At 46.1% G+C, this 140,153-nt stretch overlaps 10 protein-coding genes across 13 annotated transcripts; all 10 read right to left on the reverse strand.

The window, feature by feature from the left end:
* Positions 1 to 46,900: 46,900 nt before the first annotated feature.
* HOXA1 (homeobox A1) lies at positions 46,901 to 48,310 on the reverse strand. Its single transcript, XM_058030721.1, has 2 exons — positions 47,689 to 48,310; positions 46,901 to 47,256 (listed from the first exon to the last, which is right to left on the reverse strand). Exons 1-2 carry the CDS (start codon positions 48,308 to 48,310, stop codon positions 46,901 to 46,903), a joined length of 978 nt encoding a protein of 325 aa, XP_057886704.1.
* Positions 48,311 to 53,098: 4,788 nt separating this feature from the next.
* On the reverse strand, positions 53,099 to 54,914 carry HOXA2 (homeobox A2). Its single transcript, XM_058030901.1, has 2 exons — positions 54,533 to 54,914; positions 53,099 to 53,853 (listed from the first exon to the last, which is right to left on the reverse strand). Exons 1-2 carry the CDS (start codon positions 54,912 to 54,914, stop codon positions 53,099 to 53,101), a joined length of 1,137 nt encoding a protein of 378 aa, XP_057886884.1.
* Positions 54,915 to 60,247: 5,333 nt separating this feature from the next.
* Positions 60,248 to 69,866, reverse strand: HOXA3 (homeobox A3). 4 transcript variants are annotated; one of them, XM_058029772.1, is made up of 3 exons: positions 69,852 to 69,866; positions 62,459 to 62,933; positions 60,248 to 61,017 (listed from the first exon to the last, which is right to left on the reverse strand). In XM_058029772.1, the coding sequence occupies exons 2-3, from the start codon at positions 62,928 to 62,930 to the stop codon at positions 60,248 to 60,250; spliced, it is 1,242 nt and encodes a 413-aa protein (XP_057885755.1). In that variant the 5' UTR covers positions 62,931 to 62,933; positions 69,852 to 69,866. The 4 variants fall into 4 exon arrangements, with proteins under 4 accessions (XP_057885755.1, XP_057885745.1, XP_057885736.1 ...); XM_058029762.1 differs by lacking the exon at positions 69,852 to 69,866 and having other exon boundaries at positions 62,465 to 62,636; positions 62,679 to 62,930; XM_058029753.1 differs by lacking the exon at positions 69,852 to 69,866 and having other exon boundaries at positions 62,459 to 62,636; positions 62,679 to 62,930.
* A 10,972-nt stretch (positions 69,867 to 80,838) lies between these two features.
* HOXA4 (homeobox A4) lies at positions 80,839 to 82,317 on the reverse strand. The gene is made up of 2 exons (XM_058028301.1): positions 81,729 to 82,317; positions 80,839 to 81,167 (listed from the first exon to the last, which is right to left on the reverse strand). The coding sequence occupies exons 1-2, from the start codon at positions 82,315 to 82,317 to the stop codon at positions 80,839 to 80,841; spliced, it is 918 nt and encodes a 305-aa protein (XP_057884284.1).
* An 11,995-nt stretch (positions 82,318 to 94,312) lies between these two features.
* On the reverse strand, positions 94,313 to 96,116 carry HOXA5 (homeobox A5). Its single transcript, XM_058038968.1, has 2 exons — positions 95,555 to 96,116; positions 94,313 to 94,563 (listed from the first exon to the last, which is right to left on the reverse strand). Exons 1-2 carry the CDS (start codon positions 96,114 to 96,116, stop codon positions 94,313 to 94,315), a joined length of 813 nt encoding a protein of 270 aa, XP_057894951.1.
* Positions 96,117 to 98,245: 2,129 nt separating this feature from the next.
* Positions 98,246 to 100,265, reverse strand: HOXA6 (homeobox A6). The gene is made up of 2 exons (XM_058038980.1): positions 99,830 to 100,265; positions 98,246 to 98,505 (listed from the first exon to the last, which is right to left on the reverse strand). Exons 1-2 carry the CDS (start codon positions 100,263 to 100,265, stop codon positions 98,246 to 98,248), a joined length of 696 nt encoding a protein of 231 aa, XP_057894963.1.
* A 6,954-nt stretch (positions 100,266 to 107,219) lies between these two features.
* Positions 107,220 to 108,991, reverse strand: HOXA7 (homeobox A7). Its single transcript, XM_058027342.1, has 2 exons — positions 108,616 to 108,991; positions 107,220 to 107,562 (listed from the first exon to the last, which is right to left on the reverse strand). Exons 1-2 carry the CDS (start codon positions 108,989 to 108,991, stop codon positions 107,279 to 107,281), a joined length of 660 nt encoding a protein of 219 aa, XP_057883325.1. The 3' UTR covers positions 107,220 to 107,278.
* A 7,050-nt stretch (positions 108,992 to 116,041) lies between these two features.
* On the reverse strand, positions 116,042 to 117,969 carry HOXA9 (homeobox A9). Its single transcript, XM_058024379.1, has 2 exons — positions 117,423 to 117,969; positions 116,042 to 116,280 (listed from the first exon to the last, which is right to left on the reverse strand). Exons 1-2 carry the CDS (start codon positions 117,967 to 117,969, stop codon positions 116,042 to 116,044), a joined length of 786 nt encoding a protein of 261 aa, XP_057880362.1.
* Positions 117,970 to 124,559: 6,590 nt separating this feature from the next.
* HOXA10 (homeobox A10) lies at positions 124,560 to 127,098 on the reverse strand. The gene is made up of 2 exons (XM_058024391.1): positions 126,276 to 127,098; positions 124,560 to 124,834 (listed from the first exon to the last, which is right to left on the reverse strand). Exons 1-2 carry the CDS (start codon positions 127,096 to 127,098, stop codon positions 124,560 to 124,562), a joined length of 1,098 nt encoding a protein of 365 aa, XP_057880374.1.
* Positions 127,099 to 136,796: 9,698 nt separating this feature from the next.
* Positions 136,797 to 139,170, reverse strand: HOXA11 (homeobox A11). The gene is made up of 2 exons (XM_058032877.1): positions 138,507 to 139,170; positions 136,797 to 137,029 (listed from the first exon to the last, which is right to left on the reverse strand). Exons 1-2 carry the CDS (start codon positions 139,168 to 139,170, stop codon positions 136,797 to 136,799), a joined length of 897 nt encoding a protein of 298 aa, XP_057888860.1.
* Between the last annotated feature and the right edge of the window lie 983 nt (positions 139,171 to 140,153).

Below are 140,153 nucleotides of genomic sequence, written 5' to 3' on the forward strand. Positions count from 1 at the left end.
TTCTCTTTTGCATTTGAATGAATATTTGTAGTCAATAGTCATTTACCATTGCTTTTAAAATATCCTTGGGTTTCAGTGAAACAAAGTTCAAATACTGCCATAAGACAGTAATATCTTATACTTCCATTTTAGATTGGTTATATCATTTACGGTTAATTTGTTATACTTGTACATATTTGCTGTTGAATGTAATCCTTCAATTTGCTCAAGAGATTTCATCAAGTCCCCAAGAAGATCAAAAGCTTTAAAGGTTTTGTTTGCATTTCCATGTAAGACCTACTACTTTCTTGCTGCAGAATGGCCTAGAGAGCATTCTTTATACCCATGTTAACTGCCAACAGACAGAGCCTGCAGGGGACATCTTTGAGGTGAGCACGATCAAACAGAAATAAATTTCAACCTTTTGTACAACAAAGTGAGGGAAAAAATCCAATTTTCTATGAAGCCCTCACTACATTCCCTGTGAAACCTATTTCACCAAAGATGGTCTTTAAAGTGGCAAATGATGCACACAGTTTTCCTTAGCAGGGACTTGTAAAGGATCTTTTAAAAAGCACAATGTGGTTCTAAAAGGAAAAAGATAGGAAAATGCTGTTCTAAGGTATACTCTTTTATATCTGAATCTGTTACCAAATTGTAACAATTGGTGTAATAAGAGATGGTCTCTGCGCTACCATCATCATGTTAAGTAATACCATAAGTCAAACCACTGATTCTTCACAAAGGGAAAAATAATCCCACCTAATGCAAGCAGGCAGAGTCATGGCTGTCAGACTGATATGCAAGGGAAATCACTCTGGATTCAATTTTGCTCTCTTCAACAGATGGATAATGTTATTTCTCTGACTGGGTACAAGTGAAAACCAAACTTAATCCAGCACACTTCAGAATTTAAATAACCAAAACAAAAGGTAAAACGGAAGTGTAGGTGATGGGGCAGAGGGTGCTCTGAGAGTGGATTTGGTTTTCTGAGAATGCTTGGCTTTCCATGTAGGCACTGGATAAATTCAACATATTTCAAAGGGAACTGCTCAGTTGGAAGCACTGTGGCAGACCTAGGCTCCCTTCCTCTCTTTGTGTATTTTGTTATGGGAGAAATCCATGATTAAAGGAAACCTGTGGCAACAATGCATGCAAATAGAAAGCCATTGTTGACTGCAGCCTTCCTAACTTGGATGTGTGAAGTCAGGGGCTTAAGTGCTTCACCCTACCCTGGGTTGAGCATGTAGCCCATTGTGAAAAGCAAAAGTGAAGCAATGGTGCAGGGAAGTCCTTAAAACAGAAACTCACATGTGGCACTGTATCTGTGACTGCCCAGAGTCAGCTTGAGACATCTGAGGGACTTGGGAAATGGAAAGGTCCCTTTTTCTCCCACAGCTCCATGGAGACTGGCACGACTCCCTAACTTGTTGTGTAATTGCACAAACATTTTCCCTGGCAGGAGAGCCAGCTGAAGAGCTTTCTGCAGCTTTCTCCCTCCCAGAGGTCACTGGTCTCTCAGTGATGCTGGTTTTTGATATTGTGTCCTAAAATGGATCAATGCAATACCGAAGGAGATTGCTATCCTCTCTGCTTTTCTTTTTTAATAGTGCTTTTGGAGGTATTTAATCTAAAACAACTCACAGATTGACCATATAGCAAAATTGCACTAATGGCCGCCCTTAAGCAAGCGCTGCAGTGATGAACAGAGAGACAAAGGAGAAAATTATCAACAAGACTGGAACCCTTCAAACCTCCTTTGCTGCCAGAGAAAAATGCTCCCCTTTCACATTCCTAAAGTCAGCGCTCGCCTTTAACACCGGCTCTGCTGCAAACAGACATCTGCCTGCAAATAACACCAGCGGTACGGCTTGCAGTGAGTGTTCAGGTCAGATAGGAAGCACACAAGGCCCAGCAAACAAGTGCAATCAATGCAGATTAATGATGCCTGCTTTCATTCATGTCTAGGTATTTCATTGATGTAGCTGATAGCCAATCTTTCTTGCTTTTATTTATGCAAGCCACATTTATTTGGTTAGCTTTTGGTTGATTGATTTTGTACTTCTGCTTGTTTGGGTTTTGTTAGGCTTATTTCACTTCATGACAATATAGCTGATTTATTTCTGACAACAGTAGCAATTTAATGCAAAACACTATTGAAAGCTTCATATAACTTATGCTTTTAATTTCTGCAAATACCACCTAGATGCTGTAGGGAAAGACACTATATAAATCTTAAAGTTAAATAAATATTTACTGTACAAGTGACTTGTGTTAATGAATATTGTAGAAGAAGAAGAGCACACAGATTCACAAGGAAAGACCTGCACAGAATAAAACATCTTCCTTGTGTGAGGGTAGATTTTACACACATTCAGACTGCCCATGGTTTTATTTGCTCTATTAGGGCCAGCTGTGTAGTGGTGCTCACTGCTGTTGTGTGGGGGTGATGGCAGGACAGCCTCCACCAAAGGGTGATCAGCACAAAGGGTCGAGTTCACACCTGAGATGGAGACATACAGACTATGGCATGGAAGGAAACAGCAGGTAAAGTCCTCTCAGCAAAAACAATACAAAGACAAGCAGTTAAAAACATAAATGGTTGAAATAGAAGACCAAAGGTGCCGATCTTCTTTCCTCCCGAATGTTCCTGTTCACCTGTCTGTTGTCTGCAGTTTTGTACCTCATTCTGCTCTGCAGTATCTTAAAATCTTCCAGAATTCAAGCGGAAAACTGATTGATGTATCTCTCCTTTCATCTTCATCACCAGAATTTTAAAAAAGGTCCAAACTGCTGGGTCTTGTTTTCGTTGGTCTTGTTCATAACTTACAGCCTGTGTGGCCAGTACCACAAAAAGACCCATTGGTCCATTCTCTTTGTTTAAATTCTTTGTGTGACTTTGGTCACATGGTTTTATTTTCTCTTTCATTCAACTGTTTGATCTACTAACAGTAATACACCTGAGTTTATGCAAATGATCACTATTTTGAATTTTATTGCTTCACTTTATATCCCCTCAATTTATCTGAATTTCTTCACTTCCTTGGTACATCCTTCCCCCTAATTTAAGAGGTGAATAAAATGTGAACACTATGGCTCTTTGCTGGGCCCTTTCATGTGCTTTGAACTTTGAACAATGAGCAACAAAAAGTGGAGCATTTTTCTTACATGTACTATTCTCATACATGTGCCCCTGGTGGTTTTTTTGTGGTTGGTTGGTTGGTTGGTTGGTTGGTTGGTTGGTTGGTTGGTTGGTTGGTTGGTTGGTTGGTTGGTTGGGGTTTTTTTGCTATGCTTGAAGATGTAGCCGGGTGGCTAAATTAAACTAATCACTATAGTTTGGAGTCATCTCATGGTCAGTAGATTAATTATTTCATTATCATCTGGCAACACTCAGAAACTTTACTCCTTTTTTTGTAGCTGTGCATGAAAGACTCAAAATGAAATAACAATGCAAGTTATAAGGTGTGAGGATTTTCATCTTTGAGAGGATTTCATGAGGTCTGTGTTCCAAGACCTTGCGCTTCTGTTGTTAATTTAGTGGAGCAAACAATGATAAAGTATTTGTGAAGTCAGAGGGAGTCTAATCAGCAGCAGTAGTTCAAAGTGTTTCCTACCACTGTCTCATACTGGAAGCTGGCCATTGGGTAGGGGGTGAAATATCCCTTGGATAAAATTCAGCCTGTATCTGCATCTTTGATGTAGAACTTTTATGACTCCTGTGATGCTGAGTAACAGGCTTGATTTGCATTCCAAGGCACTCAGCCCTGCTGCTGCTATCTCGAGTAGGAGTTCAAGCCCCATTGAAGGAATCTCACTTAACATCGGTGTGAGCTTTAACATGCATTCCTTTTTCCTGTTGACCTGCTCTTGGGGGTTAAAGTTGAGTAGCTGAACTTTAGCTGCTGCCTAGATATGTGCTGAGTGTTTGATACATATTGTCATCGGAGGTCCATAAGGAACAGTTGTGTGCATTGTCTCTGAGTATTTTTACACATGTTTTCTGATAAGTTATTGAGGATGCAAACACTTTTCAAAGCTCCTTTACCAGATACTAGTTGTAAAGGGTAAGTAATACTTGAAGCAAAGCTGAAGAACCATTTCCTGAACCTTTAGGAAGCACAAGTACCACTTACATCTTTGCATTTTAAGAGTCAGGGTTCACAATTATGATTTATAATTTTAAACTATATAACAGATTTTTTAATTTATTTTCTGCTCCATTTTGATTGCAATGGCTAGATCAAAGGAATTTTCCACTCCTTCAGATGTGTCAGTCCTGAGAATGACTTAGTACAAAACCCAATTTACTACTAAAGAGTCAAGCTAGTCAATTAACTACAGAAGTAGCACCCTGCAGTCCTGACCAGCACAGGTTATGTTGTTCTACAAATACATTGTGACATCCAGGCTTGAAGCATTCCCAGCTATATTGACAAAATGTGCAAAAGGACTGGCACACACAGAGCAACACAAATAATACCAGGTATAAAATTCATATTAAGTGAAAGCTCCTTATGAATTGCTGTGAGAGAGAATATTTTGATGGTGACAGAGGCAGGAAGAAATAAAAAAAGAATATATTACTTTGCTACAGGTATGTCCCACTTAGGACCAGGCACTTAAAGGGATGAATCATTACTGTCACTATATCCCAGGTAGTCAGCCTTCCTGGTAAATCATAAGTGAAGCAGTAATACCTTGTATTAGAACTGTACAAGAATTTAAAACTTGATTAAATAATAACAGTTATTTTCAAAAATCTTGGGAAAGGCAGGCCCTATTTCCTGAAAATCAGTAAGAACTCAACAAAGATCACAGAAAGGGGAAGCACAGCAACCTGTTAAATTAGCTGCCTTGGTAGTTGACCTCTTAACATTTATCACCTACTGTTATGCCCAAAGTTACTGAAGTTACTAATTATCACTGTTGTCTTCTTCTTCCAGGCCAGCTGAATCTTGGATGTTGGGAAGGGCCAGTTGCTGATGCTGTTTCTCCAAACTCTTGCCCTAGAAACAAAAGAGAAGAGCAGAGAGAGGAATCGTCTGTATCAGAACAACAGAGAAAGTAGAAATAGATTGAAAGGATTGAAACAATAGATTGATAGGAAGATGCAGGAAACTTCCATGTATTTTGTGGGCAGATAAATCTCAAAAGAGGGGCAAACTGGGCAGAAAGAGAGAGAGAAAATAAGCAGTCATGCTCTCATGTAAATAAAGTAAATAAAGTTCTCTGCGGACAGATGAAATACCACAGAGAGGTCCTGTCTATCATCTGAGCACTACAAAGAGATCTCAGCTCTGTCTAGAAGAAATTTATGCCTGTCTAGAAGAAATTTATGTAGTGATATTAATGTAATTAGGTTTTTCTAGGTGTGTGAAGTGCTGTTACACATAGGGGGAAAATCTTATTCTGTGTTAAGGGAGAGATCCCATATAAACCTGAAAGGAAGTGGAACTTCTCTGAATGTTATTCTCCCTTCTGCCAAGAAGCTGTAGGAGATACAGCATTTTCTTGGGTTGCTGAGCTTCCTGCCTCCTTCCTGAGACAGACCCATTTTCATTTAGACTAGTTTTCCACTGTTCTGACTTAAATGGCTTCAGCAGTTATGCTATAGAGGCACTGTGAAAGAGAGAGAATTTATCTCCCTGAGCTCAGTCAGTATCTGGTGAAATCATTTAGCTCTTTTCATGCAGAGTCTATTACAAGGAAGAGCTGGAGTATCAGGGGAGAGTGGGTTTGATGGGTTTTTTTCCCTGTCAAGACCCTTCCTCTGCCCATGCCTTAGATGTAATAAACTTATTCAAGGCAATGAAATGTTAAGTATGAAATCTAGAGAGCTTGTCTTTTGCTTCTGATTGGTTAGATAAAACATGTAGCTGAGGAGATACTAGAAATGGAGTTGAAGTATCAGCTCTTTATTTTCCAGATTTAAGCCTGAATTTATTATGGTTTGTGCAAGTATATTTACTTTTGCCCCCATACTAGGGAAGAAAATTCTGACCCTGTAAAGCCTATGGCAAGACAGTCAATAATTTCACAGTTAATAATTTCTTCTTTTGTTTCTAGTTACTAGTCAAACAACTGATGGAAACATTTTTTGTAATTCTTCCTTCTTATCTCTTTAGATACACATATTCTTATCCCTTTGGATACACACATATTGTCTCATCCCTCATCACTTAACATAGCATGGTAGAAAAAGTTATGTAAACGTGAAAATACTAATTTTTGAGCTTACAGACAAAACAAAACTGGTAAGCAAAATGCAAGTACTATTTCAGTTTTCCTTCCTGGTATTTACAGAAAGCCATGACTTCACCCAGCTTGAAGACACAGACATAAAAAGAAATCTAGGAGATATGCTATGAATATGTTAACAGTGAATAATAATGGTGGAATTGGGTCTTCTCCTTTGACTTTCAGGTGCATGACAGATGATGCTCTTACTGTATTTCCAAGTTAATTTTAGAAGATCTTCTAGTCATTGAAATAAGGAACTACATCCATTGCTTGTACTTTTGATCATTAAAGGCTTGTAATGTAGAGACTTATTTTTTCCTCTTGCCTATAAAAGAGCTTTTCCAAGCCAGACACTGAGGACTTCAACATATCTAGAATGCTATGGCAGCTTTTATGCTAAAATAGGTATAAATCTATCAACTCTGAGCATGTTTGTTTATTCATGTCCAGCTGTAAGCATTTTGCTTCAAACTTATCGATACAACCCGGCTAAGTTACTCATTTATTACCTTTGGCAATCAAAAACACAGTAAAATCAATTTCCAGGGTCATCCATCTGTGATTTTCACTGTTGCAAAGTTTTTGTGAGATTTTTGCCATTCTTCTACTGTCTACTTCTGTTGTGATAGTAGCTATAAACCAAAATTATGTTATGCCTGGACAAAGAGTATAGAACAATAGGAATTCAGTTCATCAAAGAGCTCATATACACCACAATATTCTACATAATACTTTTAGATTTGTTTTTTGCTGATAAATGAAACTTTATAGCTACTTGTGCCAGAATTTTGAAAGACCTTTGTAAAATCCAAACAGCTGTATCTTCCTTAAAACTCAACATGAATTTGAATGTGCTTACTGTTAATCTAATTGCTACGCCTCATTGTCTTCAATACAACATCTTCAATTTTTTCAATAAACACCTAAATGTCATGAAAACAGGTCTGGTTTTAGTCACCTTGTGTAGACATTTTAGAAGTAGTCCAAAGCCTTCGGAGGCCAGTGGACAAGAGAATGACCTCTACTTGTCTAATGCAGCCCTTTCCAAACAGTGTAATATTCACATATCTTCTAGACTGTGAGTATGCTAGTGTAGTCTTGGGTTTAGATAATCATGAAATTGTTGACTTTCATAGAGCTATATGTAATTTTACTTGTGGCAAATGTGATTTTGTGCCTTTGAAATTGTTCATGTAAATGCAATGGCAACATCTTTTTAATTATGTGGTAGGTTGTATCTATCAGATTGGCTTTGGCACAGACTCCTAAAGTACAACAAATATACCCATAATCCAAGAGATAAACCTTCTAAAATCTCATACAAAACACAACCCTGGACATTAATAGCTTGAGAAAGGATTGGAAGAGTATTATGGAGTGACTATGGTTTGTCATCCCAGTGTAGTCATAAGGACACCTGCAAATTCTGCACATGCCTTCTAGTAGCTTCAGGCAGTCATCACAAACACATCTGTGCAATCAGTGTTCTTGAGACAACAGTCAGGGAACAAGACCATGCCAGGGACTGTGTGACAATTTATCAGTAACACCAACAGATGTCCAGGGCTGGGAACACACCCAGCTGTGCTTACACATCTAGCAATACATCATCTTTAAAAGCTCACCCAGGGGTAAAGCAAGATAATTCCAACAGGAATTCAGTATTGTCCAGTGAGGTGCTACATTACTGAGTTCTAGTTTGAAGTTTATTTGAGAGGCAAGAGAGAGTTGTCTTTGCTTGCTGTCCATTTTAAGATGTTATTAAATCTACGTATGTTACTTTGTCTACATATTCAACCTATACAAGCACAATTTCTATCCATAACAAAGACTTGTATATCATCTGAAACAATTTCCAACTGAAAAGCTTTAATCTTCGTAACATTTCTTTGAAAGATTTTTGTGGACTGGGATTATTTTAGTGTCTAATTTTTCTTAACATCTATTTACTCATTTTATGGGGATGCTTCCCTCAATTAATACACTTTTTTATTATTGATTAAGGTAGTTGTGAATCCATCAACAGAGGACAGACTGTACAGATATGCCCTAAAGGAAAGCTTTAAAATAGTGGGATTATATTATGCAAATAATTTTAAAATATTTTTAAGCAGGCATTACTTCAGCATTTAGATATTGGCTAAAGCAGCTTTAATATGCAAGACAAGATGTTAGGTGCTTAGCTGATCCAAATGCCAGTCTATAGATTTGAAAGACTAAAGATCACATCACTGGGAGGTTGACAGAAGTGACACTTTGCAAAGTGCCAATGATTTATGCCAATGTCTTGCTTGATGATACTGTTATAGACAGCACTGTCATTACAAAGTCCCTAACGACTTCAGTCTACATTTATGGTGCACAAATTATAGGTGAGCCCAAAGATCGAAACCTTCCTGACTTTTAGATTTCAATGACCAAGTAATTCTCACTAGGTTCACTTCTTGTGTGTTGCCTGATACTTTGCACTCCCTTTTTTGTTTCAGCATCATAATTAGATTGCAGTAACAAGGACAAAATATACATTCATTCTATGTTACCAAACCTTTTTTAGCTTTATCTCACAAACATCATGCAAAATGCATTAAGCTTTATCCTCCAGCAGTGAGTCACAATACAGCTCTGGCTTTTTCATCAACAGAAATGCTGCAGCCCATTCTCCAAGGTTTCACATACCTCATGCATGCTGCTTGGGTTCTCTGGTTCCCAGTTATGGCCCCAGTGCTGAGGAAGAGGCGTGCTCCAGGTCATGAAAACTATACATCCTTCTAAAGAGCATCCCTTGGTTTGGATACTAGAGTAAGGTTTCCATGACCACCTACAATCCTGTGATGTGTATGATGTTCTGAATTTGTACATTTAAAATGCTATTCCCATGCAACATTATTTCCCCTTTAGTCAGGACTGAAATGATTGTGGATACTAAAGCAAATTACAATGTTTGGGTGGTTTATTCTCTTCTGTAATTCAGTTACCTTAACAAGAAGGAAATCAGGGACTTAACTTCATGAGGCATTGAGGTAAGTAACACTGACAGTATCAGAGGTAACACTATCTGAGGATATCGGTTTAAACCAGCAGAAAAAGCAGTTTCTCGTAGCTATTTAAAATGAAGTATTAAACCTTCCTGGGCCAGGACCTCTGCTCTAACACACTGACAAAGCCTGCCAAAAAAGAGAGAAGGAACATTTAGTGCTTTTGATTGGTCGAAATATGCTGGGGTGGTAGGACCTGGAGGGAAGTTGCAGAAGCAAAAGTTACAGCTGAATAAGCCATAAGATTTCACACCTCCCAAACAAAGTTCTCTCTTACTACAAATCAGAGATATAATCTTCCCAAGGGAATAAACATTTTAAAACATTGAATGAAATTCTGCAGGTTATTTTAAAGTCAGTCCTTTCTGTGTCCACCAAGGAACCTACTTCATTGTCTAAGAGCTGCCTAAGTGCTGAACCAGAACACATTCTGCTGTAGAAGCCATTTAGTCTGAAAATGCTAGAAAGCATCTAATTGCTTCAGTCTTGTGGTTTGATTTGTAACCACAAATCCTTCAGAAAAATAACAGCTTCATATTACACAATAGGATATATTCATGTCTGGGCTAGAACTTCCTTCAGTTTCTGTCCCATTGCAATTCCCTGCTGGCTCTGAGGACAGAAATGTAACACACAAAACCAGGCAAGCAAACATACAAATGATGAATGTCTAGATAGAAACAATGTGCTTCACATAAAATTTTTGTCGTGCAGCTGGCAATATTCTGCAAATTTTTCACTCCAACAATGTGTCATTCTAAAGTCAGATTAGAGTTTAACCAGAAAGTTATCTGTCCAAAAACATATTTTCTTGACTGGCCTGAATAAAGCTTCTATGCATCCAGCTTATTACCATCCATAGCAATGCTAAATAGGGAATGATATGCATGTTTAATTTGCAAGAGCAATGGGTTCCCTAGAAGAAGCAGTATAAAATCAAGTGCACTGATGTCTTTAGATGCTTTTTAGGAAATATAGATTTAAAAATAGTAAATTGGTCAAGTAAAGATGATCGTCAGTTTATAAAGACAAATTTGGCAGACCCTGGGGAACAAATAACTTTAAAAGTGCTTTGATTCAACAACCATCCCTTATACAGAGCTCTTCACTTTTGACAAGAGTCTCAAACAGCGTGTTTCAAGAATGCTGTGTTAATATAGCTAATCACATTATTTATATGAAAATAAATGTATAAAATGTTAAGTAGCTATTCTTGTTAGTAAATATCTATCAGTTTAACGCAATTGCTTAATAGTTTAACACTACTTGCTATTTAGTAAGATGAATGAGTACTCACAACATCAACAGTTTGCATTTTTTAGAGTTTTTGAAAAATACAAAGTCACCATTTTAAGTTCTTTGTTCTCATATTCTGGTAACTTCATAAAAGGAAGTTCTAGGCAGTTAAGTTAATCTTTGCAAGACTAAAAGCTTAAAAGAAGACTGAAAAGACCATTGAAGGTCAGAATTTACATATTGATCAAACTGTAAGTTTATACTCTTGTAAACATGTAATTAACTTTGCTGTTATTGAATTTTTGTTCACAACCAATTTTATTAGTCATAGTTTCACCAGTAATTCCACTGGACTGAAGCATGAGTGACAGACATCCATAATAAGGTAAATTGCATACTAAGATGTTGTGTTTAAAAATAGATATAAATCATCTGAACCATTGGTTATTTGGAAGAAAAGACTCTTCATAAAAACACAGCTCTTGGCAATAAAAATAAAGCCATCTTCTGAGAATTATTGATCACAAATTGAAATAAAGACTTGTATAAAAGTTATATTTCAAAGTTCAGAACCACTGAACCTTTTGCTGTGTAATTTAATTTTGTAAGTTAACAATCATATATTCATCAATAAAACAGCTAAACCCTTTTTTAACCCTTTATTTGCTGACCACCAAATAGCCAGAAGCTGGTAAAACAAACAAATATCTGGGACATTCAGCCGCAAGTGTGTTGAAGGGGTGATTCCTGTCCAGGCAGCAAGCAAGAGCACGTGGGTGAACCCATGTTGCTACATGATGCTCATGATTTGTGCAGCAGCAGCAGAAATGATCATTTATATTCCTGCTGGATGAGAAAATGCAAGGTTTGCTTCTTGAGATGTGAAGAGAATACACAGGGATCAACAGTTTCCTCTCAAAGGACAATTCCTTTGCAGACAGTCCCCAAAGTTGCATCACAGCCAGGAACCTTACAGTATATAAATGAAGACCTCACACTTTTAATGACAAGGGATAGTAACAATAGTCAATCATAAGCCACTGATCTCAGTAGTACTTTCACCTTCAGATGAAGGAAAAACAGAGGCCATGGTCCCTTCCAGTGTTTCTCTGCACTCACAGCCTTCTGCACAATTGAGGTTTCCGTTTCATGTTCCTGCTGGCAAACATGTAATGAAGCCACATCCTCAATGAACCTGCACCCTTCTTATGATATCTTATCTGTCCTTTGTAGCTGTCTACCTGGGCAGCCAGAAGCAGTAGGTTCTTCTTTCCTGGAGACTAATGAAGCCTTTTAAATACCAGGAAAGCTGAGCTTGGGCTTTCCTGCAGACTTGCATACCAGGAGCTCACATGGGAGTGTACTGGCTCTGCTAGGAACAGAAATCCCACACAGCCTACAGCCACATCTGACTCTGATGCCTTTTCCACTCACTTTACCAAGTAAAAAGACCTGGATACAAGGAAAAATTTCAGGAATCTGCACAAGTGCTCCCATGTCTAAAAGCCATACAAAACAAAGCTAGATTCAGACTTGAACTCTTTAAATTATGATATCTTCCAATGAAGCCTGTCCTAACATGAAAATATGTTGAAAAATTTAGGATTATTTTTAGCATTTCAGGAATGACTACCACCAATCTCAACAGACTGATGTGCCTTCAATACATATTACCTTCAGCCATCATCTCCATGTCAATACAGCCATCAGCAATGAAGGCTTCACTCTGAGAAGGGAATTCCTGACTTCACTTGTTGTAGCAGGACCCAGAAGCACAATATCATACAACACTCTGGAAGAAAATGACAGGATCATTGACAGTTGAAGCAGAGAAATGTTATGTTTAGTGGCAAAATGTGGCTGGCTGAAATGTATTTTATTTCTGTTGAAGTATACTCTTCAAGAATGTGCCATTGGATACATGTCTAGTGAAAAAAGAATAAAAACATTAAAGTGTTGTGGCTGTTGTTAGGCAAAGGTAGCCAGAAATGGCAATATTGCTGTGCATTCTCCTGGCCACACACACTCTAGATGCATAGAGGCAGTGTGTTTAGTTAGACTTCAGTTCCAAGATAAGAACTGTTTGCTTGTGGCTTCAGTGGTGGCAGCAGCAGAAGGCTTCTTGTTGTTTTAGCGTTTGTTTTGAACAAACTACTCTGTCCATAAGCCACTGTCAATAAATCTCTTACTTATTTTCTTTACTACAGAGAAAATGTGGTGTCAGGTTACTTTAAATACCATGTTCACCAGCCATCAAATCTTAAATCACTGTATTTTGTTACAGTCTCAGACTAAAACCTTTTATTTAAACCCCCCCATACCTAAACACATGAAGCAAGCCAGCAAAATGAGAAGGTATGGTAGAGAGGACAGTCAAGAATGCCTCTTTTCTACATGTGTGAGTTCCATCTCATCATCTTTCAGAAGTTAATCAGGATGATAGCTGTGAAAATTAAATTACTGCCCCAGCTATTATTCTGAACAAACCCCTGGTAAAAAATAGGCTCCTGATGCAGCATATATCTACTCTCCCAAAGTGACCTACCAGCCTAGAACTGTATCAACCAGTTTTCTTAATTGCACACTAGCTGTAAACATTGTATTAGTTATAGCTAAAAGGTGTTTAAAATTATTTAGTAGCTATTTTACAGTTCATAACTCATCCTGTAACTTTGAAGTACCAAGAAATTGAAATTCAGAGCACAGGGTAAGATGACCTTTTGTATGCAAGCTAAATCAATTTTATACTCCTTAGAATTTGACCCACCGAATATAAAAGAGTCCAAGCTGTCAAAAAGAGAAAGCTATATTAAAAAAAAAAAAAAAAGGTGGGGGGGCATCTCAGCTATGCTTGCAAATAGATAAACAGGTAGTTCAAGAAGTATCTGTGAGGCTCTAGCACAGAACTTCCTCCCTTCCAGAAGCTCTCAGGCAGTGCGTGGTGCTGGCTCGTGGTGTGAGAGCATGTCTCAGGCGAAGAATGGGACCCAGTCTGACAAGGTCTGACCCTCTGCAGGACAGGGAGGGAGGGCAGTGGGGGCTGCTGGTGGCAGACTGGCACCCAGGAAGGAGCTGAACCAAGTCCAGCACAAACCTGAAGCTCTCCTGGGTGAGGCTGAGGTGTGTAGATCGATGAATGGCTGCTGTAATTAATTAATGGCTGCTGTAATTAATTCCATGCTTCACGTTACACAGCTCATGACCACCTCACACACCCTGCACTCGGGGCATGCCAGAGGGGAGCAGGCCTTCCACCTGCCTGCTGCCCTGTGCAACACTGGTAAAAGTGCCCTGCAAAGAACTTACCCTTTATTCATGCCTCCAGCACAAAAGTCACATCTGCCGGGTTGTGCTGTGTCTTCTAAGCTTCCTTTTCTCTTTTTCTTTCTAGTGGAATCAACAATAGGTGGCAGTAGCCAAAGGAGATGGTTTTGTTTGAAAGAGCTATGAAGTTGGAAGAGGTGGGAATTTTATCACTTTATTTTTACAAAATTCGAGACTAAATTCTGTGTTTAGTAACAATCAGGTAACTTCAGAGGAATCAGTAGGCATATCAGAGGGCTAAATGAGGTTCTTAATCATTAAAATATTATGTAAAGGAACATGAATAGAAACAAAGGCAGGAGAGTCTTCACTTCCATATCAATGTTCCAGATACTTTGCATTCATACAGAGCAGAGTTCATGAACTCTCTCTAACCATGTTAACAATCCTCTGGGTTTCTAAAGGAGCAGCAGGGGTTGGAATGAGAAGTCTCCCCATATACATCAATAACATCAGTCTTGACACACTGATGGGATTTCCAGGGGGTTCTTTTCTAACTGTGCCTGCTAAATCCTCTGCACCACTCAGCAGTGGTAGCTCAGTATGCCTCGCAGGGAGAAAAAAAAAGTCTGATATTTGTAGTTGAAAACAAAATGTGCATCTGTGGCATGTGATTCCTTGTGCAAAAACAAGTCAGGGCATAGACATTTTAAATGCTTTTTTTTTTCATGACAGAAGTCAGTTGGGGTGTCTTAAGTGGATATTTTATAGAAATTAGGCACAGCAATATTTTGCACCACACATTTTATATTTCACAAGATATATGTAGATATGGTTAAACATGTCTTCATTTGAAAATCTGAGAAGTACAGTAGTCTCTACTATATAAAGAATTGCATGACTGATGACACCTAGCATGTTGTTAGTTTTGAAGAAGTAAAATAAAATTCAGACAGAACTGTGCCAGACCAAGGATCCACATAGCTCAGTACAGAATTATTCAGTGTCTGGCTCTCAGTGATTAGAGAATATTATCAGAACAGGACAAGCATATTTTATTCATCAAAACCTCTTAGCACCTAGAAATCCATGCTATAAGGACAGCCTATGAACTTACATCTTTTTTATGGAATTGTTCTTGATGGTCTTTTATGAATGATTTTTTGTACTCTTTCGAGTTAGGAGACTGCATTCAGGATGAGATTGTCAGCTGCAGTTGATGGCATGTTGGCATGCCAGTTTCTATCAAATAAGAATTCACCCCTTAGAAAATTCAACATTAATATAAGAACTGCTTCAGCTTCATAAACTTTTTAATTGACTCTACTAATGTAAGCAGTTTTTATAATGGAAAAATAACTGTGTGATTAAAGCTGGCATTTTGATAGAGTTTTCCATAGTGATACTTTTTTTAAAATAAGTCTTGAAAATAACACTGAAGCTTTTGTATTCTGAATTTGTTTAAAAAGATAGACTTTGTAAACCTATAAATTGCAAACCAAAATAATATAAAAGAAGATGTTACAAAGTAGCAGCAGTGCTCTATCTGGTTTAAGTGCTTTGATACTACATACATGTACTTCCTAACTCTGTATAAAATCTAGTGTTCCTAAAATCCAAAAGTTAGTAACAAATAAAATTTGCTTTAAAATTTTATTTTGTGACATTTTCAAAAAGGTGAAACTGAGGTAAAACTTCCCTGTACCTGAGATTAGGCACAAAATAAAACCCAGTGCAGGTGGTATTATAGTTTCTGATGGTTTTCTGTCTTCATTCTAGGCACGTGAAGTTCCATGTTGGATCACCAAATACAAGAGAGACACGGGCAATCTGGCATGATCTCCATCTTGAGCCTGCAAAAAGACTTTATTCTCTCAATTCCTGCAATCAAAGGGATAACTAAGGACATTAGGGAGACCCTAGATAACTCTAAGGGCTCACCTGTTTCCAAGTCCTTGAGCAGTAGTTTCTTCTGTCACCTTCATTTTAACCCTCCTCACTTCTCCAAGCATGACAAGGGATGATTAGAAATGCACCCCTGCAGTCTCCTCCTTGGTTTGCCACACAACTCCCTGAGCTGCTTGCCAGAACCTGATCAGATGCTGAAATTTCCATTTTGCTTTGCCTTAAATGCTTATTTAAACAAACAGAATAAAAGCTTAAGCACAGAGTGAAGTCCTCAGGCTCTGGATGACTACAGTGAATTGCTTGTATGTATGCAAAATATTGTCAAAACAAAACAGGTGTTCTATGTTAATTGGGCTAAGTATCCTAACAAACAAGGTTCTGGCACAACTCGCCCAAAGCCTTCAGGGGACTTCAAAATTTATTTACCAGTAAGAGAGAAAAAATATTCTCCTTAAGCTAAGGCAGTGTAGAATAACAGAAGCCAGCCATATGCATCCTTTTTGTGCAGCAAGAAGGCTTGTTTAAACAGAGCATGATCCTCCCAGACACTTCTGCAAAAAGAAATGGCCTCCAGTCCCTACCAGATCTCCTGCCTACACAGCTTGGTTAGAAACTGGTTCTCCTAATCTTTAGCAACAAGGGAGGAAAGGAATAACTGGGGAAAAAACCTGACTTCATCCTGGTGAGTTTGGGCACATTTTGTTTCATGTGGATTTGGGTTAAGTCAGTGATGGGGTGTATGAAAGAGCTGATCAAAAAAATTCTATGGAAGTAGAAACTTTGTTAGGAGATAGGGAATAAAATATATGCAATCAAAATATGTCACAGGCAAAAGAAGGAATAAATAAATTTGCCAGTTCAGGGACCAAGATCAGTGATGTAGACAGATGCATTCATGTTTGTATGTTTTCCTACAGTTAAACCTCAAAATGTGCTCGGCAGCATGTAATCATAAATCCTGACTGGATCAGAGAAGCATTTTTCATTGTTCGATCGCCCTTCCACCGAAGAGAGCGCTGACAGCTTTCCTAACAGGTGGCACTTGCTCTATTATGTGCTACTAAAGAGGGAAATGGTACAGGCTGTCATCCTATTCCCAAGTATCATGTCTTCAATGTAAAAGAGCTTTCAGCATTTGACTCAACTTAAACTAGCAGTGTGGTCTTCCATCCTCTATCATAAACCTGAAGATAAAAACATTTTGGACTAAGCTTAAATAGGTGGATTTTTATAGGTGATTTGTGGGTCTATATACAATTCTAGGTCTGCTAAAATCAATAATAAAGTTCATACCAACAGTTATAGAGCCAAGCTTTACTGAACTTTCTTAAAGCCAGGCATTTTTAAATGTCAGAAATAATGTATTCAGGAAACATTAGTGCCTTTGCTCAGCTGAAAGTGGGAACCTTGCTCATGAAAGATTTGGCTGTTCTTCCAGCTGAGCTGGTTTCTGGATATGCTTTGCTGCCTCCTACACATCACGCAGTAGTGTTGAAACCAGAAGAAAACAGGATCTTTCTCTCCCTCCTGAAAGCTTTGCATGCCAGTCCTCCTAATGAGCCCAGGGTAACAGCTGGGATCTCAAAAAACCACATTTCTGATGGTGGATTTGATCAGCAGTTGTTGTTGGATGCTCAGACAGGGGTTCCTGGAGCATGGCTAGAGCAGTGTTGGATCTGTTCCTAGGAAGGGGTTTGGATTTGCTTTCCAGGGGTAATGAACTCTTACCCTGTCATGAAAGAAATGCTGATGTGTCTGTGGGTAAAATACCAACTTGAATTAGAGTCATTAAACCCAGACATATCTTTTGAGAGTCAAGGAGGCAAGGAATTGTAATTCATACTTATGAGTGAGTAAACACATAAATTATAGTATTTAACTAATTGCTTACCTTACAAAGATAGATTGGACAAGGCTTTCCCAGAAAATAGCAACAGTTTGGACATGTTTGTATATGGGGACACTTTGCCAGTCCTCACTCAAAACCCTGCCAGAAGGTCATTTCTCATTACTTAAACTTTCTGAACTATTTCAAATCATTTAATGGACCCAATATATCCAATGTTTCTACAGCAAGGATAGGACAATTCCCTTAGGATCCCTCAGAGATGCAGTAGGCTCTCAACAGCCTTGTGGACTGGCATAGGAACAGTTAAGAAGCAATGAACTCTGCTTTGACCTAGTAAGAGAAACTGGGTGTTCCCTATCCAGTCCAGACCTGGGCACGAATTGTGAGACACTAAGCCAGCTATTTGTGGCTGTATTTCCCTAAAATGTTTCTATTTTTCCAAAAATAGTGAATTGCCATAAAACCAGGACCTGTCCCAGATGACAGGGGTCAGGTGCTTATCTTTTATTTTCACAGGAATAGTTCACGAGGAGTTATTTACTCTAGAATGTGATGTGCAGTAAATGGGTATGAGCCAGCACTACTTAGCCCCAGGAAGAAAGTATAAAGTCATAAGTTCTGCATTTAGAATAAGAAAAAAAGCTCCCGGAATCAAAAACTTCATCTGGGAACAGAGGATGCCTGCCAGAACCAGAAATAGTTCTGTTGCCTGATGCTTTCTTACCTCAGGCTCACAGACCCCAGAAGTGTGTTGGGGAGCGAGTGGAGTTGCAATGTTTTAATAAAGTACTCTGGAATTTTGTTAATGTGAAAGGTTGCAAATGCCTGCAGTTCTGGTCATGTGAGCATCTGCATTCAGCTGTCCTGGATTTTAATGAGGTTCTGAAGAACATTAGCTATGTAATTCATGTGGCTGCTCTTTTGGCCAGTAATAGAGCATGGCAAAGTTAATGTTATGTTCACATTTAGATTTTCGTGTTTGTCTTACTGGAAAGTAAAAATAAGTAAAAGAAATTCTGTGCCTCAAAGGGTATCAGAAAGACATTTGGAAATGAAAGGAGTGATTTGCAAATGTAGAACTCAAGGAGTGATGAGTAAAGCTAGCCAGGAAAGACAAGGAGCCTGGTGTTAGAGTTTCACACCCAGAGACTTCACTGCAGATCACAGGCTCTCACAGAAAGAACCGAGCGTCCTATTACATTCCTAGTTAGGAAGAGCTGAAAGCTGAAGTGGATTTTAAAACCTTTTCCCTTCAAAAGAAAACCAGGTTGATTATGCTTCTTAGAAAATCAAATGCTTACTGTCTGGGGACTTCTTTATTAGGGCATGTAGTTTGCTTTTGGTCCCAGTTCAGTTCTGACTGGAGGTCAGTCCCTGCAAGAGAACTGCCTGTGCATTGATGCCTCCCCCAGAGAAGCAGGGGCTGGCCCAGGAGCAGAGCACTGCTACAGAGGTACCCCTTGGAGCCCAAAGACAGCAGCTCCTTCCCAGGAAGCAAACTGAATTCCTCTGTGTGCCACTTTTTTGATTTCTGGCCATAAATATCAGAAACTTTCTGAGCACAGACTAGAAGCTCATCCGTATCCTGAACATAAATTTAATCCTCCTTCAGCATGCTTAGAAGATAGCAATTCCATATGTGAGTCCTGCTCTGAACTTCAGCTTCCTTTATAGCTGTGGTCAAGTTACATGTCTTTTCTACTCCCAAAATGCACCCCCATTGTTGGATCTGGTGTAGTGCTGCTTTCTTGATCCCAGGGGAGAACTTCGCCTTCGAAAGGAAGTACACTGTGAAATCAATCAGGACAAAGTAGTCATTTGCTGTGTACAGCCCTTTTTCTGGTCAGTTACCTGTTCTGTGCTTTGGGGTGAAGAATGCTACCCCCTGCTCAGTCACTGGTTGCTGAAAAGTCATCACCTCTCTTGGCTTATCCTTCCCCTTCTCCTGATGGCAGTCTGCACAACCTACCCATCAACATGTGGCACTCCAGCAGACAGACCAAGGACCCCCTCTCCAATGACCACTAGAAGGGTCTTGTCAGACCTGCAATATCAGGCAGCAGGTTTTGTTGAATCCCCCTCAGGAACTGTCTTCCATCTTTTCCCAAGCTCCTCAGGAATGGGGTGTCACAGCTGGGGAGAGACTCCAGGCATGCTGGGCCAGAGCTGTTGTGCAGTTCCTCTCCTGTAAATGCAAAGGCCAGCTTGTCTGTGGAGATATTTGAATCACATTTTTCCCCTGTGCCAGATTGTGAGCTGTATGTCATGCTGTCAAGGCTAGCAATCAGCCTGATTGTTGCAGACTTGACAAACATGCTTATTTTTAGAACTGCTGGATATTACACATTGCACTAGATCTCCCTTTCATGTTAAAGACTTTAATCTTCTGCTGGAGTTTCTTATTGGACATCTGCCCAGAATATAAAGACTGATCTTTCTTTTTTTTCCTCTTTCTTTGATAAAGTGTCAGAGCCTCACTGAAAGGTGTAGATGGCAGTCAAAGGATCTCAGCTGAAGTCATGCCTCTCCCACCTCTCATCCAAATTATAAGTAGGGGTTATTGGCAGCATGTTGAAATAACTTTACCTTGGGATAATAGCCTTTTGCTTATCTCCCATCTATCTGTCACACTGTCTAACTTCTGTATTAACAGAGTCTACCTTTGGGCAGCTCACACAGTACAGTAGCTGTCATTCTGTCCTCACTCCTGGGTATTTAATGTAAACTAAACTAAAGTATGTTAAAGGTATACCAGGAAAGACAGTCATTTTTCCATCTCACTCCCCAGCAAAGTGAGAGGTAGCCAAAATAGTGGCCCTGCAGCACTCCAGATGTGAAGTAGCACAGTGCGTATCATTACAGAAGAAACATTTTCTGCCTCAGGGGTCAATTAGTAATTTTGACAGCAGAGGCACTGTAATCCCACGCAGAAGAAAACAAGAATAAAATAAGCTGGGAACTAGTGAGGTCCTAAAAATTGAAATTAAGATCCAACTGAGATATCCTGGCCCTGCCATCAAACCAGAGATTGCTGAAGACTGCATTCTGGACTGCAGAACTCGTATTGCCTGGCTGTGATAGCTGGGAATAAAGTGAGATTTGAAAAGATGGGAAAGTTCACTTAAAGGCTCATTTCTTTTTTCCCAAATGTGAGACTAGGTGACAAATCTCCCACAGGGACAATGGACTCTGAGGAACTGAGGCCACAACTGGCATGTGACCACCTCCTTGACTAGCATGCTTCCCCCTCTCTGCAGCAGATGCTATCCAAACACAACAAGAGGAGGCAGAAAGGAGCTGAGACAACATCAAAACCTTACTGGAGCCCCAAGATTGGCCATTTATGAGAAACAAAGGCCCCAGTAGCTCACCATCCATCATTTGCACTGTACCACAAGATGAAACTTTGTCTTCCCCAATTTTTTTAAAGCATCTAAAGAGATAAAGTGCATCAAATAAGTCAAAATGTTTATGACTATATTCCATAAATGAGTTTTTCTCCATACTTTCACATGTTACTTCTACTCTCATTTTTTTCTGAATGGCATTCACTTATTGTTCTGGTTTGGTCCATGGCCTCATTCAATAGGACTGGTGATATAGACTTTTGATCCCTCTTTATCAATTCAAATTTTAAAAGGGGGTCATGATATAGCACTTCCACAGGCTAGAATATACCCAGTTCTTCAAAGAGGAAATATGTGAAAAATTCCTTAAGAAGGAATCATTATACCTTAACAAGATATGTGATCTTTAAAACTGCAAAGCTAAAACCTTCTAAGCCTTTGTGCATTTAATAGTATTCAAAGTGCACCACAACCATATCTCTCCCTTCTAGCCTGCTGTCCAGCTGATCCAGCTGGTGACACGAGCTGATAAGGACATGCTTAGCAGCCAAGCTCCACACAGAACAAATATCAGTGCATTGCCTCATGAGCAAGTGTGAGAAAAGGTAGGAGTGCCACAAACAACAGGGAACTGGCCTGAGGCAGTTCAGCTTGTTAGCAGAGAGAGTGGAGCAGCCCTGAAACAGATGTAACCAACACCCTTCATCTGTAATCACTGCACAGTTCCCATGTCAGGAGAGCTTGGGCAATATGAGGATCTCAACTGCTGTCAGTGTCCCATTCATGAGAAAACAGAAGATGTGGCAAACCTCCAAGCATAGCTTGGTTTGATGTCCAGCAAGGCAGCACGTTAGTATAGCACAGGAGAGACGGTTGCTTTCCAGCTATGGATCTCAGTTACTTTTTTTTTCCCTTTCTTTCTTTCTTTCTTTTTTTTTTTTTTCCATGACAGATGGGGATTAGTGTAGCTAACCAATATGCCTAATCTCTGGAGAGTGGAAACATTTTATGCCACTCAACAGGAGGCTTTATAGATGCTAGAGGTCAAATTCACAATGATATCTGAAAAACTAAAACCTACAGGGGTACTTCCCTTTGGTCTTAGTGGGAATTTAGTCTCTGGAGGGTTAAATCTTAAACACCTTTGTGAAACTGAGCCTGGACATTTAACATTTAAACCATCTCCTGAGGAGTTTTTTCTCAAGCTGTTCCCAAGTTTCAAGAATCCCTACATCTGCTATAAAGCTCAGAATGTGTGGGGAACAGATTTTAACTATTTCCACAGTGTCAGTAATCCTGCAAGCAGCAAGACTTGTACAAAAGAACACCTGCTGTACAAAAAGTATTGACAGCCTTATACTTTTAAGTATAGCATTGGCCTTTCCCCCTTAACTGCAGATCTGGGAAACTGTTTAGTGAGTGACCCTGATAGCCTAATATCCCACTAATTCTGTGTGGATGGAATGGTGTTGCAGAAACTGAATTTTTTGTCAGATCTGTCAATAATTCCCCAACACTGGCATTTTTCCACCTTTATTAGTACATTGCCTGTCTCATATACCACTAGCATTGGTAGTGAAAACATTTGCTACGTCTTCTCATCTGCAGGAAAAAAAAATAAGCCCTGGATTTCATTTTGAAATGAGGATTCCCAATATATGTCAAAACATACTGCCTCTTTTATTAATTCTTTCCCATAAGCATTTCAATGACCACGGTTTAAATTACAATTTAAGAGCAAAACAACCTGGAATAAGGTATCACCAGTACCTGCTAGAACACCTTCCCTTTAAGGCCTTGCATTCTGCCCCAATTAACATTCCACTTTTATTGCATGTACCTGGCCTGAAGAGAGTCAGTAGCCACTGGGCATAGGATAAATTGTTGGCCTTCAGCAAAATGAGCAGCTGAAACACATGCAGTACCTGACCATGCTTGTTAGGCTATTTGCTCCTTTAATCACTGCTGCACTCGTGAATGCCTGCTATTCAATTATCTTCCAAACCTTCATCATGTCACTAGACAATAAAACGTGACAAGACAGGTATTACTGTGGTAAGGTCATCTGATATCTAGAAGTGTCTCATTATTCCCTTCAGTGATTAGCTACAATTACTGCTTTAACCCAGGTATTTGAGGCCATAACTGTTTCAAATATTCATCACAGGATACCTTATGAGCGGTAGAAGTGTTCATGGAGCGTCTCTAGAGCAGCAGCAATCCCAGAGACAGTGCTCCAAAATATGCTGAGACCCCCAGTTTGCTCCTAAGACACAACCAGACACTCTCAGGACAAAGGGTAGGCAGCCTGTATCTTGCCTGTGCTGGTTGCAAGTGGTATCAGAGATAAGAGGGATCCATGTGCAAGACCATCCTTGACTCCTCTTTCTTGCCCTAATCACTCCAGGCATGGCTGATAGGACAGCTGGAGCCCAGAGACTAACCCAAAGCACTCAAAGCATCTCCCAGGGGGGATGCCCCAGAGGCACCTGTACATGCAGGCTGGGTTGGCCCCAAGGACCTCTTGTTGCCCCTCTCTGGTAACACAGGTACCTCTGGCTTCAAAGTCACTGCAGTTTCTGCATTTGTTAGGAATTTACAATTACATTTAAGATTAGGCCATCTTGTTTGTTAAGCCAATGTAGTCCTATCCTACGAAAGCCTATTCAACCACTTCAGGACCAAGAAAAGTTTGTGTTCCTGATGCCTGAAAACAGCAACTTGCAGGAGTTACAACCAATAAAAGATTACAGAATCCCGTGTTCCTCAAGTGGGGGTGAATTAGGTAACTCACTGAATTCCAGTTCTTTGCGTCCTTAAGGTGACACCATTTATAGTCCACAATGGAGAGTTCCCCCAAGAAAGAATCCTACAGGTAAGCAGAAATGAAGGAGGCAGGGCTGGCGGTAGGAATACTGATTGTTGAGGAGAAGAAAAGAACAGACCCAGGGTTTAATATTTCTCAGTAAACCTAAATTACATTTAGGATCAAATTATTGTTGCCTCTCCCCCTTTCACCCTGCCCAACCAAAGTCAAAGTCTGGTGAAGAGAATTCATCCTGGTCTTTTGAGTTCAAAGGCAAGACACACATTTCATAGCAGTTCTGTGAGAGATGGAAATAATACCTGCATGAAGTCATAAAGAAGAGCAGCCAGACTTTCAGTGGGGAAAGGCAGTTTTACAGGCGCATTGCCAGCTGAAACCTCTCTCCCACTGTGGCTCGGTGGCCCCAGTATTTGCTCTGCCTTCCACAGAGCATTCAATGTGACAGGCTAATAACCACAGCTGGCACTGCCGCTGGCAAAGTCAGCAGTTACCTCGAGCAGATGACTGATAGAAACGGGCAAGATGGCTTTTGCATTACCTACCAGCAGAGCCCTGGAAAGTCAAGTAAGGGGATGTGGCAGATGTCCCACCCCAGTGGCACAGGAGTAGCAAGCCTTGCTCTCCAGGACTCGCCTCCATTCCAGCCCTTCTTTCGTCCTTCCCCATCCAGCAGCAGGACAAGCCCAGTCCTCCAAGCTTGGGACTGAAAAATTCAATCCTGCTAACACTGCTGAAAGCTTTGAGCTGGCCCTGCAGACAACACGGCTCACTGCAAGAGAATGAGTTGACAATTTTGCTTCTTGTGGTACAATGAAACTTATTTAAATAAAATTCTGATTAAGACAGAAAGGCATGGACTTGATTCACAGCAGGGAAAGCTGAAAACTGCTTGTTACATGCCGTTAAATTACCAATTTCTACCATTTTCTTTTTAAAGCAGTGTGCTGTTTCTTTGAGCTGGGAACAACACGGCATGCACATCATTTTGGGTAATGTCTATGCAAGGTCAATTTGTTCATTTGATGTTATTGAGCCCAAAGTAAGAAACATGGGGGATTCTTTTCCTCTCTGGTTGCTCAGTGTCTATTGCCGTGCAGAAATCAATGACCCTATGGTAGCAAAAGATCTGTTTTGACATGCAAATGGTAAATCAGAGGCCCACCCCACCAGAAGGATCATGCAGCCTTTACAAGTCAGTGTCCTGTGCCAGGGATGCATCAACGAGGCAAAAGAAACTTTTTAGCTCTCTCATCTACTCCTCATATTTAAGTCATAACTGCTATAGGGCACAGTTAAAATTTGCAGATCATTGATTTCTGTCTTAGTCACAGAGGACCTGTTACACATACCAGGCACAGCTGGCTACAGTTCAATTAGACAAACATTAAGATACCCCATAACAATACACCAAAACTTTAATTTAATGCTAAGTGTGAATAAGTTTATTCATTTTGACCATATTTCCTTCTCAATCTTGATCAGCTAATTACTGACCAACTTTTCTATTGCCTGGCTATGACTATTCTCATATTAAGCCATGCAGCTACGTTGTAGCTGGTCATTTAAGATGGTTTCCATTTCCTACTGGTATAAGCATGTCAGCAATCCTGAAGCAAATGCTCAAATGTACTTCATGTGGATAGTTGTATCTAGAAACTGGAACACAAGAACTTCCACAGAAAACAGCTATAAAGAAATCAGATAAAGAAAGTTACAGGAATTCATATTAGTTCATCCTTTGAGCTTTTTTCCTTGATCTTCTTGACAGAAATGTTTGATCTCCCATCACCTAACCTAGCTGTGATTTTGGGGTACTATATCAGGTTGCACCACATGAGAATCTAGTTCTTTTTGTACTGTCTATGTTTAGCTATGGCAGAACATCCCAGAAAACACCTCCAACACAAATCAGAGAAATGTGTCATCATAACTGTTGTGTTTGTTTTCGCTACCCAGACAGAGAATTAATTGCATTGATTTTTAGGAATCTACATTTTAGATGAGGGTGCACTGCACAGGACAGATGATTTTGCATGATTGTGAGAATAAGCACTCATCCATTTCAGACCATCTCTTTGAAAATAATCCCTGGCCTTCTGTAATGACAAAAGCATGCAGGTGTAGCTCTTTTCTATAATAACTTTCAGTGAAACCAGCTTCCTTCAGCAATGCCCTGTTTTAAGGGATCCAGCTATGTCAGAAACATTCCCTTCCTCTGCAGAGGGGGCAGTGATAGCCCACTGTCACTATTCTGCTGCAATCCCATATTAGGCTGTGATGGAGAGCAGTCAGCCCTGTCAGCTGCAGCCAGGATAAGCTTTCATGTTTAAATCATGCTAGATCATTCAGCAGTTATACCCAGGGCTGCCTAAATAGCACAGATAACATGCCTGACAAGTCTAAGGCAGGTAAATTAAGAAGTGCTGTGCTGAAACTGTTTCTACTGATTAGGTTTTTTTCACTGGATTTTGAGGAGTATCTGTACACTGCTCGTCAATGCATGGCATTGTTTTGTGCCTGTGCCCCCACTCCTCCAGCCCTTTTCTCAAACAATCTTACACCCCAGCTGTGAGTGCAAAATACTATTTATTCCACACCATCAGTGCTCAGGTAGCATGCAGATATGTGTCCATCCTCTCCTCATTAAAATATCCCTCCTCTTAAATGAGATAGCAGATGGAGGGATGAGAACAAAAAGTTAATCCAGGAGAGCAGAGAGGGTGAGGTAAAGACAGGTAAGCATGCCAATTCATCAGTCTATTAGCCCAGAGGCCAAAAGGCTATTGCAAAGCCTCCAGGTCCTACTAGACACCTGGATGCAGGCCAGTACTTAATGAGAAAAATTTCTATCAGCTGACTGTGCTGTGGCTTTTTCTCTTCATCACATGCATCAGCATAGCAGCAGCAGTTGATACAAGCAGATTATTTCAACTTCAGTTATCTAGTTTCTGTGGCCAAATATTTGACCATTGGTACCTGGACTTTCTATATGGTCTGAGTCCCCTGGACTGGCTGAAGGGTGCTTAGTTTGCAAAGCATGCTGTAATCAAAGTCATTCAACTCAGTCTGGGTAAGGCTTCCTGAATTCTTTATTAAAGCAGTCCTTCTGTGGGGCCCTGAAGTTTTAAGTGAGTCGCAGCTATGTACTGTGCTTATGTGTCACTCCTGAGACTTGTATTTGTATAATAAGCCATTGGAGAGATTATTCATTGTATGTAATTAAGATGTTGGTTAAGCGTGACATCCAGAATGAGCATTAGAGCAAAAACTCTTTGCTAAATCTGTTGCAGTATTCCAAGTCATCAAGATATCAGTTTGACTGACAGATCAGATAATCTCTTTAGTAATCCTCTGAATTCTAAACACGGAAACCAGTAACTCATCATCAGATAAGAATATGCTGTGTTTATATTCTAAAGTGATGGAGGGCAGCATTTCATTTGGCTGGATTTATCCACTCCCTGCATAAGGTTCTTGGAGCATCTCTTTTTCAAAATGAAGTTTAACTTGAGTAACATCAGGCAGGCTTATCCTTTAATGCCAATGACACGTTCTTGCAGAGGTTCTGCTTGTTGGTTTGGGTTTTTTTACAAGGCGCTAACGATGTAATAAAGATTAATTAGTGTAAGTTATAGTGTCTGAAATGTATACTCTCAAGCTGTTAAATGTGTCAATGGAGATCCATTATGACAACAATGGGCATTTTATTCTCAATAGGGATTGCTCTATTAGCCAGTATGAGATGTGGGGTTTTTATTAAGACAAAACCAGTGAGAAGAGCCTAGATTTGAATACAGCTGAAATAAGAGCCTTGCTTTTCACAGCATGATAAGCCTTGATTTTGTAAACACTATTACTTTGCTTTCATTACATATTCCTGCTGGTATTATTTCACGGCATCAGCTCTTTTACCAGCTTCTGTTTGGCACCATATTAAATCAGGCCATCAGAACATGCTTAGCACCTCACAGCTTAAAAAAACCCAAAAATAACGTGGTGTTTTATGAAGGACAAGCACTTGAATTTCAAATAGAATCTGTGTATCATATAAATATCTGCCCAGGTCTAGATGACCCATCAGATGAAAAATTTTAACGCTCACTGAAATTCTGCAGACAATAACACACAAGGGAATGTTGTGGATAACAGCACCTCTGTATGCTTGGACTTTCCACAGTCCAGTTAAGCAGGCATTTACACTCACTACTGGATCAGAGGGAGGTGATTACCAGTACCGAGACCAAATCCACCCGTGTCTATGGGTCCATATTGGCAACTGAGATGTACTCCTGCCATCTCCTCATTCCACCATCACTTTAAATTGTTAGAAGACTTCAACTGATTTTAAAACCATTATAAAGGCTTTTTAAAATAAATATGAAATGCAATAGTAGGATATTTGCTGCAAACTTACTGCTTAAATGGAACAAACACTAGTAGCAAATATGTCGCTTGGATCATTGTGGGTGCATAAAGCAGTTATTAAAATTCAGTGCTTGATCTGGTTCCCAAAAAGACCATGAGTTACACAGGATGGCCAATTCCTCACTAGGCTGAAATGGATCCATCTGAAGGCATTTCCAAATCCCCCACAGCAGCCTGGTCCCAGTGTGGCATTCAGCCAAATGGAACAGACAGTGCTTCTCCAATTCCCAGCCTGTCACACTAGAGGGTTTTCCTTTGTTTGTGTTTTTCACAGGAATACTTTTGCTATGCACACTCAGAAATTGTCTCTGAACACTGTTTTAGAAACTTGAGATTTTACATGAGATTCTTCTGTGCGTGGCATTTCTTGAATTTTGTGCATTTGGGGTAGGATATCAGCCTTTACAAAAGAACATTGAGATGTCAAAATTAGATATTGTTTTCTCTGGAGTGCTTCTTGATTGTTTGTTTGTTTGTTTGCCTGCTTTCTTGCTTGTTTTTAAGTTGCAGTCTGTAAGAAGATTCACTGTCCCACTCCTCTGTGATTCAAAGTTTGATCAAATAATTTTCCTCAAAATTTCAGCAGGGAAAAAAGGTCTTTTATAAGCTGAAATCAAGCACCACATCTTTCAGCCTTAGAGAAGCCTGGGAGAAATTTGCAAGTACTTGAAATTGAAGGGGAAAAAAACAATTCATGCCGAGACTGACTTCCCTGACACCTGGAGAAATGCTGCACTTGCCTCTCCCCCTGCCATGGCCTCCAGTTAAAACAAATTTCAAGTTTTTCAAAGCAACATGAGAAGGACTCAAGACCAGGTCTTCCGCTCACTTTTTTCCACTAGGCTTTCCAGCAGTTTCATTCAGGTTTACCTTAGTACAGCAGACGGAAAGTGAGAAGGGAGACGTGGGAATAGGAAAGGTGTCTCCTAAATATAAATGAATGACTGTACTGAACCTCCAACAGAGGAGTGCTCACCTCATCCCTCTGATGGACAACTCATAGTCCAAGGGGGCTTTTCAGGCAACTTGAGGGTTGCACACCTTGTACAGAGAGTGTCTGCCTGAAGTCTTGCAGTTGTGCTGGCACAGAGCTGGGCTCAGCTGTGACTGAAGCAATAGGATACCTGTTCACAGCTTTTCTTTGATCCAGAAATCCAGAGAAATGCCTGTGCTTGGCCTCATACCTCTGGGACAGCATCACAAGTGCATGCAACATCACAGCCTAAGGAAATCAGTAATAACAAGCAGTGCACACATGAAAAACTACCAGAGCTGTCAGGGATTGAAATATTAGTGGACTATGCCTCAAGAGAGCCACGAAAACATGAAACATTGTCCATATATCACTGACTCTGATCCTCTTGCTTGATTAAGATCTCAAGATTAAGGTTGGATAAGGAAGAAAACCCTTTCCCCAAAACCTTCACCCTCTCAGAAACAAAGATATCATTGAGTACAGTGTGTAATAAATTCATAATCTCCTGAAATAATATAAAGTGTCTGGGCAACCCAGCCCTCAGGAGCACAGACAGCTACAGTGACAGAGCAGGCAACTTCTGTAGAAGAGATGAGGGTTCACATGATCTTGGCCAGTCCTGGGGCTGCAGTCACAGCTCCTGTTGATGAGCCCACACCACACTTCCAGAGAGCTGCCCAGGTGCCAGTGTCTGGATTTGATTTCTGTAAATAAAAATAATCAGCAATTACTAGTCTACTGTTGATCAGTATCCTATTCTTGGAAAAAGAACTAAAGACCCTTTGCGTTCTAGGTTTGACTTTGGAATTAGGACTAAGCTATCATAAGGTTTCCTACATTGGACTCTGAAGTCTGCAACAGATCTAAACTACAGGTTCATGTTACTTTCCATACATTAATCATTCCTAGAGCTCAAAATATGTTCATTTGCCTAATACAAATCCCTTAATGTGCAGTATGAACATGTATTTACTGAAGATCCCATCTGTGCTTTGGCATATTTATAATTAGATGCACAGTTCATCAGTCAGTTACAGAAGACTTTTTTTTTTTTTGTAAACTAATCACTGCCACAATTTGGAACTATATATTAAAATGCTTCAATTATATGTCTTTTACTATGAATTCATCTTTTCCTAGTAACAGCATTGCACCTGAAGTAATTAAATAGATGTGGAGCTTATAATCACAACAGAAATTGAATTCTCAGTTAACAATTCCAAAGTCCTATTGATGAAAATTCCTACTGATTACAATTCCTATTGATTGAAAGTGATTTTAATCAGTTCTGTTGGTTTTTTTAGAGGATTGACCACAAAATAAATACTCTTTTCCCATATGAGAATATTTGCATTACTGGGAGCCATACAGGGATGAAGCTTAAAATTCGGTGTTGGTTTACTTTGTCTATCTGTCTCCTCTGAAGGGAAAAAACAACTCTGCTTTTGAAGACACTCAGCACCATAATTTTAAATGCAGGGGCATATCCATCTCCAACAGATAAGGCATCAGAAAATTTTTAAAAGTCCATTTCTGAGACTGCCAAACAGGTCAGCCAGTGCAAGCATCTCCCTGCTTGAATTTTTAAACACTGAACAAGCACAGGAATCAGCTATGAAAGAAAAAAGCTTCTGGTTTATCGAATGTAAAACCCAAATTCTTAATATCACTGCATAACAAGTAAGCTTTCTAAAATACTATTAATATTTCTGATATTATGCACCTGTAGCATCTCTCATTGTTCTTTTATTCTGAGATGTATAAACCTCATATTTATGGCAAAAATAACCATTCAGATTACTTCAGCCTTCAGAGGGGTTGTGGTCTAGGATTTCTCAAATCTCATATCAATGACAGCCTCAGCCAGATCAGCTCCCTCTTCATGGCTTCCAACCACAGTAGTTATTGGTATTTTACCACAAATTTTACTGACCTAAAAGTGTATTTCAGTGTAGGGAGCATAAACTAGAGGCTTTGAAGGCATCACTGTGACACTACACAAACTAAACATCTGCCTGGGTGGGGACTCAGAAAACCCAGTGGCTGGCTCCATTTTTGGAGAGAGAAAATTTCACTACAGCCTGCTTATTCAGAGAAACATGGAAATGAGCTTTATGAAAACCCTTAGAGAACCAGCACTGAATTCTCCATCTGAAAAAAATTCCGTTGCAAGTCCATCAGATCTGGCCTATGGAGTATAATTTCCATAACACATGGTAATGTATCTGAGACAATATGTTCTAAACCACACCACCTTTCTAATTTTCACATGATCCATAAGAGCAAAATTAAGTCAGAAACTCTGTTGTAGTAAGGAGTTCTCACTTTCTCTCACTGCCATACATAGTATGGACAGACTTACAAAAAATGCCTGTAATTGGAGCCATGAACACCTGAACTTCAACAGGGGGCAGCTGTCAAAATACTGTAAGTTCATCTTCAGATCAAATATCCTCAATGGTTCCTTTGCACATTACCTTTGTTTAGGCATTAGAGCACACAAGTCTCCCAAGGAGGATCTTGGTTAAGATAAGATGATGTCCTGTCTTTAAATCTTTTAGAATCCTGACTCTGTGTGCTGTTATATACTGTCAGCTCCAGAATTCTGCAATGTTGTGACCTAATCCTAGTGTCTAACATCAGGTTGGAGATGTGCTTTGCCTTGTTTGGCACTACAATGCTATTGCTGAGGACAGAAGGTGTCCTCTGTCAGTGGAGGACATCTGCAAGTCTTCTGATAAATCAGATTGCCTAAAGATTCTTCTTTTTATTTAATTTAAAAAATCAAGTGAATTAAAACCATTTGAATTGTGTGATAGATAAATTATCTGAGAAACTGTAATATACAGAAAAGATTCAGGACCCAGAGTCTGGCAATTTCTTTAAAATTTCATGGAAGTCGAGATGACAAACAGATGGCACGGTTAGGAAAATCTAGAAGGCAAAATATAGCCCCCATGTCACTTTAATGATGCCTCTGCTTATCACAGCCTATATTTTAAATCAACTTATAAAGTATTTTTCTAAATCATAAAACTCTCTTGAGTTCTATTTTCTAAAGACAAACTGGTCTGTAAAGATGCATCAGTCAAGCAGAAGATTAATTCCTGTTGTACCAAGTTGTTGTTTTTGGCACAGAAGTCAATATTTATAAGACAGAAAGCAGCTGCAGCACGCAAGTTAGCATAGCGCATAAATCTTTGCAGCAGGTTATAGCAGGATGATGATACTATCCACAGGTAACACGATGGAAGCACTGCCACAACAGAGCCTTCCTAATGGTGGTCATCCATTTAGCAGTGTGAGCCACGCTAATGAGGTCACACTGATTCACTTCTTGTCATTTCCCCTTTGGAAGCAATCAGCGCAAATATAAACCAGTAATACATTAGGAGAGGTCACCCAGCGCAGTAGCTCTGTAAAGAGTGAGCTGTTTGTACAGCACTCCGAGCCAGATCCAAGCCTGCCTGGAGCAATAGGACGTGTGGCTACTGACAACAGGGCCTGGGAAGCAGATTAACCCCCTGTCCCCGTGGAAGCTGGCCCAGGCAAGGCCCTGCTCTCGGCTTTGCCTGTGCTGCAGCTCCTCAGCCCCTTCTCTCTCTCTCTCTCTCTCATCACCCCTCCACATCGGGGTGGGGGTTGCGCCAAGGGCAGGGGGTTAACTTGCAATTTTTCTTCTGCTGATTGAAGCTTTTGCCTCCTGCCTGGTGATGCTGGATGGCAGCTTTGGGGCAGCAGAGGGACGGGGCACAGTGCTGCCAGGAGTTGTGGCAGATGTGCTCCTGCCTCCCTCACAGGGGGACGAGAGAATTGTCATTTGAGAGGCACACTGACCTCCTTCCCCATCACTCCACCTCTCCTGCTTGATGCACCAGCAATGAGACACCCACTCTCCCTCTCCCCCACAACAGAGGCCTGGTGTCGTCAGCAACAGGGTCAAGGCATGTTGGATAATGCCTGAACAACCAACCAGGCAAGCCCCAGCAATGCCCAGCCTTGCCTTTCACATCTTCAGCCCAGCAATCATTCCCTTCCATGGCATACAATGAGCTCTGCAGTGGAGAGGCTAGAGCTGATCTAATTTTTGATGTCTAAGGTTATACAGGTTTTCCATATCTCCGTCAGCCTTTTGCCCAGTGCTGAGATTGAAGATATCAAATCCCTTGCCACAGAATTATCTATGAAACTAGAAGTGAAGGAAGCTCAGCCTAGTACTTGGGCATTTCTCCCCCTTCTTGAGAAGGTTGTCATGCCAAAATTTTGGGGTTCTGCCACTTTTCACATTAGTGTAGCTACAGCTACTCACCTACAAGACCATATGCAGTTTCAAGCCCACGGCTCTCTCTCTCTCTAGCTACTGCTGCACTAGCTCGACATTTCCAGCCTCACTTGACCAAATTAGATGGGGTTGTAGGCAAAGACGTTTGAAATTTAATGTTGAATAGATGCAGATTGAGCCCACATGGGAGGGAAATACAGCAGAAATGTGGAACCCCATTATAAGAATTTATCAGTGTACGTTCTGCATGCTTTATAAATTTCACTAGCACGATCATGTATTTCATTCCTAGAAGAGAAAAAGCTATATTAATTTCTTGAAATAGGCAACAGAAAGAGATTGACTTGAAATAAACAAAATAGTTGAAATTTAATTTTCTTGGCAAGATTTGCTTGTGTTGTTCGTCAAATAAATGTACATTATGTCTTGCACTGTTACTCAGCTGTGATCCTGTAATGTGTTCTCTGCATCCTGTCAGACATATGATCCTTTGTCCCATAATAGACCCAACTATCTCACAACCAGCTGAGCTCAGGGTCATCCCAGGGTCAGGCTGCTTAAAGATGGCTGTCAGTTCTCTGCCTGACTCACAGACGAACTTTAAATCACCTTTATCTTACTTGTGCTGATGTTTTCCAGCCATCACTGTAGCAGGAGCTGTAGCATCTATGTACAATATGGGGAAATGTCTTACAGCTTCCCTGAAAATTCCTCTGTGGATGTGCAATGTGCAGCACATTCAATATAAAGAAAGTGCAGCTTGATGCATAATGTGAAATGGGAACTATTTCAAATACCTTTATGCAAGGTAGTTAACAATATGGTTGTCATCCATCTTGCAAATGAAAACAATAATTCAGAGGGTGAAATATCACCTTTCAGATCAGAAATATAATTATTACTTAGCCTGAAATTTCCAGCAAAAAGAGTTTTTGCATAAGAAGGACAGATAATCTGGAAAATGCATCACCTAATGTTTTTATTGTGATAAATACCTCTCTTCAGGTTCTGCAGCTATACAACTTCTTAATGTTTGTCACTGGTCTCCAAGGTATAGAAGAAAGACATGCCTTAATTGTAAATTTGCACATGCTTTATTACCAGTGCAATGGCATGAACACATTTAACAGGATTGTCATTCCAGTTAATTATGCTGATTCTGACATGCACCTATCTCATCTAAAATTGATAGTGCCTTTTGACCAGTTAGTAGCATCAGCGTGTTGTGTCTTTCTCTCAAAGGTTAAGCATGTTAGGAGCCAGAGAAAAGCAGAAGAGTCCTTGCATACCAAGTAAACACCAACAGATCAGCAGCCAAACCTCCTTTCAAGAAAACTGTAGACAGCTGAACCCCAGCACATGTTCTGCATTTCTATGTCTGCCCCAGCCACAGCACACCTGCCCCAGGCAAAGACAACAATCTCCATTATGCCTAATAGTAAACAACACTGTTCCAGCCCCTCAGAAACTCTTGGCCTTGCTCACAATGTGTAGAACCCAGCACCCAAGCAGATGGTAACACTTATTGAAGATATTAAAGCAGAAGAAAAGACAGCAGAAAAGGAGGCAACTATTAGAGAGCACGTTGTGACTAGGGAAGAAACAATTTCCATGTTTTCCCTGCAGCAGAAGTCTGTGAATTCCAGACTGAAGAAATTGGGGGAAGACATGAAATCAACAGCAAACAACAAACAAGTGTCCAATGACAATAAAACATCACCCTTACCCTCAGCAGAGTTATCAACGCTCAGATCAAAGCCTCATTTTCAAACCTCACACTGAGAAGGAAACTGCACATAATATTCTTTTCTTTCCCATGCATTCTAGAGGAAGGAAGGAAGGAAGGAAGGAAGGAAGGAAGGAAGGAAGGAAGGAAGGAAGGAAGGAAGGAAGGAAGGAAGGAAGGAAGGAAGGAAGGAAGGAAGGAAGGAAGGAAGGAAGGAAGGAAGGAAGGAAGGAAGGAAGGAAGGAAGGAAGGAAGGAAGGAAGGAAGGAAGGAAGGAAGGAAGGAAGGAAGGAAGGAAGGAAGGAAGGAAGGAAGGAAGGAAGGAAGGAAGGAAGGAAGGAAGGAAGGAAGGAAGGAAGGAAGGAAGGAAGGAAGGAAGGAAGGAAGGAAGGAAGGAAGGAAGGAAGGAAGGAAGGAAGGAAGGAAGGAAGGAGAAATCTGCTTTTGTAGAAAATGTATCAAAAAATCTTCATTTTCTATCCTGTGGTCCACATGCCTTTTAAAGAAAAGCAAGCTTTTTTGGTCTATCAAAAGCATAAAACCATGGGCGATAGAAGGCAAACTAAAAAGTGCAAAAACCTGGAAGAAAAAAGCCTTGAGGAATTAAAAATGCATTAAATAACAGCAATCCTGTTGGACAGTAGTGTGAAGTGTAACTTGAAATGCATCTCTGTGTAATACAGTATTTCACAGTAATTGAGAAAGGACAAGCTATCACCACTGAGGACTCCCCTCTCTGTGCTGTGCACCCACTCCTGCCCCTACTCCTGGGCAGCAGTTTCTCCTTACAGCTTCCCCACTGCTCTATAGCCAATATTCCTGGGGACAGTGGCAGCAGGGTCCAGCAAAGCCCCTGCAGAGCTCTCCTTCTTCCTTCTCCACACAAGCCTTGCCCTTTTGACCACCTTCATTCTAATCTAGGTTGTAGCAATGGAAGAACTGCGCAGAAGGCTGGAGAATGTAAGCTCTGAAGTCTGGAAAAGGCTTGGGTCTCCACGAACAGATGCTGAAGAGCTTGTCTCATAGCTGTGGATAAGCTTCTGGGAAACATCTAGATAAAGCTTTACTTTTAATATTCTTTTTAGAAGGAGAGTACAGTGAATGCAAGGAATAATTCATTTCCTCCATTTTCCTAAAAAGAATTTTTCAGCTCTTCAGCTTTTGAGTACATCTAGAATTCATTTTGCTGGTCAAGAAAAGGCCTTATTTTCAGTAGTGGCATTCTGGCTAAGCCCACACACTGCTGCTCACAATTAAAGGGATGTTGTCACATGACAGCCCAAGGGGTGTCCTTCAGATCCAGCTGGCAGGATCTCTGGAGCAGAGCACTGTGCCTGCCTTCGTACAGACTCACATTAAGCAGGTATGTCTCAAGACAGTGCTGCTGACAGATTTCATTCCTTCCTCCCTCTTCTTTTCAAGCTCATATAATGATTACCTCATGAATAGTGTGACTTTTGGGGCTACTTCCACACTCCTTTTTCTGCGAAACTACCCACTGAAAATACTAGGCCTTTTTATAGAGCACAAATAAAGCAGGAGTTAACCTTTTGTGATGAAAGGAAATCTATTTGATGCCTGCTGGCATTTTTTTTTACTCTAAATATTTTACTACAATAATAATAATAAAAAACTCCTACCATCTGGGATGCAAACAATATATCTTAGATTATTTAATCTTCACTTAAATGCAGACTGGTTTTTCCAAAGGCTGATATGTATTCCTTGCCCTGGAGAATATTTAGAGACAAACCTAATTTTAAGGCTCAGACTGGACTCCATCACTCTTAGTGCTGCTGCTCCAAACTAATAAGGAATTGCACTAAACAAAATACCTGCTTTAAGGATTAAAAACATGAAATAACGTGCCTCATTCTCATGAATCCTATAGGACACACCCATGCACCCTTAGATCAGTCTTTTCCTTCAACATGGACACTTTAGACATGTCAGCCCATGGGGCAGCTCTCAAAGGTGCTTCTCCAAGGAAAATGGCTATTGGAATTTCTGATATGTAATAACAGCATCCTTCTCACTCTGAGGTTCCACGCTGAGTGCAGACACCAGGGCTACAGGGGACCCTGTACAGCTGCATGGGGATGGCTGTCCCACCTGGCTGAACATGCATCCTGCCCTCAAGGAAAGGGGCCAGGTTTGCCTTAGCCAACACACACCTGAATGCAGTTAATATTGTTCAGCTCTTCCATTCATCTCCTGGCCAGTATTTCGGTCTCTAAGAGGAAAGGAATTTTATGAAATAAAGATCTAAGGGCTGAAAATGTGCGTGCAGAGGAGTGGGGGGCGGGGAGTGTGACAAACCTTGCAGCCCATGTGAAAGGTTGCTTTCCTTCTAGACCAAAGGGGAGGAGGCCTGATTCTGCTCCCATGCTAGATAAGCAGATATCCTGCAGGCAAGCAAAGCTGGCAACAGGCTGAAATCGTGGTGAGAGTTGAAAAGCTTGTTTTTCTATATGCACAACAAACCAGAAACGTTGACAGAAAAGTAAAAGAACATCTGCTCATGCTGATCTATGAATGCTTTTCCTGGATCCATTAACCTCCTTTCTTTGTCTGTCTCTCTTTTTTTTCCTAAACTGAAAATTATCATTTTAAATATTCAAGGCTTTCATTTCTCTATTGATCAAATTAAATCTCCTTAGCTACAGCTAAAATACTCTGTGAGGTCCTCCGACCAAAGATTATCTGCCTCGCAATTAGAACTCATTTTTAATACAACAGGCGGGAAATAGAGAACAACAGCTGCAGAATCAATACAACTATAAATTACATGGGAAAGGAAACAGTAGCATCCTAGCTTGAAACAAGAGATTTATTATCAAAGAGGATGGTATTTTATCGACAAAGTACATAAGTTTTATAAAGAAAGAGAGAAGGAGACACAGAGAGAGAAATCAATGTTAACATGGGCTCACCGTTGCTTTAAATGCTGCATTTGTGGTAACTAATTTTCATTTATTTTTTTAATTTATAAAATGTCACGCTGAAAAATGTTTACTGGCTAAAAAATCCTGTCTGGAGAATTTTTCAAGGCAAAACCCCACTGATTTTAATGAATAAGATCTGAAGAAGAAGGTCCCATTATGTGTTCTGTATTTTATCCTGGTTAAGACTGGTTACTAAAGGACTTCCTCCATTCCCATATTCTGAGCAATATCATCATTCAGGTTGCAGCTAAAACTTGTATTTAAACTTCAAAGACTTGCATTTATTTTGATTCCCACCTACAAGATAGGGTGAGAAAAATTGTTCTTTCTGATAGCAACAAACACTTTAAATGCATCACCTTCCCCTTCCAAAATCAGAATTCATCTATGGTTAATTGCATATAGGATACCAAAAAAAAAAAAAAAAAAGGCCGAACCTATGACCAGAAAATTTCTTGCTAGATTTTCACTGCTTTCAGTGCACAGTCTGACCTGCTGTCTTTTCAGTGAAAAGCAAAGGGGATATTTTTGCCTGTTGCTGAATATGGAGTTTCCAGTTACGACCTGATCCAAAGCCCAAGGTAATAGCTATGTCTTCTTCTCTTTCAGCTCCAGCAAAATTAGGAGTCACCCTATATGGCTGACCAGTCTCAAAACACATCATGATGTTCAAAAAAGGGGATTTTGTAGAGATTATCTGGATTTCTAGAATCTCTCATCTGATTTGCAATCAAACTGTCTTGTTAGAGGGTCCTAAGCAGAATGTTCTGTGGGTTTGGCTGCATTCCTTATATACTTTACTGTATAAATGCTGTTCAACCCCTGGGGTGAGAAAGATGTGACTTGAAGAGAGAAAACTTATCTTTACTGGTGGATTACCAGGTTCAATGAGGGTAATTTTTGGATTGGCAGATTTGTGAGTCTCAGGTGAGCTGAGTCTCCCTGAGCAATGAGCCTTGGTAGGTCCCACTCAAAGCCAAGATATGTATCATGTACAAGCCTCAAAATCAAATCTTTCAAACCTTTCAGTTTGTGAGCTGACTTGAAAGAAGCTTGGGTGATGTCTTTTCACATGAATCTAAGTTTTTGGGGACATATATGTTCCTATGGATATAGAAAAACACTGCCTGTTTCCTGTGCAGTGGGATCTGAGATCTGTCACTGAAGACCAGTCTTCTCAGGCCCTTTTTGCCCCATCTTCTGTTTCCATGATTACTGCCTTGCCTCATAGCACTGTCAGAAACAGAGGAAATAAAATATACAGGGGAATGTAATGAACTGCAAAGCCCCATGGGGTCCTGCCTGTCTGCAATACCCACTTCTATGTCTAAGCATATTGTTCATGTTAATACTGTTTGCTGGTAGGAGTGTTCCTCCAAGATAACATTTTTGTGCAGTGAAATATGCATGGCTCTCAGATGGCTCAGCTCAGATGGGATCACCTTTCAATTTCTAGACAGTGGGGTTTTTTTACCCTTTTTTTTCCCCATCACAGCTTGAAGAACACAACACTATCCCACCAATGCCTTTTGTTTTATGACCCATCTGTCCACAGAACTATGCAAGGATGTTAAATCCACTGATAGTGCAGAGCTGTGCTGCAGGCATTTTATTTCTTGCAAAACAGAGTATTCTGGTCCGAGTGTCTACCTTTTCTGGGTGCTAGTGGGAATATTTTACAACTATGCTAAGAAAATAAATTGAGGTTTGGATGGCATTTCCGCTGCAGCTGATGTTTTGCACTAGAGTTATTTGAGGTAATATGCCCATAGCAAAAGTAAAGGCTTGGTTTTATTGAAACAGAAGAGTTTCAATTAAAACTATGTAGAGATTCCCACTTCTGTGGCTTAGCCCCTTCCACGACCTTCACCTACTTATGATGTGGGAAGTTTGGACATGTGCTTGTTCTCCAAGACCTCTCCAATATGCCCCCACTGCTCCCAGAAGGGGTCTGTGATTTATACAGGTGTGCTTTGCACCTGAAGGTTCGCTGGTGTGCAGTGGAGGAGGTCCCCTGTTTCCACCACCAGCCTCATCCTCACCCCCATCTCTTTTCATTACTTAACGAAGCTGGTCTCCTGTGTTTTCTCTGCTCTTTATTGCTTGTCACCGGGGCTGAGTGACTGCTGAAGATGAGAGGGGATGAGGAGTGTGAAGAGGGAAGCTTCTGCCTTTGGTCTGAGCCTGACGGGGAATGATGAAAACCACATGGGCTATGAAAAAGTCCAGTCCAACTTTCTGTTTACCGAGCTCCCTAGAAACGTCAACATCTGTCACCAAGTTACCCCTAAAAGGGGCACCCCTTGCTACAGGACCCCGATGGCAGGTCCCATCCCTCTTCCCCCAGCACGGGCTGGAGCGGAGGGGTGTTGACAGAGGGAAAGGGAGGTTATCCGGGATTTGGTGATGGCTGTATTAATAGACAAAGGACACCCGAAGCGATATCCCCGGCTCAGCGCTGCCGTGCCACCTCAGGCTCGGCCAGTCGGCCCGCAGAGATGCGGTGGGAGCCGGGGCACCCCTGGGGTGAGCCTGGCTGGTGCGGTTCAGCAGGCGGGACCCGTGGAGAGACCCGCGGAGCCGGGAGCGGGGGAGCGCTGCCGCCGCGTACCGTGTACCCGCGTACCGTGTACCGTGTACCGTGTACCGTGTACCCCGTACCGCGTACCGTGTACCCGCGTACCGTGTACCGTGTACCGTGTACCGTGTACCGCGTACCGTGTACCGTGTACCGCGTACCGTGTACCGTGTACCCCGTACCGTGTACCGCGTACCGTGTACCGCGTACCGTGTACCGTGTACCGTGTACCGCGTACCGCGTACCGTGTACCGTGTACCGCGTACCGTGTACCGTGCCCCGCCGCCCCCGCGCACGGCGAGGAGAGGAGAGGAGAGGAGAGGAGAGGAGAGGAGAGGAGAGGAGAGGAGAGGAGAGGAGAGGAGAGGAGAGGAGAGGAGAGGAGAGGAGAGGAGAGGAGAGGAGAGGAGAGGAGAGGAGAGGAGAGGAGAGGAGAGGAGAGGAGAGGAGAGGAGAGGAGAGGAGAGGAGAGGAGAGGAGAGGAGAGGAGAGGAGAGGAGAGGAGAGGAGAGGAGAGGAGAGGAGAGGAGCGGCCGCAGCCCCGCTCCGCTGTTATTCCAATCCACACAACGAATTTCACTCGTATTAGTCATTTCATGAAGATCAAATACAAAGACAGCTGCGAATGAAATCGATCCCTACAAAATGTGTTAGTGAAGTGTTCAGTCTAAGTAGATATTTCCTTGTTCTTTTTTTAATCTTTAATTTATAATAGTCGATAGCATATTGCTATTTTTTTTACTTGTCTTTTCTTTTCTTTCTTTTTTTTTCCTCTTTCGTGGCGGTGAAGTTACAACCCCGCATGGGATAGAATTAGGACTTGCATAGGTACTTGACAAAGCTTTGCCTCCCAAAGAGGAACCGCAGGAGCGCCGAGACGCCGGGCGGGCATCGAGACGGGCCCTGGGGCCGGGCGCGCTCGTCCCCTGCTCTCACCTCTCGGACACTGTCTACAACCCTGGCGAGCAAAACGCTCCATGAGTCCCCGTATATTCCTAATCCCTCCGCCTGCCGCTGGCTGCACCACCTCTGAGACCGATGCGAGCACAGGCACGGGAGTTTGTGATTGAGATTAGCTTCGTACCTCCTGCTGTCCCCCTTGTATTTGGGGTATTTGATTTTTTTTTTTTTCTTTTTTGCTATTTTTACTTTCTTGATCGGTAGAAGTTTTGAAATACGCTGAGTTTGTGTTTATAAAATGGGCACTCGGAAAAGTCATCAACTGGCTGCCGGTTTTGTTGTAGTCCTGGCTGGTCATTATTTGACCACATTTTTATCAGAACCAGTAGTTCTGATTTAACTTTCTGAGATATACACTTTCAAGGAAAATATATTGGAAGGCCAAAATAACAGTAAAAGTAATAGCTGAAACATTCTCCGTGTGGAACAAAGGCTTACACTGTGTCACTTCCCTATAAAAAGCAGCACGGGAGCATTCTCTGGATCCATTCCTGCTCGTACTAGTGAAATGTGTAATCCTTTCGAAGTTAGATGGCAAAGAGGACTCCTGCATGATCAAAATCAACACAGTTTGCTCCCAAATGCCTAGGCACAAGAGAAGACTTTTTTTTTCCCTAGAGTGCCCATTGATTTCATTAGTCTTTCCAAGCTTGAAACAGGAGAAACTGTGACCTGTAATATTTTATGACACATCAACCATAAAAGAATAATGTTAACGATGAGAGTTGGCCAAGTAGTGTGCCTAAGGGAGAAAAGGAATGTTTGTCTTGGAAAAGGAGAAAGGCAAAAGGGAAAGAGAAAGAGGAAGAAAGAAAAAGTGAAAAAGGCAGAGCAAAAGAAAAAAAAGGAAGGAAGGAAGGAAGGAAGGAAGGAAGGAAGGAAGGAAGGAAGGAAGGAAGGAAGGAAGGAAGGAAGGAAGGAAGGAAGGAAGGAAGGAAGGAAGGAAGGAAGGAAGGAAGGAAGGAAGGAAGGAAGGAAGGAAGGAAGGAAGGAAGGAAGGAAGGAAGGAAGGAAGGAAGGAAGGAAGGAAGGAAGGAAGGAAGGAAGGAAGGAAGGAAGGAAGGAAGGAAGGAAGGAAGGAAGGAAGGAAGGAAGGAAGGAAGGAAGGAAGGAAGGAAGGAAGGAAGGAAGGAAGGAAGGAAGGAAGGAAGGAAGGAAGGAAGGAAGAAAGAAAGAAAGAAAGAAAGAAAGAAAGAAAGAAAGAAAGAAAGAAAGAAAGAAAGGAAGAAAGGAAGAAGGAAAGAAAGATTCTCAAAATACATTACATATCTGTTAATTCATATATTATTAATTTCATTTTTTATGTAATGCTTTCTTGTGGTTACAAATTTACTGTGATCTCACAGAGCTAATTTCTAAAGAAAAACACACAAGAGATCTTGCTCCTAAGCTGACGCAAAAGCCATTCCTGAACTACTCTTTCCCCCTTCAATGAAGGAGTCATCCCGGTGTTCCCGCCGGGCGCAGGGCCCTGTGGTGCTGCGGACGGGAGCAGTCTCAGTGTCCCCGGGGCCGTCCCCAGCGCGGCGCTGCCGCCCGGGCTCTGCTTGCTCGGAGCATCCCCGGGCCTGGCCGGAGCTCGTCGCCTTCCGTGCCAGGGTCCCCGGGCAGCTCCCGGGTGGGAGGCGGCATCGCTCCGGAGAAGCAGCTTGCCGGTAAAAAGCAGCTCGAGTGTACGGCCCAAACGTGAGCTGCCATTAGAGAGTTACTAATAAATCCCTTTTAAGCATGCATTTATGCAGTGATTATGTGAACTTTGGCCTTTGCAGAGTCCCAGCAATTAACGGCAATGTCCATCGCGTTTTGCCCAGATTTCTACTCTTTTCCCATGCAGCATGGAGAGGGGAGCACGGCTCCACCAGCGCCTCCAGCTGCCAGGTGCCTCTCCAGCCATGCCTTTCCTCATCACTGCTGAGGAGAAAGCCCCAAGCACCTCTCCCTTTGTCCCCGGACCCCCGCTTGAAAATGCCGGGTGCTTTACGAGATGCTTTTATTTTCCCCTCACTCCGGTACCTCTCGCCGGGGACACCCGCCTGAGCGTCGGATGCAGCGCGGGGAAGATGCCGAGTTTTTGCTGTCTCCGCAAAACAACGGAAAGCTGATAACATTTAGTAAAAATATTCTGGGCAAAAGTGAGAGGAAAGTTGCCGCTGCTGGGGAGACAGAGAGAGAGAGAGAGAGAGGGAGAGGGATGACTCTGTAATTGTTGCCTTTATCAAGGCTGTGAGATTAACTACTGGGATTTATTCTAAAGTGACCCATCACCGAATTCATTTCTGCTTGAACTTTCGGTGAACCTGAGATTAAAGAGGGGAGAGCAGCTAAGCAGTTTGTTGTTAGCTGCCTTTTCAACAGCCCTTTCAGACTGAGTAAATATTGATCGGTTTCAATCTGATTGCCCCAGAGGAAAACACCAAAGCATCTCAATAGCCTCCAAAAGTAAACTTTAAAGGTGAACAGCAGAAATGGCCTTAAGTATGATAGGAAGATACTAAACTCCGTTTGACATTTGAATGCGATTTGTGTTGACGGATTTTGATGAGATGCGGGTTTTTTCTTCATTTTTCACCCTGAGATTCTAGAGAGATTTTTTTTTTTAATTTTAAAATGTGTCCAAAAAATCCTTACAACCTGAATGATAAATTAATGCCTTCGTTTAAAGCGCTTTGTCGGGGGGGAGGGGGGTGGTTAGCGATATTTTTGTGGTAGAAACTATAAACTAGAGATTTTATTTTTTCTTCACCACACCCCTGAACCACCCGAAGGTTGATTATATCGAAATAGTATTGACGCTAACAAAATGAGACCGGATCGGGAGGTTTGAAGAGTCTTTACTTGAAATATATTATGACTGCGGAGTGGGCAGGGGAGTTATATATATATATATATATATATATATATATATGGTTTAGGCTTGGAAGGAGATGGGATTCTTTGCCCGCAAATCACAAATCTCAGATTGACGCACTGACAAGCGTCTTGTCTCTCGTATTTAGGGTGTAATTTATGGCCACTCTTTCTAACACATTAAGTCAACACCGGTGGAATCGAGTTGTAGATCCGGATTCCAGCAATGTTTAGATCCAGATTTCGATATTGAAATGCCCTCATTGGCATGTTAATGCCACTTTAACACATCCAAGACTCTGGAAGAAGGCCATCTGTTTTGCTTTGTGGCTTTACACTAATAAACAAAAGGTAAAGTATATGGCAGGCGGGGAAATGAAAGAAATAGAGGCATCGGCGGGAGCCTTTGGAGACAGCCCCGCTCCCTTGCAGATAGCTCGGCTCTTGATATGGCCGCCGCGCCTTGCAAATCAGGGCTTGTCTCTTTTGACACCGAAGTGAAGAAAATTTCCTTGGCTCTCTGCGGACCCCGCAAAGCGAAGCCTGCGTGGGCAGAGCAGCCCCAGGAGAAGCCCGGTAGCGCTTCCCGCAGCTGGGCCGGGTGAAGGAGATGTTAGGCGTGTTTGCCTTGTAATTCAAGAGGCATCGGTGACTTGAGACATTCCCCCGTGCAGCTGAGCATGCCTCTGCTGTGTCCTGCCACCCAGGTTCTCCCCACAGAGGCTCCTCTCCCTTCCCCACCTGCTGTTCACTTGACATCTCTTGGAACAGTTATTATATTTACCTGCAAGAGCTTTCTGTTGTACACTGGGGGGCCGGGGGGTCGGGCACGGAGCAAGAGGAGAAGGGGCGGTGGAATGGGCTGGGGTTAGCACCAAAAACAACCTGGGAGCCATCTCCCACTTTGGCACCCCATCAAGCAGCTTGGGGTGGGAGAGGGAAGCAGGACAAGCTTAGTGCCCAGGCTAATTAAATGCGCGGTCCTTGGAGAGGGGCCTGCAGTGTGAGGAAAGACTGGCTGAAGAGAGTTTCTGCTTTTGAAGGGTGCTCTGTTTATTTAAGTGTCAGCATCCATCCCGAGGTGAAAAGGTTAGCACTTGACCCAGGAAGTTCTCCTGTTTGTGCTGCAGAATTAGATTGGGATCATAAATTCCTCCCAGTTACAGAGAATGGAGAGAAAGGCCTTATATTGTCTAAAAATAATATTATTTGAGCCTAGGAGAGGAAGAAGTTTTGTGTAGGAAGTCAGATTGGGCAGCCAGAGCTCTGACTCTGACAAAACAACACAGGAGGGGTTGTGAGACTCCTACTCCCTTTCCCCATTGGAAAGACCCCAGTAGAAGAAAATAAGGGAAAGGAAAGTGCTGAGCCCAGCCTGTGACACAGCGCTGACGTCACGCAGAGGTAGGCAGACGAGGGCTACCTGAAAGTGGAATATATTTATTACAGACATTATAAGGACCCGTAAATCCTGCCCTGGATTCCACCACCGGTGGAATCACAGAGCCTTTCATGATTGTACAGAAAAATCAGGAGGACATTTTGCTCACACACGACAACTGATAGAACTCAGTGTACCCGCAGTACAGCAAAGCACGGTGCGTCATGCAAAGGTCTGGACACCAACCACAGAAATTATACATTCATTTGGCCATTTGTCACATTCACGAGTAGTTTGAAAAGACATCGAGTCTAAAGGAAGGTTAATATGAAAATAGGAAGGGGCGAGGTCTTTTGGATGGTTGTACCCTTCAGCTGCACGTAATCCTGCACAGCTTTCGGGGCAGGGGGAAAAGGAGAGGGAGCAAGCACACCGGGCAAGGTTTAAAAAACCTAGTGCAATTGAAGCCTTGTTTGTCACATTTAAAGAAATAGCGCTACTTTTTTGAGGTATCTGCTTGAGCTTAAGACGTTTACTTGATACGGTCGTCTACTTTACCAATATAAAAATGGATCCAGTTTGGCGAATGCTCTCACCCTGCTTAACCTGATAATCGAAACATCATTCTAGAAAAATCTGTAAAAAGATAAATCTCTCGGACAAAGTATTTACAAGCAACAAACTCATTGACACGAACAAAGAATACATTAAATTAAGGGGATGAAAGTCCTATAAGTCGTGTAAACACTTGCAATAGTGCATCTCTTTGTGAGGTTATGTACCCTAAATAACCTGTCTTTCACTCAGGGAAACTCGGCGGAGCGTCCTCGCAGTGGAGGAGGGAGACTCTTACGCGTATGCCAACGCAGCTCCACCGTCAGAAAAGGAAGGAGGGCCGGGAAGCAAATTCCCCTGGCACCGAGGCGCCGGGACCCGGCGGAGCCGGCACCCCCGGGCCGGACGGCGGCGCAGGTAGCGGAGGAAGGAGCGGCTGCTCGCCGGGACCTCTCGGGGACAGCGAGCGACCGAGGGACCGGCAGAGCGGCGGCGGAGGGACGCGTGTGCCGCGCCGGCCGTCGGGGCCGGCCGGTCTCAGTTGGAGGCAGCGAGCGTGTCCGAGGCGGAGGAGGCGGGCGAGGCGCTGCAGGGCGAGGAGCAGGACTTCTCCGACGAGTCCTCCGCCTTCTCCTCGCAGCCCGTGGGGGTGGCGGGGGAGATGGGCAGCAGCCCTTCTTTCTCCCGTTTCTTTTGCTTCATCCGCCGGTTCTGGAACCAGATCTTCACCTGCGTCTCGTTGAGCTGGAGGGAGGCGGCGATCTCCACCCGCCTGGCCCTGGTCAGGTATTTGTTGAAATGGAACTCCTTCTCCAGCTCGGTGAGCTGCTTGGTGGTGAAGTTAGTTCTGACGGTGTTGGGCTGCCCCACGAAGCCGTACTCGCCAGCCTTGCCTGCGAGGGGACATGCAGCGGTAAGTAAGTGAGCGCAAATGATTTATAGGCGATGTAATCAATATGTCCACACCGGCTAAGCGATAGCGAGCGAGAACTTCTTAGGATAAGAGGGAAACCCCGGCAGGGTGAGTGATGGAGTGCGAGGTGCTAAAGCGGAGTCAGCCTCTAGTGTCAGAGCAAACTTGATAAGTGGTTTATGAATTACCAGAAATATGACCACGGGAGAGGAGGAGAAGGGGGAGTCAGGAATAAGTGAGGAATAAGCGGCGCTGGCTTTCAGCTCCGCGGGCAGGCAGCCGCGACTGCTCCCAGAGGTGCGGGCCGACCCACCTGCCCAGAGCCCCGCGGGATCCCGCGCCTCTTTCCCCGCACCCTCGGCGGAGAGAGAGAGGAGCGGCCCCCGCCCCGGCCCTCCCGCCGGCCACTGACCTGTTTTGGGTGGGTTTCTCTTCACTTTCATCCAGTCGAAGGTCTGCGCCGGTGGCGAGGTCTCGGTGGAGGGGGAGCGGGCGTTTTCCCGGTGGCCAGCGTGGAGGGGAGACAGGGCATGGTTGTAGGTGCCCATGGGCAGGCTCTGCTGCTCCTGCCCGTAAGGGGGAGGCACGTACTGAGCGGAGGCCCCCGCGTAGCCCTGGTGCGGGAGCGGGTGCTGCGCGGCGGCGGAGGAGGAGGAGATGCTCCCCGAGTACACGGCGGGGGCGCAGGGAGGGAAGCCGCCGCCCAGCTCCGCGTCCTGCCCCAGGGGGTAGGGGCCGTACGCCGCTCCGAAGCCCTGCGCGCCGTAGGTCGGGCCGCAGCCGGGGTGCGCGTAGGACACCCCCAGCCCGCCGTGGTGCTGGTAGGCGGCGGGCTGGGCCGGGCCGTGGTGGTGGTGGCGGTGGGGGCTGATGGGCACCCCGCGGCCCGCCAGGAAGCGGTCCTCTCCGCTGCAGCTGCCGGCGCTGACGGCGCAGGGCTGGAAAGTTGTAATCCCGTGCTCGGGGTGGTAGGCGCGGGCGGCGCAGCCCCCCGCCTCGCCGCCGAGGACGGGGTACTCGAGGAAGGAGCTCATCCTCGCCGCGTCCCTCTGTCACGCCGCCACCGGGTCTTCAGCGTCCGGCGGGGCCGCGCCAACTTTCCCACTTCCTCCATGGGGCCGGCAGGAAAATGACACGAAGGCGCCGGCGGCGGGCAGGCACGTGGGGGGCGGCAGCCAATGGCTGCGGCGCCCGCGGGGCTTCCCCGGCTCCTGCCGCTGAGACAGCGCCGCGTCCGGGGCATTTAAACGCCGAGCGCTCCGGCCGCCGGCACCGCGGGGCAGGCAGGGAGGCGGTGGCGGCGCCCCCGGGGGGTGGGGGCGGGCCGGGCCGGGCCGTACACACACACCCCCGCCGCGACAGCCCCCTGGGTCTCGTCCGCCAGCTGAGAGAGGAAGGCAGGACAGACCTGGAGGCTGCGCCCGGCCCGCGGAGCCACCGGCCGTCCCTGCAGGGTGAGTGCTGCTGCCAGGGTGCCCCAGCATCACCCTGCTGTCGGCGCTGCCAAGCTTGCACCGGGCACCTCTGCTGCCCGCCAAACCCCGGCCAGGGCAGCGGCGGGGGTGGGGGAGGCAGGGGGACGCGACTGGATCCACGGCACGGAGCGAGGGATGGGGCGGAGAGAGGCAGAGACAGTGCTGAGAGCATCAGCCCTTGGAACGGGAATGGGAACGGGGAGAATGGGAAGAATGAGACCGTGGATGCGCTTGGGGACTTCTACGGGGATGGGAATTGAGATAAGGACAGGAATGAAGGTAAGGATAAGGTAGAGAATAGGCATGGGACCGAGGATACGGATGTGGGTGGGATGCGGGTGGAGGTGGAGACGGTGACAGTGCCGGTGCCGAGGGGTCTCGCTGGTCCAGCCCCGCCGCAGCCCCGACGCGACGCCACGCCAAGAGTTAAAGGGGCTTGTCCAGCCGCATCACCAGGCGGCCGCGGACATTAGCATGGAAATGAGGCGCTTTTGGGACTGACGGCCATTGTGCTCTCCCAGGCTCACCGGCCACCCTCTGGCCTTCATCCTTGCTCCCCCCGCACCTCCGCCGGGCTCACCCTCGACAGCCTAGGGTTGGGGTAGGGAAGGAGGAGCCGGGGGCAGGAGGACGAATGATTGGACGGCGGCCCGGGGGCTCCGCAGCCCATCTGCTGCGCTCCCGCAGCGCCGCTGCCGCCCGTCCGCGCTGGGACAGGGTGGGGGCCCGGCTGTCCGGGGTGTAGCGGGTCGCAGGCAGAGGAGGCGACCCGGGACAGGGGCAGAGGAGCGGAGGGAGGCGCAGGGCCCGCCATCCCGGCCCCTTTGTCCCTGCGCTCCATCACCCGGGTCGGCGCTAGGGAGAGGTGGCAGATGGCCAGTGGCAGCCCCAGACCCTCGGGACCCGCGCTGAGCATCGACTCCAACCCACCCTTCCCCAACACGGTGGGGACGGGGGTCAAAAAATGGGCCCGTGGCCAGAGAAGGAGGGATGGCGGTGAGATGTGGGTTACGACCTCACATGCGGTTTACGTATGCGGAAAGGGAAAGGGGAGGTAAAGGCCGGGCATCCGTCTGCCCCAGCGCACCCAGCCGTCTGCAGGCAGAAAAGACGGCACCAAAAGTCTTCAAAAGAAGTTCTGCGAAGCGTCAGCCTCGGAGAGAGAAGGATGGAAATCATGTTCCCTGACACTAGTCCCAGGAGGGGCTACCCCCTCTATTTCTGCAGGTGCCGACTCTTACGTCCCTCTGTTCTCACGCTCCATCCTTGCTTGTTTTGAAATCCAAAAGGCTTTTCCAGCCCGCCACCACTCCCCGCTCACGAGTACACACGCACACACCCACACACACACCCTCAGGCTCCTCCCTCCCACACGAGCTACAACACAACAACACTGGGTGCAGAGCTCTCCCTCCCGCCGCTGCTGGGTCGCCCTCATCCCGCGGCACCCGCACGGCCGCCCCGCTGCCAGCCCAAACCGAGGGGCGCCTCTCTCCACCGCGTCATCCCGCTGCCCTCAGTGCGTCTATTTGCTCTGATTTACTACAGAGGCAGGGATGGTTAAGGGCCCTCTGGAAAGGTTCAGTTTCTCAAACTGCAGGGGGGCGGAGTGGAGGACAAGAGCAACAACACTCCAGAGGCGTTTATGATATTATAGTGCGCCAATTTTGGTTATGGTTATAGCTGTAAACACATTTATTTCATTCTTGTAAACCAGTTGTGATAAATACCGCATAAAGCAGAGAAAAGAGACAGCTATTAAGTCTGCTTACTAATAAAAGAGCTGACATCTTCTCAGCGCTTTTTCCTTCAGCCAAGAAAAGAAAATTACTACAAGTAGCTCCCTTTTACCCGTAAATTCCGATGAATCACTTTTCTTACAGTCTCCAGCATCGTGAATTCCTTTTTTCTCTGCCTTTTTGGTGCCATTGTCTCTTGTTGCATTGTCTCTCTGGCGGGGCTCTCGGGTTGTGCTGCCCGCACTAAGCATGGGGGCAACCCCATGAGAAGGGTCGGAGCAGAGGAGGAACACACCCCACACCCTCCCTCCTGCGCGGCCGGGCGAGGGGGAGCTCCTGCCCCTTCCCCCTGCCCTCAGGCCATCCCGGCCCCTCCGCGGCTCCGCTCCGCGCTTCCTGCCACGGAACTGGGGCTGAGGGGGCGATCCCGGCTCTTCAGGCTTTTCCGCGGGAGTGTGCCCCCGCTGTGGCCCCAGAGTTCACCCGGAGCCTCGGAGGCGGCTCCTGCTTGCTGAATTCCCCCATTTATTTAAATGGAGTTTGTGAGAAGTTTAAACCTTGTAGAAGGTTTCCTTTTTCTTTTTGTTTTTATTTTCTTTTTGTTTGATGTTTCTGGGTTTTGTTTAGGAGGTTTTTGGGGTTTCGTTTTATTGTTTGGGGGTTTTTTGAGTTCGTTTTGCTTTGGTTTTCTTTAAGCGTAGTCAGCATCCGGAAATCTGGGCACAAAAGAAACCCCAACCCTTACATGAATGTTGCGGTCCAATTTAACCCAGTGGCAGAGGAGTGAAAATGCCGGGGAGGCTGCTCGCTTTCCGCGGGGACATGGCTGGAGCAGAGGCAAGGAGGAGAACCGAGGCCGAGGTTTCACCGCGCCCGCAGCTCAGCCAAGCTGTTGTTTTAAAGGAGCAATAAAAGTGAATTATGACTAAACGCCTTCTCACTTAATGGTTTTAGACGGGGATCCCCAGCCTCGGCAAATACGTAAGAGGATTTTTATTTGTGAATGTGTTCCTGCAATTGATCTCTTTGATGACATTCTCATTCATAGAAAGAGTTTGATTTATGACTTTCGGAAGAATTGCGTTCAGCCCTTCCAGCTATAACCCACGCATCCCAGCTCCGCAGCGTGTTTCAGGGCTGGGAGACAGCGCTGCTCGCATGGACGGACAGCAGAGCCCCGCTCGGAGCCCCCCGCCCAAGCCCCTCTCGCCTGTGCAATGCAACCATTGCATCGCACTCGCGCAGGAGCCGGGACCGTCCCCGCCCGGGCTCCCCCGGCCCCCGGAGCAGAGCCCCGCCGGCATCTGTTGCTCCCTTTTGGCCCGAAGGACTAAGGGGGGCTCACCCTGCGCTTTGGGGTGCGGCCACGCCGGCTGGCAGGCAGTTTGGTGGAGGTTTCTGAAAGCCCGTCTATGCCGCCTCCAGCAGAAGAGCGGGGAGCCCGAGGAAATTGTAACTTTAAAGCCAGAGTTTCCCCTTTTCGTTATCAGTCTTTCACCTCTCAAGGAGGCTTACACAGAAAAGTATCTTCGGGTCTGCCCCCGCACCGCCCCCGAGAAGGATGGAGGGGAGAGGCCGGTTCCTCCCTAAATATTTTTTTCTTCCCCCTGCGTTTCTGCCACCCTTTTGATTTCACAGGCACTAACTTCTCTATTTTCTCTCCTTCTAGGGCTGATTTCTTGGATTACCCAGCACGTGAGAAGTAACCAACCACATTCTTTGTGAGCTCTGATATTTTTAAGATACGTTTTCTGAAATATCTTTCTGGCTGCTAAGCACTACTTTCTAGAAAAACAGGATTATTTTAATATTTTTTAAAGCACCATTCGTTCATGTAACAGGCTGCTTTCTGCAGGAGATGCTTATCCTACTGAGTCTCTGTTACGTTCTGCCTGTAACAGGGGAAAGTCCTCGTTCATGCTTTTGTTACAGCTCAGGATTTCCAAGCTTTGTATCCTCACAGAGATAAGATGCCACATTTATACATTAAAAGGAACAAATCTCCATCAAACCTGTGAACGGTTTTAATTTCTTTAGTTCGTTTTTCCTTCCCTTATGAGAATCCTGATAATAAAGAAAATGAACGATTTTTTTCCTCTCTAACGAGTGTCCTAAATTGCCAAAAGGGAAGAGCTCATTGTCAGAACGTTGGATTTTGATTATTAGTAAATTAATAGCGGAAGGGATGGGGAGAGATACCCGTCATGTTATCCATCTTGAAAGCAGAGAGAAAGAGAGGAGAAAGGGAAAGAAAAAAGAGAAAGCTCCTTGTAGCAAACAAGAATTTATTCTACCAAAAATACTTATGACAACGCATCCTAATGTAATACAAAAATAAAAAGAAAGTGAAGATACATTCCTATATGATCACTTTCTTACAGACCTCATATATTGCTTTCATAGAAGGACCTAGAATGTGGCTAGGTTAAAATTGAACACAACTAAAACTTCATAGGAAACGGCAAAATGGCATACCAGAGGGAAGTAACAAACAGAAAATAGTGAGGAGGGAAAGGGAGGGGAAACATAAAATTAATTCACTGGGGAAAAAAATTAAGAAGAATAAGGAGGAGAAAGCAGGACCCTTGGAGAGGACTTCTTTAATTTCTTAGTAATTCAGATGCTGCAAGTCAATTGTGGTGAGTGTGTCTGTAAAAAAGTCAAAACTGTCAGCAGAGATATCTACGGGACTGTCCAGAGATCCTGGCAAACTGGGGGAAACTGCATCTGAAAGCTGTAGGCAGGAATCTGTGGAGAAAACGTTGAAGTCCTGTAAAGAAGGGACATCTAGGGCCTCAGGACTGTCATTGTTCAGGCCAGCTGCGCAGTTCTGGGCCATTGTTGAGAGGCAGTTTTGAACAGTGGGTGACTGATGTTGAAAATGTTTCAGATTTTTCTCATTGCTCGTTAAAGGCGAAACGGGGAAAGTTTGGGATTCGCCATTGTGCGCATTCTGCGCCTGCTGCTGGGAGAGGGCATTCTGCTGGAAAGCGTAGCCTTCCCGCTCCAGGAGAGCGCCGGAGACGTTGCTGAGGGCTTGCTCGAAGAGGGATTTCTCCTCCTCCTCCTCTTCTTCCTCGTCCACCGCTTTTTCGGGGTCCTCTAGGTTCTTAAATTTCCCCTCGCTGTTTTGATTCTCCTTGCACTGGGTCTGTCTCTTGTGCTTCATCCTCCTGTTCTGGAACCAGACTTTGACTTGTCTCTCAGTCAGATCCAGCAAGGCTGCAATCTCAACCCTCCTTGGTCTACAGAGATACTTGTTGAAATGAAATTCTTTCTCTAGCTCCAAAAGCTGGGTGTTGGTGTAAGCCGTCCTCAGGCGCCTAGATCCACCGCTACCGCTATCGGGGATTTCAAGGGGGTCTGTTAAAAAAGAAAGAAAAAAAAAAAAAAAAAGAAAAACACCACCACCACACGCACCCCAAAGCATCCCCGCCCGAACGGCGAAAGCAGAGGCACACGGGCACACATACAAAACAGATAAATGCACGGATTGAATTTCAGCACCCCGGCTCATCGCATCCCGGGGGGGTGGGGGGGAGAGCTCTCTCTGCATGTATGTGTCTATATCTATATGTCCATATAGCATAAAATAGCAACTGCAACAAAATGGCCGCCTTTGGATGCAGTAAACCCATTGTGTTGCACTGCTGAGCGCCCGGTGCTGCGTGCCCCTCGGCCACCTCCGCCAAATCGCTGCCTCCAGCTCCCCAACCTCCCCACACCAGAGCAAACTTTATATTAGCCATACCGCAATTTATAATTAATGCATCAGCTGCTTAGCTGAGCGGGAGCAATCTATCACTCTTCATTACTGTCAAATATCCTAACTCTAGGACGGCGAGACAAGAGAGGTCAGCTCCAACTCAAATAAATCATCCCGCATTAGGCAAGTTTGGGGAAAGTTTGGGTTTCCACCGAGCCCCGCCAGCTCCGTCCTTCCCGCCCGCCCGCCCTCCGCCTCGTCCCCCCGCCAAGCCGGGGGGATGCGGGGAGCCAAAATAGCGGCCCGGCGGGGCTGGCGGCTCGTCTTTGGACTGACCTTTGTGGCTGAGGCAGGCAGGTCCAGCGGCTGAGGCGGAGGCCGAGGCGGGCGGCAGCGCGGATCGCTTGGACGCCTTTTTCTCTTTCATCCAGGGGTACTCCGGGGGCGGCGGGGCGCCGGCGGGGCCCGGGCTGCCGCTGCGGCCGCGGGGGCTCGCCTTGGGGCGACCGCCGCCGCTGTGGCGAGGGTGGCTGCCGGGGTTCAGGCTGGGGATGGTCTGCTCGAAAGGAGGAGGAATCAGTGTCGAGTGTGAAAGCGTCGAGTTCTTGATTGATGAACTTTGAAATGTATCACCGACAGGGGGAAAAGATGTCAGGCACTCAGCAAGCGATGGCTGGCTATTGATAAAACCGATCTCTCGCTCAAATGCGAAATTCATGGCCTTCAACTGGCAGCCCCCGCGGAGAAAAAGTTCCCTCGGATTCAGGGGCCTCGGGGGGAGGGGAAGGCCCAGGAAAAAGGAGAGAGAGGAGAAAAAAATATAGCATAGAAGATCGCTGGTGGGGTGTTTTTTTTCTAATTCACTGATTACAGCCGTATGGGGACCGTGCTACTATTAAACTATTGAATTCATGGAGACAAGGTTGAAATTGGACCGAATTGGCTGTCACATGATTGCCTCTGCCCAATGACAATTTGGGCTTTAATCAAAAGAAGCCACTGTCTGTTTGATTGATCCAAAAAAGTCGGGAAGGAACGCCTCATTGGGGGCCAGAAAGGCTTTATTTACACTTTTTTTTAAAAGGGGAAATGATATCTCGAGTATCTATCCCCTTGGCGTCCTAATCTGAAATGATCGGGGGTGGGGAGAAGGGTGCGTGTGCGTGGATATGTTTGCGAGAGAGGCTGCGAGAGTGTGTGTGCGTGTGTGTGTGTGTGTGTGTGTGTGCGTGTGTGTGTGGCTGCCTGTCCTGCAGCCTGCTGCCTTCCTCGCATCCACCCGCACACTCTTCTCTCATTGTTTGGGACTGTCAGGAAAACGCTTTGCACCTCACAAATCATTTAAGCACCTCAATCTGACGCCTTGAGTCATTAACAAAGTAATCCATTAATCTTCAAAGTTTTGACACCGTCAGGCCCCCGCATAAGAAGTTGCACCCAGGCAGGAGTCTGAAGCAGAGGGTCTTGATTTTTTCCTAGGAATAGCACTTCCTCCAAAACTATTTTCTCCTTCCCGACTCAGCCTCAATGGGCTCCTTTGTATTTTTGTTTGTTTGTTTGTTTGGCTTTGTGTTCTTGTTTGAATTTTTTTTCCTTCCCTTTTTTTTTCTTTTTTCCTCTTTTCCCTTTTTTTTTTTTTTTTTTTTTTTTTTTTTTTTTTTTTTTTTTTCTTCTTTTTTGGTGGCTATCGGGTGTACAGTATGGAGAACAATCGGTCGCCGGTGCTGTGCCATTGTTTATCAGGATCTTCCTCAGCAACCTTGCTTCGAGGGGAAGAGTCACATAGGCAGCAGCCCGGGCGCTTCATGACTTCCCTCTCCAGTTGGCTTCCCGGGATTGGACCGTAACACATAACCCTAGGAGAACCTCTCTGGGCGAGCCAAATCGCGAGGCTGCAAACGCGTCTGGCTGTTGCCTCTTTAAAAAAAAGTATATATCCCGTGCCTTAGCTTGCAAACGATACTCCCGTCTGCTGGCATAATTTGCTTAATAACCGTAGTAGGCTGGGTCTGGTGAGTATTTTCGATTACCAGGAAATATATGGGCTGGTAGCGGGTTTGTTTTCAAGGGGCCAGACAGAGCGAAAATGCTGCGGGGTTCTGACTTGAGAGACGGCGCTCGCCTCCGACGCTCGGCTCTTGCCTCCGCCGCCTCCAGTCACCCACGCCAGGTCGAGGCAAGTCCCGAATTTGGATGCTTTTGGCATAATTTTCCAACCATACTGAGGCGACAGGGAGAGTGATGACAATGATGGCCACAATCACCAACCCGATGAATCCTACGGTCACAGCCGCCCTAGAGAGCCCGGACGGGGCTCGCTTGCCCGCGGAGCCGGGGGTGCACGGCGGGGTGGGGTGCGCCGGGGGCCGGGGGAAGGCGCTTCCGAGCCGCTCTCCGCGTCCTCCAGGAGCCAGGAACCATCGCCAGCGCGATGAGGTGCCGTCTCGCTTTATTTTCGGAGTTGCCAAACAGGGGTCGGCAACCGTCTTCGTAATTATATTAAAAAAAAAAAAAAAAAAAAAAAAAAAAAAAAAAAAAAAAAAAAAAAAAAAAAAAAAAAAAAAAAAAAGAAAGAAAAAAAATACAGGGGGGGTGGAGGGAGGGGAAACAGAAAACAAGACCCAAAGCACTCAGTGGATCAGTCTGCGTCCAGTCTGCACGAAGTGCATTTTAAAAAATCGGTTTTAAGTTAATGCACCCACAAGATATAGCATATCTGCGAAGGCATTGGAGAGAGGGGGAGGGGAGGGGCCGAGAGGCTTTAAATGGGCTTTTTGGTGGTTGCTTGTTTAAATAAAATATAGAACGAGACTTGTCATTTAATCCCTCAAAAGGGATGCCTTACAAATATCGATGCTGTTGGAAAATGCAAGGGGTTTAATTTTCTTGCTTTTAGTCCAAACAAAGCTCTGGTGGTGTCTGCCCGCGATCAATCTTGGCCGCCAAAAGGTTTGACAGCTACTGGCCCTTAAGAACACATTTAAAGCTTCTTGCTCTTTCCAAGATCAAATGTGGCCGTGAAAAGAGGCAGAGCAAGAAACGCAAGTAAACAAGGAAAAAAGCTGCTTTTAAAATTTGCTGGCAGAGGACTGGGCTGCTTGTGGGAAAAGTCCGGTTTTATTTTCCTTCTTGATGCCTACGTTTTCTTTTCCTTTCTCTGATTTCTTTTTAATTTTTTTTTCCCCTCTGGAAAATATTGGGATTAAGAGCAGGATGACAAATAATAAAGAGAGAGGTTTGGACTTTACCCAGGCTTTGTGAGTAAAACCTGTGTGGGTGTCTCTATTCTGCACATTTGTTTCTTGTGGTCAGTCTAATACAAAAACCACCTGGAACAAAACCTTTGCAGAGAGAGGACGCGAAATTCTTGGGAGAATCAATTACTTCTGCCTCCAGGGGCATCTTTTAATCGGACGAATCTTAAATGCAAAATTACAAATTCTTATTTGCAACCTACAGGCTCTGAAGAGAGGATTGAATACGGTTTATGAAAAGAAGGGGGAAAAATCGCCTGTATTTTTCTTTCTTCGGGGTGGGAGGGGAGTGAAACGCCAACTTCCTTCTATTTGAACGTTTTCCTAAATGCAATTCGTGGTGCTAAAGGAACCACGCAGTAAGTATCGTGACTGTACCGTTACCTTTTGTTGTATCTAACCTAACTGATCCGAGAGCTGGGGGCGGGGGGGCGGCTGGAATTTTATACGGGCTCTCCTTTGAAACCAGCATTGTCCTGCAATGCTGCAAAAAAATGCTTCCTTCGCCTACAAAAGTAATAATCAGTCGCTGGTCTGTATTGTGTAATAATCAGATTTCAGTGAAAAATATTAGCCTACATAGCCTTTCCTTCCACGGTTACATGTCTATATATACAATAAACAGCACGGTATAAATCTATTTGCTATCCTTTTCTTTGACTGGGCATGCTTTATCTATTTATGCAGAAGAGCTCTATATAGATTCACGGATGCATGACAATGTTTCAGCATCAGGCGAGGATGGTTCTGGGAACAAGGTAAAGCCCAAAGATTAATAATATTTCAGCATGAGACCAAAATGGCGACATTTTTTTTCTGTGCTCTAAAAGATACAGATGGTGAACAGCGTGCGTTATTACCTACACAGCGCAGGAATATGTCTTTATAAACGTACAGGCGTATATTTTACCTAGTCTATTAAGGTCCGTTTTGATTTATCTTTCGAGTTTCAATCTAAAAATTACGGACATTTTGCCTGAAAGGAAGAAAAATCGGATTTAAGCACAAGCTTGCGGGTTTCTCCATTCTACCTCGAGACGATTCGGACCGGGGACCCCTACGGGTGCCGGTTTGGGGCCGGGACCGTCGCCCTTCTACAGTACCGTGTGCCCCCCTCGCCCCCCGACACAAACACACACCCGCACACACATCCACACCCCCCCGCGGGAAGAAACGGAGCACAGCGCTCCCCTCCCCCACACCTTCAGGCCGCCGTGAGAGGAAAGGCGGCTCAACAGAAATGAAATCAACCCCATTAAAATATTTTTTTAAAAAATAATAATTCAGGGGAAAACAGGGAAAGGTAAAACCCGCTTCTTAAAGGCAAAGGGGAAAGCGGCGGGGCTGGCGAGAGGCAGGAGCAGCGGTGCGCGCACCCAGCCCCGGCACACCCGGAGCCCGCTGCCCGCGCTGCTCCCGGGGCCGGCGGGGCCCGCAGCCCTCCCCGCCCGGCTCAGCCCCGCGCAGCGAGGCCCCTGCGCCCGCACCCACGCGGGGCTTTGTGCCCTCATCCTGGGCGCCGCTGCCCGCGCCTCCCACGCACGCTCGTACACCCACGTCCGCTGCCCCGCGGCCGATCCCCTGCGCACCCCGCGGGGAGGGGGCGATCCGCGCCCGCCGGGCACCGCGCAGCGGCTGCGGGAGGAGGCGGCGGCCGCGGGCCCTGAAACCCTGCTGGAAGAAAGGGGGAAAAAAAAAAAATAAAAAAAAAAAAAAGGAAAGGGAGAGAGAGAAGGGAAAAGAAAAAATCTCTCTTCCTGCCTATGAAATGCTGAAAAGGCATCGCGGGGCCCTTCGGGTGAGCAGACCCTCGTGTAAGTTTACAGACGAGTTTCCTAGCTCCCCACGTCATGAAGGGCTCTCCATTCCCCTGCGCTGAGAAGAACATGTCCTTAACTCTTTATTATTCAGAATAAAAACTTTATTTTTTTTTCCAGAACGTGAGCAGCAAGGAATGTATAACTTTCAAAACAAATCTAGCCTTTTCAGCTTCACACACTTTTTACCTAGCTGGATGTTACAAGCGTAAAGTATTCAAACCGCGATCTTTTTTCCCAGATTTTATTGCATCGTCATCATCATTATTATCACTATTTTTAATAAAAGGAGTTAATAGTTTCCTTTCAAATGATATTTCTAACACGTGCCGATATGCCATCTAATATATGGCCTCCTGAATACTCAGGGTACAGATTTTTTTATATATATATAAATATGAACAAATGGGGATAAATAAAATTTTAAACACTTAGATTATTCAATGTTTGCGAAAAAAAAATATAAATAAATCTGAATGTTCACCAGCATACACACATTGAAAGACTTACACGTATCAATAATTGTCCAGGAAGTCCCTGTCCAAGCGCTTTTGATGTCTTTCTTGCTATTTAAAAGAAGTGCAATAAAAAAAATTGCTTCCCCGTGGGATCAATCATGTACGAACAAATTCACATTTAAGAATTCCTTTTATAGAAAATTTGTTCATATACCCTGTTTTGATAAAAGTGTAGAAGGTAAAGTATAAAGCCTCTGCATACTCCCAAAGTGAGACACAAGGCTACAGTTCAAGAAGATAAATATCCACTAGTGAAACTATAGAGCAATTCAAGCAACAAATATTGCTACGTCACATAAACTAGAAAACGCTTTTACGAAAGGAAACAAAACAAACCAAAACGAACAAAAGAAACGAGAAGGGAAGGGGAGGGCACATGTTGGGGGGGAGGAGAGAGAAGGGAAGGGATGAGTACTTTCCAAAACTCGGGGGCTTGCTGTTCCTCTTAGTGACTCCTGTCTCTTACAGATGAGTGAGTTTGGGCGCTTCCTGAATTCTTCCCTGAGAAGGATGGTGAGCGGTAAGGTCTGTGTATGTTGGATGTGGATCACAAGGTCCATGGTGGTGATTGTTGGCCATTGGCCCAGCCCCGCTGTAGTCCATGTTGGCAGAGGGAGGATGAGGGAGATGAGTTAGACCAAAGATGGAAGGCCCAGAATTGGTCATGGTCTCCACGTAGTTGCCCCCTACATAGACGGGGCTTCCCTGTATGTGTGGATTCCCATAACCGTTGCCTTGAAGAGGATGAGTATCATATTCAGGTGTCACAGCTGCTGTCCCCGTGTATCTCTTTTGAGGAGGTGGGCAATTATTAAGAGGAGCAGTATACGATGCAGGGATGCCATAGGTGTTTTGATGAGGCTTGTTAAATGGTGGAGGCGACTGGGATTCGTAGGGGACACTGTTTACTAAAGAATGCATAGAGTTTAGGTATCCCCCAGCAGCTGGAGGGACGGGGCTTCTGCTTGGGGACTGTCCTCCTGAAGAGGTCATCATACCCTTTCCCTTTTGATCCTTTTTGTATTTCATTCTGCGGTTTTGAAACCAGATTTTGATCTGTCTTTCTGTGAGATTGAGCAAATTAGCCATTTCTACCCTTCGTGGCCTGCAAAGGTACCTATTGAAGTGGAACTCCTTTTCCAGTTCTACCAGCTGGGCACTTGTGTAAGCTGTACGGGCTCGCTTAGAGGAGGCTTGCCCTGGAGGGCTTTTATCACCAGCACAGCTCTCACCTATGTAAATCACACAAAGAACACAATCAGCATGGCAAACCTACACATGGCAACATGAGAAAATGGCCAACAACACCAGCACCTGGGGACTTCAGCTCCCAAAGGCGAGATGGATGCCCATGCGTGCAACGAGTACTCCCCAAGGCATGAGCTCAGTTGTGCCAAGCTCCAAGCCTCGAAAGAGTGCCTTGACCTCATTAGTGTCACTGTGTGACTGCACTCGCTTCTCCTAAGAATGACAGCATCCAACCTAGCTCCAGCTTGGTAAAGAGGAGCAAGGAAGGTTCAGGGAAACACAGTGAGGTTTAGAAGCGCTGAAACTGAACCTGTGGCTACATAGTGGAATCAGAGTCTTCAAAAAATAGCTGTTCTCCATATATATATATATATATATATATACACATCAGCTACAAATGCCTGAAAGCTAGATACCTACAACACAAAAATTTTATCATATAAATACAGAATTATCAGTATAGTAGATTTTTTTATCATGTCTGGTATATAGCATGAACATATGGTAGTGATTGGGAGGTATAATATGTATAAAGCAGAACATGCAGTAGCTAGGCTTGCATATAGGCATGGAGATATATCTGAATCTCACTGCTTTTTAATTAAATAAATACATGATATGGAAGGTTGAAAACAGCAGTCTTACCACAGCTTTAAAAAAGCAGACCAGCAAAACATTTGCTAAAGTTTTGAACTCTATTTCCAAGGCCCATTTAAGCAAAAAAGAGGAAGAAGTCAGAATAACCTGACTTCTGGGCTTTGGAGCTAGCACTGGTGTTATCAGTTTGGGTTTCCTTGAGTAATAAAAGTGTTGATATACACTTCCAACCCTCAAATAATGTTTTATGGGCTGAAGTTTATAGCACTCCTGAATGATTTTTGTTTACCAGGCTTGTAACTTTGCCAATCAGCTTATTAAAATAGGAAGAGGTTCTGACTGCATGCAGGGCATTGATCCTGCCTGCACATGATTATGAGCTATTTTATTCCCGTTACACTTCAGCAGAGATAGGTCACTGTCTTATTAATCTAACAGCACCATGCCAACAAAGTACTCGGGACAAGCCTCTGGCTGAAGGCCTGGGCTGCTCCACACTGACATGATTTACTGAAGGGGGGATTACCTAAGAAATGTGATAGATGCTGGAGGGCACAAGTGGTTCTGCCACTAGGAAGCAAAGTCAGTTCAGATCCCTTCTGCAAGACTGGGAAAGTTTTGTATGGGGTGTGTTTTTCACCGAGCTCCTCTCAGTGAATAAGCTGAGTGATGGCAAGCCCTTTCCTAAAGTTTCATGGGGTCAGCTCAGAGGGTAAAAAAGCCCCCACCCTCCCCTCCCTGAAGTGAAGATGGGTAAGGTGGCCCTCCTCCCCACGGGATGCACAGTCAGCCCAGGAGTACCCAGGGAGAGGGGAGCACGTTTCATACCTGAACTGGAACTGCTGTTTTTCTGCTTTGTGTTTTGCCGAGACTCTTTCATCCATGGGAATATCTGTTTGGACACGGTGGGTGAGTTAAGAGCTGGGCTCTTGGTGGGGTTGGCCGGGGCAGGGTTGCTGCTGGCATTTTGAGATGGTGAGGTGGAGGTCGGAGGTGGAGGCTGTGACTGCTGGGCTGGAGGCGGCTGCGGTGGAGCCTGTGGGTCAGCGAGGCTGGGGGGCTGGAGAGTCTGGCTGGGGAGGGTCCTCATGCAACTCTCACTGATGTCATTGGCCTTGTGGTGGGACACAGAGCTGCCGGGGGACTGGAGGGAGCACGCGGGGCGGTGGTACTCAGTTTCCACAAGTGATGAAGATGGAGGATATTGCTGCTGACTCGCATTATAAGTGAAACCATTTGCTCCTTGGTAGGGGTAGGCACCATAGATTGCAGAGCTGTCGTAGTAGGTCGCTTTTTGCATTTCGTTGTTTCCCAATATTTATTTCGCAAACTGACAGGGTCTTGACACCCTTGGAGAATAACATTGGCACCCCTCTGTCACGTGGCGCTCTTCCTCCAATGGCCTCTCCGGGCAGACCTGGGGTGTGGGGAGAGCAGAGCAGGGTGAAGAAATGGTACAAATCCATCTTACTTTCAATAGCTAAGTGACATGAAAGCCATAAAAGAAAAAGTGGTCAGCAATATTTAGCAGCATGACTTGGCCTCAGGCGTGGAGCATTTCGATATAAAAGCTGCCTGGATTTACTGGCAGCTACAAATATGTGCTTTACTGCACCGGGATAGAGGCTTTCTAGGTTTGTTTTTTTATTATTATTTCTTTCTTGTTAAGGAACAGAGCAAGCGGGTTGATCGTTTATCACCAAGAGGCTGTTTTAATACCGGTCTCTGAGATAAGGGTGATCGAGGAATTGGTAATGCAAAGGGGCTGGGCTATTACTTCAGTCCAACTCTAAGATCAAACCCTCTGCTTTAACCAGCGTTGTTTTATTTTTAGCCTTTCTCTCCTGGTTACGGCTCCTCATACAACTTCAAAGAAATATATGAGATGGTTCCTGTCTACGTGTGGCAGGGGGCAGGAGCAGGGTGGAAAGGTTTCCTAGGCAGGGATATTTAAACACCCCGACCCCAAGTGATGGATTTTGGCTTGTCTATGAAAAGCTCGATAGGAAAATAAACCAAGCCAGCACCTTCTCCCCTCCGTGCCCGCACACCGCCCCGAGCCGCCCAGGTCGCGCACCCTGGCACCAGCGCTTTCTGCCCGGGCGAGCCCCGCCCGCCGCCCGCAGCGGCTCCCGCTCGGTGCTGGAGCGCGGCTCCACGGAGCCCCCGAGCCCGCCTCCCACCCGCGAGTGGGTCCGGCCCCAGCTGCGCCCGGCGCCGCTCACAGCCCCTCCAGAGGGGCCGGCAGGGGCGGTTGTTGGTTTGTTTTTTTCAGCAGTTATTTTCAAGACGCTAACTTTTCGTGGAATCAGCCAGATCCTACCTGTTAAAACATGATGGATTGGGCGAAAAAAACACACCAGAAACCTGAAAAACCAGCGTTCATCTCCATGACCACGGCTTGAACTTTCCTTCCAACTTAGCGATAATAGGTTCTGTCTTGGAAACTGCTATGTAATTTGATGTATGAGGGTCACTTGGCTGGGGAGAGGGTGGACACAAACTCAGAGAATGCTTCTCCTGCCCGGGCGAATCCCTTCCCCCCCCCCTCTTTTTTTTTTTTCTTTTTTTTTTTTTTTTTTGTGTGTTACCCATCCTCCTTTATTTCTGGGATCCCCCCCCGCCCCCCGCCCAAATTAAAGTCTACTCGTCACCTGCCTGAAAATAACCCATTAAAGAATCGCCCGTATTAATGAGAGAGGAGACCTGTGCATAACCTCCGATCTAGGAGATGTTTCCACTCGCACTCACATTGTTCTCAGAAACTGAAGTGTGTTTCTCACCATCCTCCTAACCCCTTGCTGGCAAATAACCACGTCTTTTCAGATCAGAAGGGCCTCCTTCCTTTTACCACTTTCCCTGTACTTCAGCAGCTGGGTATTTTCCCCCAAAAACATCTAACGAGGACAAATGCTTAGGGCGAAAAGCCTTACACAACACAAGCACCAAACGAGCTCATTCTACGCCTTTCAAGTTATACAAGTTCTTAGAAAACAGTATTCCCTTTGTTAGATCGTAACAAAATGAAGGTAACACACCTACGGCAGGGCGGCTACCCTGTTATTGCACTAATCAAGCTCTTTGGTTGCTATTAAGCTAATAAGCCAGTGGAGATCTGAGGCACATACACAATTTCCAGCTCCTCGCCTCTCCTTGCCTGTGCTATCGAGGCCTGGTGTGATTTTTCTCAATTCCTTTGAAAGAGAGACCATAGACACCGCTACCAGAGGAGAAGGAGGAAACAATCAGCCAGCGGTGATTTCACAAAGGCACCCGCCTTTCATGACCGCGACACCAAATATTTCACCTTCCTTCGGCCGCTGCGAAGTTTTGTGGCGCTGGCAGGACGGGCAGCGCGGAGCGAGGGCGCGGGGTGCTCTGCTCCCATAGCTGCCGGCCTGCAGACAATAGGCAACTTTACTTGGAAGGCAAAATATTATTGGAGCTTCGGCTGTCTGCCAGCAAGTAAAAAAAAAAAAAAAAAAAAAAAAAAAAAAAAAATCAGATCCCGAGTTTGGGTTCGCCAAGTTAATCACTTCCTACAAAGTTATAGAGAAGCAAGCGGGGGTAACCTGAGGAGCGCCCGGTCATTCCAGGAGAAAGTGGGAATAGCGGGATTAAGAGCGACAACGATCCCGGCAGCGTCCTAACGGGAAAGGGGAGAGGAGGTGGATTCACCGCCCCAGCCGGTGCCTGGGATGGGAAGAGCTCTCCTCTCCCCTTCGAAGACAAAAAGGCAGGTCTTACAAACACAAATGGGCCCCCAATCTTTCCAATGCCTGTTTTATCGGCTCCGTCTCGGCCTGTGCAATACACGGCTCTGCACTTTACCAACTTCTCTCCCCCCACCCAGACAGCCCAGAAACAGCACAGGAAAATTTCTTGGTTTCCCCCACTCCCCACTTCAGCTCTCTCCTACCCTCTCCTTCCCTGCGCTTCCCCCCTTCCCAAGCACACCAGATCTTTACCCTGTAACTCCCAACCGAGCCCCAAACTCTGACTCTAGGACGAAAAACCAGGCAGCCCCCCTGAAAGATTTCCTGGAAGATAAAGACAAAGTTGAGGGAAGGTGGGGGGTGGGGGGAAGAGAGGAGAGAGAGCTGCCTGAACACGAAGTGTAAGGGTATCAGTCACTGCCTGGAAGGAAGCCCCAGCTTGTGAACTCTTCTTGAACCGACATTTAAGTCTACGGTCATAAATCACTGGGACATAAACTCCGCCATTCACGACTGATAGCAGCGTATTTGTGGCCTGCTTACCTTAACTTCTGACGACTGAGGCGGAAGCCAGCATGCTCTCTCTCTCTCTCTCTCTCACTCCCTCTCTTTTTTTTTTTTTTTTTTTTTTTTTTTTTTTGGAGGCGACACAACCCAGAGAGAGCAGGGGCTGTCTGCCCCAGCCCGGTCCCTGCGGCCGCGGGGTGGGCACCGGCTCAGCTCCCCCCGGCCGAGAGGGGCGAGTCCTGCCCCGCACGGGATGGGGTGGATGGCTCCGCACGCCCGCCTGCCCCGCTCCCCTGACGCTTCCAGCTGCGCACCCTACCCCGAGCCGCTCCTCGGCGCACCGTGCTCCCCCTGCGCGGGGCGCGGAGGACGGGGATGGTTCTCAGGGCTGCTCTGGGAAGGGAAGGAGAAAGAGGGGAGGAGGAGGGTGGTGGGGGGGGAGTTGGAGCGAGGAAAATAGGAAAATATTAAAAAAAAAAAAAAAAAAAAAAAAAAGGAAGGAAGAAAGAAAGGCGGCCGTCTGGGGAAGCTCGGGGCAGGGTGGGGGCTGGGGAGGGAGCGCAGGAGCACGGCAGTGAAGGAGTGCGGCCCCCCCGCACCCGGGCGTCACCGAAGTCCAGGAAAATTATGCTAATGAAGACAAACGGCGCTCACAAAGGGTCGCTCTCACCAGCCTCCAGGGTGCTGCTGCGGGGGTTTGAGTTTGTCCCTCTTACCGGTGGGCTTGGGGGGCAGCTGCAGAATAGCCCCTGTGCCGCTCCCCACGGCCGGGAGCCCCGCACAGCCACGGCTGAGCCCCGGGGAGGGGAGCAAAGCCCGCAGAGCCGGGGCTGGGTCCGGAGAGCCAACGGAAGGCCACCAGGATCCCCGCTCTGGGCAATGCTTTCAGAGCCACGCTGGAAATCATTAGAGTTACTAATTATTAACTCATGCATGCGTGAGCGCACACACACACAGATGTACACACAGACACCCCCCTGCCCCCCTCAAATATCCCCAGCGCCCGGGACGGGCACAGAGGCGCTCACGCACGCACATGTGCTGCGCAGACGGGTCGGGGTGCCCGCAGCGCCCCGTGGGGACGCGTGGGTGGCAGCCTCGCGTGGACTCGGGCCCGGCTTTGCCTCACGGCTTCGCCCTCGCCTTCTCTCCGCGGCACGGCCGAGGAAGGCTCTGGCCGCTTTCCTCAGCGCCACGGGCTCTGGGGGTGGCGGTGTCCCCCCGGTTTCCCGCACCAGAAACGCGGCGGCGACCGTGCGAACGAGAACTTAGACAAAGTTGCGGATCCTGCCCGCCTGGCAGGCGGTAACGGGGCTCGGGGCTCCGAGCGCTAAGCGGAGCCTGCGAATAAAATCTAGGTGTAAACTTGACGTTACTTCGTTAATTAAGGCGTTATAAGTATAACTAGTCCGTTTAAAGCACGAGGGAACCCAGCGTCATCTTTAAACACAAACAAAGCGAGGGGGAAGCGAGAAATAAAAAGCACTATAAGGCTGGGGTGGCCTCTTGCGCATACCAATGGTTTTTGTCATTTATGGCTATGCAAGATTTATGACTTCGTGCACCAAAGCTGTAAACAGAGCACTAAAACAGAAAACACTTGCTCCTTATGGCATAAGTGAGAAGGCACCACATGAAAGGGGAAGCGGCCAGCGTAGGAGGAGAGAAGAGGCAAAAATCCTTCGTTTGCGTTTTGCTTCAAACAATCCTGTGAATGTTGCTTTGGAAGAAAAAAAAAAAAAAAAAAAAAAAAAAGTCTTTTTAGTCAATAATCAACCCCACACTTTCTTCTGAAACTGCTGATCTGCCATTCGCCCACTTGCCCTGCCGAATACTGAGAGAGGCAGCGCTGCGCCCCGACGGAACCCCCCGGACCGGCGAGGAGGATTTGGACAGGGAGAGAAAAGATGGGGACTGCCGAAACCTGCGGATACCGGGGAGCCTGCCGGTTTGGGGGGCCCCGCCGAAAGCCGGGCGAGTTTTTCCTAAGAGCGCGTTTCAGCTTGGGAGCCATCTCCAGCGGGATTTTCTGGCAAAATGTCTGTATTTAAGAACGGGGAAAGGGAAGCGGGGGGGAGGTGTTTTTTTTTAAATGAAAGGATATGTAAGGACTTTAATCGTGAGAACCGAAGTGGTTCATAGGAATATGGAAGCGTTTCTTCCATTCATCTGACTGCCTGCAAAGAGTATTTTGCGAGATTTCTCCAATTAGTCCCATTTCCCCACGACCCCCCCTCTCCCCAAAGAGGTAATTTTAAACATGAGAAGATGATTATTTTTTTTTTATGTCTCCTATGATGTCGGGATAAGTGTCCCAACGCACAGATCCCCGCTGCTTTTATCTGCCTTTCCCTCCCAGAGGCCGAATATTTTCTTTCTGCTCCATTCCACGGAGAGAGATAGGGCTCAGCTCGGGGGGGAAGGGGGGACGGGCAGTGTTTGGGGCTGATTTCTGAGTCAGAAATGACCTGCCTTTTCTCCCCGAAGAGTCCCACTCCGTGGCACTCCCTCCCCTCCCTCCCTCCCCCCCACCTCCCCCGAATTACTATTTTCCGAATAAAATAATGCCTGTAAAGCGCCTTGTCCTTGGATGCCCCGAAATGGAAGCCGGCAGCACCATAATTCAGGGCTGCTTCTGGGGCAGCTCCCAGAGATGAAATAGCAGGGCAGGGAGTTGAGGGAGAAGGGGGCCAGTCCTGGAAGTGGTGCTTGTCCCAGTCGTTAGAGAGTTAGAAGGGGATATCAGCTGAATTAGGGAAGGACTGGACAATCGAAGCAAGCCGTGGCCAATCTAAATTGTTGTTTATATTTTCTAACACTAGAGAGGCATCGCACTCTTTGCTATTTGCTCAACAGACTGAAGTTATTTACAGAACTCGCCGAAATCCTCCTTTCCTCCAGAACTCTTCTTGCTTTCTTTTACTCTAGAGCAGGACTGTATTATTTATGAGTGTTTTAACTAGGTCAATATGCATCCAAACTGGGTCATAAATCAGAGGAAAGACTGCCAAGTAATTTAGCTGCAATTAAAGCTTGGATTTTATTTTTGAGGCACATTTTGGCTAATTTCAAAATACGGCAACGCCAATGTTGGCTTTTAGACACACGGATGGGAGCAAAAGAGCTCTTCTTCTCTTGCTGAAGAGAGAGAAGTGCTTCAGTGTGGCGAGAAGGGGAAATAAAATTTATTTGGGTCAGTTCTGCTTCGAGAGCCGCTTTAAAGAGTAGGGAAAAGTGAGACCATCCCAAACATCACCCTGAAGGTCTCTGCAGAACGGCCGCGAATAGCTTCGAGTGGAAATAAACTCTTTTTTTGGTGCTCTCAGCGGAGTTTTCATCATAGTTCACTTTTGTCCCTCTCTCCCTCTCTCTGACCCCTATGAAGACGAGCAATTACAAACAGCGCGGAACAGGACACAAAATGGCTCAACAGGAATAAGCGAGAGACATGGAACAAACTGGAGGAAAGCGAGTCCCGGGGCTCCAACCTTTCCCAAAGCCGGGGCAGAACGGGGAAACAGGGTTTCATTTACCATTTTGTCCTCTTTGGATAGCCAAGCAATCTTTCATTTTTGTCATTTAAAGTACATTTATATCTATGCGTTCGCATTGATAAGTATACACAAATACTTAGATATTTATATATATGGATATATCTATATTTATGTATGCGACGGCATGGATATTAATTTAGAGCTAGTATCTGTTCTCCTGGAAGATACTTTCCACTTCTCTCCTTTTAATTCTCTCTTTCCAGATCCCCATTCAGAGAGGCAGAATAAACCTCCACATTTTCAAGGCTGATTTATTGTTGGAAGCCGTGGCTGGCTCTTGGTTCAGCTCCTTCTCACCGCGGAGAAATAAAGAGGAGCGCCTTGGCTCATTTGGGAAGGGGAAGCTTTGCCATAGAGCTGAGCACTCATGCAGCGCTCCTCGCACAATAAACAAAGTACCACTAAAGCATCATAAATAAAATGGCAGCACGATCGCACAGTCATCGATTTACGGAGCGGCAGCGGCCGAACAAACACCCATAAAACAACAACCGCTGCCGCACACTCGAGCACGACCCCGACAGAGGAGCATCACACGCCCCCCACATCGCTTTCTCCTACTCGCCCAAATACATAAATAAATAAACACACACACAAACGCACAAATAAAATAATAGAATAAAATTAAGGGGGGGGGGGAAATATTCAAACGCGGCAATAAAAGAGGCTTCCCATCTCCAGCCGGTCATAAATAATGGTAAAATGGCAATCGAGGGGCTGTAGCGGAGGCAGCTGGCCATCAGCAGCAGTGTGGGATCTCTATGGAGAAAAATAAATAAAGAAGCAAACTCTGCCTGCTCTGCTCGCTGCAAGGGTAGAGTTGAATATTTACCACAGCAAATTGAAACAAAGGGGGAAGCAGCCTGGCTCCGGGTGCACACACACCCGCACGCACACACACGCACTCACTCCAGCCTCTGCTACTGACCTTTGCCTCGAACAGCAATAACTCACCACATAAATGAACAATCAACGGAAATACCTTAAAATAAAATCCATCCTTTCTAACGAAGCATTTCGTCCTCTCGGCTCGACAATAACCTTTCCATAAGGAACGAAAGCTGTCAGCGAAATGGCCAGCTCTTGTGGGGACGGTGATGGGGGCAGGAGGGAAAAAAAAAATAATAGAAAGCAGTGCTTGCTCTGAACAGAAACTGGAAAAGCGTAATCGCAGACGGAGCCAGACCGGGTCTCCACTCCAAATGCCACAATAATGCGCTGTATTATGTGCTCACGTGGTCATACGTCAACTTAAATCCTTTTATTTGAAATAGGGAATCATTGAAGGAACAGGGTTTCTTAGCGCGAGCCTTCGCTTTTTAAAGCCTTAACCCAATATGTTAAAGAAGAGTTTTAAGGGAGGAGAAAAAAAAAAAAATCCAAGAGATGCAGATGACTATGGGGGGAGGTTGGTCTGATTCTCTTTCCTCCCACACCAATATTTCTTTACACAAACCCCTTGGAAGGTAAGAGGAACCCTTATAACGCTGCACTTTGATACTTAGCCCAATTAACCGGCGTTAGCTCCCGAGGCCCGGCGCTCTGCTCCACGTCGTCGCATGTCCTCTGCAAGCCCCGAAGAAAGCCCAAATCTTAATGCTATTATTTCCAGCCCCCTTCTAAACGGGACGATCACCAGCCTTCCCCCCACCCCCAGCTCCCTCTACCCTGCCATTGTACAGGGCTTGCTCAACTCCCACACGCTACATCAGGGCTCCTGTAGAAACTAAAAAGACCTATAATTACCTGACAAAGGCAAAAAAGAGTCTCTTCTAAGAGGCTAGTTGATTTTTGTCCTCGTAACACACTATGAAGAATACACCTTCCTTCACTGGCGTGCCTCTGAATTTTGCAAAATCTTTTGGGACCTTGCTGTTAAACCTGTGCTTACGCATTTCCTATACAGCTAGTTTGAGTGATGCACAAAATTATAGGTTTCTAGCGTTGGAAAAGGAAAAAAAAATTGGGGAGGGGGAGTTCTTTGCCTAAGGGGAAAAAATTAAGGAAAAAAGAAAAAAACCAAAGTTGTATGTGGCCCCTGAGCCAGGCAGCTTCGCCTGTGTGTGAACCCATCACATCTTCCCTGTAAGATTGTTTAACTTGTGCTATTGACACAATAAGCTAAACAAACAAAAGAAACCCTCCACTCACACAACTTTTCTGGAAGGAGTCAAAGTAAATCAGATAGTTCACGTTTTTACCGTGCTCCTGGTTCAGTTCTGTGGCTCCAGCATCGTGCATCATCATGTGCGCACCCTTGCCCAAATCTCTCCACCGTCTCCCATGAGCTCAAAGAGGCTAACTACATATCCCCTCTTACTGTTTCACCTACACTTCATTGAACAGAATGGAAGGAGATTTCTTTTTAAAGATGACTTTTAGTGTTAGTGTAAGGTTTGTTAGTGACAAGCCTTATTATACTCTCTCCTGAATTGTAAAAAGTGGCCCACTGGAATGTAAACCCATTCCTATCAGTGTACAGTAGTGGCATTGCAGCAAAGTCAGCGTGACGTTACAGCAGGAGAAAACTTCACAATTTTTCACATGGAAGTGACTAAGCTAGTACCAGGGTATACATGTATTATCCCTCACTGGGAACTGGAATGAAAACTACAAATGCCCCAGAAAAGAGGGGGCATTAGGCACTCTCGACATGCCCGAGTCTGTAACTATCAGCTTGCCCGGTAACTCCACAGCTCTCATACTTATTGTAAACCAAGGCCGATATTTACTTGAGGTGGATTCTCGGCTCTTTTAAATTTGGTGAGTTTGCGTCCCATAGAGGAAACGCGCAGAGAAGTTCTTCTGCAACAATGAAACTGAAATTAATGGGGAATGGAGCAGATGTTGAAAAAAGCGAAGCAAGTCTTTCTTGGGGCTGCTGTAAAAAGTTATTGACTGCTTTGCGTCAAAAGTAGAAAGATGGCTTTAGAAGTTACAGTCTTGAGCAAATAGAAACTACAAAAGCAATAAATCACAATCATAAGTCATCTGAAATGCCTTAACGCTAGCTGTGGCTATTGGCTTCAAAACCTTGTTTCTGTGAACATCTTTATTGGTATTTATGGTCAAGTTAATCCTAAAACTACTGTTTAACAATTAACTTGGTGTATATAGTGGGGAAACTAATTAATTCTTAAGAAAAGTAACTTCTTGACGTGTGAATACCTTTCACAGAATGTGCTTTGGGAAGGCAGAAGGGGGAGTCTGCCCAACTTTGTGCTGTCCTGAACTGCAGCTGAAAATTGTTCTCTTCCCCCGAATTTGGAGAAAGTTTTCTTTGCTCTATTAGCGTGATTACGAGGCTTCAGATGCAAATTCAAATGATGCTGCGAGTCGCAGGCGCTAGACTTCCCTCGCCACCCCATTTCTTGCTTTGTTCCTGTTCCTGGACACTCAACGTTGTTTACCTTGACGATTTGGAGACCCGAAAGAGTGTTTCTAGTAGAAAAAAAATGTGGACTTTATCAGTAGGTGTACTACTGATTTTTCTGTGCTTTATACACATGCCTTGGAGCTGAGTTTGAATTCCAGCCTCAGTAACAACAAACAGATCTGAGTTCATAACGTGCCTTCATTAAGGGAGTCCCTTTGTGCCCGTCTGGCATTAATAGCCAATCTTAGCATTAATGCTATTTGAAGTTACCTTCAATATATTTGGAGTTAGAACTTTTACTGTGCTTCAAGTTTACTTTTATGCCAGTCGGTAAGAGCTGTGCCTATCACTCCCATGTGGAGATGAAATGGGAATCACCCGTACGATATAAGTACTTATTTCCTCGCTACCTCGAAAGATTTGCAATCTGCTGGGGTGCAGAGCTGTTTACCTACATCCGTGCGCCTGATAAAGTTGGTCTTTGATCATTCCCAAGTAGATAAAAAGAGCAGCGTTATCGACTGTGCCCTTGCGAGAGAAGTTCTGCTCAGAGTCAGCTGAGCCTGCCGGCGTTGGGTCCGCTAAGGAATCCCAAATATCTCTGCCCGCCATGCTGTGGGTACATGCCACCGGAGGAAGGTTCCTTCGCACCGTGTTTTCGCTTTCAATTTCCGAACGCAAGCGTGAATGGACATTTGCAGCGCCTTTTTGTAGTTAAGATTTAAGCAGCTCATTAAGCCAACACAAAGAGCCCTTGTAGTCCTGTAATTTATGGCCGCTTTTAAAAGGTAGTAAAATACACTAATTGTACATCAACATCCAAAAAGGAGCAGGTAAATCTAGCAGGAATTTGAGCTAATTCTATGTAATCCTCCCCTCTCGACGGCCGGCATAAAAAAAAAATTTGTCACTATGGAAAGCATTTCTTTTCTCCTGCCAGAGGACCAAGCACATCAAGGACTTCAGCAACTCCGAACCACCAGACACCGACCTCCACTCAGCGCAAAGCAGGCCAGGACGGACAAACACCCGAAATCTATTCGCGAAACATTCTGTTGTATGCACGCAGACAAAAATCAGGTTTTCTAGCATCCCCACATGCACTTCTCGTTTCCAGGACTGGCTGCGGAACTCCTCGAGGAGGAGGCGAGCAGACAAGCCGCGATAAGCAGCCATTCAACACCGAACTGGCTCCAACCCTCTCTCCCTCGCCTTGTGCCTTTGATTTCGGAAGGAGCTAAGAACGGACAAAGAAATTCTCTAACTCTTTCGCTCTTCAGATGACTTTGCATCCTTCCTGTCCCCAATGCCTTTATAAGGATGGCGATCACTCAGGTCCCGTACACTTCTTTGTCTGCCCAGACACGCGCATTCACCACCCACGGAAGATGAATAGAGCCAATCCAGAAAAAAAAAAAAAAAATTCCAGCTAGGTTAAATATTTATCGCAACAACAACAAAATCTCATTCCAGCAGCCTTGTTCTTCATGCAGGTACCAGGCAAATCGCATTCTTACAGCCGCCACCGGCGCAAAAGCAGCGGCCGCTGCCCGGCTCTTACCTCCTCCAGCTGCGCAGGGTTGGGCAGAGGCGCTCCCGGCTCCTTCCACCGCCCCGGCCGAGCGGCTTCGTTTCGGGGCTCCCTGTAAACAAGCAACAAACAGTGCCTTACCGGGGAGTGCAGGGGGAGGTATTTTGCTCCTTCATTGGCAATACATGGCTTGCCGGGCGCGCTGGGAGAGCGCGGAGAGGGGCGGGCGGGGATGGAGCGGGCTCGGGCTCCCGCGAGGAGCGTGGATTCCCACCCGGGTGAGGAGCACGGGGAGCTGAGAAATAAAAGCGTGCAGTTGTTTTGGTTGGGTTTTTTTCCTTATTTTTTTTTTCCCTGTAGACAGCTATGCCTTCTGTCTCCAAGTGTTTGGAAATATTGTCATTCCTAACTCTTGTTACATGAATGTCTGCTTTATTTTCCTCTGGGAAACCTTTGTTTAGGATCATTTAATCAAGAACAGACATTAAACACAAGTCGTGGTGTTCATCTCTGCTGAATAAAACTCGGGAAGGATTTCAGTTTAAATGCGGGGCGTATTGTGGTTGGGCTTTTATTCAAACGGTTAGCCGGGCCCAATCCTGCCACCACAAGCTCACTTAGAGACTAACAATTGACCTCAGCGAAGCGGGATCGGGCCCAAATGCTTAAAAAAAAAAAAATTAAAAATTCACCAACACAACATACACACACAAAAAAAAAAAAAAACCAGCAACGAAAAAGCCGACATCCATGAAAGCCATTGACTGAGAGGAAAAATCTGGGCTGCTTCTTTTCCCCTAAAATAAACAGTATTGCTGGTCCAAATAGACAATAGTTAGGTTATTTGCATGCCACTTACTGAATCACTTTTACATATGAATTAATATTTTTCATCTGTATTCCGTCTTGCTAATAAAACCCGTCTAACGCATCTTACAATCGTCAGTAAATGCAAGTGCTAATAATTGAATAACACCGTTCTTGCTGAAGGGTGTTATCTGAGCCCTGGAAATATTAAGTCTGTCTTGGGACAACTTTTCGAGCAGATACTTTGCTTTGGTAATTTAGTAGTTCCATAATTACACTAATAATTTTAAATTTGGTGTTGAACTCCAGTCTACATAAAATCATGCAATAATAGCCTACTAAACTGTTTATTGCTGTCTCATAAATTTGCGAGCGCTGACTGTTAAAATCTACTGGCAAACACAAAAGAAAATGGAAAGTTCGAGCTACAATCACAGAGCTGCTTCCTGTGGTTATCCTTTGCTCTACCTTTCCTTCCACTCGGCTCCAGCACAGGGGGAACCCCCCGGCATTTTAGCCTCAAAGCCGTACCTTAGCTGTTTTGATCCCTAATCAATAACCATGTTACAAACAGCAATAATCATCGATCAAGCGTGTCGTGACTGGGTTGTCCCACTCGTGTTAAATATGGAGCGTGTATCTGAAAATGGTGCCAGCGACTTTCTGTTATTTATTTTGGAGCTATTAGGTCACGCTACCATATTTTACACTGCCACGGTCCTTTAAAGTATGCTGTTTCTTGAAAGAGTTGCTAAGTAGCAATAAAGCACTTTAAAAAAACTATGTCTTTTTTTTTTCTTTTTTTTTCTTTTTTTTTTTTTCTTTTTTTTTTAATTAGTTGTTATCCCAAGCTCTAATATTCATCGCGGCACTCAAAGTTCGTACATAAATCGTTCAGACTAATGAGTCATAGAGAAATTCGCCCATGACTTTTCCTTTGCAATGCTCACTGCCTTTCCATTGCTTTTTTGGCCATGTATTAAGAGACGGTGATTTATTAACGCCAGGAAAATTGAACAAAGCAGGTCCTCCTGCACTGTGGCACCCAGCCTTCCACAGTGTGAATTAGAACATTATCAAGTGTGTTTGCCTCCGTAACACTTAATCACCAAAAGCCATAATGTGACCACAAGGCAGCTAAAACAAAGATTTAACATTTCTAAATATTAAACTTGTTAAGCAAATGCTCAGCAGACAAAGCAAGCACAAACAATTAAAGTCATCAAGCTAGAAATACACACTACCTACTTACCAACACAGACCCTATTGCTTGCTTAAGAAGTTTAGAATCTTTCAAGATAAATCAGGTGGGGGTTTTTTAAATGGAAAAAAAAAAAAAAAAAGAAAGAAAAAAGAAAAAATGAAAGAAAGAAAAACAAACTCCAGTAACAAGGAGTTGAGTTTCACTTCTGAGAGAATCACTCCTAGTGAGGACTGACGGCCACAGATCCATTCCTGACTATCTGCATTAATTATTTAATGAGTCACGTGACCCTAAAGATTAAAATTTCAATATCTCCCCCAGAACAGACGCAACACCTTTATCTGCGAGCGCAGGGATGCTCGTACTTGGGTCCCCTAATCTCTCCTGCCTTTGACAGCTCCTCAGTTTCCAGGCAGAGCTCTGGGGCATTATTAACAAGGGTTTGTCCCGCTCTGCACGGAGAGCCGGGGCAGCTTCGCACCCTCCTCCCCCCGCCCTCCAAATGAATCAGTTGAACCCAAATCGTCATTGTCTGCGGCGGGGAGGGGGCTCCGCGCTGCTGCCAGGGGCACGGAGAGCGCCAGGGCGGCGCTGCCCGGGCCGTGTGTCGGGGGTGAGCGCCACCGGTCCGCGGCCCGGGCGGAGCCAGCAGCGCTGCCCGGGCCGCAGGGAGGCGGCGGCGGAGCTGCCCCGGGCCCGCCGCACCCGGGCCCGTGGGCCGGGCCTGGGCGCCCACGCAGCAGGGACAGCCCCGCAGGGACACCCGGGGCCCGCGCAGCAGGGACAGCCCCGCAGGAACACCCGGGGCCCGGGCAGCAGGGACAGCCCCGCAGGGACACCCGGGGCCCGGGCCCGCGCAGCAGGGACAGCCCCGCAGGGACACCCGGGGCCCGGGCCCGCGCAGCAGGGACAGCCCCGCAGGGACACCCGGGGCCCGCCCCGGCCCGGCCCGGCCCCGAGAGCACGGGCGCAGCCTCCGCCTCCTCGGGGGGTGACGCGCGGTCCCCGGGCGGAGGAGCGGGAGCGGCGGGAGAGCCCGGGCGGCCCGAACGTGGCCCCGACGCCGGGCGGGGGGGCCGGGAGAGCTGGAGTTTCACTGCAAGCCTGTCGGGATCTCCGCCTGCGTGAGGGCACCCCCCACCCCTTCCTCGTTTACAAACACGGGACAGGAAGCCATGGGACTGCAAGCACCCTGGGGAAGAAAATAAAAAATTAAAAAAAAAAAAAAAAAAAAAAAAAAGAAGAAATAAAGAAAAAAATCCTAGCATTGCGTAATCCCCCCGTGCAGGATGGCCCTGGTTATTAAATACCACAAGGCGCTTGTCACAGTTCAGCTCCTCCTGTAATGAAACACCAGGTATAGCAAGAGCTTGCAGGAGAAACGAGGGTGGGGATCTCGGAAGAGAAGTATTTTTCTTGGTGGGTGGAGGGGAGGTGGGTGCCGGGGTTAACCGAGTGGCGTTCCCTGCTGACAGCAAATTGACTCCGAGGTGATTTGGTCTTTCTTTGAAATATTGACACACTTCCACTTCCAGCGTTTTGAGCTGTGCTCGCCTTTGTGGCCAGAGCAGATAAATCCGTGTGTGAGAGACACCGGGAGAGCGAGAGAGAGGGAGGGGGGCAGAGACATTTAGGTCCAAGTGCCGGATTAAAAAGAATACTGTCTTTAAAGGTCAAGGGTTTGAAGGGTCAGTCTGCTCCTCTAAAAAAAACAATTAATGGGATAGAAAATTTGTCCTCTCGGTGAACTCCTGGTTGCCTTAGCAAAGGGAGCACAATGCGAGAATTTAAACAGGACGATGTAATTTTTGAGGTTATTGTAAAGACGGGAGGTATTGGACGGGGAGCAGAGGGCTCCCAGCCCGGGAGCAGCATTCTGCTCCCAGCACAGGCAGAAGGGGAAGAGAAGGAAGGAGAATTTACCTTAAACGATGATAATCGGCCATGGGGTATTTTGCAGTCCGCAGCTCAATCTCCAGCAAGAGAATGTACATTTTTTTAGGAGACAGCCAAGATGCTGTGTCTTTACACATGACCACTTTTTTTTTTCCCCCAGGAAAATCCTTTGCGTCTTCACAGACTTTTCCAAGAGAATGCCTTTCAGAACCGCTGTTGAATTACAAAGAAGTATTTATTGTAGGAGGTGATTAATGATTCTCCCTAAAATTGCTATTTGCAGCGTGATTTCATTTCTCTTTACAATGGGAGCAAACCAGGTTTGTACGCATAGGCTGCACACTAAAATCCTGCACTGCCAGTTAATACGTTTCAGCTGGAATTTTGCTCAGTTGTGCTAATTTTGGCTCTAAACACATTAAGGGATTCTCAGGCAATAAATCAAATGAAGAACTACACATTTGCAGATAGTAGTTACCTGACACACAGCTATATTTTTCCCCCTTTATAAGGAGACAACTGGCGAGTCAGGATTTAGCAAATAGCAATATGTGAGCACAAGTGTGCTTTTCAGGCCTGCTCCTTGGTCAGGTATGGGGACAGCCGTGTTTGCTGAGGGTGTTTACAGCTGCCACCTTCCTGGTGCTGAACGGTCTTCTGCCGGTGGCACATTCCATTTTCCTCTGGGATGGTAAATGTTCCATGGCTAGGCAGGGATGCTGGCACAGCCTATGGAGCCTGGTGCTACCTCAACCAGGGATGATGATGCCCCCTGGTCCTGGTGGCCCCACTTAGGTGAAGACAAGAGCTGATTCCAAGAATCCATCTTGTGTGTATTTGGCTGAGTAAATAAATAACTATTGGCCTGCAGGTCTTCCCTGGAAGATTTGGTAGCACTTGAACTCCTTTCCAAGACCTTTCCTGCCTAGCTCAGTGCTACACCGTGTTGTGAAAGCCCCAAGCAGCTCTGTTAGCAGCTCTGCTTTGCCTGAACTCCTTAGCTGCCTGGAAGCAGGGAGATGCACAGCCTGAGCTGGAACCAGCTGAATCCCATTTTGCCACAGTGGTCGTGACAATCTCGGTCAAAAAAGCCTCATGAGTTGTATCCAAATTCATGTGTCTACCAAGGCTTTCTCAACACATTTTGAAATAATCTAAAAACAATAACAAAAACAAACAAACAAACAAAAAAAAAGGAAATAGAAACAGAAAAGGCAGCTTAAAAAGAAATTTTAGGTTACCGTTCAAGTATTCCCCTTAAACAGTGCTAGCCAGCTAAGAAATCATAATCAGGCAAAAATGAATGAATAAACCAGGACTGGCTAAAGATTTAAAGTGTTATCACGGCATGGGAGCTTATTGGCTCCCAGAAGAAGCACAGTTTCTCTTGTCAGGCAGCTGAAAACAGTCACACGGCCGGCGGTGGAGTCGGGCTCATTCTGCCTAAGTCAGCTAACGAGAGCACCACTCACCTATACAATGAAGCGAGACCTTTCCTCGTCCTGCAACTCAATTTTTCCCAGCCAGGCGAGTAGGAGTCAGGAGGTTTTTCACCACATTTAAAATAACCATTACCTTATTGACAAGATGAATCCAAGCCAAAACAATGCATTAAACTGTTGGTTTCCATTCCTGACGCCAACACCAGCCATGCACAAGGTGGATGAAACAGCACGTAGTGGACTTGTGTTTCAAGCGTTTAATTCTTTTGTACAGAATAATCTTTATTACTAGCATTTGGCACTGTTATACATTACACCAAAAATCCACAAATTGTACATGGACTCAAACTATTTAGACGGTGCCAAATATGAAGACAGCAACAGCTTTTATAACAATATTTCTTTAAATAAATGCAATAGGGAATGTGGAGAAAAACTAATAGATCACAGCTACTGAGGGGACTACACTTAAAACCAGTTAAGTTACCTTTGATACATAAAACATTTTCCTTTAGACAGCGTAAGGGGACTTTTTCACAAGTCTTTAACCTCTTGTGGACGTGTTCGTTCTCCCATGTTGGTCTGTGTGTGTATATGTGCCTGTGCACCATCTCACACACAAGCACGCACAGAGAAATCCACGAACACACCACAGAACAGCGCTATTCGAGTCAATGCTTTACACAAGTGTCTCACGAGCTCTTTGCTTTGTTTTAAACGTTTTTTTTTTATTTTTAACGTGTTCCCTAAAAAAAAAAAGAAAAAAAAAAAAAAAAAAAGAGTCCGTCTTAGGTACAGAGAATTCGTCCATGACAGCATCCATCCCTCTCTTACACCGACGGCAAGAGAGTGTTTCCATAAATAGAAAAAAATGATGGGCATGGAACCATTATCTATATACAATGTAGACAATCGTCCGGGTTTTGGTTTAAACATGTGCCCGTTCTTGGACACATCTCGTCTTCCTTTTCTGCTCCTGTTTTGTTTTACACAGTTTGGTCCAAAAGGCCAGCCTCCACCTCGAGGCAGCTTGAAAACCCCAATAGATAGGTATATATATATATTTTAAAAACCACAACAACAACAACGACAAAAAAAAAAAAAAAAAAAAAAAAAAAAAAAAAAAAGCCAACCAAACAAAAAAAGACCAAAAAGACTCAAACCAAAAACCGTATTTATAGCGCAGCTGCGTTGGGTGTAGCCCCATCGAGCGGATGGGGGTGGCCCTGTGTCTGTGCTTTGGACTGCTGGCTCAGTGTGGACTGGTTTGAGGAGCGCATCTTTGTGTTAGGCAGTTTATGGTCTTTCTTCCACTTCATGCGCCTGTTCTGGAACCAGATTTTGACCTGGCGCTCGGAGAGGCAGAGGGTGTGCGCGATCTCGATGCGTCGCCTTCTGGTCAGGTAGCGGTTGAAGTGAAACTCCTTCTCCAGCTCCAGGACCTGCTGTCTGGTGTAGGCAGTGCGGGACCTCTTGGGCTCCCCTCCGTTGTAATTGGGGTTCACTGAAACGTGCACGCACAGGCACACACATACACACGCGGAGAGGAAAGAAGGAGAGGGGAAGGGATGGAACATAATCATTATATAATAACTTGACACCGGGTTCACATAAGATACATAAACGGCAAGAAAAATTGTTTCCCAGCCTATCGACAGTGGGGACAATCGAGGAGCAATAAAAAATGGTGATGGGCATTTGGGTTAGAAGAAAAGCTTCAAAGACACATGGCCCAGAGCCACTGCAGGGCAATTAAATTTATGGGGGCTATAATTACTGCCCTAACAGTTTGGCGTCTCGTAAATCTTTTGATAAAGGACCCCGGATACAAAAGGTTTCTCACTTTTTTCTTTTATTTTTTTTTCCTTTTTTACTTTTCTTTTTTTTTTTTTTTTTTTTTTTTTTTTCTTGATTTTTTTTCTTTTACTATTAGGAAACGCGGAGGGAGAAGGAGGGGAAAAAAAAAAGCCACACACGCCACGACCCATCCCGGTCCCGGGAGCACCCTCCCCCCTTCCCTCCTCTGCAGGCGCATCCCCACCTCCCCCTGGCAAGGGCAACTCACCCGTGCTCACATGGATCTTCTTCATCCAGGGGTAGACCACCGGCTCCTTCCCCTTCAGCCCGGGCAGGCTCTTGTCGGGCAGCAGCGGGCAGGCGGGCCCGGTGCCGGCCCCGGCGGCGGGGGCAGCTTCGCAGCGGCGCTGCAGGGCATGGCCTGGGAGCAGGGGCTGGGGCGGGCCGGGGTGGCCCTTGGCGGGCGGCGGCGGCGAGGCGCCCGGGGGCGGCTGCTCGGGGCCCGGGGCGGCGCTGCCGGCGCTGCTGTAGCTGTAGGGCGCCTGGGGGTACGAGGGTGCCTGCGCGGGGTAGAGCGCCTCGGGAGGCGGCCCCGGCGGCCCCGGCGGCGCCGCGGGAGCCTGGTAGCCCGGTTCCCGGCGCGGCCGCGGGAAGTACTCGGGCAGCGCCGGGCCCGGGTGCGCGGCGTGCAGGTGCGGCGGCGGCGGCGGCGGCGGCGGCGGGGCGTGCGGGTGCGAGTGGTGCGGGTGGTAGCTGGCGGAGCTGCCGGCGCTGCCGCTGTGCTGCGTGTATTCCTCGCAGGGAGGGAATTTGGGCTCGATGTAGTTGGAGTTTATCAAAAACGAACTCATGGTCATTAATTTGTGAAGTGCAAAAATACTAATTTTTCTCGCGTTGTCGTTTTTCTGGGCTCGGCGAGGCCCCTCCCCTTCCCCCCCCCCTTCCCTCCCTTCCCTCCCTCTCCCCCTCCCGCTGCTGTCAAGTGCTGCCGCTGCCAAAGTTTGGGCCTCCAGCCCTTCCCCCCCCCTCCCCTTCCCCGCTGCACTCCCCTCCCTTCCTCTCTTCCCACCCCTGGAGCGCCTACAACACACACAAACACACACCCGCGCACACACACACCCGCACCCCCCGCCGCCCCGCCACCACCTGACCGCCAGCGCCAATTACCGCGCGGGGCCGCGGACCCCGGATCAGGAAATGGAAGAGGGACGAGCGGCCGCAGGGCAGCTCCGCGCCCGGGGACCCTCGGCGGGGACCGCGCCTCCCCCGCGGGCGGCGGCTGCCTGGCGAGGGAGCGCCCCGCGTCCGCTCCTCTCCGGCATCCCCGGCTCCTCCCGCCCGCCGGCCCGGGCCGCGTCCTGCAGTCGCGGTGTCAAGCGAGATAAAACTAATCCGGCTTTGACAGTCTCCCACCCGCCCCGCCCGCCCCAGCACTTTTTGTGTCCTCGTTCTCCCGTGGGAGAGTGCAGGAAGCGGGGCGAGGAAGCGGAGCGCAGCCCAGCTGCGCGATCCAGAGGGAGGCAGGCATTGCACAAGGCGTTGCACAATCCCTTTGAACGAGCCCATCCCCAAACGCCGGGGCTGCGCGCAGGCAGAGGGCGGCAGCGGCTGTCGGGCACAGGCCACCGGCCGCCCTGCAGCCTCTGTCCCCAGCGCCCCGCCGCTGCGGACCGCCCGGGCTCTTGTGCCCCTTTGAAGCTGGGCTAATTGGAGGGAAAGTTAGAACGAAGGTTGCGGGGAGGCCGAGGACAGTCCTCGAGGGGCTTGCGGGGAGCAAGGCATAGAGCGAGCCTGAAAATAACGGGGAACAGAGGGGGAAGGGAGAGGGGAAGACGGACACGACGGTATCAAACACTTCCTACCGACGATTACAGGGCTCACTGGAAGCATCCCTCCCCGCGGAGCAGAGCTTTCTGAACTACGAATTTAAGTCCGTTGGTTTGGTCTGCCTCGTCTGGGGTTTATTTTTAATTTTCACTTCCATAAGAAATCGCTAGCGCCTTCGCAGCAGTAGCTCGCAAACCCTGGTGTAGGAGGGAGAGGGCACCCGGGCACTTCTAGGTTGCTAAAACTGAGACTGTTAACGGTATTTGCAGCTCAGGGGGAAACGAGGCAACCGCCCTGACCTTAGGTAATTGAAATTTGATGGTTAAACTAATTACGCTCTTATTCTAAGGGGACAAAAAGTACTTATTGAAAGTCAGTTAGTCTGCCACATTTGGAGTAGGCGCGAACTTTTTCAGATTATTTTTTTTATCTGTACAGGAAAGAATATAAGCAGATAGAAATATTTACCACACCCTTAGAGAATGTAATTGCTGAGTGGCTAAATCTCATCTGCTGGTATGGGAAAATACTTCTAATATATCAAGCGTAAATATGATACAGTTTAGATCTTGCCTTCCTAAAGATATTACACTAACAGTTACCCTGGTTTAAATTCAGATTATTGTCTTTTGCAGTTTAATAGATAATGGATACATGCAATAAAATTCTATTTGAATATATATTCTATCTAACAAGACACACAGCGTATCGATTTATATTTTATCCACAGACACATAGGCACGCACATTGCATGCGGCTTGTAATATGTTAGAACATTTCCAGCACTTGGGTATACTGGGGTACTTATCTAAACAATCACTCATTTCCTCCTACTATCGAATGTCTAATTTGTAAAGAGAGTTAAAACACATTTACTTACTCATTTCCAACAGCACATCTATGGAACTCTAACTAGAGCAATAGATAAGTTTCTCTATTTACTCTGCGTGGAGAGGAAATGCGGTTACACACACGCGGTTACACACAGAGACAGCCGCAACTGCTCAACAGCACACATTTGATAGAAAAGGGGAGATTGTTTTATTTAGATTCCAAACAACAAAACAACAGCAAACCCATTTCCTAAAAGGAAAAAAGCTCCCATCTGCATCACTGTTAAAAAAAAAAGACCGCCGAAGTCCACCACGATAGCATTTTCCCGGTATAAAGAGATACATGCACACACAGAGACGCATACATACAAATACCTGCCGGCTAGCACCAGATGAATTACACTGGGGTATCGTAAATATTATCCTCGGCATAAGTCCTGAGGCTCTGTGGCCGGAGCACTACGGCGGGCTGCCGTGTTCCCACGCCACAGTAAAACACAACGAGAAGAGTTGTCTCGGTTTGTCACATCAGCGCTATATTGGGAGAGTTGGCCGGGCTCAGCTTCATATTATTTACTGCGATTAGATCTCAAAGTTTCCCCGTGCCCTTTTCTACAGGAGGGCTCTGGCGCTTGGTTACAGAGAGAAGGACTCGGTTTTGTATACGAGTGTAAATCTGCAAGGTGACCTGAGCTGCCCAGCTCGAGTCTGGCTTTTTCGTGTGGTTCTCTTGGTCTGTGAAGATGTGCTGAGGCAGGACCTCCAAAAGGCCTGTTCCGTGTCTTTCTGGTTTTGTTATCATAAACAAGAACCCAGCCAAGACCACCAAGTGTTATCTTGCACACGGCCATTTCGACATTTTACTGCAAGATTTATGGCTGTAATAAACAATCTCAAACCCTTTTTCCCCCCAGTACTTCCCTTTAACAAACTTGTACCATCACCCTAAGTTCTCAAAGAAAGAAAAGGACAGGATAAAATAGGCCAGCTCCCTTATTTTTCTAGAAGGACTAAAGGCTCGGTTTCACTGGAGAAGGAGACTTCAATCAATTAATAAAGAAGCGAGAGTTTCCTGGCCGAGGCTGGCCGAGAATGGGATGGGGACAGCACTGGAATTAAGTTGAGAGGGAGAGAGTAAATTTTCATGCACCAAGAAGAAGCAACTTAATACATACCGAAAGAGGGAGAAAAAGGGGATCCCTCTTTTTCTTGTGAAACAGGCAAGCATTCCTGTTACCCTCCACATACGCAGCTAAAACATAATTACCACGAAAGAGAAAATTATAATAACAACGGCAATAATAATAATAATAATAATAGTAATTCAAGTCAACCTCTTGCCGTGCCGGGCATCCTCCACCGAGAGCGGTAGGAGGAGGAAGAATCGCACTAGCAGCCTGGTTTGACTTTGATTTGAACCATTTTGAATATATTTAGTCCCAGCTTTCCCCTCTTGAATGCGAGGCTGTCCCAAGTTTCAAAGTGACCGAAAAGTGACACCGTGTGCATTTTGTTTCTTATTAATCTTACACATTGACAGTCTTTGTTAAATAACAAGGCGTGCCCTTCACCAGGCGACATTTTCATATTTGTTAGACGCGGTGACCTGAAGTTCACCTCGGCCTTGGACTTAGTTTTTCTAAAAGGTCTATAACAGTGTCTTTTAGATAGCAGGGTGCTTTGCCCAGGTCACTTCTTCTAAGGGAAAAATACGAAAAAAATCGAGGGAAAATGTAAACGTTATGGAATGTATCGACTGTATTCCTTTCTTTGTTCCTGGGAATGATACAGCCCCGAGGCTGCTCCTGCCTCCGCGGATGAGAGCGTCCTTCCCAATGGGCGCTGCCGGGGCAATGTTGGCATTTTTGCCCCAAGTTCAGCATTTGATAAAAGCGATGGTTTCCCTGGCACTGGGGCTCCTCTTAACAACGGGATGGTTGGCGGGGTTTGCTCACCCTGTCCTGGTGCGCTTAAATAAACACACGTAAAATGTGATTTGTGCCCGGATTTTAAATGAATGGTCTTTTGAGCAGACCTTCCACGCCAGAGAGCAGCGTGCTGAATGCAGAGAGTGAAAGGACAGAAAGAGTTCGTCTCAAATTATTAACTGAACTGTCCTGTTCTAGCCCGTTGGTTTTTTTTTTTTTTTTTTTTTTTTTGGGGGGGGGGGGAGGGGGAAACAATTTAAACAATAATTGAAAAGAGTCAATATTTATGTAAGTCGCGGTTTCAACTTCTTTGAAATTATTCTCATTGATATTTTTATTCTAAACCAGATTTAAAATACGGAATTCGGACCACTAATTGTTTTAGTGAGGAAGTAAATGGATTTCTGTCACCTACTCTTGAGTAAGCCGGTTATAGTAACAGCTTTCATTCTGGGTATATCAAAGACGCATTGTTATTCTTGGAAACAATCCGCCTGCTATTCTCTAACAAAATAGATATTTGGCTACGGTTTTTAGCTTGTTATCAGGCTTCGCTCTTACACCAAATAAATAGTCTGGATGTGAAAGGTTATATACTATCTCCAGAGCGGGCAGGCTCCCTAAACGCGCAGTGCCAGGGCTCGCTACAAGTGAGCAGCAGCAACAACTTGTGAACAGCGTCTACACGCCGAGCAAACACTTGCATTACACACTTTCCAGGCTTCAGCAGGTACTTTAGGCACAATCTCCGATAATCACTTTGGCTAATCTGATATCTAACCTCTCGCGTACTTGTTCCCAAGATACAGCGCTCGCCTGCCACGATCCAGCTGTGTCTCTGGCAAATAATTCACGCGTACCAGTTACACAGAGGCCGGTGTAGGCTGCTGCCTTGGGGGTGGAAAGGCAGCAATGCGTGGCTGGGGGTGAGGTGCGCTCTTTCTCGGATTTCCTTGTCGCACTGTCGCCTCCTCCACACCTTTCAGGTCTGATTATCACTATATTCGAGTATCCTTTCCCTCTTCCACCGACCCCTCAGCCTTAAAATTTCAAGCTGAATCCTGTCTGCGATGATGTCCTCCAAAATGAAGTTGCTTGAGCAATATTGGCTAGTTCTCCCTCAGACACGTCTAACCAAGGAGCTAAAGCTTTTAGTCAGAGGCGGCACTGGGAACAAAAAAAATCCCAGCAATGTGGGAATCTCTCCGCGCTAAGAAATTCCACTAAACTTTTTCTTGGAAGGGTGAAGAGGGGTGGGTGGCGAGAGGAAAAAAACAACGCGTCCTACTCCAAATTTCGCTGGGAACTGCCGCCTCGGGTAATTCCAGAAGGCTGTGAGAACCCTCCAAATCACGGAGAGGCGCAGGGCGCCAGCTTCTCCGTAATATTTTCCATGGGTATCGCACCACGGCCCCACCGCTCCGCTTTTTAAACGAGCTCCTTCGGACCAAACATATAGCCCGTATTATCTCCGGCATGTCCTGTTTAAGCACAGTTTAGCGGTCGCTACAGAAATGAGAGCAAAAACAAAGACGCGGCTAGGATCGATACACGCGTTAATAGCTTCGCTCCTATCTTATCTTCCTGCCATTTTGCAAAGTGAGAAGGCTTAACATTAAACCTCTTAGAGCAGGTTATTATATAATAAACAAGGGTGAGGCATTTTGCTACCTGACTTTTGGAGGAGGCAGCATCAGCGGCTTCTGTGGGGGTAACACGCGTGTTTACCTGCCGCGGCCGAACCCGAGATATTCAGACACAAATGTGGCTGATAATTCAAGATGAAATACAACGTGTATTACTCTTGAAAAGAGGAATTTTCTATCCTTTCCTTGGTAATTGAGGTCATTCAGCCAGTAGGGTTCACCTGGAGTCCATACTGTGATACACACGTAACTCAAAGCTATTTTATCTTTTGTGCTGATAGTCAAGATCTCGGCTATAACATTGACATCAAACTCTGTCTGGGCGAATGACTAAGAGTGGTGCAAAACGTAAACTTTTGACCCTCAACTTTTTGACCTGCAGTTGTAACGCCCTTAACCACAAAGATATACAAAAGCTATGCAGCTTCTTTTAGGAGTAAGAGACTCGCACTGTTTGTTTCAATACTTCTGCTTGTTTCCCCCAGCTTTCTAAGGGCTCTCTTTTTTATTGTTGCTATTTTTTTTCCCTTCTTCTTGCTGCTGAGAAATCGGATACTTTTGCATTTTTAATTGTTTTTTTTTTCTTTTCCTTAATCTCTCAGCTTTGTAAAATGCTGCTAGATCAGTTTGCACAGCCTTTCGGCAGCGTTGGAGGGAAGCCTGTTACTCAAAGGCGCTAAATGGTTACAATTGCAGGTGAATTGCTGGGTAAGTTCCGGGCGTGAGGTTGGAAGGAATGGAACGACGAACGTTGGGGGAAAAGCTGCAGCTCTCTGCTGAAGGGTTTTAGTCATTTCTCCTTGATTTAAACATAAAGAAACAAGTCTAATTGTTTGCGAAGCCTTGTCTGGGCAAACGAGTTGACTGTGAACTTGGTCTAAAGCGAGCTCTGCTGGTGATTCCTAGGGTGTGCAGATTTATCTTTTCTGCATTTACTTAACCTGGCAGTGAACTGCACGGGCTGCCATTTATTATCCGGAGACAGACTTCACCTCAAGCAAGGACTGTTCCACAAAATTGCAATAATTACCCAATAACCTTCATAGCAAATATTATTATTGAAAAGACATTTTTTGGGGGGAGGGGATATAGAAAAGATTCCTTTTGCGTCTTATAAGGCGAAATCCATGCAAATTTTACACGATCTCTGTGTCAGATTTGAAATTGTTTGTGCGCATAGCTACAGGAACATGTGACCGGGGTGGTCCATGAGTATTTGCCTTACAGAGAGACATTAGTGAAGATGCTTTAATTTGAAAGGGATAATATCTTCAAAGATGACCAGAAGATTGTGGGAACTGTGGTTTTCCGCTCTAGCTAGTAACCCTAGCCTCAAATCCGGGGGATTTTGAGGGCAGAAAGAGAAAGGACTGAGAAAGCAAACGACATCTTAACTTGGTCAGGAGATTTACTCATGTCTGCATTAAATGCGTCAAATCTGTATTTACGGGGAGGGAAAACGCATTGCTCCCGTATTCAGCGTTAGAAATCGAAACCTCCTGATCTCCCCCCTCATGATCGGTTCCATTCAATTTCCCATGGAGCAAATTGAAAACTCTTCTATTGTCACCTTTCCATAGATACACACTTATTACATGTAAGGAAACGGCAGAATAATAATTTCCTTGTTCTGAAATTAGGGCATTTGCATAGTTTAGACAAGGCTGCAGAGCTGTAATTTACGGATGACTTTCCATTGGATTGTTACACTCCTGGTTTAGAGAAAGTTAAGTCTTGCAAAGTCACCAGTTCCACACATTAAGAGAGCTGCCTAATCTTTAATTGGTTTTACACTTAGACATGAGACACTGCACGCAAGTATTTCTTTCAAAGGATTAAGTAAACTGTGTTTCAAATCGCAGAACGCAACGTGCCATTCTTAAAATAGAAAAAACCTTGCACTTATCAATCCCCTAAACTCATCAGAAAAATAAGGTGCGCAGATAAAACCTCTCTCCTGATTCTCAGGTATAATTTCCCATGACATTTTCCCTCGGAAAACAATTCGGATCTGGGACTATTTTCGCAGAGTTCGGCAGTCTGGGCTCGTTTGAATTTCAAATTTCAGAGCGTATTAGGAAATCTTAACGCATTTCTGTGTTTGAATGGTTTCAACTGTGATGCTTAATACAGGGCAGGGCCAGAAACAGGGTGAAGTTGTGATTTCTAGCTAACTTTCTTTGGTTGCTAGTGTTTTTTGCAGTACAGGCGGGTTCATATGCTTCTGGACCTAGGGATATTTTTCTTTTCCATAGTTCTTGAACGACTGTACATTGTTTTGTGTGGGATATGGTCCAGAAGCCACATTCAAAAATGTGGAAAATACACAGTAGCAAATCTTTTCACTCTAGGCAATGAAAAATTACAATCCAGGATGATATCCAGGATCCTAAAATATTAGTCCAACGGGCGTCCGTGCGTGCTTGTATATTAGCCAGTTAATTCAAATAGGGCAGTGTTGTTAAATACTGAGTAATCATGAGCTGTTTGTGTCTGGTATAATTCCCGTCTACAAGCAAAAGGTTTTCCTTGGAAAACGACCTATATATAAATGAAGACCAAACTTTTAAGGGTTTTTCATGCCTTGCCTCAAACTATAAAATTTTATGGCGTGTAGTATAATATAATACACGCCTATCATATACAACTTTCTGATATTCCTATTGACGAAAATGTGTCAAGTAGAGTACTATAAAATCTCCAGCTGTTTAAAAGGAAATTATTTTCAAATGTGCATTTGGATATGCTCTTTTAAAGCCTTTCTCATTTTTTTTAATATGAAATATATGCAGATATGTTGGTTTAGTGCTGACAGGAAGGATTGACAGACACAAAGGCATCAGACTCTATTTATCTTCCGCAAGGGTTGACTTTAAATATTAAATGCTTTTAAAACTGAGCTCTTTGGGATGAACCTACCTTAGATACTACCATTTCTTTAAAGACTAATAAATTAAAAATAGGGATCAGTCAGCAATATGCAGACTTTGCAGAGGTACACAACAACCTCACCCTCCTAAAACCCTGCACCTTTCTCCCATTTTCGCTCACAGTAGCCAAACCAGCCTAAACCACAACATTCAAATGGCACAGCACTAGCGAAATAAAACAAAGCCCATCTCTGTCTCACATCAAACCACTCCATTCTTTTGCAAACCCGACTTTATGACACATAAAAGAAAACAATGCAATCTGCTGAATCAATGTTACTCCAAACCTATGCAGAGAAAGAGGTACCCATAGCTGGTTTGGAGAGATAGATAGATAGATAGATAGATAGATAGATAGATAGATAGATAGATAGATAGATAGATAGGCAATTCTCAGAAGTCTACCATAGCCCCTGACTAGTCTGTTTATACCCCCCGAGATCACTCGCCAAAGTAACAGCTCTGAGGATAAGGATCAGGCCTTAATGTTACCCAGAGAAAGATAGAGTTCCTTTCACCCTTTCATTCAAGTCCTGGAAATTCAAAGACTGAAGTTAAATCCGGCCATAAAGTTTATTGCTGAGTAATCACACTCTAGTGAGAACAGTCCACTTAAATAAAAAGAATGTTGAAGTAAACACGCAGCTGGGGCCTACCCCACAATGGCAGCCAGCAATATAAGGCAGAAAGGGAGAGAGCAGAGCTAGGGGGATATTTACAATCTTCAATAAACCAAGCCCGTATTTCATAATTTGCAGCACTCTAATGACCTGTAGTCTCTTGTATTAATGCTACAAGTTACAGTCAATTGGTTCGCTTAAAGAAAAAAAAAAAAAGGAAGTCACAGGAACATATATATGTGTACACACGTACACACCCTTTGTGTACGTGAATACACCAATATTAGACACATATGGGCATCTGCACGGCTTTATACAGAAGTACAAACTGATTTGTACATGCAGGCACACATGAATATAATTTAAATACGTTTCTATTTCTGCAGTTACGTATAGAACCGGGAAAAAGTTACAGCAGTGTTATAAAAGCGCATCCCCAAAACACAGTACGCGCTCACAGATGTACATATACACACAGCTAAAGCTTTCTGCACAACCCAATGCAGAAAATATGTATCTAAACACTCCAGTACAGTCTGTGCCATTTTAATACTGGCTCTGATGTGCAGCATATTTCACCAATCCAAAGATTATTACCATATCATCACGCCTCCAACTCTATCATGCCTCCATAAGATACTGCCCAGATAATATCAAGCCCAATCTATTTTGTTTCTCCCTTTTTTTAATCGCCTGCAGTAACTACTCTTTGCTAAACAAAACCTCTCCAAACTTGGAGAGTCTATTGGAGCAAAGGAAGTAATTATCTTCTGCGGTAGTCAAAGTGATTAAAGCTAGGCCCCAAAATCCATCTCTGCCAAAGTCGCTTATTGTGGTTTACTTTGATTTGATCGTTAAAATAGAGAGCTAGCTGCTGCGAGTGAAGGGATGGGGGGAGGTATTTGCAGCGCAACCTGGATCATTAGTGCTTGATCCTGCCTCTCGGGCTCGGTGGGACCGTCCTGAAAACCTCCAGGCGGAGAGGAAGGGAAAGAGAAAGAGAAAGAGAAAAGAGAGAGGCGAGAGGCAGCGAGAGCGAGCAGGAGCCTCGGCTTCCCCACTGTACAAATAAACTTTAAGGAACTTGTGCACAAAACTTACCTTTGACTTGCAAGGAGCCATTTTTCACATAGTACTGAGAACTTGTGGTTTGGATACTTCTGTCCCTAAACCTGACAATTTGAATGGCCAGGAGGCACACGTAGCCTGCAAAAGAGTCAAATGAAGTCCAGCGTCAGTGAGATTATATGTTATGTGGTATATAATGTTGGATGTCAACTCCCCAAAACCATAAAACTTACTTTAATGGCACCACGTGACTTTTTATAGCCAGTGAGCCTATCTGTCTGTGCTATGGATGATTTTACGATCTAATTCATAGACAAAACCCTATTCATTTGGCACCCAAATGTCATATAGCCGGAACTGGGGCTTATAAAGTTTACTGTTTTATAACTTTTAAGGGAAGGCATCAATGTAACCAGTCAGTAAATGTGCAAATCTTTAGTTGCTCTTAGAAGCTCAGAAGAGTTAACCATTCAAGCTCTGATGGGGTAAGTAACATTACGTTTATAGCAAACTAATTCTAGCGAAGAAAACCAAAAATCTTTAAAGGGTGAAGAGTGGGAATGTGGCTGGAGAGGATTACTAATAGGCGCAGAGGGCTTGGACATGGCTGTCCTAAAATATACTTAATGAAACCACAGGAGAAATTATAGAGCGATGCAAACACACCCTGGAGTTCGCAGCGTATTTTAACAAAGCACATGTTTTGGGGTTTGGGGTTTGGGTTGTGGTTTGGTGTTTTTTTTTTTTTTTTTTTTTTTTTTTTTTTTTTTTGGTGGTTTGGTTTTTTCTTTTGTTGTTTTTTTTTTTGTTTTTTTTTTTTGGTTTTTTTTTTTGGTTTTTTTTTTGGTTTTTTTTTTTTTAATTTCAACCATCAGCAAACAGTTAACAGTTGATTCAGCCACAAAGGGTGTTGATTGTGGTCCTGCGATGCAGCTTTCCACCTAGCGAGAAACAAGTAAGGAAGAACTTATGGTCAAACTTTCAATTAAAAATACTGGTAGCGGACAATTGCAGCATCCACCATATGCAACGTGCAGCAGGAGCCAGGTAAAATATTACAACAAACTCTGCACGGGCTAATTTTTTTTTTTCTTTTTCAGAGGCAAATCAGGAAGCACAACTTCTTGCTTTGCACAAATCAGATCACAAAAACTTTACAATAGAAAGTTTATTTTTTTGTTGATTTCCAGTCAGGTTTTTTTAAAAACAAATAATAATAATAATTAAAAAAAAAAAAAAAAAGCTGATCACAGTTTGCTCAAACAGCCAGACTTTGACTATATTTGTAACTTTGTTCACAAAAAACATACATCACAGAAGCTGCGCTTAATAAGAGCCACTTCTAAGAGTTCGTGCAAAGAGTCATATACAAAGGCACAGCAAGGACATACTGCTTGGAATCACAGTTTTCGTCACAGATTCACTATTCACTACACGTAGGACAAGTTCAGTTGATTTCATCATTTCACCTCTACAACAGCATTAATTACACAGGAATTATATAGGTAGTTTGAATAAAAATATTTTTAACAGCTTGGAGCTATACAGACATTAACACTTGACCACACATGCACAGTTAAGCAGGTTGAGTGCAACACATAACATTTGTACTAAACCGGGGGAGGGTTTCCTTTCTCTCTCTCCTTTTTTTTTTTTTAACTTCTTTTTTTTCCTTTTTGTTCTTTTTTGTTTAGTTTTGTTTTGTTTTAACAGTTACTTCAAGTAACACAGCTCGCTTCATATAAATAAGTTAAAACATCTATTATTTTTTTCAAGACAAAGCCATTCAAGACAAAGAAATGTACGATAAAAGCAGATCTACTTATACACGCGAGAGAATGGTAATAAACAGGCTCATGATTAAAAGATGAATAAGGGCGACAAGAACAGGGTTTCTTCACAGAAGTAACACAAGGAAGTTTTAGAAAGTCAACTTAGTACTGACATGAGACGACGCAGGGTCAGCTAATACTGCTCAGTACTTTTAATTGATCAAACGCTTAGGGACGGAATGCCCCTCCTGCAGCTGCCATGCTCATACTTTTCAGCTTATTATCCTTTTTCCATTTCATTCTCCTGTTTTGGAACCAGATCTTTATTTGTCTCTCTGAGAGGCAAAGAGCATGTGCTATTTCAATCCTTCTTCTGCGGGTCAGGTATCTATTGAAGTGAAATTCCTTTTCGAGCTCCAGGGTCTGATAGCGGGTGTAAGCAGTCCGAGCCCTTTTCCCTTCTGGTCCCCCTATGTTGTCTGGAAGAGAAAAGTACATGATTTAGATTCTCAGCAGCCTCTCGGAGCCTTCGTGTCTCATTGCAGCTACCAGCAACCAGGACCGTTATTCTCAGTCCTGCTTTGGTTTTGTTTCTGGTTTGGATAAACGCTCAACAAGTTTCCCCCTCCAGCCCCTCTTAGGAAAGGCTTGGGGGAGGGGGATTTGGTAGTCTCGGTAAGTTTTCGCTTGGATTTACGATTCGAATTTTTCTAATTTAATTTTTTTTTCAGTTTCTTTTATTTTTTTTTAATATAATTTTTTTATAAGGTTAGTTCTCCCCCATGCCTCCCCCAGATAAGCTGATTTGGAGGATGTCTCTGCTGATAGCTGGGTTTTCAGAGCTGAGAGAGCAAAGCTGAAGCGTGCAGCCCTTTCCCACGGCTGGGCTGGGGAAGGCTCTGGGAGGCAGCGAGCCTCCGGCCGCTCTCCCGGCAGCGAGGGCAGGGCAGGTACCCGGGGCTGGAAGTTGCTTTGCTCCCCCGCTTTGCCCCTCGAGCCCTCTACCCCGAGTTTGGGGCGACTCGCCCTGCCCCCTCCCCCACGGCTTCCCAGCAGTGAAAACTGCCCTCTTCGCCCTTTCCTATTCTCTTTTTAATATGTCTAAGCAAAATAAATGGGGTCAGCCGCGCCGTTCCCACTGGAAGAGCCCCCATTCAGAGGAGAGCCGGGAGCAGCCTCTGCTCCCGATCTCCCTTCGGCAAGGCGCCTTGCACTCCCCCCGCCGGCGCTGGCAGCCAGGCGGGCGGTGTTTTCGGGGCCGAGAGGTTTTTTTTTTTCCTTTCGGGGGGGACTCGCCCAGAGAAGGGAGCGTGCTTCCCTGCGAGCAGAGTTGTGGTGTGCGGGGAGACTGCCCGCTCTCACGCCCTCCTCTCCCCCTCTCCCCGACCTTGCTCGGCGCTGCCACCCGGTTTACATTAAATCCTCCTTTTCCTCCAGAGAAATAAAGAAAGAACAGGGTATTTGCTTTACCATGACTTATGTGCAGTTTTCGCATCCAGGGGTAGATCTGGGGCTGTGAAGGCTGGGCTGTGCTTTGGTCGGTCGGGGCACTTGCCTGCTCGCTGCTTGCTGGAGTGTCTTCCTCAGTCCCAGACGAGGTGCCAACCCCGTCTCTGCTGATGTGCGTGTTGCTGCTGGAATTGGACGAAGTGCTGGTGGAGTTGGCGAGGGAGTTTTTCACCCCGTGGTGACTCTCGCTGACAGGCGAACCGGCCACGGCGGTGCAGGGCAGAGGGTCAGGGGGAGGCGAGTGGGAAGACGTCGCGGGCTGGTTGTACCTGGGCTCTGTCGAGGCAGAGGTGGTGTTGGCCGGGTAACTGCGGGGTCTCTCATTGGCACCAAAGTGAGTGGAAGCAGAGCGCCCGACGCTGAGGTCCATGCCATTGTAGCCGTATCCGTACCTGCCGGAGTGCATGCTGGCGGAGTCCCTGTATTGCTCGCTCACCGAGCTGTGATCTCCATAATTATGTAACTGGTAGTCCGGGCCATTTGGATAGCGACCGCAAAATGAGTTTACAAAATAAGAGCTCATTTGTTTTTTGATATGTGTGCTTGATTTGTGGCTCTTGGTCGTTTTGTGCGTCTATAGCACCCTTGCACAATTTATGATGAATTATGGAAATGACTGGGACATGTACTTGGTTCCCTCCTACGTAGGCACCCAAATATGGGGTACGGCTTCACATCACGTGCTTTTGTTGTCCAGTCGTAAATCCTGCCTGATGACCTCTAGAGGTAAACTCGTGCACTGGTGGGGGAGCTGGGAGGGCGCGGGCGGCCCGGGGCGCGCCTCCCGTGCGCGCCGCCGCCGCCGCCGCCCGCCCGTCCGCCGGCCTCCAGCGCCACCCGCTGGCGGCGCGGGGGATGGCGGCGGCTCCGCGGGGTCGGCCCGGGGTGACGGCCCCCGACGGCGGCGCGGAGCCGCGCGGAGAGGCGCGGAGCGGAGCGGGGCTCGCCGCCACCGGCACCGGCAGCGGCAGCGGCAGCGGCGGCGGCGGCGAGGCTGCGGGGCCGGCGGGCATTGCTCCTCCGAGCCGGGTGTGCGGCGAGCGCTCCGCTTTGTGCCTGCCTGCTCCTCCGCGCGGGGCTTTTTTACACCGGTTCACAAATCCTATGCGATCCGTTCTCGGGTGCTGGCAAGGCTTATGTCCCTTCTACACGTATATACATAGATTTATAATTTTCCCCACACCTATTCCCGTGCCGGAGCTTTCGAGAGGCAGCCGGGTCCTACCGATGTGAAATGGCAGATATCTATTAAAGATGAATATCGTGCAGCGTTTTTTCCAACTAGGGGGTCAGATTCCAGGCGACTTTACGGCTGCCGCTATTTTATCGCCTCTCGGAGAGAAAAAAATCCTCTAAATGCGGTGGTAGCCATTTTGCATTATATTCTCCAGATCTGGCTTTTAAAACATTTAGAGTAGTAGCCCAAATTGTGCCGCCTTCCAGACAAAAGAGCCTCGATGCGTATACAAGTGCATTTGTACACAGCTTCACATGCACACTCATGCACACGCAATATAATATAGAGAGATATAACATATATATTAATCAATATTTTTTTGCCCTTATTTTACTTCTACAAATCTCGAAGTGGAAGCATTTTATGGCAGCTATTTTTCTTCAAAGTATCAATTTATTTTTTCCAGTGCTAAGTAATGCGAATGTGAATTAAGATACCGCAGAAGCAGGAAAGAAAATCCCCAAGTTAATAAGATCTTTTCTTCAAATGAGAAGGAGAGGAAGGAAGGGAGGAAGGAAGGAAGAAAGAAAGAGAGAAAGAAAGATAAAAGGAAAAAAGATCGATCTAAGCTCACGAAGCTCCAAGAAATGTAGTCCATAATTCAGAGCCCCCTCAGTGCAGAGCTGAGCTCACCAAAACCTTAGCGTAAGCTCAACGGGAACCACAGAAAATTGCCCGCTTCGAAACCTCTTCCCTCGCTTCCCCTGAAGTTTAACGCCGAGTTTTTACTTTAATTCTATAGTGCAGACTAAGCAGTTTAGCGGCATTAAAAAAAAAAAAAAATCTCCCTGCAATTAATCTTTTCTTTAACTGAAATTTTATACACAGGGGTTTATACAAGGTTTTTTAAAAGAAAATTTCTTCATTTTGCTATTTAAATATCTTATACATAACTAAAACTTTTTTTCTCCCCTGCGGATCATAAACTCCCAAACACAGAATAACGTGATGGCCCGCCGTAGCGGGAGCTAGCAAAACCATAAACCAAATATTTTCTAAAATCTCTTGTCTTTCTACAATATAAGCATTTCTAATAAAAAAAAAAAAATTAATTTGCTTATCTTTTCTCACACAAGCACACCAGGGACACCCACCCACTCACCCATTTGAGATGCTAATCTCAAACATTTTAAATTCTCGGCCAATTCGCTAGTGCTTTAACCGACGCCATATACGCTTTAGGAAGGTGGTTACATACATAGATGCCTTTAGCTCGAAAGCTGGGGCTTCCACATATATTAGAGTAAGTCACAGATGATTGCAAATATACATCTTTTAACCAAGCTTTTTGGGGATTAATAGACTGTGACAAACCTATAGGATTTCAGTAGCAGAAGGAACACAAGGTAAATAATAATAATAATAGTAGTAGTAAGCGCTAAGGAAAGGCCTGGTAGCGTTTATTAAACGTGGTTCTACTCCCCTGACTTTTCCTCTGTTTCTTCGCTGCTGGGCTGTGTGGAACTTATGAATTTGTTTTCCTTTTTCCATTTCATCCGCCTGTTTTGAAACCATATTTTAATCTGGCGTTCAGTAAGGCAGAGAGCGTTTGCAATCTCAATACGTCGTCTTCGGGTTAAGTATCTGTTAAAATGAAATTCCTTCTCTAACTCTAGCGTTTGGTATCTGGTGTAAGTTTGCCTCCCTCGTCTCCCATGTGTTCCATATACTGTACCTGTAGAAGTAAAGACAAAACGATCGCATTGGACAGGGCCCACTGATTTCAGACCAGAAAGAGCGATTAGAATATTCTGCCTCCTTTTGCAGGCACAATCACGGGGAGTGGGGGAAGCTGCTCTGGTTTCCTGAAGGCTTTTTTTCCTTTTTTTTTTTTTTTTTTTTTTTTTTTTTTTTTTTTTTAATTCTCTCTTTTCCTTTTCCCCTGCCTGACGAGCTGTAAATGCAGATGTGCAGTGCGCTTACGGGGTAAGTGGGATACAAAGAGGCTTTGAGGTGGACCTGGGGAAGGTGCAGGAGGCAGCACGGTGCGAGTGGCCGGGCAGAGGCTGCTCTGTGCGCACACACAGGCACAGGCACACGTGTGCTGCCCGGGAAGCCTCACGCATGTTCTGTGCGTGTGTGTGTGCACGCACATGTGGCTGTGTTGACACAAACACACAGCCATTGCCATGGCTGGGACTGCAGAAGGTCTCTAAGTATAATTATAGACATCAGCTAAAGATCATAGAAGAGCGTTTTGCCATTTGCTCCGGAATTTATTGCTCTTGAATGCAAAGCAGCATCGGAATGGTCTTGCTAAAAGTTTAATTTTCAAAAAAAAGCTGTGAGACCTACCCTGCTGCAAACATAAACTCGGGAGGATGGGAGAGAAGGCGAGTCATTAGCGAACACTTGAAGTAAACGTTTAAATTTGGGATTATAAAAAATAAATGTCACCCCGGTACAACCCTCCCACTCCACCCCCACCCCCCATTCCCCCAGCACCACTCCTGTACAGAATAGTTCAATTATGTGAAGTTCACTCCTAAGTCTGAAAAAATTCGCGATGCCATGGAAGTGCGCCCACGGCCCCAGAAACGTGCTCTCAATATCCAATACTCACAGGCTAATGAGCGGGGGGAGGGGGGCGAGGAGGAATGTACCACAAATGCTTTGGATCCTCAGTACAGAGGGCATATTCCATGCATCGCTCTCTGACAATGAAGAAGCAGAGCAGAGGCTTTGGGATGGCTTTAAGAGAGTGATAAAAGTGCTTTGTTCCTTTTTTTTTTTTTTTTTTTTTCCTATTTTCCAAGGATTCCCCTGTAACTTTCACCAGTAAACCTACATCATACTGGGACCTTGGCCACCGTTCCCTGGGTGCCAACGTGCCAGGTCTAAACCTGCGAAGGTTTCATGTTACATGTTGCCCTGCAGGAACCGTGTTTCTCCAGCAATCTGGACTTTATCTAGCCAAAAAAAAAAAAAAAAAAAAAAAAAAAAAAGAAACTTTTCCTTTTCCTCCCCTCTCCGCCCTTGACTGCACCGAGATGCCTTACCAGCGCAGGAGTTCATCCGCTGCATCCAGGGGTAAACAGGGCTCGTGTACTTCCGGTCGGTGCCTTCGTCATTTATAATTTTGGCTTGGCCGCCGCTGGTTTTGTACTGTTGATCGGGAGAAAAGTGCAGGTAGTCCCCGGGCCCCCTCTGTTTGCCACTGCCGGAAGGAGAGGAGCTACTAATGTCCTTGTCCGAATAAAAACAAGAGGCTCCGTACTCATAGGAAGCCCGACTGCAAGCAATGACGGTGTTGGACTGTTGGTAGAAACAAGGTGAGGTGTAAGTCTTGTCCTGCAGGCTGCTTGCCCCGTACGAAGCCGGAAAATGCCTGAGAGCATCATAGCCCGCCGGGTACAGGGGGATCTGCCCGAGGAAGGAGTCCTGGCCCCCGGGCAGGCTCCCCGGGAAAGTGGGATTCACAAAATAGGAACTCATTTGCTCTCCCCCTCTCCCGGACCGTGATTTGTTGTGTATTAGTACATCTGGCGATAACTATTAGGAGTCATCGAAGTGGTTTGTTTCTGGATGGCCGAGCGCCAAAAGCGACAGCAGAAAATAGGAGCAGCTGACGGCGGGGCGGCCAATGGGAGCGCGCGCGGCGCCCGCTCCCCCGGGGCCGCCGCCACCGCGCCGCCAACTTACCGGCAGCCCCGGCCCCGCCGCGCCGCCCCGCGCCCCCCGCGCCGCCCGCCGCGCTCCCCGCGGCACCGGCCGCGCCCCCGCCGCGGCACCGCCCCCGCCCCGCGCGGGAAAGCGCTCCCGTAATAATAACAACAACAACAGCGGCGGCGATAATTCCCGGCAGCGCGGGCGGCGCGGGAGCGGGCGGCGGGGACACCCCCCGGCTGCCCGAGGGGTGGGGAGGGGGCGCCCTTGAAAGTTGGAGGCCCCGCGAGGAGGATTCGCGCGGCCCCGTGGGAAGGGTGGGCGAGCCGCCCCCGGCGCTCCGGCGGAGGGAAGGAGGAGGGAGGGAAGGAGACGGCGGCGGAGGATGCTGCGAAGGGAAACTTTGGAGCGCAGGGAGCACGTGAAAGGGGGAGCGGAGCGCCGCGCAGCCCGGGGGGCGAGGGGGCACCCGGCCTCTCTCCGTTTTGCCGTCGCGATGCCACAACTGCATCCAAGGATTTTTAAGCTATTCTAAAATGTATTTATTTATCCATTCAGTCGAAAATTGCCCCTCCACTAAGGCTTCCCTTCGGAGCTCAGGGAGCCCGTCCCAGCGCCGAATCCAGCTTTTGTGAGAGAGGCTAACGCGTCCTGCAGTGGAAGAGGTCTCGTATCTTAATGAACATGCCCATAATTAGGAGGTTGGGGCGGTGGCCTTCTGGGGAGTGGGATTTTGGATTTGCACCAAGTGCCCGAGGAGGCCTCGGGAAGATCCGCATGGGCTCCCGGCGCCCCCCGGCAGCCCAGATGAAGTTCCATGTATCTGTTCTCCCCAAGTCTACCCTCCTCCCGCCAGAGTAGAGCCGAGAGTATCAAACATTCAAATTCAAAACGGAGCCAGTAGGACTATTCCTAATTAATACAACCCGCTAGTGACTCAGCGGAAGCCAATCGGTTTCGTTGTTGCTCGGAATAATTTGATTAAACGCGGATTTGTGTCTTTAAGAGGGGAAGAACAATACACGAAACAAACATTTCCACCTCCATTTTTCAATATGGCAGTTACGCCATAGCGGAAATATAATTCTCGGCCCAGGGCTCGGACAGAAACTGTTCTGATGAAATTCGCTGATGCGGGTTTAATTCAGCCGTAACCCTGCAGTTCCTGCAGATAACATGGGGTTGTTCATTCCAATATGTGTTTACTCATAATCCCTGCCCATTACAACAGATTGAATAGACTAATTTTAAACGCGCTCTGTCACGTAAAGTGACATTCGTACGAGCAGCGTTTCCTAAAGCAGCTTTCAAAGGAGAGTTTTGTTGTTGTTGTTGGGAGACTATTTCTCTCATTTCCGGGGGCAGATTACGATACCTATAAAACAGTAGTGAGTTAAAACATCGCTCCACAATAGTTTGTATTGTTTGCAGTCTCAGCTGGACTTTCACATTCAGATGTTGATTGCCTTCGGGTTTTTTTCAACTTCCTTAACCTCTTCAGCCCAGCTAATCAACAAACACACCTGGTAGAATTACAGCTCACTAGCTAGCTGCATGCTTTGAGAGGTCATTTCAGAAACATGTATTTCCTGAAAAGCAGATTTCTCCGGAAAAATAAGGGGTCTTTTACTCGGTGAGAATAGAGTTTAAAAAGGAGGAAACACCAGAAAGCAAGCACTCATACACAGCATGCTAAATGCGAAAAGGCTTTTAAAAGAGCACATAATTGCCAGTTTAAGTCAGAACGAAAACACACCATGAAAAAAAGAATACTCGGGACAAACAAACCCCACCGGCCTTACTTCCAAAAAGTTGTGGGCAGACGATCTTTTGTTTTAATCCATCACACAAACACCAAAACAAATTTTAAAATAAAAATCGCTCCAGACTTAGTTATATTTACATTTTGTAGCATGGGCTACAGTCTGATTTTCTCCCCCTCCATTTCTTTTTGTTTCTTTCCCGTTTTTCAAGTTACTGTTTGCGTCCAAACCAAGTTGTGAAAGCCCGATGGCAGGCAGCGAAAATATTTATTCGCCGATCCCATAACACGAAAAGGAATGAAATCTGCACGTTTGCCTGACTGGGTCGTGTTCGAGTAGTTACAGTGACAGCCAAGCAATCTGCACCGCAATCTCTGCTTCAGTCACATTCAGGCGTCCTTTCCGCTCCTCCCCCTACCCCAGAAAACCCCGAATCACAATAATCTGCTGCCCCCCAAGTCTGCCGAGGAAATGTCCGGCCTGGACACATTTCACCGCGGTTTTCCTTCACCATTCCCGCCCCCACTCTGGAAAGCAGAAAGCAAGCCAGTCGCTGCATTTTGCCTCCGCAACAAAGTCACACTTGGCGGTACCTGTGTATTTCATACCCCGTTTATTTGTTTTCGTAATCCCACGCATCCCCAGCACCTCCTCCGCAGAACATTCCGCCTTCCTCCTCCCGCCGCAAACGCGTCCGCGACCCCAGCCACTTTCGGATACAGGTGCGGGAGTAGTTACCCTCTTAAGCTTAAAAGCCTCCTTCTCTTCGTATATAAAACCACTTTCAAATCATTCTCGTGCTCTCCAGCGTCATCAAAACCAACCTTTAACTAATAGCTCCTAATCCAAACAGTTTGGGCAAGGCGAACCGTTGTTTAGACTGGCGGGGTACAGAGAGCCCGGCCGGGGGGACGCGGGCGGGTCCTCCCCAGGCGGCTCCCACCGTGGTAACTTGCAGTTGGCACACACCGAGCTAGAATCGGAGGGGAAGGGGAGTGGGCAGAGCCGGTCCTGCCGGAATATTTTGCCCGGGGGCGAGCTCAAATACTCCCACAGAAAAAGCTAGGCCGCATTTTTTTTTTTTTTTTTTTTTTTTTTGCCCCCTCTTGGTCTTTTATTTGGGCTCCCCCGAGCAGCGCAGGCTGCCAGCGCCGCTGTTGCAGGGGCTGCGGGGGCCGCTCCGCTCGGCGCCCGCCTCCGCCGTCCCGCCACGCCGTGGCAGCACTGAGCACCCGCCACCGCAATAAATAATCGGTGCTCGCTGCAGCTCCAGCCCGGCGGATACCGCAATGCAATGCAAATGCAGTGCTTTATCAGCCCGGCGGCACAGCCGGACCCGCGGCCGCCGCTTAAAGCCTTCCGAGCCGCTCTTTCGCCGTGAGGAGGCGGCAGCGGAGCCGGGCGGCAGCGGCGGGGGCTCCCGGGGGCGCCGTCCGCGGGTGCTCGCTGCCCCCCGCCGGCGCACACCGCGGGGCACCGGCCCGCCGGCCGCCGCTCCCCCGCCCCAGCGCCGCACCGTAACAGTCACAACAAGGAGAGCAAGGGGGGGGAAAGCTCCGTCTCCGGCGCTGAAATGGGCTCAGCCGCCGCCGAGCCCGCTCCGCGCACCCGAGGCGCGCAAGCCGCGAACCGCCGGCAGCGGACCCACGGCCGGGCAAGGGATTTATGCAGGCAGCGCTCGATCTGATAAAGAAAATCTAAGCCACATTCGCGCCGTTTCCCCCCGTCTAGAAATAACCTCCCGGACATGGCAGAGAAGCTAGGAGACATTGTGCTGTTCGGCTGTTGTTTTCCTTTTTTTTTTTTTTTTTTTTTTTTTTTTTAAATGAAATAGTAAAAAAATAAATCACATCTAAATTTCTTCAACCGCAAATGAAATTTAGGCTAATGAGTTAATATTGCGAATTAATATTAAAAAATGTTGGGGATATCACTTTTTCACCCCCGTGCTGGGGAAAAAAAAATCCCCTCCACTGATGCTGTAAAACTGAATTATTAGAAAATAACCTGAACGTCACAACATACCCCTGCCGAAGGCAAAAAGAAATCAACTTCGTGGAAAAAAAAAAAAATCCACCGCTTCTTAGCTAAATCACATAAAACAAACATTTTATTTAGGCATATTTATGCATGCACTGCCTAAGTTAAAATCAGCTGAGCTGCAGCCATCTCTATTTTTGGCCGGTAACATTTCCATTTGGTTTAATTGCACATGTCTAATATTTAAAGGTATTAAACCATTTTTCCCCTGCTTACAGTAGTGTCATATACATTTCTCACCTTTTAGGTTCTGGCTCACAGGAGCCCCTGCGACTTTGACAGCTGTCGCTTTGGCTGCACAGGAGACGAATCGCCCTCCTTTTGGTGCCAGAAGAAGCAGGAAATTAGCCAGGTTGCAAGTTGAAAATCTGCCACGCCAGTGCTTTGAATCCAATATGCCACACCTTCCAGCGGGGGAACTGGAAATTGCCATCCCGGATCTGTGTTCTAGGCGGCTGCTTATGCCGAACCTCAGCACACTTTGTTCACTATTGCCTTACAAAGAACAAATGAAATGGGGATTGAAAGCCAGAGAGATCCGAAGCAGGACAGAGCTCAGCAAAAGAATGCGGCTCTATTCTCGCAAGGGAAATTATAAAAAAGTTCATGTTCACGGTTACCATCCACATGACCGACAACGACCAATGGAAAAACCGAACAACTCATAAAGTTGTATTGCAAAGTTGTAAATTTTCATAAACAACAACGGATTTATGGCCTTTTCCTCATCACTAAGAAGAGGCAGGTCTTAGAGAGGCGCCATCTTACCACAGAGGCAGCCCTGGAGTTTTAAAAAAGACCTGGACTTTGTACTAATTTTATTAAAATTACAATTAGTGCGTTGACCAGGAACGGAGTGTAGTAGAAAAAAGGGAACTTCAGCGCAATTAATGCTCCAGGTCTTACCTGTATTTACCCGGCCGAATAAAAGGACTTTTCAGGTTCGATATTTTTTTTCTTTTAATTAGAAAAAAAAAGGGAGGGGGGTAATATTAGATCTCATTGATACTACGTGGTACCTGGCAAAAATAAGACGTTTTCTAAAGCGGGGCAGTTTTCCCCCATTTTCGTGCTACCCTGATGCCCCCTGGCCCCCGAAAGCCGCACACACGAACCACATATGTACCCCATCAGATCATTTACACTTGGAAGTTTCGTCTTTCACTTTCTGTTCATTACAAAATATTCTTTCACGGCATGAGATTTCGACTTGATCGCCGATCGTCTGGACTGGGGTAATGACTGCAAGAGGACACGGGAACACGGTGGAAGGAAGCTCTCCCATAAAGAAGGCTTTCCGCTTTATTAATCAACAACGCTAGGGGAAAAAAAATCACGAAGTCGAGCTAGAGATATTGGCTGATTCCTATCAATTCATCACTTTGTTGGTTTTTTTTTTTTCCCTTTCTGATTACCGAAAAAAATGTTTAGGTGGTCTAATTTCTTTATTAGTCTATGTAATATATTTTTGTTGCTTCCCTCGAACTTGTTCCTTAATAAAGAAACACAATTCATTGTCAACAAGCATATTTATTTTCTGTGTAACATAAAACACATTTATCGTGGGAGATAGTTGAACACGGTATCACTTCCAAAGAGAGTTCACAAACATTTTTTTTCCCACTTCCAATACTTACACGGCATATCCAAATGTTCACAACGAACACACCGAAACACATTGTAACATACAATTTGTGAATAAACTTTAGCCAAACCTTCAAGACGGATTTATACAGAGTTCTTAACAATACATCATGCTACAAAGTTTCCAAATTAATTACATACTTCCCAATTTATGACATGATCTTACAAATGAGGTTCAAGACGAATATAAATGACAAAAAAATTACAATACTTGCTATTGTAGGAAAATTAATGGTATTACATATTAACACGATCAGATAATCAGGACAAATAGTTTGTGGTTGGTTTTTTTTTTTTTTTAAAGGTGGTTACATGTTCATTTAAATTCACTTTTCAAAGAACACTTTCCGCTATATTAAGTAAGATCAACGCAGAATAAGAAAACGGCCTTTAGCAGAAGCAGCTGAAGGTAGAAGCCAACGGGAGATATTAAACCGCTTTGTACAATATTGGCGTGTGTTTGCTTCCTCTCTCGAAATAGCAAAGAATCGAGAACAAAGATATATTGCAGCATATGGTTTTCATTTATAATTGCTTTGGAATAAATATATTATTTTAAATTTAAATATATTCAGACTTTTCGGTACCAAATTCTATACCAAAGCTATTGATGCGTGCTTTTCGAACGACTACACTTACATGTCTAAAAGCGTTTTGCGATTCACATTAGTAATCTTGTAACATCCTTTTGACTACTAAAATACAGTATACTTTCGAAGATAGGTAGGCAGAGCAAGATATATAGGTAGGTAGTCTGGAAAATAGGTAGTACAAATAATTGCTGTAGATTGTAGTGGTTTGTGGAACATTTCCCCCCCCTTATTTGCTGTTTAACCTTTTGTTAGTGTAGTTGTTACTTAAGATACTTTTCTAACAACAATTAAAAAAAAAAAAAGAAAACAAAAAGAGAAGTGCAGAGCTCCTTATTCAAAATTAGGTAGTTTTTCTTAATGTGAGCCTAATGCACTTTTCCCCTTACACATGATTGGGACTATGGAGTCAGGTAGTTACTTCGGAAGGTCACGGTTTACTATCTGTGCAAGCAGCAGTTCTCCCACTGAAACGTCCCCTGAAGAAGCCCACCCAGATTTGGGTTAATGGAGATTAAAAAAAACCAAGCTGATTGTAAGATGCTCTTAGGAGATATTACCGAAAGGTTCGGCATAGGGCAGGTTTGGGGAGTATGGGAGAGTGGAGAGAAGGCTGGAAGACCAGCCCAAGAAATGTTTTCATGTTTGCAAACGCTTGCTTTCAAGATGATAATTAATGGGAACTGAATTTCTTTTTTAATAAAAAGTCTTTTTTTTTTTTTTTTCTTTTCTCCTTTAAAGGGAGCTTTTCCAACTGTCATGTGCACACACTATTCTAAGAGATCACTTCCTCGAGTGGGACTCCTTAGTCCTCCTCCTCTTCGTCTTCTTCCACTTTCTCGACAGAGGCTGCTGCTGACGTGGGCTCGTTGGGAGCCGGGGTGCTGGAGCTCTCCTCCTTGTGCTCCTTCTTCCACTTCATCCTCCGGTTTTGGAACCAGATTTTGATCTGCCTCTCCGTCAGGCAGAGGGCATGGGCGATCTCTATCCTCCGCCGCCGAGTCAGATAACGATTGAAGTGGAATTCCTTCTCCAGCTCCAGGGTCTGGTAGCGGGTGTAGGTCTGGCGCCCTCGCTTCCTATCTGGACCTGGAAACAGGCACACACACGGCCAGGAGTTAGACAAGAAGAGAAGTGGAAAGTTTTCTCTTTTTATTTTTCTTATTGATAGTTTTAATAAATAAATAAATAAATAAATAAACAAGCATACAAACAGAAAAGTGGCCGAGCCAGAGTGAACGATCCCCTTCTTCGACTTCCACCCGCCCCCCCACTTTGCCCTAACAAAGACATTTCAGCCACACGACCTGCCCTGCTCAGGCAGGGCAAAAATTAAGTTGCTCGAGACCTAGAAAAAGTGAAGAGAAAGCGTTCAGGAGAGGAGGTGGGGGAGGAAATTGCTTTTGGGAGGAGGAACTTTTCCCCCAGGCGATGTATTTCCCTAAAACCTTCCAGACTTTCACGTTTCGCAAGGGGAAATAAAAAGCTGGAAGGCTGGGCTGTATTTATTTTATTTTAATGTCGTGGGCTCCCCCCACCCATCCCGCCTGGATCGTAAACAATACATAGCATTTAGCTCCAGAAGAGAGCTCTCCTTTTTCACACACGCTCTCGTGCCCCAGTGCCCCCCTCCCCCCGCCGCTTTCCTGTTTAGTACATTTCTATAGATTCTTATCTGCGTGGAAAGGGCAGGGGGGACGAGAGTGGCACGTCTCGGCAACGCGAGCTGGCAGAGCCCTCGACACGCCGTCCCTCGCCCCCGAACGCCTCTGTCCCCTCCGCCTCGCCCAGCCAGCGGCATTTTTTTTTCCCCCCAACTTCGACAAGAGGGCAGGGGAGAAGCTTAATCCGTGGGGGCTCCGGGAGCCCGCAGCCAGCTCTCCGCTTTTTCATAGCAAACAGCGCAAATCAACTCAATGCTAAAAATTCCATAGCAAATGGAGTTAAATAAATTTACGAGGCTAGAACCCATTAATTGGGCAATAAAAAGTTTTATGATACTCATTTACATACAATGCCACGGGCTTTCTACGCAATGGCGCCTCGGCTATAATTAAAACCATAAAGGCTGTGCTGACAGTAATCCTGGCGACACGCTTTGCCTGGCTGCCACGGCTCCGAGCCCTCTCCGCTCGCCCCTACCTGAAGACCTCATCCAGGGGTATATCCGGAAATTAGGCTCAGCCTGGTTGTGCAGGTTGCTTTCCTCCGCTTTCTCACAGCTGGGTTTGGTTAGCTCATTGCAGAGGACGGGAATGTTCTGATCAAAAGAGGAACAATGCAGGTTGTAGGCATCAGAGCCCAGGCTGTATCCGGAAGAGAACGGGCTTTGATATATGGTACTGTTCACATTGTACAAGCCGGGCATGGAGGAGGCGAAGGCACCCGCGCCTGGTCCATAGCCGCTTCTCTGGGAGTTGCTTGCAAAGGAGCAAGAAGTAGGCTCCGCATTTTGGAAAAGAGAAGCCCCCGCCGTATATTTGCTAAAAAGCGCATTCACATAATACGAAGAGCTCATAATTTTGACCTGTGATTTGTTGTCCGGCAGGCTTCAGTGTCGGTTTTACGAGGTAGCGTGATATATGATAACATTACACCCCCAGATTTACACCAAACCCCATTTTCTTTTGGACCGAGCTGCCCGCAGCACGTGACCGGTCATGTGACGCCGCCCGCCAATCCCCGCCCGCCTCACAGGTGGTGCCGGCCGGGGCCCGACGGTGCCCGGCCATGGACGGGCCGGGGCCGCCCGCCCGCCAGCGCCCTCAGCCGCCGCCAGCGCCCTCAGCGCCGCCCGCCCGGCCCCGGGGACACCGCGCCCCGCCCGGGCGCTGCCGGACCGCGGGGCGCTGGGAGAAGTCAGGTTTCAGAGCTTTAAATGTGTACGCGTGGAGTTATCTGTGTGCGCCCGGTTTAAAGGAGGTGGCTCCTCTCGGCCCCCCTCACGCACACCCCGCGTTGTTTGCGCGCTGTAATGGCAAGAAGCAGGCGGTAACCCTGCGCAGCGTGTGCCAGGGCACCCTCGCCGCTCCCCAGAGCCGCGGAAAGCAAGGCGCTTCCCAGCAGCCAGCCCCCCAGTGGGGCGAAAATCACAGTCGTCCTCCCCGGGAAAATAAAGGAGGGGAAAAACCTGAACAAACACACCCCAAACCCCGAAACACACAACGACATCCAACTAAACAAAAAAGTCCCACCCAACAACAGAATGCACAAAAAACCCCTAGCACCCACTACAAATAATGGCCCAAAAAAAAAAAAAAAAAAAAAAAAAAAAAAAAAAAAAAAAAAAAAAAAAGAGGACTCAACTTTCTGAATGTCTCAGGAAGAAAATACAGAATAAACCGAAAGTCTAAGAGTTGAAGGAATCGCCTGCATACAGCTTCAAATCGCCGCCGCCTCGCCGCCTCTTTCCTGCCCGAGTTACCTTTCCGCCCTCCATACCTTGCAGTCCAGAGCGTTAGGCGGCAGCGGTACGCCCGCACGACGGGGAGAGTTGCTGCTTTTCTAAACACTGGGGTCCCCAACAATGCGAATGGCTCTCCATTGAGGATGCTGCTCCGTGCCCTTCCTTTAAACGGATCGTAAAATGAGTTTCCTTCCCTCAGACAGGGAGTCCTGGTAAAGACAGCTTTTACTGCCTGCCTGTATTGCACATCATAAACTGGAAGAAGCACAATGGAATTGCCCCGGAAATTCTCCTTTCAATTATAGTTTGGTGCCCCGTGTACAAAGACTTTCTCACCAGTTAAAATTGTTCTTGCCGATATTTCGCACGGACCCTAAACTTTGTGGTTTTAAACGTGGAGCACCCTCTCCCCCCCCCCCCCCCGCACACCTCCAACACCCACCCGCGCACCCTTTGGCACCCTTTATGCGTGGTTATTGCGGCCCCATGAACACAGGTTACTGACAGAAGCAAGTCAGTTCTTGAAATCACCAGATCCCTGAGATACTAGTGCTTCGGAGCATGCAGATGTGCTGGATGTATGTAAATGTTTGCCAAGTGTTAAGTATGTGAAAACGCAGTTATTATTCGCAGGCATTAAGGGAGAAGGCGCCGAAAGAGCCCCTTCGGCTATTTCTTCCAATTCACCAATATTAGACAATATCCCTGCGGTCGCAACCGCGGTGCGGGAGCATGCCGGCAGAAGAGGCTGCTGGAAGGGAATAGAGGCCCAAGAACTTAAACGAATGCGATGCAAACAAAACGACGACCAAGAAGATCAAAGAGGCTGAAGTAGATGGCATTAGACCAATAAATTGCTCCTCTGGTGACAACATACCAAGATGCAAGAAAAAAGAAACAGCAAATATAACCAATGTCTAGACTTAAATATGGATAGCGTAGGACCGAATAGATTGTCTGTGTGGTTGCATTTCGAGCTCTCTGATTCTCCACAATTTGCACGTTTATGTATTTTTCTTTGCTTACGTGTGTTTGTCGCCGCCACGGATTTTTAAAATGTGTTTTGCTTGCAGCTTATTTCCCCCTGGCAGCCGTTTAGATTTATCAAAAAGCCTTCACTGAATAAAGGCTAGAAGGACCCCTAGACATGGGTCCCTGCCACCTTGTTGACTCCCCGCACCCTCTGCGAGCTGGGCATAACGCTGCTTCTGAAACACCCTCTGAAATCTCCCGTTTTGTCGCTTACAGGATCAGGCTGGATTATCGTGCCTGTAAATCCGCTTTGCATTTGAATTTATTTTTTTTCCAATCGAGAAAGGGCGAACAGGCGCAGATTTCAAGGTTTTGGTCATGGTAATATTCTCGCACGCTTTAAAAAATAACCCTCTAGGACGGATTAATTGTATTTTTTTTTCCTTGTAAGCTCTGGACTACTCCTCTTTGGCACTGAGCTTTCCGGGAAGTAAAATGTAGTGATAAAACGGTGCTCGTAAGTTATAAGCGACCTGGGAGCACTACATGATTATGGCTTGTGTACTAAGCAGTATCTTGATGTGGTTCTTAGTAGAGAAGATTTTGCTGGTTTGGAATCTGTTCTCGCCATAATTTATCCACGATTATAATGGAACATGCTGTGCCAAGTTATTACTTAGTATGACGATGCATAAACACTTTTTAATTTCAATATAATTTTACTGCCCAAGGAAAAAAATAATTACTCATAATAAGTTTAGCAATGCCATTGTCGACAAACATTTGATAGGAAGGCTCTTGTTAGAAAGCAGGGAGTGGCTGTTGATCCTTATCCCTAGAAAGTATTAAGTCTTTGAATCAGTGCGGGAAAAAAAAACTAGCTCACTGCATTCCCAGTGCTGAATTTCGATATAAAGAGAATGACTTTGATCTTTGATTTTAGGAAATGTAAGTAAGATGCAGAGAAAGTGGCTCTGTTACAGAGGACTATGCAGGGATTTGTTTAGTTGCCCGGCTTAAACTCACGAAATAAAACGTTTATATTTCAGCCCATATTTTATGCTTCCTTTCCTCCTGCATTTATTTTCCTTCCAATTACTTTTTTCCTCCGTCTCTTTTGGCAATTGCCATCTGAAAATATTCCACAACTCCACACTAAACCTCATTCTCAAGACGCGGGAGCCAACAAAAGCAAAGCGGCAAAAAAAAAAAAAAAAAAAAAAAAAAAAAAAAAAAAAAGGGGGAAAAAAGAGGGAAAAAAAGAAAACTATTTGAGGAAACAAAATAGACGGCGAGAACAAGTTAGGAATGACTTTGAGAAACACGTCAAGTTTGCGGAGCATCAGCCTTCTCACATCTGTGTAATATAATCACAACGAGTCCCACAGAGCTGAAATTGCTTCGGACACAAGCAGGGCTTTTTATTTGTATCAAAGACAGCTGTTGAAAAATTTCACCGGCCGGTAAATAATTTTCCAACTAGATTTTTGCAGCACTGCCGGTTCCCCGCATGGCTGTCTCAGCCGCGCAGAGCGGACAAGGGCATTGGAAAATCCATCGGTTGGCCCCAGAGCTCCAAGGGTGAAGATCTTCGGGCGTTCTCCTCCCAGGCTGAGCCGAGGAGACCCTCTTACATCCTGCCCGAACCCTTCTATTCCCCCTTTCTCCCAATATTTCATTTCACACCAGCCCTTCGGGAAATCAGGATACCCTGTTTGCAGGCTCGGAGCTTAAGCAGAGGAGAGCAAAGGTTTGGGGCAAGGGAGAAAAGAAGGAGCTGGCAGTTGGGTGCCAGGGCTCAATCCGTCTCTATCACATAATAGGAAATGTCTCGGTATTTTGAGAATAAGAAATTCACAGTGTGTCCTTGGTGCAGATCAAGCATCACTTTCTCCACGAGTGCCTTGAGCGTAGCCAGGCGGCAAACGCCACCCTGACAGCGCCCGCTCGGCGGGATAAGGCGGGAAAAAACTCGGGGATAAAGGGGGTCAAAAAGCACCCTCAAACCCGCCGGCCTTTGTCAAAACCACCTCAGCGCTCCCGAGCCCAGTTATGCTCCCATAAAGTCGACATTTTAGGAGCTGTCGGGAGGCGGCCGAGCGCTTGATGGCGGAGGGCGGCCGGGCTCCGTTTCGCGGGCTCACAGCGCCACCTGCCGCCGGCCGGCCGCCACTGCGGCGCCGCCGCCGCCCGGCCCGGCCCGGCGCGGCCCGCGCCCCGGCCCGCCAGCCCGCGGCAAGATAAATGTCCACCTCCCAGCCTGGATTTAAGCACGGGAAGGCCAATAAAAGGTTGTTATTTCCGCTCTCCCGCTTTATCTAAAACAGCCAGACAAAACAAATGAAAAGGCTTTTGTAGAAAATCTTAATTGTGGCTGGACAGTTGTAAACTCATTAAGAGCCGAATTCCAGACAGTTTGCAGACCCGTCATTTATTACACACTCTTAATGCTGATTCTTTGAAGTTGCCTCTGTCTGCAACAACAGAGGGCGTCCCAGCATCCCCAAATACTGGCTCGGGGATCAATTAGGGGGTTTTTTGTGTGTGTGCACGCCAGAACGGGCTCCCTTTTGCTAATTAGAACTCATCAAATCTTACCTCGGAATTATTTCCTTTTTTTTTTTTTTTTTTTTTAAGGTGAAGTCGAAAGCATTTTTTTTTCCTCCCGCAGTTCTGCACATCTGTAAACTTCTTGCCGGCTCCCTAAGTTTTGTCTTCAGCCCTGCAGCGTTTTACACCCCATAAACGGTTACAGCAGTCATTTTCTTTTATTGCACTGTAGTATGGCTCTGAATTTTCCTAACAACAACTTCTGCCAAGACCATAAGCGTGTTCCGTCCTATTTTGCTTTCAATACATGTACATATATATATGTATATATGTATAAAGGTACCTTCATAAAACGAGAAGGATTTTATTGTTATTCGCCATATTTGCAAACAAGGGTCGGTGTGGTGTAGAGCTGTGCTGCGATTCATGTTATAGAGGATATCCACCGTGAGCAGTAAGATGTCCGCCCAAAACAAGGGTAAATTTCAGCAAGCTCATAGACTTTGCTATTTTCTTTTGTTGCTGAGCTTGGTTTGGCTTGGGGCGGCGGGGGAGGGGTAGATGAAATGGGGAGGGGATGTATGGAAATCTTCCATTCCAAAGAAATCATTCTTCTTTTTAAAAAATAAATACATACAATTTCGTGTTCTCTGCTGTAGACTGTGGCCAGCCCACCGCTTTCCTTCGGCTAAATCAGCGACTAAAATTGACACCATAAATTCTACCATAATTGTCAGTAAAATTTTATCTGATTCTATATCTATCTATAAATACATATATAATCTGAGGCGCTAGTAAAACGCAACGGGTTGTATTTATTTGCCACGGGACATTTAAAAGGGAAAAAAAATTACAAAAATGAAGGCACGGGAAGGAAAAAAGTGGATGACGTTTGAAATAACATATTTTGCACGGGCAATTATCTCTAGCAAGGAATTTGAAATGAACGCCCTGGTAAGGCGAGCCTTCTCACCGGGGTTGTGGAAGCACACTTAGTGCTGGACATTTTCTGGTGGAGGCTAATTAACAATCTCAGTTTAAATGTCGCCGTCTGAGCAGATTTACATTATTGTCCGCGCTAAAGAACGTCGGACATTTTGGTTTGGTCTTAGTTCCGCCGCCCCGGCGGCGAATTTTATTAAAACGGCGTTGGCTCGGCACCGTGCCCCGCTGCCATCCAAGGGCTCCCTCCGCGCCCTGCTAAGCACCAGCTTACCGAATCACCCCCCGGAGGGGGCAAGAAATCCCTACCCTCAGAGAAGCTATGGCATTTAGGACGCGAATGTGTCCATTTCGGATAAAAATAAAGAACAAATTTCCATCACCTGGGGGCTGCGTTTATAAAACCGTGGGTTTGCCTTGGCTCGAAAATAATACCACTCCTCGCCTCTGCAGCTGCCCTAGCCCCGCCACATCTGCTGGCGAGACTCGGTGTGCCATGGAAGAATCTCTCCTCAGTAATCTTAAAACATCACAAAATATAAAAGAATCAATATATTTTATTTGGCAAAAAGTTAAATATCATTTCAACACAACGATTTGGTCAGTAGGCCATGAGGTAACTGTTTCAAAATAGACAGTGTATGTTCTGCATTAACATAACTTCCCAGATTTTTTTTTTAATCAATACAAATTTACAATAACCAAATGTAGGTTTTTATAATGTATAATTTATTATCAATAAAATTAACCTTCATTACAATAACCATCAAATCATTCGATTAAAATTCAAACATAAACCATAGGTAGTTACCCTTTTCACATATACGTATAGCTCCGAAATCTGCTAACTGCTCACTGGTGCAAAAACAATATTTAAGCTAGTCTGTTTATTTACTTTTTTTAATATATAGATTATATATACAACCGACAAAGACAGTACTATATATGTATCAACTGTGCATACTAAAATGACTTGCTTCATATTTTGAGAACCGTAATTCCCAGACATCCCGAACGAACGGTTTTTCCTACCTTTTTTTTTTTTTATTTTGCATTGGGATATATATAATATATATATTTTACAATCAAAGGTTAACTGTCTAATTATACAGAAAAGACTTAATACACTACAGAGCTATACTCTATGCAATTTTTATAATAAACAACCTGAGTTCAAATTGAATTCTAGCTTACACCATTACATCCGGTACAGCACCCAAGCACATAAATTGAGTCACAAACATAATTACCACAATAAAACACAGTGTTCAAGTATTAGAGCAGAGATCTCTCTGCCACGCAAAAAAAGCGAATAAAATTAACTACGTAGACTAAACTATACAGTCCGTAAATAGTTGTGCATTATGAAAAGGTAGTTTTTTCTTTTTTTTTTTCTTTCCATAAGTGAAGAAACAGGTAGATTTATACAAGCCAGTTATACAGCCTTTTCGTGCTAATGCCCCCTTTTTCTTTCCTATTAGAAAATTAAAAGTCTTACTGTACCTCTCCTGGCAATCTGGCCTCTGTGACTATCATTGTACAATCATAATCAGAATTTGCCAAGGGAAAAATGAGGCCTGGACCCAGACGCATTGCATGGCAGGGCTTGAGGGGATGAATTTTTTTTTGTTTGTTTTAACTGTTTTCTTTTTTTTTTCTTTTATTTTACGCATTTTCATTTTAACCCACGTGTCGCCATCATTCGTCCTTCGCTCGATCTTTGTTGATTTTCTTCATTTTCATCCTCCTGTTCTGAAACCAGATTTTCACTTGTCTCTCTGTTAAATTGAGGAGTCTGGCCACCTCGTATCTACGGTCCCTAGTGAGATACATATTGAACAGAAACTCCTTCTCCAGTTCCAGTGTCTGATGCTTGGTGTAAGGGCATCGCTTTTTCCTGGTGGACCTTGCGTGGAGCCAGTTTGCAGCTGGATTATCTACAACGAAAACAACAGAAGTTCAGGCTGAGGGGGAGGGTGGGAGGTGGAGGGAGGGGGCTGGGAGGGAAATCCACGCAGAAAGAGCCCATCAGGTGTCCCGGTGTTCGTGTTTGGGACGTGGCTCTCATTTCCCCAGGCACAGAGGCTCGTGAGGCACAATGGACTCCAAAATACGGACACATGGGGAGGTCACACGCAACCACACGCGGCAAAGCCCCGTTGCCCCCGCCTCCCCTCGCCTTTTTTATTGTTTGGAGAGAATACAATTTTTAAATACTTTCTCCTCCTCTCTCTTCCTCACTCTCTAAATCCTTCCCTCCTTCCTGGCCTCCCCACACCTCAAACTGCCAGCCCGGGGAGTAAGCAGCCAGCTCAACATGTCATCGAAATTGTTTGTCTTTTTAATCTCTACCTTCTCCTGTGTCATCCCTGGCAAAACCCAGGGAGCTGGCGAGTTAATCTACAGCTGGCATAATTAAACCCTCGCCCTCTTAGGACCCTTATTCGCACGGCGTTAATCGCGATAGTAATCCCGAGGCGCTCTGCCACCAGTCTCGCAGTCCTGGGAGCATCCAGCCCGGGGTTTTCCACCGAGGAGACGAAAGGGGGAGGGGAGGAACCAAGTCAACGGCGAGGTTTCTGCTCTCAGCCCAGCAATAGCCGCCCTGTCCTGAGAGCCGTCTCAAAAAAGATCTGATTCACATCCAGTGCTTTCTAGGCACCCCTGTCCCCGGCGTCTGCCCACGCCTGGGAGCGCGGCGAGGCAGGAGGATGTGAGCACGTCCTGCTGAGTTTGCTGGGGTGGCAGGAGTGAGGATGGGCGGCTATTGCATTTCTTTCTCTCTCTCTCTCTTTTTCCCCTTTTTTTTTCCTTTTCTTTTCTTATTTTTTTTTTTAATGTTTTTTTAAGTTGCAGTTGTTGGGTGGGTTTTTTGTTTCCTTTCACCCCGGAAAGCCAGAGCCGTCCTAGATCCCGTTCGAGCCTGAGAAAGGCAGCGCTGGCTTCTGCAGATGGCAGAGCCCGGCGGGCTGGCGCGGCGGCGGCCGGTGCTCGGCCGCGTAATTAGCCCCAGCGCCTCGACACCTCCCCGCGGCCGGCGCGGAGCCCTGAAGTCCATTACCCTCGCCGTCCCACTTACTTGGATCGATCTGCGGTTTCTCTCCGTTTGCCTCACTTTCTCCATTGCTTTCAGAGAATGCGCCTTCGTGGCTTTGCTTATCCCTATCAACTGGAGGAGAACCACAAGCATAATCAGAGAGAGACAAAGTGTGAGTGTCAAACGTGGTACAGTCAGCCCTCCTGGCCGCCAGCGGTTCAGGTTTAATGCCGTAATGCCTGCTGGTAGGTAACCCGGGGAAAGACAAGGAGCCCGGCACAGGCTCAAGCCACGAACGCATGTACCTGCCGTCGGGCGGTGCCACGGGCGCCTGGTGGTGCGCGTAGGGGTGGTAGACGGCGGGGACGCCGCTGGCGCCGGCGGGGTGCGCGGGGCTCCAGGGGGGGCCGAAGACGGGCGCCTTGGGCTGGAAGCTGCAGGGGGCCAGCTCGGGGTGCTCGGCCAGCGCCGCCGGCCGCGGCGGCGGCCCCAGCGGGGCGGGGGCGTAGCGGGGCGCCGCCAGCTCGTCCCCCTCCGGCACCAGGAAGGAGTCCACGTAGTAATTGCTGAGGGTCCCGGGAGCCGACATGGCGGGCGGGCGGGCGGCGGCGGACCCGCCGCGGTTCGGGGCTGCGGGTTTCACGTAACAACTTGGTGCTGGCGGAGAAGTAGAGTCAGTAATAAGTTGAGGGCAGCGCAGGCGCCCATTGGCTGCGCCTGTCACGTGGCGGGGGAGCAGAACAATAAAGTATAAATCAGTCCGCGGGCTATTAATGGGTCAGTGTTTTCCAGCCATAATTTTTATAGCGAGGCCATATGTTTTTATGCAAAGGGATATTTGAGTTATACGGCGGGGTTTGTTTTAATTGCGGCCAACTGAGATTAAAAGATCAGATTCCGTATTACAGCCCCCCTCCCCTCTTTCTCTCTCTCTTCCTCTCTCTCTCCCCTCTCTCTCTTTTTCTTTCTTTTTTTTTTTTTTTTTTTTTTCGTTTAAGCGGACTATTTTATATCAAAATTAATCATCCCATCAGTGGGTCGTGTTCTCCGCGGAAAAAAATCCCGCCACCCTTGTGATCGGAGACCTTCACATAAAACGATACAATAACCGAAGCAATAAAAAGAGCAAAATAGTAGTTGCGGTATACTGTATTTAAATATACATTTATTATATTTCATAAGGAGTTATTGTTTCGGGAGCCACGGGGTTGTTATTAAGTCAGTAACTATGAGCGCGCTCATTTGCATCGCTGTGTTTCACAGCAGTAAAAATTTACGAGTGCTTGGAAAGGTTAAATTATACTATTGTGTTTAGTTTGGGAACCCACTGTAAATAATACCGTTCCGTTCGGCTCAGAGCTGGCAGCGGAAAGTCAAATTCAACGCATCCCCTTTCCGAAACGCCGGCGCAGAGCCGGCCCTCCCCGCCCGGCCGGAGAAGGACAGGGGCAGGCGCTGGCTCGGTATTTAGCCCGGCCCGCACCGAAGTGCACTTCACCAGCCCAGCCCGCCGGGCACGGTGTGGCAGTGACCGGAACACCCTCCTCGTCCTGCCCGCCGCCCCTGCCCTTGGACCGGGGAGCCCTTCGCCAGGCCGGGGAGCGCAGCCGGGGCTGGGCGGCGGTGGCCGGAGGGAGCGGCCGTCCCGGCCGGGAGGGAAGGAGTGCGGGCAGAGCCGGGCGGCGGTATTTATCACCACAATTAATTCTGCAACTATGCAGGGAAGCAGCGGGGGGAAAGGGCAGAAAATGCCCCGTCTCCCCTCTGCCGAAAGGCACCCTGCTTCTCCAGGCGGCTATCAAAGGGGCGTTCGCAGCCGGCCGTCCGGCATTCTGGTGAATCAAATTTATGTGCAAATATAGTTATTTATTTGCTGGCACCTCCTGTGACTGCAGGACACACGCTAGCGGCATCGGAAGCCGAGCGGAGGGTTACAATCCTCCGCAGAAGGAAGGGAGGGTGCGCGGGGGAAAGTAAGAGGCGGCCAGATCCAAGTCCAGTGTTAGGAATTAAAGTAGTGGCTGAGCTCTTGGCAAACATGCCTGCGACTCCCTGGTTTCTCTCTCCTTGGCGGACATTCACGCTGTTTATCCCCGTGGCTGGCGAAGGAGCGCGGTCACTAAGATGCAGGGGGCACAAAAAAAAATCTCCGTGAGAGGCTCAATTTACTCGAAATATCTTGTATTGAAAAAAGAGCCCAGCAAACGGCAGGGACGACTGAGTAATGATTAGAATCGCGTGTAAATATTGTGCATGCGAAAGTGTGGTTTTAATTAGTTTTACATCGCTATGTGGGCTGTCTCTCTCCCTCTCTCTCTCTCGCTCTCCTTCTTTCTTTTTCTTTTCATGTCTTCTCAACAGTTTAATCCGAAATCTTACAGAGGGCCTATTTTAACACCGCTCTCTCCCACATTCAAAATTACAAAAGCTCATAATGAAACTATTATCCCCCATTAGAGTTCGAAAATCGTGGAACAGTTCAAGATCTCAATAAACAAGAGGCCCGTTATTTTCTAACCATTTTAAAAATGCAAATAAAGCTCTCTCTCTCTTTTTTTTTTTTTTTCTTCCCCATTGTATAGACACTCCGTAATAGAAAAAAATAATTGTATTTCTTTCCTGGAAAGACGGAACTCCACGTCATTTGTATTTATTATTAAGAGTCAGCTGTGGTGAAATGTGATTGTAGAACTTCCTTTTTCCATTCAGAAAAAATAATCTTAGCTGCAGGAGTCCTGGATGTTTATATTCGAATTTGGGTTCTCAACTTCAGCAGCGGGTTTTATTTTTTTGGTTCGTCACCAAAACTAATAGCAAATGAATAACAATAACAATAGCGCTTAAAAGAACGTGACTGCGTTTTTATTTCCCCAGTAAAATTCCGCATTTGTTCGCTGCCAACATCCAAGGGGCAGGAGAGGTTGTACAGAAAGTAAGAGGAGAAATACAGCAAATAATTATATATTTTTCACGCGGTCACGTTGCTGACAATTACGCTGGGATATTCGACTCTTTTATCGCCGTTTTAGATCCATTTTCACCCAAAGTACATTTTTCATACGAGCCACGTAGGCGATTTCGCTTCATCAATTTACTTTGCAAATTACTTAAGGTTTTGGTGACTTCCACCTTGGGGGGCAAAATACCCCAAACAGGGCAGAAACAGACATTGACATTAAAATGCTACATGAAACCAGAATTCCCAGGAACGAAGCAGCGCTGGAGCGATCGTGTCCGAATAAAGTACTCCCTGTCGTCCATCCCAACGCAACCGAACGAGCTCCCATTCCGCTAGCTCCAGCCCCCGGCTGCATCAGGAAGGATCCCGTCGGTTTTTAAGCGGGGGGGCAGCTTCAGGCGCTGCTTCATTAGCCGCGCACCGCGGAGGCGCTCAGCGTACGCGGGCGCGGGGCAGGAATTCGCGGGCGTTGGCGATCTCGCCTGAACGGGAAGTTCAGGATCGCCTTTCCCAGGGTTTCCTGCCACTGCAGACCTCTCTCACGGAAACAGTGGTGGTACGAAGCCACGGAGGGGTTTTGGCACAGTGAAGAGAAAAAATGATTCAGAATTTAGAGGAAGCAGTCCAAAATCAGGATGAGGCCATTCAGCTGGGAATCAAAAGGGCAGAGGCAAAAGACGCCATACAGGCACACACACAAACACAGAACTGTAAATACACTCCCCGAAATGTACACAGACACTGCAGATAGCCCGTCAGACCTTGTGCGGAGAGGCAAACGCAAGCACTTAAATTTTACTGCAATGCAGAGCTCAGCTCCTGCCCCGGCCGGGGACGACTGCATTTCTGAGTACGGCTGAAATCCGCTATCCAAACTCATTTGAGCTCCTGCAGCCCAGCCTGAACTTTCGAAAAACTTCTTAGGTTTTACTATTGCTATTTTTTAAAGGCAAACATAATCACGACCGCTAAAAAATAAATAGAATTAAACGAGCAACGAGTGAGTTTTCTGTCCTTTTCCCCGCCCTCCTTCCCTCCGCGGAGGGTGCCCCGCTCCGCGGCCGCGGCGGCGCTGGCTGCTGGCGGAGGGCCCGGCGGGAGCCCGCCCATTGCCCGCGGTCGCGCTGCGAACACAAAAGGCGGCGGTGGCGGCGACGGCAGCGGGCCCGGAGAGGTCGCTGTTGCCCGTTCCGCCGCCGCGGAGAGCCCGCACTGCAATCGTGATCGTAACCGAGGCCTTGCGGGCCGCGGGCAGCCCCGGGGTAGCGGGCCCGACGGCGGAGGCGCGGAGCCGGCCGAGCCCCGAGCCAGGCTCCGGCAGCCCCGGCCTGCCCAGCACCGGGGCCGAGCGCCGCCGCCGGCACGGAGCACCCCGCCGCCCGCGGGTGCGCTCCGGGCCCCAGTTTTTGATGACGCCTGCAGTGGGGCAGGTAGATTTGATCTCTCCCCACCCCCTCCCCTAGGCACGCTTGCAGGTCTTTCGGTTTTTAATACATCCAGATTGAAAAATAAAACAGCCGCCCACCTCCCCCCGGCCCCCGGAGCTCGACCCACGCCGAGCGGAATGCAAAAACGCACCTGACCTTGAATGCAGCCAACGAGATATATTAAAAACCCGCAAGCAGGCAGGGACTCGCTTAGGAGCTAGCTAACCTTGAAGAACTTGTCAAGCTTCCCCCCTCGGCTGCCGTGTTTATCTGAGGAATCAAAGGAGGCTCCGCTGCAGATGGGAAACAATGGCATTGGGACTTGACGCCTACAGTTCACTTCGGCGCTAAGATTTCTTCGGGTAGAAAGGACCCTCGCACCAAGCATACCTGGTGATGATATCAACTGAAGTAATTAAGGCAGTTTCGTGCTGTAGAGAGAAAGGTGGAGCCCCAACAACATGAAACTACCTAAACCACAGAGCAGTTCTCAGGCGCTAATTATTACTTTCCCCATTGCCGTGGTCCTTAACGCAAGGATCCCGCTACGAAAATAAAACCAGAAACGTGACTAAAACATGCCTCTCGCCCTCCCGCCCACCCCGCCGGCGCCCCTCCGCGCCCCCCGGCCAGCCTCGGGTGGGTTAATGAAAACAAGAATAAAATATAATAACAACCACCCACACACACGCGAGCGGGCAGCTTTCGCCTTTCCATGCAGATGTAATCGGGGGGAAAAAGGGCCGTGCACGACGATGTTACATCACGAAAAGCTAACGGCTCCCAAGAAGCCAGCCCGGGTTCAAAGTCTGTCCCCCCCCTCCTCCCGCCATACATATACCCTTGCAAGGAAGCATTAGCTGTCTCTTTTCTTCCAGCCTTCCTTTTGCGTTCCCTTTGTGCAAGAGCCTGTTATCTAAACATGCAGCAAGGAAGAAAGGATGCAGGAAAAAAAAATACAAGAAAAAAAAAAAAAAAAAAAAAAAAGGCAGCCTGTGTGAAATAAGCTCTTCCACATGCAGCCAGGTAGGGAATAGCCTTGTCTGGAGGGGCCCGCTGGCAGGGAGGCGAGGCTGGGGTCCCCCCCCCCACTTCCATGATCTCACCTTTACGATTTCTTCTCAGCCCTGAGATAAAGCTAGAATTTTGTCAACGTCCTCTGGAGTTAAAAATCTCCGCACACTTGTAGGTGTTCGATTAACAAAAAGGGAAAAAAAAAGAGAAGAAATATATCGTTTCCCTACCCTCAAGAAATAGTAATTTGCTTCCTCAGTCTATGCAGTTCCTCAGTCAACTGAAACCACTCGTTCAAGACAGCAACAATCCAGATATACTAGCAAGTCATAAAACTGAACAAAAGCCGACAAACCTTAGAGCACCATCGCTATATGGCCCAGACAAATTACGACCGTCTAGGTAATATTTAAATAGATTCCTAAAGTAATTGCAGGGGGTTTAGGCAACTATTCCTGTTGTAAAAGTTCTCGAAGACATAAAGTAGAACCTGAGGATAAACAGTCACAAAAAGAGGTAAAATTAAAAGGATTCATTCCACGGTTTTTTTATTCTTCTATGAGAACATAAACATCGTCTTTTTCACGCACAGCAGCATTACAATATTAATTTATTCCGATTTAAGGTAAGAACTAGATATAGCTAGAACTAACATTTATAATAACGATAGAATGCATTTGCTTAAAACAGTATCGGCATTTTAATAATAATAGACATTTATCCATATCTGTATTTATAGCTTTTCCCCTTCTTTCTCTTTTTTTTTTTTTTTTTTTTTTTTTTAATTTTTTGACCTATATGTTTGACCCTTTAATGAATGTAACTTCACAGTATAAAGGAAGACGAACATATTCTCCCTCGCAATCTCAGACTCTGGCTCAGAAAGTCCATCTGATGTTCAGGATATATACTTTCATTGAAATTAGTGAGGAAAAAAGTGACTATTTTCTTTTCAAGGGGGAATTTCTGTGTGCTTGTCATGCGTTACCAATGGTAACGTTATATATAGACACAAAAGAAAATCACCAAATTCACATATTTAAGCAAAACTACATTAAGTAAATATCTACAACCAGCGAGAGAAATTCAGAGGTAAGTGTAATAATTTAGTCCATGAGTAAAACGAAATCTTTTATACCTTTAAAGAGAAGATATTTCATTTTCCTGGCCAAATTTAAAGCTGTAATATTGGCTTTTAAGGTAAAGTGTAAAAAAAAAAAAAAAAAAAAAAGAAAAAAAGAAAAATAATTCCTAACACCCGTTCCCGTGAAACCCTTTTAAAGGATGCCTGCATTTCATTATTTTAAGTCCCGCTTTTCGAAGGAAAAAAGGGGGAGGGGGAGAAAAGGCAAACAGAGAAGGGGAAAGCTCCCAATATATAGAAATATGGCAACACTTAAATTCTTCATTGTGCAGCTACGTACAGTCCAAGTTACAGCACTTATATTTTAAATGAATGCACCTTTAACTAGGATTGTTTACTTTTCAGAGAGACAGATAGGGAGAAACATATTTGCAGCTCCTGAAATGGTATTTTTGTGTTTCAAAGCTTAGAGGAAACAAATTGGCCCCGGGAAAGGCTGAAGGAAGAGGGGAGGTTCACACACGGCATTTTGTGCTTTAGCGTGACTTTAATCCGCCCACCCCCCAAAGTAGCTCTTAAGAGGTTAAGGACATATTGAGAGCGCCTAAAATCGTTAATCCATACAGGTGCGGATGAATACAGCCTAGGAAAATGATACTGGCTCTTTAAACCATAAAGATGTGTTTATAGGTTCATCAAGAGAAATTAAAGTTGGCTGTGAGCTCCCGAATCCTATTCTCTCTGTTCATTTTCTTCAGTTTCATTCTGCGGTTCTGAAACCAGATTTTAACTTGTCTGTCTGTGAGGTGGACTGTGCGGCTGATCTCTAGGCGACGCTCACGAGTCAGGTACATATTGAATAGAAACTCCTTTTCCAGCTCGAGAGTTTGATGCTTGGTATAGGGGCATCGTTTCTTTCTGCCACTTTTTGCCGTGAGCCAGTTTGCTGCATTTTCTCCTTTTGAATTGCCTAGTTTTGAGAAAGTAAAAAATGGACGTTACCATCGGGTAGGAGGCAGAGAGCTGTGGGGGAGAAGGAAGGAGCATCTGTGCGTGTGCCTGTGTCTGTGTGTGCGATGGGCTCGCTCCGCCAGCTGCGGAGAACGGGAACGTGGGGTGTCCTTGAGGGAACCGAGAGCTTCAGAACGGTTTCCCAAAGGTTTTGGGTTTGTCCGGGTAAGAACTGCCACTGCTCACAAACCTCCGGACAGCCTCTGGCGGGGCAGCGTGCCCCGGATTGTAGTTTATCTCCGACCCTCCAAAACGAGCTCCTACCCTCTCCCTGTCGGCCATTCCGAGCCCTTTGGTACTGGGGGCAGTTGCTGAAGGGCCTGCAGTCTCATTTCCTTCTCCCCAGGCACCTGCTTCCAAAAAAACAAAGCCTCCGGATCCGGATTTTGTAAGCGTGCTACGGAGGCGGAAAACAAGGTGAGCTGGGGAGCCGGAGCCTCCCTGCCTTCAGCCCCTGCCTTTCCGGAGAGCCTCGCCATGGCCTTCTCATTTCCAACCATTTCGGGAGAGAAAAAATGCGGTCATAACAACAATAAAAAGGTTTTGAGGTGATTTCTATCAGTGGAACTGACTGGGAAAGAGGTAACACCAATCCCTTGATGGCTCAAGAGTGGTTAGTGGTTTGGGGTTGGCTCTCTAACAGTTTTTCGCTGACCCTTCTTTTCTTTTTTTTTTTTTTTTTTTTTTCCCTTTTCTTTAAATGCTACTTTCCAACGAGCCGCCTAAAAGGAATAAAAGGGCGTCCGAAAGGCGGACGGAGAGAAGCTCCTGCTAAATCTGCCGTTCGGGGAAGGGGAGCTATTTTTTGCCATGGGGACACGAAAGGGAAATAAATAAAGAAAAGTATAAATAACAGCTCTGTTATCTAGTGTAGATGCTGAAGGATATTCGCCGTGCATTCATCAGTCTAATTTGAAAGCAGCTCATAGATGGCACATTTCAGCGCGGTTGTTATTCCGAAAAGCATTCTGGATCGTAAAATATAACTTACCGCGTTAATAGGTTTATTTATTGGCACTGCCTATTGCTTATTTTGGATGCTTTACAAACATCTCTGTTATCTGGTAGGCACCTTCACATCACGGGGGAGAGATTGATCTTGTTTTTCTATATATTTTAGCAGCATGCAGGCTAAAGTTGCCCATAGCGGAGGCTCTAAGGGTTTTAAACTATAGGATGGACATTAATTTTTACGGCAACCCCATGCCCGAATATTACAAAGTTCAGAAGGTCAGTCTGAGCAGCGCTTCTTGGCAGCCCCGCGGGGCAGCTGGGATCCTCCTTTCGCATTTCAATGCCACTATGATCCTCAACGACTATTTTTTTTCTTACTTTCTTTCTTTTATTTTTTTTCTCTTTAATCATCACTACCACCATCATCATCACCATCATTCGCTTACCTACAGGCTCTTTCTCTGGAGAAGCTTTGCTGCTCTCTGACGGAGCTGGAGAGAGCTCCTCTGCGGTGGAAGATGAAGCCTGAGTCTCGTCCTCCCTCTGGGAGACGCACGCCAAGGGGCTTGGGGAGCGCTCCTCATCCTCCTTCCTCCCCGGCTCCGGGACGGGAGGCAAAGATGGAGGCGTCTGGAAGCGGCCGGGGGGCTGCGGAGGGAAGGGGGCAGCCCCGGCTGGCCCCGCGCCGTAGCTCTTGGAAGTGCCATAAGCCTGGGAGAGGCGGAAGTAGCCCGGGACGGGGACCCCGCCGCCGCCGCCGCTGGCTGGGCTGACCTCGGCGCTCAGCCGCGGGAAGGGAGCGAGCTCGGTGGCGGCCGAGCCCTTGGGGCATTTCTCTGAGTCATAGAGGCAGTAGGAGCTCTCCTCCTTAATGCTCGTAGCGAAGGAGCACGAGGTGGCCTGCTGGCTCTCCGGCTCTTCCATGCGACAGGAGCGGGGAGGATCTAGCCACACTTCCATCCCTGACACGTAGGAGTGCGAGTTGGGGACCATGCTTTGAGAAGTACCTTCATTGCGTTTGCCCAGAACGGGGAAAAGTCCGCAGCTTTGCAGCCCGTAGGACAGATCGGACGCCTGTGGCAGGTAGATCCCACTGTTGGGATAGTAGCCGCCTCCTCCTCCGCCTCCGCCTCCTGCTCCCGCCGCTTCCCCTCTGCCCGAGCTGATCAGGGAGTCTACCAAAAAGGAGTTTGCAGCCGGGCTCTCGGAGCATGACATTGTTGTGGAATAATTTGGCGAAGGGAGCAGATAGCCCTTTCTGGCTGACATTTCTTGTGCAAAACATGCTGAATATGATGAGAGATACCCCCGCACCACGGCAGGCGCCCGCAGCCAATGGAAGCCCGGGCCTCCCCAGCAACCCCTCCCCGTCTGGTTTCGTATGCACAGAGCTGCTCTCAGGTCGACCTCTGAATTTGGAAGATAGATGTATATTAATGTGTAATATGGATTTCCATACACACGGGCGCGCGCACTTCCACCATATGGGCGAGCGCCTGCGCCCAGGAGGGAGCCGCGCTCCCGGGAAGGGGAAGGGGAAGGGGAAGGGGAAGGGGAAGGGGAAGGGGAAGGGGAAGGGGAAGGGGAAGGGGAAGGGGAAGGGGAAGGGGAAGGGGAAAGAGAAGGCTGTGCTGGTACTGGCTCCAAGTTTGCTCCCTTCTTATCACACACGCCGCTATAAAATAGCCCGGCGGTCCTGATGTTTATTATACCTAGGCTGAAGCCGTGTCCAGATGAAGCTTTTACTATCGCTCCTCTCTCCCCGTGGTCGGGCTTTCCAGCAGCAATGCCTGCTCACCTCCCTCCGCAGCTATGTGTCACACGAAATTAATAAAGCCACGGCTCGCCCGGTGTTTTATGCTCAGCCTCTGCTCATTTTATTTGATTGTCTCGTTTTTTTAAGAAATAAAAGACGTGTTATTGTTTATCACGGATCATTGGAAACCGTAAAGGGGCCTGGTGCCTCCCGCGTTAAACTAGCGAGGAAGGGGGCTGCTTGCAGCCTAACATCACCGCCACGACGCCAGGCTGGGCTTAATTTTCCTGGAGATAAAATGCTCGCCGCTGCGCTGAGGAATCTCTTAGGGAGCAATGCCACTCTGGGAGGATTGATTGTGCGGTTGCAGCTTCTAATGCTTTAGTTAACGCTGGATTCTTAGTGAGGTCTGATTACCATTTAAAATATAAAGCCAGACATATGTCACAGAAAGAATCCAGACGCGAGCAGTTCAAATGGATCCTCGCAGGATGCTGCGCACCGTGTTTATTGATGTGTTTATATTTGGACGATCATTTTTATATCTCCCCTCCCTCCCGCTCCATTTGGGTCTTTTCACTTTCGCCTCTTCAAAAGCATCGTCTCCGTTAAGCAATGCACTAAATAATAGAAATAAGAGTAGCTAGATAAATACCGAGATACTAGACAGCCCGGTCCAGTCGATATGTAATTGTGGCGGAGGTAGCAGACAGAGAGCAGACAGGCAGGGACGCAGGCAGAGAGGCAGATAGATTTCGTAATGAAATGCTTAATGATGACTTGCTTTCACTTCCATCATCTCTCGCTTATGCCATTTTGAAGTCGCCTCACTGCCTGGGCCGCGGAACGAGGGCACTTTAGTTCAAGGGGAGCCTGAGGCTGCCCGGTTCCCGCTGCCCATCCCTGAGGAGCATCACTCGCTCCTCTCTCCCGCACGCCGCCGGGAGGAGCGGCCATCGGCCGCTTTCTGCTTCCAGCAGGTCGGGCGGGTGAGAGCGGCCGCCGACCGGGCGTCACCACCGGCCGGGACCAGAGCCCGTGCCGGGCACCGGCTGCCGTGGCCGGGAGGGCACCGGCGGCGGTGCTGGGGCCGCTGCCTGCGCGGAGGGATGTGCCGGAGCCGGCGCGGCGCCCCGAATTCCCCGGGCCCTACCCTCGGCCTTCGAAATCCCCAGGGAGCCCTTCTTCCCCTCGCCCCACGGATCTGTCAAGCCCCACGTGGTCTTGTCCCGCAATATTTGCCTGCCACGGGGAAAAGCTTTTTTCCACAGCGTGACATTCCCCTGGAGGAATCCCTCCTTGCGGCAGGAGGGCAGTGTCCCTTCCCGCGGGGCCCTCCCCAGCGTCCCTCCGCGCCCCCGGGAAGCGCCAGGGCAGGCAGGGGATGCTACAACTTTGGAACACCCATAAAATCTCTGTGGAAAGGCGCCTGATTTTTCCAGCGTGGTGGGGCGAGCATCACATCGCGGTTTCCTTCTGACCGGCCCGTGGGATGCGGTGACGGGGGCAGATCTCCCAGCCTGTAGAAGCCCTTCGAGTTTTTTTCCCTTCCCGCATTTCCTCCTGTGACTTTGTTTGTGATTTCCCAACCCGACTAACTTCGGATGTGTTAATGTGCGATGGACGAACCCTTATCAGATTCCTATGAGGGCCATATCATTACTAACAAAATTAATACCACAGAAGGAACTGGTTTATTGGCTGATATACAGGAAGGCTATTATCAATAGGCTTAGCTTCATAAATACAGATCTAAATAAAAAGAAACGTGAGCCCCAGCGCCGCCTTCCAAATACATTTCTCTACACAAGTCAGGTATAAAAATTACTCTGGGGAAGTCTACTCTTGCGGTATGTTTATTTTGCATTTGCCAAATTAAATAGAAACGGATTGCAAATCTAAAAGCCATACGGAACCGAGGAGAAACGCTTGAAATCATTCCAAAGCTGTTTTTAAAATAAGCAGCTCCCTTTTAAAAATTGGATTAAAGTGAAGGAAAGTACTATAAAAAGTACGCTGCAATCTTCGTCAGCCGAAATGACTGCGAGTGCATCGGTGAGACGCGAGTTGGCTTCTCCTCCCTCTGCGATCTAGTGCAGGGGAGTCAGACAAAAAGCACGGAGGCCGGTGAGGATTTTGGAAGGTGTTCTTTGGCCTCCCCGTTTGGGTTTTGCAGCAGTGGGTTACCCCAGCCCCGTGTCAGGTCCCGCGGGAGCTGCCGTGGGCTCCTGCGGTGACCGCAGTAAACGGAGCCGGTTTGATGGTCAAGGCACCGACCCCGTCTAGATCATGAACTCAGCTCGGCGCTGCATTATCTCCGCTTTCTTTAATCGCTAACAAGGCCAAGGCAAATAGTAACCAGCATCATCAAACCCAGCGAAGTAAAACTAATAATGTTCACTTGATTCGTAACTATAAAAGATAATGGTCAATTCTGACTAAACTGAGCTAATTTGGCATGCGCTGAGTGCAGCTACTGCGTTACCAGCGCTTAACAATGTGTCCCTTGGAACTTAACCCCTATTTAAAAGAAATTTTAAAGAATATTGTGGACGCCAGGGGACGAGAATTACTTTCTTTTTAATTCTACTTCTGTAAGTAAAGCTATCCGAGGGTCTATAAAACCGAGCAAATAAAATTCTGATAAATATCAAAGCCAGCGAGAAGGTGTTTTCGTGGAGAATCTAAATTCATGGCGTACATAGACAATACTATCAAAATAAAATTTTATTGATCTAAGAAAAATATAATAGATGCATTAATAGCGTCGTTAAGCCGTTTTATTGGTTGAACTAAAATTAAAAACAAAAAGGGAATAAATAAAAACCGACAGCTCAGCCTAAGCAAACTCTGACTGGAAATCTCAAAACGTATCGTGTTAAACCGTGATTTATCTTTTTATTATTGGCCCGTATAACCCAAAAGATCAGCGCTGTTAATCCAGAGACGCATTTTGCGAGCTAATTAAAATATGCTTTTATTTGTAGACATGGGCAAGCTGCAATTTGTGAAAACGTAAACGGCCTTGCAGTCTGTGCGGGAGTGCATGCGCCGCCTATCTGAGAGTACAGCCGTGGACTGCATTTTATACAGCTCCAAAAATTAATGCGATCAGACTATAGTTATTTAATATTGGAACTGTCAGCTCCCTGGAACGTGTGTGTGTGCCAGATTCCTCTTTTTCTTTTTTTCCCTTTTTTTTTTTTTTTTTTTTTTTTTTTTTTTTTTTTTTTTTTTTCTGGATTTGCTCCAAAGAAGGCGGATTTCAGACAGGAGGTTTAGGAACAGCGTCTGTGCCAAGTTAGGTGACAAATGACGGCCCCACTAATTTTATCTTTACTAGAAATTCTTTCACGCTGGTGGTGCTGCTGGGGAGGTTGGCTTGTTTTGGCGGATTATCTCGTTAAAAATTAGGCTGCGATTTAATTTTATTCCAGCCATCCGGAGGCTTGCTCGCCTAACTATGTTTTATATTATACATGTATCGTTTTACTTATTTGGATTAGGAACATATTTTGCAAGTAATTCTGACGAGTTTCAAATGCTGGTGTGCGGCAGGACAAAATACACCCAAACCAATTCATTAGGGCTTTATTTCCTCGCCGTTTTCCGGCACTGACGAGAACAACGGGGCTTTCTATTGTCCAGAGAGCCCCAAACACCATGCAGAAGCAACAACGGTATCGGGTTATATATGTGTGGGGAAAATATTCCATGCCCAAGTCTGTCTTTTAAGTGCACCCCTTCTATTGCCAGAGATGCACCGCACAGCTCTATTAAGCATTTGAAACTGTAGCCTTTCTCCTTTTTTTGTGGCTGTCTTGCCTTTAAAGAAGATCTGAATCCATATAAAATTTTTTTTTTTTTTGGTTGCGGTATAGCTTGGCTGTCAGACACACGCGTCGGCCAGAAGTTTCGATTTCAGCACATTTAATGAAAAGATTGTGACCCAAACAAACAAAAAAAAATTCAAAAAAATATAGACAACAAAACACAAACCCAATGAGCTTATGAAAAAGCCTCCCAGGGGTTTGGATGTGGTATGTGAGCTGAAGTTGAGTACACGATTAATTAAACACAGTGTAGACACTGAGCTGGCTTCCCCTCTTCCCTCCAAAACACGCAAACCCAAATAATGTGAAATAATAAACAGTTATTGTAAGAAACAAGCTTGTTTTTTTTAAATATTATCCTATGACCGCGGCCGTCAGTAAACAATTCGTAACCAGAGGGCGCTTTAACTGCTGCTGGGGTCCCTTTGATTTATTCAGCCAAGTATTGAATGGGACAGGGAAACAACAAGGGGAAAAATAAATATTTGATCAAATATGTGGAGTTTAACTTGACTGGTGTAAAATGAAATGTTGCAAAGGGACCCTCAAATCTCCCTGCTTCTCACGTGGCTTCTTGCGTCCTGGCATTGCTGAGGGAAGTCAAAAGGGATCAACATCCCCGAGCTTTTAATGGAGCATCTTTGATGAAATCGATAGGTTCCAATAATCATCTGAAAGTGCTCTCTGTCGACTGAGCATGTGCTCTTAACTACACTTGCAACAGTCCCCTGGAAGCACAGTTTAAAAAATACTGCAGGCAACAGGCATTATATACATAGAAGATAAAGGATAAAATCATATTTTAAATTTTTTTCGGACAGATATTTTAAACTCTGCCCTAAGAAACATGTGTATTAAAGCATGTAGCCAAACCAGTATCTTCTCCATACAATACCACCTTCCCGCCCACCCTTCTCAAATGGAGACATAAGAAAAACATGTGAAAATTTTATGGGCATGAAAAGTAACCTGGAGTTAGGGGTACTCGTAGAGAGGATAGAGTTTCAAAGCTACAATCCAGAGCAGCCCCGAGCACATGAGAATGAGTGACTATTGTTTGTTTACAGCACATGTGCTGATTAGGAAAGAAAGAAAGAAAGAAAGAAAGAAAGAAAGAAAGAAAGAAAGAAAGAAAGAAAGAAAGAAAGAAAGAAAGAAAGAAAGAAAGAAAGAAAGAAAGAAAAGAATCGAAGTCTAAATCTGGTCTTGCACGAACATTGACTTAATATGCAATCACATAAACAGTTTTTAGCATAAGTATGTCAAAAGTTGTTTACCACAATCTGTGTCCAGCTGCAAGGAAGCAGACTACCCTTTAAAGTTACCAAACGACCCTAACTAAACTATAGTTCAAGACTAATAAGATCGTCAGAATTGTCTGTCATTTGCAGACTGTGTTGCCATAGATCTATTTGATTGAAGACACCTACTGTTCCACACATAAATGTCAAGTTTCATAATATTTCCAATGCTACACTCTTTTTTTTCTTCTTCTTTTTTTTTTTCTTTTTATTTTTAATAAGTGGAAGAAAGCTACAAGTTACTCTGAAAAAATATTTCCAGATAACGTGGATTTTCCACGTGGCTGGCCAAAACTAAGAGAAAATAAAAGGTCAACTGCAGCTTAGAAAGTCCCTTCTATATTATTTCACATCCTAATCACCAACTTTTTGCATCCTCTCCCCTCCCTGCGGTTCTGTTCCGCGGTGCTCAGCCGTGAGGGCAAGGGCCACCCCGCATGGCAGGGTACCATTCCGGTCACCGCGCACTCCTCGCCGCTCTCCATGCCGGATAGATGTGTAAAACACTTACCTTCGCGCATTTCCTAACCCAAAGCCCAGAGGCTTTAACTCCACCGAGAAGCCCCAGCGTCTCCCCCCTCCCCCGGCATCCCGAGCGGCTTTTTGTGCAGCGGAGCCCGGTAAGTGCAATAATTACCCGTGTGGCTCCAGGGATGCAAAGTGAACAAAGGCCAAGATTTTCTTTCTTTTTTTTTTTTTTTTTTTTTTTTTTTCCTCTCCCTTTGCAGGGCTGCTCCCCTTGCCCCGGGCGGCTTTGACATTGATCTGAAGATCGCCATCTTGTGGCAAAGCAGCCCCCAAACCGCGGCCGACGTCCGTCCGTCCGTCCGTCCGTCTGCCCGCCCGCCCTCACGCCGGGGCCCCGCGGCAGGACGGCGGGCGGGCGGGGGGACGGACAGACGGACGGCGGCGGGGAGCGATGGTGGCTCACCTCCCGGTGTAAAAACCTCCGGGCGCGCCTCGGCTGCCTTTAGAGCGATGCCTTTGGTACAGGCGAGCGGACGAGTCACGGACAGTTTTTATGGCCGCAATGTCACAGCAACACAGAGGATGCGATTTTATTGGGCTAGGAAATCCAACCCCGACCACAGAAACTCCATGTTTTTACTGTCTCTAGGATTGGCTCTGAATACCAGTTAATTTTTAACCAGGAAAGGAAGCTTGCAGGCTTAACTTTCATTGCCATTCAGCTCTCCATCCGTCCCTCTATCCCTCTCTCACCGTCTGTCCATCCATCTGTCTGTCTCCTTTTAACTGGCATTTCCCCTTGCATACTAGACAAACAAACAAACAAAGTCCCCTCTTTTCCCCCTCACTTTTCAACATTCCCTTTGGGTAAACGTTGTCTGGCTGGGTGGCGGTGGTCAACAAAGGCCCAAAGTCAGTAAGTCCTTCACCTCAAGGTTATGGGTGATGTCCAAGCAATACAGAAGTTCAAAGCCAGTAAACAATGCAAAAACAGAATCCACTTTCTTCTCCTGATTAGGATGATGGTCAACATCAAAGATTCAAATACTCTCCTCAAAACACATTCCTATCTCAGCTATTGTTTGGTGTTTGGGGTTTTCTCCCCCCTGCCCTCTCCAACTTTCTCCCTCCAGCCCTCCTCCCCCCGCTGCCCGCCTCAGTCCACCCCCTCCCTGCCTTGGAGATCAAGGACAATTTCAAACAGTCCATTTCCACCACGCTGCCATGCGGATTCTTTTCCCCAAAGACAACAATTTTCTTAGGGCTCTCAAATTCTGGCCACATCCATCAGCTGGCTTGAAACTTCCCTTTGGTGCCAGCTTATAAAACGCGTCCCAAATGCTACCGGCAGGCATTTCTCCTGGACACACGCGGCGGGGAGCAAGCGGCAATGGCACATCCAGCCCTGGAGCACAGGACCTTGCCCCGCCGGCGCTGGCAGGAGAAGGAGAAGGCCTAACACGTAGCGAGCTATGTACACACTTAATTTTCCTTTTCCTGTGACCCGCTGGAAGTATGCTCAAACAAGCCCAGGTTCACTTGTTAACTCCAGAGTCGAAGATTTAACGATGAAGTTCACAAAAGAAGAGTAATTCACCCCAAATGGCCGAAGAAGGTCACGAGGAATTTCGGGTCCCAGAGTTACATTGGAGAAAAGAACATGCAGTAACGTAACACCAGAGTAAAAATATGAAGTTTCCTTTTTTTTTTTTTTTTTTAGATTTTATTTTCCTTGTGCGCTGTTCCACTGTATACATGCAACTAAATACTTGCGCATATTAAAAGAAAACTGTATATACATATAGATGATACAGATTGAAAACAGTGACGTCATATAAAGATATTGCATTTTGTGAATTGTGACAAAGAAATTACATCCATTTGGTAAAATTTATTAGTCAAAAACATTCTTATCACCACTTTGTTGCACATGTAAAGAAATCCCACACCCTTTAGCCCCAAAGGAACAATAAAAAAAACCCAAAAAACCACCACTGAAAAAAAAAAAAACAACCAGGGGAAAAAAAAAAAGGGCATTCGAACAAAATAGGTCATGGGTTCTTTTTTTTTATTATTTACAAGTCTTGTAAAACACCATTCCTGTATGAAATATACATTCAGATATTCTCGACAGCAAATTACCTCAACGATAGAACACGGTATCCTTTGTAAACTGATATAGAATTTTAAATATTTTCCTTTCTTTTTCCTCTTTTTTTTTGTTTTTTTAAATTGCATTTTTTCACACTTTGGTTCCTGCAGGGAAATATATATATTTATAGATATTTAAAATAAGTTCAAACAACTCTCCATTCTTTGCATACGTCGACTGGGCGACAAAGTAGAGCTCATGACATTTAAAGTAGACAACAACAAAATTACCATATTTACATTGTTTGGCTTCTGTTTAAACTCCTCACTAGTCACCTTTAAACGAACATGCAATAGAGTTATTTTAATCATCCAATGTTAGTGCATTGCACAACTCCAAGTTTCAATTAAGTGTTGTGTGGTATTTGCTAAACTGTCGTTCTCCACAGGTATTTCCTGAAGAAAGTTTGTGAGCCAGAAGCCAGAAGGTTAGTTTCCTTTAAGGAGCTGTTTCTTTTAAAACGCTGAAATTCACACTCTTTTGCCGATTTATTTTTAGTATTTGTATATGATTTGTCTCCAAAAAGATGGCAACGCATAGTCTGTTGTCATAAATAAAACAAGAGCTAATTAAATTTTTCTAATTTTATTTTTAGTGATTGTTTCTTTACGACATATGGCGAATTTATACCTGATTTTTAAAAGTAAATAATTAATTTTTTTCATTCCGGTCTTTTTTCCCCTCTCCCCCATCCCATCCCACACCCCCAAAGGAAACACTACTATAACCATCACTACATCCATATTACAACTACTCGCGGTTGGCCCCAGGAAGGTGTGGACATGACATCCCCCCCTTTCTTTAGTTCTGTTTGTATGTGTGTGTGTGTATGTGTGTGTGTATGTGTGTGTATGTGTGTGTATGTGTGTGTATGTGTGTGTATGTGTGTGTATGTGTGTGTGTGTGTGTGACTCCGTCCTTCAAATCTTATTTCAAACCCATGAGCAATGGAACACTGCCTCTAACCCAGACATTTTCCTAAGGAAGAACAAAAGATTATTTCTCAGAGTTTATATTCTGCAGTGGTCCTGGTTGGGTGAGCTCGACCTGGCGATCTCCAGACAGATGTTGCACAGCAGCACAGGGGCGAGGAAGGGCCGGGGATGGGCGAGTCCGGGGATGGAGAAGGACCGTCCCCGCCCGTGCCTGCCGAAAGCCGTGGCAGGGTGAGCCGCAGTGCCTGCAAAGGTAAGAGGTATGGATTTTGCACTCAGAGGTGACGTGCACGTTTAGAAATGGATCCCATGTGTGTCAAAATCAAATCGATTCCAGTTGATATGTAAATACATATATAAAAAATCATCATCGCAGTTCCAGAGAAGGTTTACGTGTGTGTAAAACCTTAGATTCTTCTAGTCCCGTCAGATACACACCTCCTTCCTCCACGTAACCCCGTGGCTTGACCTTGTCAAGGGCGAAATCTGAATTTAATCTCGTCTTGAAAAACGCTATGAGTTTTAAAGTAGTGGATTAGCTGAGTAATATTGTAATCGGTCCCTGTTAATTTTTTTTTCTTTCATTCTTCTGTTCTGAAACCATATTTTGACTTGACGGTCGGTCAGATTGAGCATTCGGGAGAGCTGGAGGCGTTTCTCTTTGTTTATGTAGACACTGAAGAAGAACTCCCTTTCTAACTCTCTAATCTGGTATTTGGTGTATGGGCATCTCTTTTTACGCGTACGTTGTCCACCTGTGGAGCGAAAAAAGGCAGAAACGTTTGAGACCCGGCGGTGGCCGGCGGCGGGGGCTGAGGAGGGACGGGGGTGCTCCCAGGGAAAGCACGTTAACCTGGAAAAGACGCGTTTTGCCCGCTCCGGGGTGGGAGCCGGTGGCTCTGGGGCTTGGCGCCAGCCCTCCGCCGTGGCGGGTGCGTGCGGCCGGGCCCGGAGCCGCCGGCCCAGCCCGGCCCCTGCGGCGCCGCGGCCCCGGGAGCGCGCAGGGCGAAACCCCCGCCGAGAGCCGCGATCCGGCCGCGCTTCCTCCGCGGGGAGGGCAGCTGGAGGAAAGAGCGGTGGCGGGGGGCTCTCGCGGGTTTCACGAGCCGGAGGAAAGCCTTTGTGGGCTGCTCGGCCCGGCGCCACCCCGCACGGGAGCTGCCCGGGGAGCGGCCATCACCTGGCTGCCGGCAGCGGGCGGGGGGGCCCGCGCCCAGCCCGCCCCGAGCCCCGGCCCGCCCGCACCTCGCCCTCCTGCCCGGCCCGATCCCGTCCTGCGTCCCGAGCAGGGGAAAAACCCCCGAGCCCAAGGCTGAGGCTGCTGCCTCTCCCCCTAGCCGGCTATTTTCAAGCACGTTCTCCACCGCATCGAGGTATTCTCCTCTCGATTAGCCATTACGGTTTTAAAGTTCATTAAGCAGAATATAAAAGGTTTCAAGGTTCAGGAGCTCTTTACATTAAACGTAGCTGCTATCCCTTTAAAAACTTCCTTTTCTGGTACAGTTCATTGTCGAGGTATTTTTTCCCCCCGGCCGTATACTAGCTTTGCCTTTTAAAAAGCTCACATAAAAAAATCAGACTTTGACAGATTGAATAACAATTGTAAGTAACAAACTGTTGGACAGAAGGCAACACGTAATTGCCACAGTGCCTTAGTAAAATGGCTTCCTTTAGACAAAAAGGCCAGCTTTAGGTTAATTTGCTTCTTTTAATATATTGCTACAGTTCAGGCTGCTACTTTATCTGTTAAACGCTATTCTAGCGCAATCGTTAAAACGGCGAGGGCTTTGAATTCAGCTCCTAACTAGACTTCTGGTGCAACACATGGCTTTTATAAAATCACTGGATTACATTGATATCAAAGGAGTCAGGATCTCCTTTTTTGCCGAATTTACAGGCACAGAACGAACGTTATTATATTTTCAAGAGCTGACCACGGAACTGGTTTTTTATTATTATTTTTTTTAAAAAAGCAGAAAAAAGAAAAAAAAAGGAGAAGAAAAAGGAAAAAAAAAAAATTAGGCATCCATTGCCCGGTGGGTATTTCACGGCCAATTTCAGCACTAAACACGTGATCTCGCCTTTTATAACAAAGTTTTGTTGGGGGAAATCTAAAGGCCCTTCATAAACCTTATATGCTTATAAAACAGCATATAAAAATTTAACAGCGGCGGTGCGCTAGATTTCAAGCTGCCTTTGCTAAAAGCGCTCCGGCGCTGCCTTTATACGTACTGGAACTGCCGGATTTCTCCTCATTGTTGCCGGAAGATGACTCGGGGCTGCTGCTGCTCTCCGGCCGCCTCCTCCTCTCCTTCTCCGCCGCCGCCGCCGCCGCCCTGCCGCAGCCGCCCTCCGAACTTGAAGTTGCCGCCGCCGCCGCCCCGGCGGCCGCGGGCGCCTTCTCGCCACTCTTGTCTACCGGGTAGTCCGCCGAGGCCAGGTTTTCCGCCGTGCCATAAGCCGTCTCGAAAAATTGGTCGAAAGCCTGGGGCAGGACCCCGTTCCTGCCCACCGTGCTATAGAAATTGGAGGAGACGTTGGTGCTGGGGTGGTAGACGTTAGCTGTGTTTTTGCCGAACATCTCGCCCATGCTAGCAGTGTTGGTGGCAGGCAGGCAGTCTCTGTGCATGATCTCCTCTGCGGAGTAGCAGTGGGGCAGATTGTTCCTGGGGTGCCATTTACTGGAGGGATCAATGGCATATTCCCTGAAGGTAACTTCTCTCACAGGTTGGACCTGGGGTAGGTTGGAGGAGTAGGAGTATGTCATAGGGCGAGAAGAGGGGGTTTGGGGCAAAAAAGAAGGGAGGCTGGAAAAATCAGGACCCGAGACGTAGTAAGTACAACTTGGCAAATACATGTTAGAGGAACAAGGAACACGCTCATCAAAATCCATCATTAGGGCTACCTCGGCTTCTCCGCATTAGCTGAGCTTAACATGATTCTCTAGCGCAGCTGCCCCTTTGAAGCGGATCCGTGAAGTAAGGGATGGGGAGACGTAGGCTGACGTGGAGAGCTCTCCCGGCGGCGCAGGGAGGTGCGGTCACGTGGCCCGACGTTGACATTGACGAGCGGCGGGCCCGGGCCCCGCTCCCTTTGTGGCCGTCGCGGGGGAAAGCAACAGCGCGTCGCCAGCGCCCAGGGGCGAGCCGAGCGCAGCTGGGCCGGGGGGGAGCCCGGGGGGACACGCTGCCGCCCTGCCACTGCCCCGGCTTAGCCGCCCGGGCCCTGGCACCCTCTGGCTCTGCAGCAGAGAGGCTTATCAATTCCCCCCGGGGTTAGGTGAGACCTTTCTGTTTGTTTGTGGGCTTGCTGGGGCGTTCGGCGGCTCGCCGGCAGGCTCCGAGAAGGAGGGCACCGTAGCAGAGATGCACGCACGCTTTCTTGTGGAAAGCCGCTTACGAGGAGGAGGAAAACGCTCCTGAAGAAAACGTCTCCTTTTTTCCCCCCTTCTTATTTTTTCTCTTTTTTTTTTTTTTTTTTTTTTTTTTTTTTGATCGGTTTGAGCTTTCCCTCCTCCCCCCCTAAAAAAAAAAAAAAAAAGAAAAAAAGCCCTCACTCTTCAGGGTTTTTCTGGAAACCTTACGAGGAAGAATGTGCCAGGGTCAAGTCTTTACTGATTTTCATGGTGAATAGATTACATGCTTGCATTCATGTTCACTTCCGAAGCGCTTAGTGTCTTCCTTCCCTTACTTACATATTAACCTCAAATACCCCGCGCGGCTTCAGCCAAGCTTTACTGGAGGTAGTTAACAGTGTCGGGTCCCTGGGACGCAGGTTTCCCCTCCTCACCCTCTCCAAACCATCCCTTGCCTCAGTCGCAACGCCAGAAAGCCAGCAAGCCCTTTAAAGTGCAGACCACGGAGCTAAAGGCTGTTTGCT

This window comes from Melospiza georgiana, chromosome 1 (genome assembly GCF_028018845.1).
Source record: "Melospiza georgiana isolate bMelGeo1 chromosome 1, bMelGeo1.pri, whole genome shotgun sequence".
NCBI classification, from domain to species: Eukaryota; Metazoa; Chordata; class Aves; order Passeriformes; family Passerellidae; genus Melospiza; species Melospiza georgiana.

What these genes read in the sequence shown, in the direction of transcription:
- HOXA1 (XM_058030721.1), bottom strand. Translation starts at nt 48,310, where the DNA reads ATGAGCTCCTTCCTCGAGTACCCCGTCCTCGGCGGCGAGGCGGGGGGC. An exon ending in GAGAAACCCACCCAAAACAG is followed by an intron (nt 47,257 to 47,688) that starts GTCAGTGGCCGG and finishes GTCCCCTCGCAG; the next exon opens with GCAAGGCTGGCGAGTACGGC.
- HOXA2 (XM_058030901.1), bottom strand. Translation starts at nt 54,914, where the DNA reads ATGAATTTCGCATTTGAGCGAGAGATCGGTTTTATCAATAGCCAGCCA. An exon ending in TGCCTGCCTCAGCCACAAAG is followed by an intron (nt 53,854 to 54,532) that starts GTCAGTCCAAAG and finishes CTTTTTTAACAG; the next exon opens with ACCCCCTTGAAATCCCCGAT.
- HOXA3 (XM_058029772.1), bottom strand. Translation starts at nt 62,930, where the DNA reads ATGCAAAAAGCGACCTACTACGACAGCTCTGCAATCTATGGTGCCTAC. An exon ending in AAACAGCAGTTCCAGTTCAG is followed by an intron (nt 61,018 to 62,458) that starts GTATGAAACGTG and finishes TGATTTACATAG; the next exon opens with GTGAGAGCTGTGCTGGTGAT.
- HOXA4 (XM_058028301.1), bottom strand. Translation starts at nt 82,317, where the DNA reads ATGACCATGAGTTCGTTTTTGATAAACTCCAACTACATCGAGCCCAAA. An exon ending in GAAGATCCATGTGAGCACGG is followed by an intron (nt 81,168 to 81,728) that starts GTGAGTTGCCCT and finishes TGCACGTTTCAG; the next exon opens with TGAACCCCAATTACAACGGA.
- HOXA5 (XM_058038968.1), bottom strand. Translation starts at nt 96,116, where the DNA reads ATGAGCTCTTATTTTGTAAACTCATTTTGCGGTCGCTATCCAAATGGC. An exon ending in AAAACTGCACATAAGTCATG is followed by an intron (nt 94,564 to 95,554) that starts GTAAAGCAAATA and finishes TTTCTCTTCCAG; the next exon opens with ACAACATAGGGGGACCAGAA.
- HOXA6 (XM_058038980.1), bottom strand. Translation starts at nt 100,265, where the DNA reads ATGAGTTCCTATTTTGTGAATCCCACTTTCCCGGGGAGCCTGCCCGGG. An exon ending in GCGGATGAACTCCTGCGCTG is followed by an intron (nt 98,506 to 99,829) that starts GTAAGGCATCTC and finishes TTACTTCTACAG; the next exon opens with GTACAGTATATGGAACACAT.
- HOXA7 (XM_058027342.1), bottom strand. Translation starts at nt 108,991, where the DNA reads ATGAGCTCTTCGTATTATGTGAATGCGCTTTTTAGCAAATATACGGCG. An exon ending in CCCCTGGATGAGGTCTTCAG is followed by an intron (nt 107,563 to 108,615) that starts GTAGGGGCGAGC and finishes GCCTGTTTCCAG; the next exon opens with GTCCAGATAGGAAGCGAGGG.
- HOXA9 (XM_058024379.1), bottom strand. Translation starts at nt 117,969, where the DNA reads ATGTCGGCTCCCGGGACCCTCAGCAATTACTACGTGGACTCCTTCCTG. An exon ending in GAAACCGCAGATCGATCCAA is followed by an intron (nt 116,281 to 117,422) that starts GTAAGTGGGACG and finishes TTTTCGTTGTAG; the next exon opens with ATAATCCAGCTGCAAACTGG.
- HOXA10 (XM_058024391.1), bottom strand. Translation starts at nt 127,098, where the DNA reads ATGTCAGCCAGAAAGGGCTATCTGCTCCCTTCGCCAAATTATTCCACA. An exon ending in TCCAGAGAAAGAGCCTGTAG is followed by an intron (nt 124,835 to 126,275) that starts GTAAGCGAATGA and finishes TCTCAAAACTAG; the next exon opens with GCAATTCAAAAGGAGAAAAT.
- HOXA11 (XM_058032877.1), bottom strand. Translation starts at nt 139,170, where the DNA reads ATGATGGATTTTGATGAGCGTGTTCCTTGTTCCTCTAACATGTATTTG. An exon ending in GGAGAAATCCGGCAGTTCCA is followed by an intron (nt 137,030 to 138,506) that starts GTACGTATAAAG and finishes TTCGCTCCACAG; the next exon opens with GTGGACAACGTACGCGTAAA.